The 122,087-nt window shown below is 36.8% G+C and overlaps 4 protein-coding genes and 2 long non-coding RNA genes across 10 annotated transcripts in view; 5 read left to right on the top strand and 1 right to left on the bottom strand.

Moving 5' to 3' along the window:
- The first annotated feature begins 3,605 nt into the window (after positions 1-3,605).
- Positions 3,606-98,475, top strand: LOC126713086 (uncharacterized). Of its 5 annotated transcripts, none has more exons than XM_050412739.1 (5): positions 3,606-3,743; positions 82,093-82,338; positions 84,836-85,062; positions 90,280-90,537; positions 97,893-98,475. In XM_050412739.1, exons 1-5 carry the CDS (start codon positions 3,611-3,613, stop codon positions 98,196-98,198), a joined length of 1,170 nt encoding a protein of 389 aa, XP_050268696.1. In that variant the 5' UTR covers positions 3,606-3,610; the 3' UTR covers positions 98,199-98,475. The 5 variants fall into 5 exon arrangements, with proteins under 5 accessions (XP_050268696.1, XP_050268692.1, XP_050268697.1 ...); XM_050412735.1 differs by having other exon boundaries at positions 3,611-3,961; positions 82,293-82,338; XM_050412740.1 differs by lacking the exon at positions 82,093-82,338 and having other exon boundaries at positions 3,611-3,989.
- On the top strand, positions 23,058-25,166 carry LOC126713088 (uncharacterized). The gene is made up of 2 exons (XR_007651265.1): positions 23,058-24,125; positions 24,212-25,166. It is a non-coding gene; the product is annotated as an uncharacterized LOC126713088 (long non-coding RNA).
- Positions 27,633-44,677, top strand: LOC126713087 (uncharacterized). The gene is made up of 4 exons (XM_050412741.1): positions 27,633-28,049; positions 30,625-30,851; positions 35,326-35,583; positions 44,140-44,677. The coding sequence occupies exons 1-4, from the start codon at positions 27,866-27,868 to the stop codon at positions 44,443-44,445; spliced, it is 975 nt and encodes a 324-aa protein (XP_050268698.1). The 5' UTR covers positions 27,633-27,865; the 3' UTR covers positions 44,446-44,677.
- Positions 95,137-97,908, bottom strand: LOC126713089 (uncharacterized). Its single transcript, XR_007651266.1, has 2 exons — positions 97,785-97,908; positions 95,137-97,112 (listed from the first exon to the last, which is right to left on the bottom strand). It is a non-coding gene; the product is annotated as an uncharacterized LOC126713089 (long non-coding RNA).
- A 5,540-nt stretch (positions 98,476-104,015) lies between the features above and the next one.
- LOC126713085 (putative transcription elongation factor SPT5 homolog 1) lies at positions 104,016-114,708 on the top strand. The gene is made up of 22 exons (XM_050412734.1): positions 104,016-104,500; positions 108,274-108,512; positions 108,657-108,803; positions 108,934-109,092; positions 109,169-109,252; positions 109,452-109,522; positions 109,627-109,984; positions 110,134-110,289; positions 110,381-110,478; positions 110,576-110,624; positions 110,702-110,854; positions 110,935-111,078; positions 111,298-111,391; positions 111,511-111,678; positions 111,760-111,808; positions 111,891-111,985; positions 112,157-112,235; positions 113,026-113,080; positions 113,187-113,304; positions 113,412-113,555; positions 113,991-114,091; positions 114,387-114,708. The coding sequence occupies exons 1-22, from the start codon at positions 104,146-104,148 to the stop codon at positions 114,630-114,632; spliced, it is 3,162 nt and encodes a 1,053-aa protein (XP_050268691.1). The 5' UTR covers positions 104,016-104,145; the 3' UTR covers positions 114,633-114,708.
- A 6,792-nt stretch (positions 114,709-121,500) lies between these two features.
- Positions 121,501-122,087, top strand: part of LOC126713084 (auxin efflux carrier component 6) — an 8,974-nt gene continuing 8,387 nt past the window's right edge. The window contains exon 1 of the mRNA XM_050412733.1: positions 121,501-121,997. Within this exon, the coding sequence (XP_050268690.1) occupies positions 121,570-121,997 (428 nt within the window). The 5' untranslated portion in view covers positions 121,501-121,569. The remainder of the gene's footprint in view (positions 121,998-122,087) is intronic.

The raw sequence follows: 122,087 nt of genomic DNA, 5'->3' as shown, positions 1-122,087 counted from the left end.
GTCAACTTGTGATTGGATTACACTATTTACACATGGGTCCACCATTGGTACTTAATAAAAAATAATCTAAACACCGTTTGTCACATGTTTAAATTGTGTCAAAGTGTGTGGTTCTAGACTTTTGTTAATTCCCTTGCCTTGTACAAATCACTTGTTCTTTGTAGAACTCCTATAGTGATTCATATTGAAGGCAATTCTTCAATCGTTGTAGATAACGATTCTTGCTTGTTATGTAAATCTTTACTCTTTTCAACTTATTTTGATTTTAAAAGAAAACTTTCTATTTAGGTCTCCATTTACTCAATTTTCTCTTCTGTTTTTATTCACAATTCTCAATGTAAGTCTAATCTAGTTTATATGACAATTTTTATTTAATTATTATAAATGATTTTTTATTATTATTATATATTTCAATAGTTAAGAGTCTAGGAGGGTTGAATCTTGAATATATCTTTTTTTGAAATACCTGGAGTCTAGAGATTTTAACTAATTAAACTACAAGATTCTAGAATATTATTATTATTATTTGAGAAAAATTCTAGACTATTATAAGTGATCTAATAGTTAGAAAGTTCATTGTCAACTAATAATTTACTAACTTTTAATGAAGCGCAACCTATTTGATGGGAGCAAAATCTTGGATTGACACCTATGAGAGAGAGAGAGAAGCACCTGTAATGAGAGAAAATCTTTTGATATAAATAATAAAAAAGTAAAATGTTATCTAAAATAAAAGAATTGAAAAAGTGAGTACCAAAAACAACTTTTTTTTCATTTCTTTTTAATGGATATATAAAGAGTATTTAGATTGTCATAGGCTTTTAGCTTATTAAATTTTGCTTTAAAATAACAAAATTAAAAAGTTAGAATTTAGTTTATTACAATATATATATATATATATATTTATATATATTGGATCTAGACTCTTATACAATTCTATTAATTGAACTATAAGTTTAACAAATCCTTTCAATTTTTCAATCTTGCACACTTACTACAATCAAGAATGTTCTCCATTTCAAAACTTGTCCATTTCCTAGTCTAGATTATATTTTATAAATTTAAAAGTGCATAATTTGTTATGTCATTTAAAATATTAAATAATGTGGCAATTTATAAACTACTAAATTCAAAAAATAGAATCTTGACAATAAAATGGATGACAATGTTGAGGGCCATTTGTGAGAATCCAGGTAGAAAGAAGAAAAGCTCAATAACAAGGGCAGCAAAGAATTGGCAAGCAGATAGCAAAACCATTAGGCCTAAGTGGCAGGAATAATGGATCACAGGCCCATAAAATAAACAAATGAGTCTCAAAGAGGCAAGTGGGCTTAAAGAAGCCTGGAAAGAGAGAAATAACATACCCATGGGCAATATATGATGTAAAGTGAGAAAGGGTTGCCGCAGGCCTAAGGTAATGCAAATTAAGAAAGTAAGGGGTTTATGGCAGGCCTATGAATCTCAATGATGAAAATAAGGTAATTGGGTCGGGAAAGCCCAATGAAGTTAGCAAAAACCCATGAGAATGTAGAGTTAGTAAAAGGGCCAAAGAAGCCCAAAGAAAGCAAGTTGGCCAAGGATGCCCAAGAGAATGACAAAAGGAACACAGGAGCCTATAAGTAGAAAAAAATCAGTGGTCATACCAAGCCACTGGGGGAAAGAGTAAACGGCTGGCCTAAAGAGGCCTAGTAAGATTAAGTCATTATAGCAGGAATAACAGAACAATATGGCAGGAAGTGAGGGAAATCAAGAAGTGGGCCAAAGAAATATAAGGTCCATCATCAAATAAGACACAGTTTTTAAGAGGAGCGGGAAATAAAAAAGTAGCCCACATAAAAGGTTAAAGAAAACGGATAGTAGGTTATGCAGGCAAGCCTCCAGACCACGGCAGACGAATGGGTAGCAGACAGATTTTGGACACATATGGAAGGAAGACACGCGCAAGGCCCAAGCACCACCAGCTTGTACCCAACCAATACAGAGCATGGTGAGGTCGGGGGTCGGAGATTCAGAGGGCATGATTTGTGGTGGGAAGAGGAGAAAAATCTATTTTGAGGTTTTGGCTTAAGCTCTTTCGGGGAAGTGTCTTACTGGGATGGCTTACTACCCAAAAGAAGCAAGCTGAGTTGGAACCATTAGGTGCATGCCATGAGGGATAGGGAGAGAAAAAGAAATCAAATCGTAGCAGGAAAGGATGTCACGGCAGACAAGCAAACAAAATACCCTTCTTTGTTTGGTGATGGGGGGTGGCACACAGACGAAACAGTGATGGTCGGCCGGTATACCCAGACCAGACAAAGGAGGTTAAGGGCTAAAATAGTAAAATCCGGTCACGGCAGGCACTATAAAAAGTGGGTTTTGCCGTGAATAGAGAAACAGAGCAATAACGAGAACCTTGACTAAGAAATAGGAATTTGAAAAGAGAAACTAAGAAATAGAAAAAGAAACAAGTGGGAATGAAAGAAAAGAAAACAAAGTGAGAATTAGAACGGCAGGCATGCACTAGTAGATTGATTCTCTCTCTCCCTCACGAAGTCCTGCTCTCTGTGAAAACCACAAGGAGCCTCTATGCATAGACCATTCAAGTCCGTTTCTCTTAGGGCAGTTAATTTCCACGGCAGGACCTTTCCTGAGAGATTAATTGCGTTGAGAAGAAACGTTCTTTCCTCTCTGGCTTTGCTCCTGCGGACCAAATTTTAGTTGATTTCCTAACATTCTGATTAACCCATACATATTAATACTTATTCATTTTTTCGTTCTATTATTTTCCTTCTAGAAAAGTGATTATTATTGCTGTAGTTGTGTTTAAGGGTTGTTTGGTCATTTCTCACTAAGTAGCTAGATATTTTATTTATTTTTATTATGTTTGTCTGCCACAACTTGTCTGAAATAGCTCTGCCTGCCGCAAGCACGTTCCTGGCAAACCTGGTTTAGTTTGCGCACAAGCCAGACCAACTTGAGTTGCAGCTGGATCAGTCTCAACTCCCTTATCCAGAAAACTTGGGCCTAGTGTCGCAGGAAGCAGTCCAACACCGCTAGCACAACCCACCACTTTATAGACAATAGACAATTTTTAAAATGGAGAGGGATATTTTTTGTCCAAATTATAGCTTGGACTCATACTTTCTCGCTGTCTCTGGTCATTTTGACACAAAACTCACAACCGTTCAAGAAATTGACTATCTCTTTATTTATGTACATTTGTTTAACACAATCAATTTCAAAATGTATCAATTTGTCAAATAATTATAATTAGAGCAACATTACTTTCACTATTTCATATTTGAACACTATTTTTATCAGAGAAATATTGTGTCGATAATATATTCACAACAAATTTTTAATGATAAGTTGTTACAAGTAGACAAAACAAAGTAATTGTAGCGACATAACACTTCTTTTTTTATTATGCATGGATCATAACACAACAAAATTATATAATTTTTTTATTTATTTGATTAAAAAAAAAAGAGAGTGATATATAATTTGAAAATATGCAGCATTGAACTTGCCATGATGGTCACATTGCCCTAATTCCGTCCATATTCAGGACAAAAAATATAAAAAAGGACAAAATTACAAGTCATGATCAGCAGAAAAATAAAATAAAATGGGATTACTATTAAGACCAGGAATTCATCAGTCCCAGTGCCACCAGTTCCACCGCCTATTACCGGTACTTATAAAACCAAAAATTTCCCATCTCCATTTCCATCAAAATCCAAACCCACTACCATTTACACCTACACGTACCAGAAGAGTATCGCAAACAGTGCGAGCACTTGCAGAAGCAGCACCCAAAAAAATGGTCAAAGCTATTAGAGTTCACGAACTTGGTGGTCCGGAAGTCCTCAAATGGGAAGATGTGGAATTAGAAGAACCAAAGGAAGGCGAGATTCGTGTCAAAAATAAGGCCGTTGGCCTTAATTTTATCGATGTTTATTTCCGCAAAGGAGTTTATAAGACCCCCACATTGCCCTATACCCCTGGTTTGCTTTCATTTTTTTTTTCTCTCTTTTGCTTTATTATTATTATTATTATTATTATTATTTTAATCTAAGAGTATTATTATAATCTTAGCTTTTAATTCGTGCAATGCTTTAGGATTTGGGATCTTGTTAATGATTAATATTAATGACTCATGTTTGATTGTTATGGCACATGTTTGCTATTTCTTATTCGACGTCGTTAAACTTTACCCTAACTGGAACCTTCTCGATGATGCACGTTAGTGTAACATAAAATATGTGATATACAGAGTGTGAATTGGTTGGCATCTTCTGGTGTTTCTAATGGATACATCCATATCCATAGTTTGAATCTCCTCTCCCTCGTTGTAACTATTGATTGATGACCGATGATAAAGCTACATCTGCAAGATCACTGCCAGTCAAAGCAACCTAAGGCTCAGCTGCCAAGGGGGTTTTGTTGCCAATACAGAATAGATCACCAGAAGGTAGAGATGGGAGTTTGGAATGTTATGCTAACCCCAATGTGTGAAGTTCTAAGCAATCTTGAAAGGATACGCTCAATTACGAAGTTATAGTGGAGGATACGGTGGAGGAAAAATATGTTACAGTCTGAGCAATTGTTGGACCAGAAGGTGCCTTGGCTTTCACCAGATTGGGGAGCATTGATAGTATGTGAAAATAATAGTGGGGGGGGAGCTCCAGTCCTCTACTATGTGAGTCATTGGCCAGAATTGATTGATCAACAAGTGGGCAAGAAATTTTTTATTTGAATCAAATAATGGGAGGTATGAAGGCTACTCAATGGGTGATGAGAATGTAGAAGTATTAAGGGATTTAGCAAATTCCTAGGAGTTTCTATAGAGTCTTTGGAGAACAGTTTATGGCTTTATTTGGCACAATTGAGGAGAGATAGAGGAAGTCAGCAAGTGAGGGGAGTGTGCAGCGGGTAACTAACCCAACTCCTAGAGGAGCTAAGGATCTTTAAAATTTGGTATATACAGTTAATTATGATGCTGGATGACGTGGGAGTACTAGTAAAGGAAGGGTTGTTGATGTATTCCTAATGAAGCTACACCTGTTTTCTTGGAATATAATGTGTAAATGATCCTAAGAAATGAGCGGTTGTAAAAACCATGTTGAATGGATGGAAGTCTGATGTGGTTTTTTGGTTAGGAAACAAAATTGTCAAAATGTATGCAAGTGTTGTTAGAAGTCTTTGTGCTAGCCATTTGAAGATTGGATGGTACTTGAAGCAAAAAATACAGCAGGTACGGTGCTCTTAATATGGGGCAAACAGGTGGTTGAGAAAATAGATCCAGGTGTGGGTGTGTGGGGAGGTTTTCAATGTCATGTTTATTGAGTAATGTGAAGGATAAATTCAATTGGGTCTTTATTGGAGTATATGACCCTAATGATGACAGGGTAAGTAGTTGATAGGAGTTGAGAGATTCACAACAGAGTTCGGAGGTGGCTTGGTGTGTGGCGAGGGAGTTCAATATAGTTAGATTTCTGAGTGAAAGGATAGGATACGATAGATTCACTATTGCTATGACAGAATTCTTAGAATTCATTAATATACTTTGACGTAGGACAAATTGGAGAAATTTGTCGACGTGTAGTTGTGGTGGGTTAAGTTTTAGAAGGATTTGTGGATTTTGGGGTTTAGAATCTTTTTAGAAGAAGGGTGAGGGATCAAGAGAGAAAAGATTGGATTTATGGTTGAAAAGAGGAGGAAAAAAACAAAAGAAAAAAAGAAATTGAATTATTTAAATATGTGAACAGTACTGCAAACAGTGCCCATGAACAGTAACCAGGAAAAAAAAAAAAAAAAAAGAATATAAAGGGAGGAAGAAAAATCCTAAGGCCAACTTGCCTAATACTTCTAATCAACTCTCAATCTCCTTTGAATACATTGAACACAAATATAAAGACTCTTTCTTGTACCAGAAGTATTAGGATTACTAGTTTGACTAGTAAACTAATACCTTATAAAATACTAACTTGGACTAAAGAAAATAATATCTAAGATACTTAGGATCTCATAGAAAATTCTAGACTTAGCTAAATTACCAAAGTACCCTTAATTTGCAGGAATTATAGAGTGACTGAATATAAAATTGACCATAACTACAACTCAACAAAGCCTTAGTCCCAAAATTTGGGTCGGCTATGGATCATCGACATATTAGAATGGGTCGACCATGTAAATTCTTTTCCTTCATTCTATTTTATTTGAAGTCATGCTCTCTATTACTATCTTAATTGACATGTCATTTTTTATTACTTCTACTAATATTATTTTTGGCCTTCCTCTACCCTTTTTTATTTTTCATTCCCTCGACTTGGATCAACTCACTCTTTCTCAAACTATCAAGATGTGGGCCAAAAATTTATGCAGAACTCACAAATATGTCAATACAAATACTTCCAATCATGTCTCAGCCTCCGACAACACTAAACTAATCATGTGCCTTAAATGTGTACAACACATGAAACTAACAGAATTGGGGTTACCAAGACTTGAATTATGGACTTTCATAGGCAATCCAGCTCAATACTGTGCTAGTAACCATCAGTTCTACAGGCTGTAGCTGTCAGGAAGTGGGCCAATAATGTATAAGTGCTCACTAAATTGTTAACTCGACCAAAAGACTTATTTTGTTGTGATGAAATTACTTTCCTTCAATTAAGCTATTATTCAAATAGTGATTTCTTTACAACCATAGTGCATATGTGGTTTTAGAGAGTTTTGTTAGTTTCTTTAACTTGGGATAGTTATGGTACACGTTGGAGATTTTTCCTTGAATGGCACGAGAATGGATTTACCTATTTTGTATGAGGTTAGGTCCTAAGGTGGGACCAATTTATCAATACCAGTTTCTGATGCAGGTATGGAGGCTGTTGGGGTGGTGACAGCTGTGGGTCCTGGACTAACTGGCAGGCAAGTTGGAGACCTTGTAGCTTATGCTGGTGGTCCAATGGGCGCATATGCTGAAGAGCAGATTCTTCCTGCAAACAAAGTTGTGCCTGTTCCTTCCTCTATTGATCCTATCGTTGCAGCATCTGTCATCCTCAAGGGTATGACAGCTCAATTTCTACTCCGCCGTTGCTTCAAGGTTGGTTCTATACTGATGCAGCTGAATATATACTGCAGAAAGTTGAAATTTATATTAAATTGAGCCTTTAAAGTATTTGGACTAGAAACCTTGATATAAATAAAAATTGTGATAAAATGTCATCAGATATTGAGTTGGTATTGTCTATGAACATGTATTCTGCATCACTCGTGATGTACTGAATATAGAAGCTTTGGCAAGTATTTTGAGAAGCAAGGTTTCCCAATTACCCATGAATTATCTGGGTCTTCCTTTAGGTTCCACTTTTAAAGTGAAAACTGTGTGGAATAGTGTGTTGGATAAATTGGAAAGGTGGCTGGATGGAAAAAGGTGTATTTGTCTAAGAGGGGGTGTATTATGTTGTTTAAGAGCACGTCATCTAGCCTACCCATCTACTATTTGTCTTTGTTTACTATCCCTGTGAGTGTGGCTAGACATATTGAAAAGTTACAAAGAGATTTTTAAGTTATAAAGAGGTTTTTAATGGGGAGGGATGGGAGATGAGTTTAAGTAGCATCTAGTGAGTTGGAGGAATGTGTGTGAACCACTTCAAAATGGGGGGTTAGGTATTCGAAATTTAGTGCACTTTAATCAGGAGTTGTTGGGGAAATGGTTGTGGTATTATGCTTTGGAGAGAGATGCTTTATGGAGAAGGGTTATTGACACAAAATATGGCAGCATGTTGGGGGGGGGGGGGGGGTTGGTGTTCCAATCAGGAATTATCTCACCCTTTCCAATAGTGTATAAGGAAAAGGTGAAATACTTTTCATTGCTCTGTTTGCTTTAAGGAAGGTGGTTGGGTGGGTGGGGGGGGGGGGGGGTGAATCTTCTACTAAGCTTTGGCACGATTCTTGGTGTGGGGGACCTCCTTTAAAGGAGAATTTCCTAGAGTTGTATGGGATTGCTCAAGATAGATATGCATTAGTGGCTTATGGAATATTAGAACGGGGTGAGACGGTTCTCACAGTATATACACTTTGAGGTAGGTGAGGGTAGCCGAGTTCAGTTCTAGCATGGTGGTGGTGTGGTGAGCAATGGTTGAGGTTGGTCTTTCCTTACTTTTATGGTTTTCAGATAAAGATTCTTTAGTTGATCCATTCTTGGAAGACAGGATGATGGTCACCACCTTCTTCAACCTTCTTCATTCTAATTGCCCTCTACATGAGTGTAGTGATAGGTTGAGATGGAGATTGAAAAAGAACGGGGTTTTTCCTTTTAGGATGCATTAAGGAATGAACATGCTAGTAGGGTGGTGTTGTGTTTGTCGTTGTTGTCGGTTTGACTACACTGAAGTGTTGCATTTGATTTGTGGAGTGTTGTCTTTTGATCTTTTGGGGTTTTAGTGTTGCCATCGTAAAAAGGCCATTGACCTTTTGTTTGGTTGGCATAATAGGGTAGGCAAGCATTAATTGGATATTTGGAACATTGTCCCGTTATGTTTGATGTAAACTTTGTGACAGGAATGTAATTGTCGTACATTTGAGGATATGGAAATTTCAGGTCACAATTGATAGAATTGTTTGCTAGATCATTGTTTGATTGATCTTGGGCGTGGGGTTTTACCACATCAGCTCCATTGCTGATTTTTAGAATCTTTATCCATACATTAACTGTTGTAATTTTTTAGAATTCTTAGTGTTCAACCATGTACATGAAATAGTCTCTTTTCAATAAAATACTTGTTTACTAATCATAAAAAGAAAGTGCCAAATAATAGCGGTAGATTGGTGTTGTATGCGCAAGAAGAGTGGGGAATTTGTAGATCACTAACTCTGTTGTAATGTTGCTAGAGAATTTTGGGCTGTGGTCTTTTCATTATTTAAGATTTAGTGGATCATGCCAAGATGTGCTATTGAATTGTTGGCTTGCTGGTGGGGGTAGATTTGGTCATCATCATAATGTAAACATACATAATGCGATTCCTACATCTTATGTGGTGTATATGGAGAGAGAAATGTTTAAAGCTTCTAGAGGTGTGAAAAAACAATTTTGGATTTGAAGCTTTTGTCTCTGTGAGCAGTATATGATTGGACGATTGCCTCTTTACATTTTCCTTTTTCAAATTTACTTGAGTTTATTTATCTTTATGTGAAAATCAATTTTGGATTTGAAGTTTGTTTCTGTAGTCATTATATGATCGAACAGCTGCTACTTTACATTTTTCTTTTTTGAATTTACTTGAATTTATTGATCTTTGTGGTTTTGGTTGATAAATTTTGGCATATCTCTCATATACATCCCATGTACATGGGTTGTGTCCCTTTAAAATTTTTTTTGTGAATTGTTGTAGTGTGTAAATAATTTGGATTGGCAGCAATACCATGATGAATCTGAAAAGGTCTGTTTTTATCGGTTTGAAAAACTGTTAATATAAGTATATTTCTATGCATTTGTCCCCTATTCTCCTAATTTGCACAAATAGAACGCTTCAAACCTGGCATTGTGCTAAAATTGGCTCTCTTTCCCTGCCTCTTGAACATTCTTATTTCCATCAACTACTAGATATGAATAATTGTCTTGTGTAGGTTGAACCTGGACACACAATCCTTGTTCATGCAGCAGCTGGTGGAGTTGGTTCTCTATTAAGCCAGTGGGCTAATGCCCTAGGTGCCACTGTCATTGGAACTGTCTCAACGAAGGAGAAGGCGGTTCAAGCCAAGGATGATGGATGCCACCATGTTATAATCTATAAGGAAGAGGATTTTGTTGCTCGTGTCAATGAGATAACATCAGGCAATGGGGTTGATGTTGTCTATGATGCTGTAGGAAAAGATACCTTCCAGGTATTAGCTTCTTTTTTTTCTTCTCACTCTCCCTTCATTTCTGGAGAAATTTTGGATATTTAACTGAGATAACTTCATCTTCTGAATTGGTGCCATCAAATGATGCATTTAAGATATATTTACATATGATTTTCATAGTTAGCTCCTTGTGTCATCTCATATTTGTAGCCAAGGTTGCAACTTGATTTAGGTTGCTTTACCATTGAACTTTGCAAACCCATTGCTTGGTAGAGTATTCATTTTTAGGGTTGTATTGTTGAGAGGATAGAAATCTAGGATGGACAGTTTTTTTGTTTTATTCTATTTTTTTTTTAATAAATAGACGAAATAGGAAGGATGGAAAAGTGTAAAGATATATATATATTATTTGGTTAAAAAGAAAAAGGAGTGGATAGAAAAGATAATTTGTATAAATTTATTGTTATACCCTTATTACATAATAGGTAACTTTTTACTAGTTTAATTTTTTTTTTCCCTATTCTTTTATAGGAAAAGGATAATATCACCAGATAGATAGTAGAGATGAACACACCATATTTATTATATTAATTTTTTTTTCTCTACCTGTTTATTGTGTATAAAAAATGTAATTATCTAAATTAAATACCATGATGGCATGATATCTTGTAAAAATAATAAAACAAAAAGTCTTATTACCTATCCCAAAAAAAAAAAAAAAATTCTCCCATTCCTATTCTTTGTAGAAAAATGGTCTTAAGAGCTTGAAAACAACAAAAGTCACCATTGTCTAGGTAATAAATTCAACCGAATTTTCACACCCACCACACATATTCCTTCCAGTCTTGAGATCTTGAAAGACACAGGAAGAGGGCAAAAGTATTGTAGCATAGTTAGGAGTTTTGGTTATCTTACTAATAGACAGGAGATAAAGGAAATTTAGGGACATATAAGATGAGATAACAAAAGAGTGGGGCTAAGATTAGCAATGCCCAAACCAAAAATGTGTGTGGTTGAGCCATTTGCCCAAGTGACATGACAGGAATGATTAGAGTGGTGAAGTTGGAAAGCAAACCTGAGTTACCACCCATCATGTGATTATTGGCACCTAAGTCAATGACCCCTATCTGAGTGAGAGTGGTAGTGGAAGAAGATGCAGCGGAATGAGGTTGTAGAGATACAAGACAACGTTGCTCTCTCTCAGGAATAGAGACAGTTTGGTTGCTGAAGTGGTGTAAGAGGCTATGAAGTATTTTATTTATCTGAAAACTGACCGATGAGCTTTAGGTTTGCTATAAAGGTCCTAAAAAAAATCTACATTGTGATTCTCATCTCCACAATGAGTACATTTATAAAGGTGCTGCCTTTACTTTGGCCTCCCTATTGATCATGACCTCCACAACCTCTATTACCACAACTTCTGGTTTCATATGCCTTCAGCTGTACTAGCTTGGTAGATTGATCAAAAGATTAAGTTATGATATTTGTGCTGGAATCAAATAATGAGACCTGACGAAGATGATTAAAAACCTCACTTAAAAGTTCTTAGGCCAAGATTAGAGATTTCTTTTTCTTTCTTTCTTTATTTTTTATTTTTTGTAAGTAATGATATTTATTATGTGAATAGACTATTCAGTGCACATAAGAATGAGCACGGAGTAACCTAAAAGAATTACAAATAAATAAATATGTATATATATATATATATATTTTTTTTTTTGATAGGTAAGAAAAAATATATTTAAGACACTACAATATGCTGGAAAAGCACAAAGTAGTCAAAAAGTACATAAAAAAAAAAAAAAACAAACAGAAAACAAATTACAAAAAGGAAGAGAGCCAATGAACAAAGGGATGGAGTCACAAGATGTGAGTATCTAAGCCCAAGAACAATCAAACCAAAAACCATTGAAAGAAGCAAACAACTGATCTCCAAAACTATCCACATCCTTAAACATACGGCGATTACACTCCCTCCATATGCACCACATCAAACACAATGGTACTAATTCCAAATATCTGAGTAGTGTTTCCCCAACCAATTCCTCTAACCAAAAAGAAGATCAAGCAATGTTCTTGGTAAGACCCAGGACACCCCAAAAGATCAAAAGACGAAGCACCATAACTGTTGTACCTTCTCACAATGAATCAACAAATTTCACAATCTCCCCACAACAGTGACACATGCAACACCAATCAAGAAAATCAAACCCCCTACTCCTCATATTATCACTAGTGAGTATCTTATTCCAAGCCATAGTCTAAGCAAAAAAAGAAACTCACCTAGGTGCCTTCACTCCCCAAATACCTTTGCAAGGAAAAGTGATAGAGGAGGAGTCTTGTAAAGCATTTTAGTGCAAGCGAATGTCAAAGTTCCCATTCTTCTTCAAAGTCGATCTCAATCAGTCCCCATTATCAATTAAAGGGGTATTATTCTCCAAAAAATGAAGAAAATCCACCATAGAACCCACCTCCCAATCATTCAAATCTTGGGCAAACCTCACATCCCAAGTCCACCTTCCCCCTTCCCTCTTTCTAGTCAAGGTTAATGCAACAAAAGTCTCTTTATTCATGGCTATCTCATACAAAACTGGAAATGTCACTCGAAGAGGTTGAACCCCACACCAACAATCATGCCAGAATCTCACTCTATTCCCCACCCTAATCTCAAACCAAGTATTTTGACTAAAATCCTCACAACCACATCCCATACAAATCTCTCCACAAACCGCAACCATGAACACCCTTGCCCAACTTAGAAGTCCACCTCCCCATTCTTCCCCAAACTTCGTAGTTATCACCCTCCTCCAAAGACGACTCTCCTTAACCCCAAAATGCCATAGCCGTTTTCCTAATAGAGCTTTATTAAACGTAGTCAGCTTCCTTATCCCTAAACCACCATTGGACATAGGAACACACACTTTATCCCATCCTACCAAATGTCATTTAGATTCGCTCCCCATACCTTCCCAAAGAAAATCCCTTTGTAGTTTTTCAATCTTATTTGCCACACTGGTAGGAATGTTAAAAAGTGATAGGAAGTAAGTAGGAAGACTTGATAATGTACTCTTAATTAAAGTTAGCCTACCATGCTTGGACAAATACAGCTTTTTCCATCCTGCCAATCTTCCCTCAAATTTCTCGAATATAGGATTCCAAATCGAAGAAGACTTATGAGAGGCCCCTACAGGCATGCCAAGATAAGACATGGGCAGATTCCCAACCCTACACCCCAAAAGCCCTGCTAAAACATGCACATTATCTACCACCCCAATTGGGACCATTTTGCTCATGTGAACATTAACCTTCAAGCCAATGACAACTTGAAAGCATAGAAGCAACATCCTTATATGAAGAATTTTCTCCACAATAGCATCACAAAACAAGCTTGTATAATTTGCAAACAAAATATTTGAAACACAAACTCCATCACCCCGCCTACCATTAGCCTTAAAGCCTCTAATTAAACCAGCCCCTCCACTTTCTTCAAAATCCTACTATAGACTTCCATCATGATAAAAAACAACATAGGATATAATGGATCTCCTTGGCTCAATCCCCTCAAACTTCTAAAAAAATCAGCTGGAGACCCATTTACCAAAACAGAAAATTGAATTGTTGAGATACAAGTGCGAATCCACCTACACCATCTCTGTCCATAGCCCATCCTTCTTAACAGATCTAGAAGTGCCTCCCAATTCACATGATTATAAGCTTTTTCAACGTCTAGCTTGCATATAACCCAATCTGTCTACCACCTATAAAGCCATTTTGAGATTTTGAGATCAATTGATCCAAAACCCTTTTTAGGCAATTTGCTAACACCTTAGCCAAAATTTTATACACGCTCCCCACCAAACTAATAGGCTCGAAGTCTCTAATTTATATATATTTAAAAGCCAATGGGTAGCATTTATTGTTGCTAAGCTCTTGTTGTGCCACCTTATTTGCCACGTCATTAGCCATATTATTATTCTTTTTCTTATTCATTTTTTCCTTTAATTTTTTTGACGATATTAAATATATAAATATATTGGCTTTACATTCCTCTTTAGGCGGTTTTAACTTTACATATTCATCTACTTTAATTTTGATGTTTTATCTAAAAATAAATCATTGGAAAATCAAAACAAAAATATTGTCTATATATATATATTCATATTAGGCGCTTTTAACTTTACATATAATTTTGTCTTTACATGTTCATCTAATTTAGACATTTATAACAAAAAATTGAAATCAATGAAGAATAAAATAAAATAAAAAAGTCTATAAAAACGTCTCCATAATTCTTGCTTAATCATTGATGGCAGAAAAGATACAGCTTGACAACTGCTCCATAGGAGGAGTCCGCCTAAAAGATAAAAGAGATTTGCCACTTGAAAGACCGCACACACAAGATCAATCAAAGTTCTAATCATCAAAAGTGCGGCTATTTTGTTCATTCCATAAAATCCACATTAAACACAAGGGGGCAATGTTCCAAATATCTGATGAGTGCTTCCCAAACCAATTCTTCCACCCAAACAGGGTGTCCACTATTCTTTTAGGTAGCACCCATTGATCCTGAAAGCTCTGAAGATGCAGCTCCACAAGACATATGCTACATCACAGTGATTCAATAATTGATCAACTGTCTCCCTGCTACACCAACACATACAACACCAACCCACTAGAGAAAATCACTTTATGAGATTATCACAAGGATTTTTCCCCAAGCTACCATCCATACAGGGAAGGATACCTGCTTAGGAGCCTTAACATACCAGATACTATTTCCAAGGGAAGGATGTGACTTGTGTACCTTGAATGGCCCCATAAAAAGAGCAAACAACTCTATTACTCCCATTTAGTCCCCTTCTCATTTTATCACACCCCCTAGGGGAATTGGTGGATAAAAGATCTAGGATAGAATGCACTTGCTCCAACTCCAAATCATTAAAACCTCTGTGAAATCTCACATTCCAACTCTGCCCCTCCCATCAACCAAAGCTGAATGAACAGCGGCATCTCTAGCTACTATGCAAGCATTTACATCTGGATTCAGAAAAAAAAAATTCCCACATCACTTGTCCTGCCAAAGTCTCACTTGTTCACTGTCCCCCTACTTCGAAACACACATATTGCAGGAATCTGTCCCAACCAGTCTGAATACTTTTCCATAAGCTACAACCCGTGTTCATCTAATTGGTTTTGAAGTCCAACCAAGTAATGGAATATTTTTTTACCAAATAAAAATACTTTTATTGACTTTGCCTGCTGAGCATAATTATTATTACTTAATTTAATTGAGGTCGTTGAAAACAGTTCAGGGGAAAAAGCAAACCAGAGTCCAATTCTTTCTTTGATTCCATCACAACCACTGAACATGTAACCCAACTAAAAGAAATTTAACTAACCAAAAAAAAAAAAAAAAAAAAAAAACCTCACAATTTCATAACCAGAGAAAACAGATTCATTAATTCAAGAGATTAAAGAGACCTAAATAAATTGAGTCGATTAACAGCACAAAGAACTTTCCAATAACACAGCTGAGATAAAAGAAATGAGAAACATATTAAGTAAGTGATATGGGTTGGATTACTCACCGAGACTCAACCCTTGGTTGCAGTGGAGTGAATCATTGATGATGTCTTATTGACGGCATACTGAGTTTGTACCAGCAGATGACGTCTTCTCAGGGTGACAAAATTAACCAGTCATGGTTTAAATGAACCAACTATTTTGGTGTTGAGAATGTCGAAATCAGGTCTAAGGAATTATCACCATCAACAGAAATTGACTGTGGGTGGTTGCAATTGGGAGTTGTGGTGCTGAACTATGATCGCAATGGTAAAATTGGGTTGTTGAGGTTGATTAAGGTCGTGGTTGTGACAAGGATCAATTGTGCTCACAGCAGAGGTCAAATGCGGTGATAGTCACAATGGTACAGTGGTTGCAGTGATGTCTTGGTTGTTGACACTGGTTGATTAACGGTGACAGCGGTTCCACAGTTTGCATGGCTCTAATACCATGTAACCCATTTTTTGGTAAATTATTCTTAGGATTAATAAATATCATTAGCCCTAATAGACATTATTTATAGTTTTGTGAATAAATACACTATGACCAATTTACTCTTACTCTTACACTAATACAACATTACTTTTAAACTTAATTTTATTAAGGGTTTGGAGTATCAACGCATCATACTTGAAAAAAAGTCATACTGTTTACAGTCAGCTCTCCCCTATTGTTACCTTGGCATTTCTCAATTCTAAGCTAGACATGTCAAACTCAGATATTACTATTTCAAGTAAGGTTTGAAAGATTATGAAACATGTATGGTAATCACTGAATCAAGTTCTGCCATTCCACATAATAAAACCAAGCTCGAATACGAATAATCAGTAAATAATCAAGCTTAAATTTAATGTTCCCAAACCTTAACTTGAATCTACTGAAGCTGGTACGTCATAGCTTTGGTTAGCTGTTCTAATTTGTTTGTTATGTGCTGGTAAGAAGTTTCTTATTCGGAAGTTAATATATCCAGGGATCATTGGCATGCTTAAAGCCTCGTGGGTATATGGTGAATTTTGGTCAGTCATCAGGTACACCAGATCCACTTCCATTGTCAGCTCTTGCTGCGAAATCCCTGTTCTTGACCAGGCCTTCCCTCATGCAATACACTGCAACTCGGGATGAGCTACTGGCAACTGCTGGGGAGGTATTTGCTAATGTCGAATCTGGTGTCTTGCGAGTTCGAGTAAATCATACCTACCCTTTGTCTCAGGCGGCTCAGGCACATGTAGACCTTGAAAGTAGGAAGACTACTGGATCCGTTGTGCTGATACCATAAGGTATCATTCAGTAAGTCCTTCCAATTATCTTATTGGTTTATCCATTTGAAATGCCTTGAAGTCTGTGTGGAACGAAATAAATGTCTTCTCGGTATGGCTGGGTAGCCGAATGTAAATTAATGTTTTGAAACTAGTCTGTGTACGTGGAACGAAATAAATGTCTTCTGGATATGGCTGAGTAGCCGAATGTATATTAATGTTTTGAAACTAATCATCAAGAGAACTATTGTGACAGGAATAAATGGATTTGAACTGTATCTTCCGTTTTCTTAGAATTTATAATTTCTTTTACTTTTGTATATGTTTGAATAATGTTTAAGTGATTAAGTTTACTGTTTCTTAATATATTAAGCTTTTAGGACAATCAATAAATTATCATGATATCATAGCACGTCGTCCTAAGTTCGAACCATGTTTCTACTTTACCTTGTATTTAAAAAGTTAAAAATTGCATGTGTTTGGGAGTATTAGAATAATAATTAAGTGATTAAATTCACTATTTTTTTACGGTTTAGTTTTTAAGACAATTGGTAATTTATCAATATGCATCGTAATGAACTCATTGTGAGATTAAGCATTCTTACAAGGTGATTTAGAGTGAGAAAGTCTAATGAAGCAGTAACAATTTAGATGGTATGTTTCTTTCATTTCACATATGTGAGAGTATTTGTTTATGTTTGGAAGACTGAAATCTTCAGATGAGTAGAGTTTCACCTAAGAATAAAATCTCTCCCTAGGCTTGGCTACCTAGAATTAGCCATAAACGAGGCCCGGCTACCTCGGATCAACCATAGATTTTCTTCTTGTTTTGCTGTTGCGTTTTGATGGGGAGTTTTTGCAAATTTTCAATTGAAGCTAAGTTTTTTCAAGTGGTGGTGGAGGAAGGGGGAACCATTTTTGAGTTACGCATTTTTGAGAGGGGTAAGTATTATTCGAGATCAGTTTGTATGGGGAAAAAAATCTTGTCATTGGTTGCTGTCAAAATTGGAGCAAACGGTGTTAGATCGTAATTCTAGACATTTCTTTACGTTCAGAGAGGGTGATATTGCGTATACATTCCAGAAGTGTTCTAATGCTTTTGGAAATTATATAGTCGTGACTAAACTTAAGGTTGGGGGTCATAGGAAATTAATGATCATACCCGAAGGAAAGGTGATGTGTCGGTTTAATAACACCCAAAAAACCAATGAAAATCTTAGATGGGATGCACAAGCAGCTGCAATCTATTGTGAATGTTTCTCGTTCTTTTGCAACAATGATTAAAGGAGAGAAGCAAAAGACTTTTATGGCTTCGGATTCTAGGCCTCTTGCCATTGACAAGGGAAAAAGTATTATTGAAGATCTTTCATTAGTTGTACAAAATCTAGTGAAATCAGTACGTGACGAGAAGGAAAGGAACAAGAAAAAATTTTCGGAGGGGAAACTGATGAGCAGCGGTGAGGGGAAGGTTTAGAGCATTAAAATTCACCCGAAATTAGTGGAAAATTTTCAAACAAGATTGCTGTTATGATTTGATTCAAAATCAAAAGGAAAGCAAGTGCAAAAATCATGGGAATCCCAAGTATTAAGGAGGGGATTAACGATGTGTGCAGTGAAAGACATAAGAGGCAGGTTCGGTGGGGTTTCCATAAAAGAATAGACAAATTAGTCTATTCAACCATGTCACTCACAACACATACCCAAATGACCAAGGAGTTTTAAAAACAACAGAACAGGCAGTGGGTTCAGTTAAGCCCAGTCAGAACAATAACATGGGCCTATTTGAAGCCCAACTAAAGGCTGGATCAACCACGTCACTCACAACACATACCCAGATGGAACAAGGAGTGTTAAAAACAAAAGAATAGATTAAGGGTTCAGTCAAGCCCAGTCATGATAATAACATGGGCCTACCTCAAGATCAAGCTAAAGGTTGGGGAAATCATTTCAGCCCATGATAATTGTGAATTCCAAATGGATTTGGGACATCTAGTTATACTATTTGTTGCCTAGAGTTGTTGGGAATGAGGAGAATCCTCAAAGGCAGTAGCGTCACGGTCACGCACTAGAGTTTTATCTCTTCAGCAATGTTCTTCAAGTCAATCGAAGCAATCGAGTAGAGTGATTGTCTTTGTTGGGTGTTTGGTGTTTGGGTTGAGATCGGATTTGGTGGGAATTACTCGGGAGTTTACTTGCTTGTTGATATTGCTAGATCGGGTGATTCTATGGACTGATTCAATCTTCTATATTGTTAGAGAGTTGATGGGTCGGATGAGAGTGACAGAATCAATGGTGGTAGGTGATAGCATTGAGTCACAGGCTTCGGGGTTGGAGGCACAAACAAAAAGGGGGTAATTTAGAGCTGGTGGTATCACCGCCAATGCTAAATTTGGGCTCGGATCTGCCTGGTGCTGAATGGGCTGGGTTGGGGGAAGTTGAAGAGTATGGAGCAAGAAATCCTATACTGTGTACACCTTTAAACACAATCGATCCATTTTTGCAGGACAATGCTGTTGGAATTTTGGAGATTGATGAAGGCAGATTGGAGGCATCTCGATGGGTTAAATATAGAATTTGTGGGTTTTTAGTAAATTGGCTAGGTTATCTGTGGATAGACATGAGCGACTATGTATTACTTTGTTACTTAAAATTAAGCAGGAATTAGAGGCAGCTAGGGGGGGGGGACTGTTGGTGCTAGTAAAGTGAATACTACAAAAGTGAAAGGTGCCAGGGAACTGCGGAATTTGGTTACTTCGGTTAATTATGAGGGAAAGTAGTTTTAGTCGTTGTGCCTTAATTTGGGAGTTTATAGTTTTTACTTTTAAATGAAGCTGAAAATTATTTCCTAGAATGTTTGGGGTTTGAATAATTTTGAAAAGCGTTTGGTAGTGAAGAATCTTCTTAGGGACTAAAAGTGTGATACAGTTTGTTTGTTAGAGACTAAATTGGGAGTGATGGGCAGATCTTTGGTTGGTGGAATTGTCCTTATTTGAACTTGGTTGCTTTGGATGCTGATCATACGTTTGGTGGGATTCCGGTTATGTGGGATAGGAGGGTTTTGGAAAAAATGGAAGATATGGTGGGGTTGTATTCAATATCTATTAGATGGCAGGGGGTGGTAGATGGTTTTGAATGGGCATGTTCAGGGGTCTATGGGTTGAATGCAAATAGTTTGAGAGGCTTCTTGTGGGATGAGTTGATTGGAGTTAAGAGTTGCTTGGGATGTACCATGGAGTTATTGGGGGATTTTAATGTGATCTGCTTTCCTAGCAAGAAATTGGGTGGTCGTTGCTTTAGTTAGGCAATGTTAAAATTCTTTGAGTTCATAGAGGATATGCACTTGATAGATCTACCTCTTGAAGGAGGGCCTTACACATGGATTGATAGTGCATTGGTGTCTATGGATTGGGAAGAGCAATTCTCTGATGTTATTAAGTGGGTGTTACCACATCGGATTTTTGATTATAGCCCTATTTTGTTAGAGGCAAGAGGAATGGCAAGAGGGAAAAGTCCCTTCAGATTTGAGAATATGTGGTTAAGAACAGAGGGTTTGAGGAAAAGGTGCAATTTTGGTGGAATTGTTATTCTTTCTATGGCACTCCCAGTTTTGTGTTAGCTAGGAAATTAAAGGCCTTGAAGGAGGATATTCGCTTGTGGAATTCAGAGTTTGGAAATGTAGAAGTGAAGAAGAAGAGATTGTTGGAGTTAGTGAAGTTAGATAGGGGGAAGGAAGGGAGTACAAGGATCACAATTGAGGAGAATATGGAAAGGGATAGAGTGATTTTAAAGGTGAAGTGGTTGGCTTCATTGGAGGAAATATCATTGAGACAGAAGTCTAGAGTTTTATGGTTCAAGGAGGGAAATAATAACTCAAAGTTTTTTCATCGGATGGCTAATTACCATAGAAGAAATAATTATTTAGGTAATTTAGAGGTGGATGGTGTGGTATATGAAGATGAGGCTAAGGTTGTTGCTCAAGTAGTGGGCTTTTATCAAAAGTTATATAAGGAGATAGAAACATGGCGACCTGTGGTGGATGATTTGAATTTTGATAATATTGGGGAAGTGGAGAGTGGTTTGCTTGAATGGAGACAAAGCCCCAAGACCTGATGGATTTACGATGGCCTTTTTCCATCATTGTTGAAGGGTTATGGAGAGTGATATTTTAGCATTCTTTGATGAATCTTATGATATTTTTTGATTCAAGAAGGAAGAAATTTTACGGGTTTTGCATGATATGGAGGGGGACAAAGCCCCAGGACCTGATGGATTTACGATGGCCTTTTTCCATCATTGTTGGAGGGTTATGGAGAGTGATATTTTAGCATTCTTTGATGAATCTTATGATTACGGTAAATTTGAGAAGTCCTTGAATGCTTCGTTTACTGCTCTTAATTCTAAGAAACATAAAGCCTCTGACATTAGAGATTTTAGACCGATAAGTCTACTGAGTAGTGTCTATAAGATGTTGGCTAAGGTCGTGGCATACCAATTGAGAGGGGTGCTAAATGGTCTCATTTCTGAATCTCAAAATGCATTTGTGGGGGGTCGTCAGATTTTGGATTCAGTTTTGGTTCCAAATGAGTGTGTTGATAATTGTATTAGTAGTAAGATACCTGGGGTAATTTGTAAATTGGATATAGAAAAAGCTTATGATCATGTAAATTGGGAAGCCTTGCTTTACTTGTGGCAAAGGATGGGTTTTGGAGTTTGATGGCGACAATGGATCCATACTTGTATCTCTACTGTCCAGTTTTCAGTTTTAGTTAATGCTCTCCAGCTAGTTTCTTTCCTAATTCGAGAGGTTTAAGGCAATGGGATCCTTTAAGTCCTATGCTATTCCTTCTTGTGATGGAAGTATTTTCTAGGATGCTTAGGCGTATGGAGGAGGCTGGTATTATTAGGGGTTTTAAGGTGCGTGGTGTGGGAGGTGATGAGTTATGCATATGTCACCTGTTATTTGCAGATGATACCATTTTGTTCTGTAACCCTAGTGTTGAACAATTTCTTCGTATTAGGATGTTACTAACTTGTTTCACAGTAGTTATAGGGCTAAAGATTAATGTTAGTAAAAGTAAGATGGTTTCGGTTGGTGAGGTGAATAATTTGGATGAGTTAGCAGAAGTTTTGGTGACTCTTCCCCCTAGGAAATCTGTGGTTGGTTGTAAGTGAATCTACAAGATCAAGACTTGCTCTGATGGGTCCATTGAGCGATATAAAACTCGTCTTGTTGCAAAAGGTTTTACACAGGAGTATGAGATTGATTATGAAGAGACTTTTGCTCTAGTTGCTTGAATCTCATCTGTTCATGTCCTCTTAGCTATGGTTGTCAAAATCGCAATCTGGATCGTAGGATCGCATGATTTTACAATCCCACCTCACCAAAACGATTAGAATCGCACTAGGATCGTAAATATGGTAGGATCGTACGTAGGATCGTGTAGGATCGTATAGGATCGTAGGATCATATGGGATTCTACCGATCCTACCGATCCTACCAAAAACATAATTTTTTTGTTTTTTTTTTTTTTTTTGGATAAATTTTTTGTTTTGATGAAGCTTAAAGGATTTTTATTTTTTCATGTTGTGATGCTATGACTTTTTATTTTTTATTTTATAAAATTATGTCAACCTAAGCAAATGTTTTCTAGTTTCTAGTTCACTTGTAATCAAAATGAAAGAATGTTTCATCATTTTTAAATGAAGAATTTGACTTGGCTTTGCTGCATTTTAAGCTATAATATTGTTAAATTTGTTTGATCATTACACTAATTTGTGTTCTAATATTACTAAAATATTTTTTTTATATATAATTTTATCAGTTATGCTTGTATTTGTATATAGATTGATTATTTTTTTGAGTATACTCTTTAATTGTTGCTGAGTGGTATAACTTGAATAGTTGAGTGTGAAATTGTATCTTGATATCTTTTACAACTCTAATATACAAATATATAATGTCTACATAGATGATGAAATGAATGATGATGATTAGGAATTTAGGATGATGGTTATAAGAACCTTAGAATGGGAATAATTAAATATTCACTTCATCTTAATATTCATCTTACTTTTGGATTTCATATTGTAGTTAGCTAGTTTCCATTTGCTAACTTATTTTGGATTTCAAATTTGGAACTTAGAACTTAAAAATATTTTCCTTATGTTTTAATAAATATTTTGGTATTTGGTTGCTAATTAAATATTTATTGAACTTTTTAGATACATTAAGTCAAAACTTAAATATATTTGTTTCGTTAGTATATACTTAGCGATGTATGACATGCAAATTACATCATATGATACAAATCTAAGTTTTTTTATGGATGAATTTATAATTTACATAATTATTCAACATACAAAGTCATTATCAATGTGTTTTTTGTTTTAAATATGAAAATATGTAGGATCTTACGATTCACGATCCGATCCTACGATCTACGATCTCACCTACCTTCAACGATCTTACATAGGATCCCGATTTTGACAACCTTGCAGTCTTAGCTGTTGCCGCTGCCAGTAAATGGGACATTTTTCAAATGGATGTTAAAAATGCCTTCCTTAATGAGAATTTAAGTGAAGAAGTTTATATGCAACCTCCTCCTAGTCTCTCTATTGAATCGAACAAGGTTTGTCACCTTCGACGTGCACTTTATGGCTTTAAACAAGCTCCACAAGTTTGGTTTGCCAAGTTCAGCTCTACCATCTCTCGCTTGGGTTACATTGCCAATCATTATGATTCTGTCTTATTTCTTTGTTGCATCGACAAATGCACCATTTTACCTTTTCTATATGTGGGTGATATGATCATAACTGGTGATGATCTCAGTGGCATTCAAGAACTCAAGGATTTTCTCAATCAATAGTTTGAGATGAAAGATCTTGGACATCTCAGCTACTTCTTAGATTTTGAAATCACTCATTCCATAGATGGGTTTTATATTACTCAGGCCAAGTATGCTTTTGAACTTTTGTCTTGAGCTAGACTCACTGATAGCAAGACTGTTGACACTCCAGTTGAACTTAATGCACATTTGACTCCCTTAGGAGTGAAACCATTGTCTAATTCCTCTCTTTACAGATGATTGGTTGGTAGCTTAGTTTATCTCACTGTCACTCATCTAGACATTTCCTATGTTGTTCATCAGGTGAACCAGTATCTGTCTGCTCCACAATCGACTCACTATGCTATTGTTCTGTGCATTCTTCGATACCTAAAGAGCACTCTCTTCCATGGTCTTTTTTACTCTGTTCAATCTCCTCTTATTCTCCGTGTATTCTCTAATGCTGATTGGGTAGGAAATCCCATTGATTGCAGGTCCACCACTGGTTATTGCTTTCTTCTTGGTTCTTCTCTGATTTCTTGGCGAAGCAAGAAACAAACCCTTGTGGCCCGCTCCAGTACTAAAACAGAATATCATGCCTTTACTAATACCACATCTGAGCTCCTTTGGTTATGATGGCTTTTTAAGGACTTAGGTGTGTCCACATCCTTTATTACTCCTCTTTATTATGACAACCAGAGTGCCATTCATATTACTCACAATGATGTCTTTCATGAACAGACTAAACACATCAAGATTGATTGTCATTTTATCCGTTATCATTTTGTTTATGGTGCTCTCAAGCTGTTCTCAGTCTCTTCTAAAGATCAATTTACAGATATCTTCACCAAGTCACATCATAAGGGACGCCTTCGTGCTTTGGTTGACAAATTCAAGTTGGTCTCACACCCACCTTGAGTTTGAGGGGGACTATTAACGTGTAATAGGACTGTGGGCTTTAGACTCACCTTGTTTGCTTGTATAGCACATATACTTGTATTACACACTTTGCTTCCTATATAAAGGCAATCACATATATTTTATTCTTTGAGAAATACAATACTATTCATTTAGTATTTCTAACATCATTGATTACACACAGATATCTATAAAATGGCCATCCACTCAGATTGGTCCCCATCTGTTGGAGTACCTAGAATCTATACCAGGTCAAATTCAAACTCCATTGTATATCATTGCTTGGCCTACAATCTCCTTTAATATGTTACAGTGCAAAGTTTGGGTTTCATTTTCAGACGAAGATATAGAGAGGATGATTACCTGTGGTAGACAACTAAGGTGTCTATGGGGTTATGCTCTCGAATCGGAGCCATGTTCAGCACTGCATGGGATGTGGGAACTTCAAAGGAAAGTTAGGCATTTTCACCAGTCAGTTGAGACATTCTGGCTACACAACGGATCTATTGTAAATAGAAACCTTGTGGAATTCTCCCCCTGGAAACCTCCAATGCTTTTGCCTTGATCATAGTTGGAGATGATCCCTTTGCTTGCCTGTATCATTTCTTTACAAAGCTAGACTTCATATTTTATTCATGTCAATTATAGATTTTCTCAGGTTGAGCATCCACCTCTTTTTTTCTTCCTTTTCCGCTTTAATCTCTTTTAAATGTAATGTTATGTATAGACTATAGACATACTTAAGTAGATTATATGGAAGAAATTGTCGATGATCTAATCCTCGCGTTCAATTCTGTGTTGCCTCTTGGCAAGTTTTTCTCACTATCATAGCTGGCGTTCTCCACGTTCAATTCTGGCGTTCTCCACGTTCAATTCGCTAATTTTTTGTCCTTTTTTTGGGGGGATTCCTAGATGCTTTACTTGCAACTATCATAGTGAATTAGAGAATCATTCTAAAATTTTACACTTCGGCACTCCATTTAAATCCTCCTATTTTAATATAGATATAAAATACTATGTGGCATTTAAAAAATTCAATGGCCTAAAAAATTTCATGTAAATCACATGTCCTACTTTTGAACTAAAATGGAAGGGAATTGGAGGGTTTAAATAATAGGGGATCTTATCCTCTAAACTTTAATGAAACATATTGTTTTCATTTTGCTTCCTTTTATATTTTTGGGTGTTATACAAAATAGAAGGAAATCATTGATCAAATTTAAGCTCTAATTTAGCTAATTCTACATTGAGAAACAATTTCTATTTTTCATTCACAATGCATGAGAGTACTTGCAAAATTACCATTTATACAAGATTGTCTCCAATCAACAATTAATTCTTCAATTCTTCTATGACCACATACTTTGTCACAACTTGTAGAAGTGTCAACTTGTAATTGGATTACACTACTTACACACGGGTCCACCATTTGTACCTAGTGAAAAATAATCTAATCACCGTTTGCCACTTGTTTAAATTGTATCAAAGTGTATGGTCCTAAACTTTTTGTTAATTCCTTTGCCTTGTATTGATCACTTGTTCTTTGTTGAACTACTATAGTGATTCATATTGAGGGAAATTCTTCAATCATTGTTGATAACGGTTATTGCTTGTTATGTAAATCTCTACTCTTTTCATCTTATTCCGGTTTTTAAAGATAGCTTCAATGATACCTAGATCTATTTAGGTCTCCATTTACTCAAATTTCGCTTCTATTTTTATTTTTCATTCTCACTGATATGACAATTTTTATTTTATTATTATAAGTGATTTTTTGATATTTCAATAGTTATAGTCTCATGGGGGGCAAATCTTGAAATTTTTTTTTTTAACAGCTAGAGCCTAAAGGTGTTAACCAATTGAACTATAAGACTCTAGGCTATTATAAGTGATCTAAACGTAAGAAAGTTCATTGTTATCTAATAATTTACTACCATTTAATGAAGCAACCTATTTGATGTGAGCAAAATCTTGGATTGATACCTATTATACCCAAATGACATTGCTTTGTTGTAAGTGGTTGTCTTTTTCTTCACACGAGGGAGAGAGAGAGAAACTTTTGATATAAATAATAAAAGAGTTAAAATGTTATGTATAAATAATAAAAGATCTAAAATGTTATCTAAAATAAAAGAATTGAAAAAGTGAGTACCAAAAATAAGTTTTTTCAATTCTTTTTAATGGATATATAAAGAGTATTTAGATTGTCATAGGCTCATAGCTTATAAAATATTTCTTTAAAATAACAAAATTAAAAAGTTAGAATTTAGTTTATTACCACAAAAAAAAAAAAAAAAGGATTGAGACTTTTATACAATTCTATTAATTTAACTATAAGTTGAACATATCCTTTCAATTTCTCAATTTTGTACACTTACTACAATCAAGAATATTCTCCATTCCAAAACTTGTCTATTTCCTAGTCTAGATTAGATTTTATAAATTCAAATGTGCATAATTTGTTTTGTCATTTAAAATTTATAAACAGCACACTAAATTTAGAAAATAGAATATTGACAATAAAATGAATGAAATAGACCGTTTTAAAAATGGAGAGGGATCTAAAAATAATTTTTTTTTTTTTTTTTTAGTTTGTCCAAATTATAGCTTGGACTCCTACTTCCTCATTGTCTTTGGTTAATTCAACATAAAACTCTTGACCGTTCAAGAAATTGACAATCTCTCTATTTATTTACATTTGTTTAACACACTCAATTTCACAACACATCAATATCTCAAACAATTATGATTAGAGCAACATCATTTCCACCATTTCATATACGAACACTATTTTTATTAGAGAAATATCATATCAATAACATTTTCACAACAAAACCTAAATAATAGATTGTTACGGATGGACAAAAGTAATTTCAACAACATAACAGAACACTTCTCTTTTTATTGGGAACGGCTTGTGTCCAGTGGTCAGTTTCACTGGACACGTTGCGATGCAGACATGTGTTTGCATTGCAACGTGTTCAGTGATACTAGTTACTGGCCATAAGCACCACCCCTCTTTATCATGCACGATCATAACTTTTTATTTTTTTTTTTTTTGAGGGAAATCAAATCAAATCATAACTTGACACAACAAAATCAAATAATTTTTATTTATTTTATTAAAAAAATAAAGAGTGATATATAATTTGAAAATAAGCACCATTGAACTTGCCATGATGGTCACATTGCCCTTTTTAAAAATTCAGAACTAAAAATATTTAAAAAAGAAAAAAGAAAAAAGACAAAATAATAATCAGCAGAAATTAAGAAAATGGGATTACTATTAAGACCAGGAATTCATCAGTGCCACTGCCACCAGTAGCAGTGTACCACCACCTATTGCCGGTACTTATAAAACCAAAAATTTCCCATTTCCATTCCCATCAAACTCCAAACCCACTACCATTTACAGCTACACGTGCCAGAAGAGCATCGCAAACAGTGAGAGCACTTGCAGAAGCAGCACCCAAAAAAATGGTCAAAGCTATTAGAGTTCACGAACTTGGTGGTCCTGAAGTCCTCAAATGGGAAGATGTGGAATTAGGAGAACCAAAGGAAGGCGAGATTCGTGTCAAAAATAAGGCCGTTGGCCTTAATTTTAACGATGTTTATTTCCGCAAAGGAGTTTATAAGATCCCCACGTTGCCCTATACCCCTGGTTTGCTTTCATTTCTTTTCTTTCTCTTTGCTTTATTATTATTATTACTTTTTTAATCTAAGAGTATTATTATAATATTAGCTTATAATGCTTTAGGATTTTAGATCATGTTAATGATTAATATTAATGACTCATGTTTGATTGTTATTACACATTTTTGTTATTATTTCTTATTTGACTTTATTAAGCTTTACCAATTAAACTAACTTGAACTTTCTTGATGACGTGTGTTAGTTTAACATAAAATATGTGGTATACAAAGCGTCAATTGGTTGGCGTCTTCTAGTGTTCCCAATGGAGACTTCAATAGTTGGAATCTCCCCTCCCACATTGTCACTATTGAATTATAAAAGTAAAAAAAAAAAAAAAGGTGATGTCCACACCTGCTCTAATCACTTCATAGTTCATAGATATGCCTTGCCTTTAACCTGGTCTAAAATGTAACAAAAGAATAATAGTGGGGGGAGCTCCAGCGCCATTGGCCAGAATTGATTGATCAACAAGTGAACAAGAAATTTTTGATGTGAACTAAAAAATGGGAGGTATGAAGGCTACTCAATGGGTGATGAGAATTTTGAAGAATTAAGGGATTTAGCAAATTCCTAGAAGTTTCTATAGAGTCTTTGGAGAACAGTTTATGGCTTTATTTGGTACAATTGAGGAGAGATAGAGAAAGTCAGCAAGTGAGGGGAGTGTGCGGCGTTTAACTAACCCAACTCCTAGAGGAGCTAGGGATCTTTAAAATTTGGTATCTACAGTAAATTATGATGCTGGATGAAGTGAGAGTACTAGTAAAGGAAGGGATGTTGATGTATTCCTAATGAAGCTACGCCTGTTTTCTTGGAATATAGTGTGTTTAAATGATCCTAACAAATGAGTGGTTGTAAAAACCATGTTGAAGGGATGGAAGTCTGATGTGGTTTTTGGTTAGGAAACAAAATTGTCAAAATGTATGCAAGCGTTGTTAGAAGTCTTTGTGCTAGCCATTTGAAGATTGGATGGTACTTGAAGCAAAAAATACAGCAGGTAAGGTGCTCTTAATATGGGGCAAATGGGTGGTTGAAAAAATTGATCCAGGTGTGGGTGTGTGGGGAGGTTTTCAATGTCATGTTTATTGAGTAAAGTGAAGGATAAATTCAATTGGGTCTTTATATTGGAGTATATGACCCTAATGATGACAAGGTAAGTAGTCAATAGGAGTTGAGAGATTCACAACAGAGTTGGGAGTTGGCTTGGTGTGTGGCAAGGGAGTTCAATATAGTTAGATTTCCAAGTGAAAGGCTAGGATACGATCAATTCGCTATTGCTATGACAGAATTCATTAATAGACCTGACATAGGACAAATTGGAGAAATTTGTCTACGTGTAATTATGATGGGTTAAGGTTTAGAAGGATTTGTGGATTTTGGGTTTCAGAATCTTTTTAGAAGAAAGGGTGAGGGATCAAGAGAGAAAAAGATTGGATTTATGGTTGAAAAGAGGAGGAAAAAAAAAAAGAAATTGAACTATTTAAATATGTGAACAGTACTGCAAACAGTGCCCATGAACAGTATAAAGACTTACCTAATACTTCTAATCAACTCTCCATCTCCTTTGAATACAGTGAACACAGATATAAAGACTCTTTCTGTACCAGAAGTATTAGGACTACTAGTTTGACTAGTAAACTAATACCTTATAAAATACTAACTTGGACTAAAGAAAATAATATCTAAGATACTTAGGGTCTCATAGAAAATTCTAGACTTGAGTAAATTACCGAAGTAACCTTAATTTGCAGGAATTGTAGAGCGACTGAATATAAAATTGACCATAACTACAACACAACAAAACCTTAGTCCCAAAATTTGGGTTGGCTATGGATCATTTACGTATTAGATTGGGTCAGCCATGTGGATTCTTTTCCTTCATTCTATTCTATCTGAAGTCATGCTCTTTGTTACTTCCCTAATTGACATGTCATTTTTTATTACTTCTACTAATATTATTTTTGGCCTTCCTCTACCCTTTTTTTTTTCATTCCCTCGACTTGGATCAACTCACTATTTCTCAAGCTAGCAAGATGTGGGCAAAAATTTATGCTGAACTCACAAATATGTTAATACAAATACTTCCAATCATATGTCAGCCTCCGACAACAATAAAGTAACCATGTGCCTTGTATGTGTACAACACATGAAACTAACAGAATGGAGGTTACCAACACTTGAACCATGGACTTTCACAGGCAATCTAGCTCAATACTGTGCTAGTAACCATCATTTCTACAGGCTGTAGCTGTCAGGAAGTGGGCCAATAATGTATAAGTGCTCACCAAATTGTTAACTCGACCAAAAGACTTATTTTGTTGTGATGAAATTACTTTCCTTCAATTAAGCTATTATTCGAATAGTGATTTCTTTACAACCACAGAGCATATGTGGTCTCAGAGAGTTTTGTTAGTTTCTGGAACTTGGGATAGTTATAGTACACACGGGAGATTTTTCTTTGAATGGCACAATAATGGATTTACATATTTTATATGAGGTTAGGTCCTAAGGTGGGACCAATTTATTAATACCAATTTCTGATGCAGGTAGGGAGGCTGCTGGGGTGGTGACAGCTGTGGGTCCTGGACTAACTGGCAGGCAAGTTGGAGACCTTGTAGCTTATGCTGGTGATCCAATGGGCTCATATGCTGAAGAGCAGATCCTTCCTGCAAACAAAGTTGTGCCTGTTCCTCCCTCTATTGATCCTATCGTTGCAGCATCTGTCATCCTCAAGGGTATGACAGCTCAATTTCTACTCCGCCGTTGCTTCAAGGTAGGTTCTATACTGATGCAGCTGCATATATACTGCAGAAAGCTGAAATTTATATTAAATTGAGCCTTTAAAGTATTTGGACTAGAAACCTTGATATAAATAAAAATTGTGGTAAAATGTCATTTAATATTGAGTTGGTATCATCTGTGAATATTTATTCTGCATCACATGCATTTATACATATGCAGTCTGTAATGCTTGTAAATTCCAATCTATATTTAGAAGAAGGATCATCATCACCATGTTAAGGCTGTGGCTTACGGGTGTGCATGGGTCGAGTTGGGTCAAGTTGCGGGAATTTTTCGACCCAACCCACCATGGTGGGTTAAAGAAATCCAACCCAACCCAACCCATCACAAGAGTTCAACCTAACCCAACCCAATCCACTTGGATCAGGTTGGGTCGGGTCGAACCCATGGGTTGGACAATTTTTATTTTCATTATTATTTTTTTATTACTATTATTATTAAATTGAGTAGAAAAAAATATATTCCACTTGCTACTTTAGTTGATAAACAAAATATTCATGAATTAGTATTCTAATTTAGTTATAAACAAAATATACATGAACTAGTATCCCAATTAAGTTATAAACAAATTAGAGTGGAGTGGGATAGTGAGAGTGGGAGGCGGTAGAGCGAGAAATAAAATTGTTAGAGTTTGCAAGGTAATTAGGTTTTATATAGGAAGAGCTGAATAGGGGAAAAAAATTAAATAAAAATTTATTTATTATATAATATATTTTTAAATATATATAATTTAAAATTTAAATATATAGGTAGGTTGGGTTGGATTAGGTGGATTTGTGATTGTTATGACACGATCCCAACCCAACCCACTACAAAAAAAAATTTCATAATCCAACTCAATCCACCAACCCCTAAAAACTGACCCAACCCAACGGGTTGGGTTGGGTTGGGTCGGTTTTGGCGGTTTGGCTGCACACCCCTTGCATATGTATGTGATACATGAAAGTATGATAAACACCAAAGATATCATTATAGCTTTTGGCCAGCTGTGTTACAATGTTGACCTTATTTTGATAAGCCACAATGTTGAAGCCCATATCTATTAAGTTATTTGAATGAATTATTTTTGTTACCAAAAAAAGTGTTAGTTATCCTTTTTTTCCCCCCACACACACGTCACTCATATATATATATATATATATATATATAAAATCATTGTTTATTGATAAATAAAACTTACACATACATATGGAATTAAACCACCCGTGACTTCACCCTCCACCTGTTTTAAGGGAAGAGATTCAATGGTAACAGAAGAAGACACTTTGGAAAGGCCTACAAGAGACATGGGAATCCAAATTCTAAAGCATAGTTTTTAATTTGAGTTTTCAATGATGCTAGGATGCCACTCATGATCTATCTTGCTAGTTTGATTGTTGGGAGTTGTTTTAGTTGGGTCTTAAATTTATTTTCTTAGGGTATGTTTGGATACCGCTTATTTTCCTGAAAATTGAAAATAATAAAAAAATAATTTTTGGATTACTGTTCACACCAAAAACACTGTTCATTTGCCTATTTGCACTGTTTATGTTCCATGAATATTGCAATAGGCGTTGGTTTAAAAAATTAAAAGAAAACGGCTAAAACGCGTTTGCGTGAAAACGCAAACGCAATGCAAACACCACCTTAGTTTCTGCTTATTTATTGTTGATTTTTAAAGGTTTTCTTGTGTATAAATTTTGGGGTATTTAAAAACTTTTTGTCAACAAGTTTCTAGCAACTTCAGCAGAAAAGCATATGTGGCTGTCTTATTAGATATTAAAATTTCTGGATTTTTTAAATTTATTTACTGCTGTTTACATGAGTGTCTGAAACATACAAATCCTAGGAGTGATTCCTAAAAAAACCTTAGCTAGTTTGATTGTTAGGAGTTATTTTTAAAATCAGGTGAATTTGGTAACTATCAAAAAAATTCTTGTATATTTTTATACTTCTCATCAAATAGGGTATCTGGTGACTCTATAAAAAAATCATGTTCAAAGTCGACTTTTATTCAAGTCTTGAGCTGCTGAGCACTTGTGTAGGTTTTGAGTCTTGAGAGGTGCCACTTGCATTATGCCATGGTGAGAGAAACTTTTTGGCAGTAGATGGTTAATAAAATTTTTGAGCTGACAGAGGACAAAACCAAAGATAGATAACCTAAGAGTCTGCACCTAGGCTTTTGGAGTCAACACAAAGTAAGAGAGAACGAACCTAGGAGTCAACACCTAGGGTTGGTTGGACTTAGCACTTGACCATTAGAAAAATTCCAAGAGAACGTCTTATTTAGCATTGTGTCATGTAGTGTCTTTGGCAAGAACGGAATGCAAGATGCTTGGAGGGAAGTGAATGGTCTATACTCGAGATTAAATCTCTCCTTCTTCGCTCTTTACTGGATTGGAGTATTGCTTTTAATTCTCTTCTCTGTTCTAATTTATTAGATATGTTTGAGCATTGTAATTTGAAATATTGATGTATAGCTGCTCAAGTACACCTCCAGCGTACCTGGGTATTCTCTCTTTTTTTTTTTTTTTTTTGTTTTTGATTAATAACCTTTCGTTACGTATCAAAAAAAAAAAAAAAACTACTGTCTCCATTGAAGCATAATAGCTTGATTTTATAGACAGTTTTTTTATCACTCCGCTTTTAGAGGAGCATTTTTCTATGATTACTTAGAGGCATATCTACCAACACTTTTGTTGGATCAACACCCTATTTTATTGGAGTGTGGTGCTGTGAAATGGGGTTTAGATTTGAAAATATGTGGAAAGAGGCAAATGGCTTTGTAGAAAAGGTGAAAGTTTGGTGGGGTTCCTATTTATGGATCTCCTAGTTTTGTTTTGGCAAACAAGTTGAAAGCCCTGAAGCTTGATTTGAAAAGGTGGAATACCTTAGAGTTCGGCAATATTATTCAATAAAGACACTTTGTTGAATAGTATTAATTCTATGGATGAGATTGAGGAGCATAGGATATTACTTGATGTAAAATTGCAAAGGGAGTAGGCCTAAGTAGAGCTTGAATGAATCTTGTTGATGAAAGAGATTAATTGGAGGCAAAGCCAAAAATCAATGATGTGCTTGAAGGAAGGGTACAAAAATACAAAGTTCTTTCATAGGCTTACAAATTCACATCGCCATCATAATTATATTGGAGGATAACTTGTAGATGGAGAGGAGCTCACTAATCAAGAGGCAATTAATCATCAATGGGAAGATTGCGGATTTTTATAAATGCCTATTCTCTGAACAGGGAGTTTGGCAACCTTTACTAGATGGCTTAGATCTTCTAGCCCTTGAGGAGGTGGATTCTAAGTGCCTGGAGAGGTGTTTCACGGAGGATGAGGTCTATGAGGTGGGGTCAAACGTGAGTGGGGACAAAGCACTAGGTCTAGATGGCTTTATGATGGCTTTATTCCAAATCTGTTGGGGTGTTGTGAAGGTGGATTTATTTATGGTTTTCCATCACTTCCATGAGCACTACACCTTGGAGAAAAGTTTTAATGCTACTTTTGTCTCTCTTATTCCAAAAATGCCTGGGGCAGCAAAGATTAAGGACTTTCTTCCTATTAGTTTGATTGCAGGGGTTTACAAGATCTTGGCTAAAGTATTGGCAAAGAGATTAAAGTTGGTGCTTCGTAAGGTGGTGTCAGTTCCTCAGAATGCCTTTGTTAGCAAGAGGCAGATTCTGGACTAGATTTTGATTGCCGATGAATGCTTATATAGCCATCTAAAGTCGGATATACCAGAGGTTTTGTGCAAGCTAGATCTGGAGAAAGCATATGACCACGTTAGCTGGTTGCTAGAGAATTGTGGGCTGTGGTTTTTTCTTTATTTAAGATTTAGTGGATCATGCCAAGATGTGTTATTGAATTGTTGGCTTGCTGGAGGGGTAGATTTGATCATCACAATTTAAACATATGGAATGCGATTCCTCTGTCTTCTGTGGTGTATATGGAGAGAGAAATATTTAAAGCTTTGAGGGGTGTGAAAAAACAATTTTGGATTTGAAGCTTTTGTCTCTGTGATTAGTATATGAAGCTTTTGTTTCTGTAGTCATTATATGATTGAACTGCTGCTACTTTACATTTTTCTTTTTCGAATTTACTTGAATTTATTGATCTTTGTGGTTTTGGTTGATAAATTTGGTGTATCTCTCATATACATCCCATGTACATGGGTTGTGTCCCTTTTCTTTTGAATTTTTTTAATAAATTGTTATAGTTTGTGTATGTGTGTTAATAATTTGGATTGGCAGCAATACCATGATAAATCTGAAAAGGTCTGTTTTCATCGGTTTGAAAAACTGTTATTATAAGTATATTGCTATGCATTTGTCCCCTATTCTCCTAATTAGCACAAATAGAACACTTCAAACCTGGCATTGTGCTAAGTTTTGCTCTCTTTCCCAGCCTGTTAAGCATTCTTATTTACATCATCTACTAGATATGAATAATTGTCTTGTGTAGGTTGAACCTGGACACACAATCCTTGTTCATGCAGCAGCTGGTGGAGTTGGTTCTCTATTAAGCCAGTGGGCTAATGCCCTAGGTGCCACCGTCATTGGAACTGTCTCAACGAAAGAGAAGGCAGTTCAAGCCAAGAATGATGGATGCCACCATGTTATAATCTATAAGGAAGAGGATTTTGTTGCTCGTGTCAATGAGATAACATCAGGCAATGGGGTTGATGTTGTCTATGATGCTGTAGGAAAAGATACCTTTCAGGTATTAGCTTCTTTTTTTTCTTCTCACTCTCCCTTCATTTCTGGATAAATTTTGGATATTTAACTGAGATAACTTCATCTTCTGAATTGGTGCCATCAAATGATGCATTTAAGATATATTTACAAATGTGCCACCAAATAAAGCAAGGAGTGTAAGTTCTGAGCGGGCTCTAGTGTCTTGTCAATGAATGTGAAGATTATTTCTTGGAATGTAAGAGGGTTGAATGAGTAGGATAAAAGGCTCAGGGTTAGAAACTTGATTAGAAAGTGGGGGCCAGATGTGGTTTGTCTTTAAGAAACCAAAATGGGGTTGATTAATAGAGCGGTGATTCGTAGCTTGTGGGGTGGACAACATGTTGATTGGTTTTACTTAGGTTCTTGTGGAGCTTCTGGTTGGGTGTTAGTGATGTGGGACACTCGGGTTGTGAATAAAATGGAGGAAGCAGTGGGGAGATTTTCGATTTCTTGTAAGTTTACAAATGTGTCAGATCAGTTTGTTTGGGCGTTTTCTGGTGTTTATGGTCCTAATTTACACAGAGACAGGAAGTTTTTATGGGAGGAATTTTGTGGCTTGAATAGCTGGTGGAGTGTCCCATGATGTGTGGGTGGGGACTTCAATGTGGTTAGGTTCCCTTCCGAACGATTGGGGTCTAATTCTTTCACTACTGCTATGTGGGAGTTCTCCAATTTTATTTCGGAACAGGGTCTCATTGACTTGCCATTGCAAGGGGGTTCTTTTACTTGGTCAAATTCTAGAGAAGTTGTCTCGAAGGCTAGGCTGGATAGATTCTTGTTTTCTGTAGATTGGGAGGATAGGTTTCCAACAGTTTCTCAAAGACGGATGTCTAGGTTGTGCTCGGATCATTTTACAATTGTCCTTGAGGGTGGATCCTTCCAGAGAGGGAGTATGCCGTTTAGATTTGAGAATATGTGGCTCAAGGATGAAGGTTTTGTGGATAGGGTTTGGTCTTGGTGGGATTCCTATCAGGTTCATGGTGCACCGAGTTTCATTCTGGCCAATAAATTGAAGCTCTTAAAAAATTATTTGAAAAGATAGAATGTGGAGGTGTTTGGTCATGTTGAAGTTCAGATTAAAAAATTGTGGAAGGACCTAAGTGTTTTTGAGAATATGGAGGAGAGTCGAGGTTTATCAGCAGAGGAAAGGGTAGAAATGGGTAGAATCCGTGATGAGTTAGAACAAGCTACTCTGTTGGAAGAAATAAGTTGGAGGCAAAAATTTAGAGTTCTTTGTGTTAAGGAAGGTGACAGGAACACTAAATTTTTTCATCGCATAGCTAACTCTCATAGGAGGGTTAATTCTATTGAGAGGCTTATGGTGGATGGGGTATTGTCTTCGGACCCGGCTGCTATAGCAGATTGTATCTCTCAGTTTTATAAGCAGCTTTATTTGGAGAATGTGGCTAATAGACCTGTATTAGATGATGTGGAGTTTGCTAGTATCTCGGTGGAAGATGCAAGTTGGCTAGATAGGCCTTTTGAGGAAGAAAAGGTGGTTGAGGTGATTAATGGTTTCAATGGTGACAAGGCACCTGGTCCAAATGGCTTTTCAATGGCATTCTTCCAGTCTTGTTGGGGTGTTTTGAAAATAGAAATCATGGCTGTGTTCCACAACTTCCATACTCAGGCGGTGTTTGAGAAGAGTCTTAATGCCTCATTCCTTGCCCTTATTCCTAAGAAAGTGGATGCTGTGGAGGTCAAGGACTTTCGGCCCATTAGCTTAGTTGGCGGGATTTATAAGATTATCTCTAAGGTGTTGGCTAATCGCCTTCGTAGGGTGGCGCATGGGCTTATTTCGGATTCACAAAATGCTTTTGTGAAGGGTAGACAGATTTTGGATTCCGTCCTGATTGCTTCTGAATGTATTGATAGTAGATTGAAGTCAGGAGTTCCAGGTGTGTTATGTAAATTGGATGTAGAAAAGGCATATGATCATGTGTGCTGGGATTTTTTAATGTATATGTTGCAGCGTTGTGGTTTCTCTGAGAAATGGAGAAAATGGATATGGTATTGCATTTCAACTGTAAAGTTTTCTATTCTGATCAATGGTAGCCCATCTGATTTCTTTGGTAGCTCTAGGGGGCTTCGGCAAGGGGATCCTTTATCTCCGTTGTTGTTTGATATTGTGATGGAGGCACTAAGCCGTATGTTGGATGTGGTTGCCTCCGCTGGGCAATTCTCAGGTTTTTCTGTGGGTAGTACGGTTGGTTCATCAGTGATGGTGTCTCACCTTTTATTTGCAGATGACACTCTGATTTTTTGTGATGCTGAACCTTCTCAAATTGCTAATTTGAGGGTGATACTTGCTAGATTTGAGGAGGTCTCAGGGCTTCATATTAATTTGGGGAAGTCTGAGCTGGTTCCTATTGGTGGGGTACACAATTTGGAGGATTTGGTGGGTCTGTTGGGGTGTGGGCAGTCTTCTTTGCCCTTGAAATATTTGGGTCTTCCTTTAGGTGCCAAATTTAAGGATTTATCTGTTTGGAATCCTATCCTTGAGAGAATGGAGAGGAGATTAGCAGGTTGGAAGAGAATGTATTTATCTAAAGGGGGTAAGGTGACTCTCATTAAAAGCTCACTCTCGTCTTTACCTACATACTTTCTTTCCCTTTTTCCTTTACCAGGGAAGGTGGCAAAGCGTATGAAGAAATTACAGAGAGACTTTCTGTGGAATGGGATTGGTGGTGAACCTAAAATACATTTAGTTAATTGGGCCAAGGTTTGTAGGCCTTTGCAGGTGGGGGGGTTGGGTATACGACGGTTGGGGAACTTTAATTCTGCCTTGCTAGGTAAATGGTTGTGGAGGTATGGCATGGAGACTGATGCTTTATGGAGGAGGGTTGTAGAGGCAAAATATGGGAATATTTGGGGTGGTTGGTGTACGAAAAAGGTGACAAGTCCTTATGGAGTCAGTCTGTGGAGATACATTAGAAGTGGCTGGTTGAACTTCTCTAAATTCCTTGTTTATGATGTGGGGGATGGTACTAGAGTGAAATTTTGGAAGCATGTGTGGTGTGGGGATGGTACTCTCCAAGAGGCATTTCTAGAGCTTTATCGTCTTAGTAGGTCAAAAGATTTCTCGGTGGTTGAAGTTATGGATTGGTCTGCTGGGAGGTTTCACTGGAATGTGCAATTTCGTCGTCCACCACAAGATTGGGAAGAAGAAGCCTTTGACCGGTTTATGGAATTGGTCTATTCTTCGACGGTGCGGGGTTTTGGTCCTAATAAGGTTTGTTGGAAACCTGCAAGGAATAGAGGTTTTGAGGTTAGAGGTTATTATAACTCATTCTACCCTCCTACTTTTGTTTCTTTTCTATGGAGAATGATATGGCAATCAAAGGGTCCCCCAAGGGTGGCGTTCTTTTCTTGGTCTGCTTCCTTGGGTAAGATCTTAACAACAGATAACCTTCGTAAAAGACGAGTGATGGTGCTTGACTGGTGCTATATGTGTAAGAGGAGTGGGGAGTCGGTGGATCATCTTCTACTTCATTGCTCCATAGCTTGGGAGTTGTGGTCCATGGTTTTCTGCTTGTTTGGTATTCAATGGGTTATGCCTCATACTGTTCTTGAGTTGTTTGAGGCTTGGCAAGGAAAGTTTGTGTGACATCGCCATATTGATGTTTGGAGAATGGTGCCTCATTGCTTGATTTGGTGCATTTGGCATGAAAGGAATGATAGAAGTTTTGAGGGTTGTGAACGCTCTTTACTGGAGCTTAAGTCTTTTTTCCTACACACTCTCTTTGAATGGAGTGTGGTTTTTTCTCATTTTTCTTGTTCTTCCTTTTCTTTGTTTCTTGACCGTTGTTCTTTTGTTTCCTGACTTGTGCCCCCATAGTATATCCCCAATGTACTCGGTTTGGAAATCTTTTTATTATTAATAATATTCTTACGTTATTTATAAAAAAAAAAGTATTTTACTTTATCTGAAAACTGACCGATGAACTATAGGTTTGCCATAAAGGTCCTAACAAAAATCTACATTGTGATCCTCACCTCCACAATGAGTACATTTATAAAGGTGCTTCCTTACTTTGGCCTCCCCATTGATCACAACCTCCTCAGCCTCTATTACCACAACGTCTGGTTTCAAAGGCCTTCAGCTGTAGTAGCTAGGTAGATTGATCAAAAGATTAAGTTATGATATTTGTGCTGGAATCAAATAATGAGACCTGACGAAGATGATTAAAAACCTCACTTAAAAGTTCTTAGGCCAAGATTTGAGATTTCTTTTTCTTTCTTTATTTATTTTTTTATAAGTAATGATATTTATTATGTGAATAGACTATTCAGTACGCATAAGAATGAGCACTGGGTAACCTAAAAGAATCACAAATATATATCTATATATTTGTTTTTTGATAGGTAAGAAAAAATATCTTAAAGATAGAGGAGTTGTCTTGTAGAGCCACCGAGTATTTTTGGCTAAAATCCTCCCAACCCATCCCATACAAATATCTCTCCACAAACTGCAACCATGAACACCCCTGCCCAACTTAGAAGTCCATCTCCCCATTCTTCCTTCCCCAAACTTCATAGTTATCACCCTCCTATCTCTCCATTCTTCCCCAAACTTCATAGTTATCACCCTCCTCCAAAGATGATTCTCCTCAACCCCAAAACGCCATAGCTATTTTCTTAATAGAGCTTTATTAAACATAGTTAGTTTCCTTATCCCTAAACCACCATTGGCCATAGGAATGCACACTTTATCCCATCCTACCAAATGTTGTTTAGATTCACTCCCCATACCTTCCCAAAGAAAATCCCTTTGCACTTTTTCAATCTTATTTGCCACACTAGTAGGAATGTTAAAAAGTGATAGGAAATAAGTAGGAAGACTTGACAATGTACTCTTTATTAAAGTCAGCCTACCACCTTTGGACAAATATAGCTTCTTCCATCTTGCCAATCTTCTCTCAAATTTCTCCAATATAGGATTCCAAATAGAAGAAGACTTATGAGAGGCTCCCAGAGGCATGCCAAGATAAGACATGGTAAGATTCCCAATCCTACACCCCAAAAGCCCTGCCAAAACATGCACATTATCTACCACCCCAATTGGGACCATTTTGCTCTTACGAACATTAACCTTCAAGCCAGTGACAACTGAAAGCATAGAAGCAACATTCATATATGAAGAATTTGCTCCACATCTGCATCACAAAACAAGCTCGTATCATCAGCAAACAAAATCCCCATCACCCTGCCGACCATTAGCCTTAAAGCCTCTAATTAAACCCCCCTCCAGTCTCTTCAACATTTTACTAAAGACTTCCATCATGATTATTAAAAAAAAAAAAAAAAAAAACATAGTAGATAATAAATCTCCTTGTCTCAATCCCCTCAAACTTCCAAAAAAATCAGCTGGAGACCCATTTACCAAAATAGAAAACTGAATTATCAAGATACAAGTGCGAATCTGCCTACACCATCTCTCTCCAAAGCCTATCCTTCTTAACAGATCTAGAAGTGCCTACCAATTCACATGATCATAAGCTTTTTCAATTTCTAGCTTGCATATAACCGCCAGAACTTGGAACTTGACCCTTCACTTGACTATCCACGCATTCATTGGCAATAAGAACCAAGTCAAGTATCTGTCTACCACCCGCAAAGCCATTCTGAGATTTTGAGAGCAACTGATCCAAAACCCTTTTTAGGCGATTTGCTAACATCTTAGCCAAAATTTTATACACGCTCCCCTCCAAACTAATAGGCCTAAAGTCTCTAATCTATATAAATATATATATATATATATATATATCTCTCTCTCTCTCTCTCTCAAAGCTTAAGTGTAACATTTATTGTTGCTACGCTCTTGTTGAGCCACCTCATCTGTCACATCATTAGCCATATCATTATTTTTTTTTCTTATTTGTATTTACCTTTAATTTTTTTGACAATATTAAATATATTAATATATTGGCTTTACATATTCCTCTTAAGTGGTTTTAACTTTCATATTCACCTACTTTAATTTTGATGTTATAACTAAATAATAAATCAATGGAAAATCAAAACAAAAATATTGTCTATATATATTCATATTAGGCGGTCTTAACTTTACACGTAATTTTATCTTTACATGTTCATCTACTTTAATTTAGGTATTTATAACTGAAAATTGAAATCAATGAAGAATAAATTTTATTAAAAAAAGAAAAAAGAAAAAAAGACTATAAAAAGGTCTCCATAAGTCTTGCTTAATCTTTGATGGTAGAAAAGATATAGCTTGACAACTACTCCATAGGAGGAGTCCGCCTAAAAGATAAAAGAGAATTGCCACTTGAAAGACCATACACACAAGACCAATCAAAGTTCTAATCATCAAAAGTGCGGCTATTTTGTTCGTTCCATATAATCCACATTAAACATAAGAGGGCAATGTTCCAAATATCCAATGAGTGCTTCCCAAACCAATTCTTCCACCAAACATGATGTCCGCTATCCTTTTAGTTTTAGGTAGCATCCATTGATCCCAAGAGCTCCAATGATGCAGCTCCACAAGACATATGCTATATCACAGTGAATCAATAATTGATCAACTGTCTCCCTGCTACACCAACACATACAACACCAACCCACTAGAGAAAATCACTTTATGAGATTATCACAAGGATTTTTCCCCAAGCTACTATCCATACAGAGAAGGATTCCTGCTTAGGAGCCTTAACATACCAGATACTATTCCAAGGGAAGGATGTGACTTGTGTACCTTGAATGGCCTCATAAAAAGAGCAAACAGCAACCCTATTACTCTCATTTAGTCCCCTTCTCATTTTATCACACCCCCTAGGGGAATTGGTGGATAAAAGATATAGGATAGAATGCACTTGCTCCAACTCCAAATCATTAAAACCTCTGTGAAATCTCACATTCCAACTCCGCCCCTCCCCATCAACCAATGCTGAATGAACAGCAGCTTCTCTAGCTACTACGCAAGCATTTACATCTGGATACACCTGCAGAAAAAAATTCCCGCACCACTTGTCCTGCCAAAGTCTTACTCATTCACCGTCCCCCACTTTGAAACACACATATTGCAGGAATCTGTCCCAACCAGTCCGAATACTTTTCCATAAGCTAAAACCATGTGTTCATGTAACTGGTTTCGAAGTCCAACCAAGTAATGGAATATTATTTTACCAAATAAAAATACTTCCATTGACTTTGCCCGCTGAGCATAATTATTATTACTTAATTTAATTGAGGTCATTGAAAACAGTTCAGGGGAAAAAGCAGACCAGAGTCCAATTCTTTCTTTGATTCCATCACAACCACTAAACATGTAACCCAACTACAAGAAATTTAATTAACCAAAGAGAAAAAAAAAAACTCACAATTTCATAACCAGAGAAAACAGATTCATTAATTCAAGAGATTAAAGAGACCCAAATAAATTGAGTCGATTAACAGCACAAAGAATTTTCCAATAACACAGCTGAGATAAAAGAAATGAGAAACATATTAAGAAAGTGATATGGGTTGGATTAATCACCGAGACTCAACCCTTGATTGCAGTGGAGTGAATCATTGATTTAAGTCTTATTGACGGCATACTGAGTTTGTACCCGCAGATGACATCTTCTCAGGGTGACAATTTTAACTGGTCATTGTTTAAACAAACCAACTATCTTGGTATTGAGAATGTCGAAATCAGGTCTAAGGAATTATCAATGTCAGGTTTGAAGTTCCATCAACAGAAATTGACTGTGGGTGGTTGCAATCAGCAGTTGTGGTGTTGAACTCTGATCGCAAAGGTAAAATTGCCCTGTTGAGGTTGATTACAGTCATGGTTGTGACAAGGATCAATTGTGTTCACAGCAGAGGTCAAATGCAGTGATAGTCACAATGGTATTGGTTGCAGTGATGTCTTGGTTGTTGACACTAGTTGATTAAGGATGACAACGGTTCCACAGTTTACATGGCTCTAATACCATGTAACCCATTTTTTGGTAAATAATTCTTAGAGTTAATAAATATGACTCTAATACCATGTAACCCATTTTTTGATAAATTATTCTTAGGGTTAATAAATATCATTACCCCTAATAGACATTATTTATAGTCTTGTGAATAAATACACTGACCAATTTACTCTTACTCTTACACTAATAAAACATTACTGTTAAACTTAATTTTATTAAGGGTTTGGAGTATCAAGGCATCATACTTAATAAAAAAAAAAATTAAAAAAAAAAAAAAAAACGTCATACTGTTTACAGCCAGCTCTCCCCTAATGTTACCTTGGCATTTCTCAATTCTAAGCTAGACATGTCAAACTTAGATATTTCTATTTCAAGTAAGGTTTGAAAGATTATGAAACATGTAGGGTAATCACTGAATCAAGTTCTGCCATCCCACATAATAAAACCAAGCTCAAATACTAATAATCAGTAAATAATCAAGCTCAAATTTAATGTCCCCAAACCTTAACTTGAATCTACTGAAGTTGGTATGTCATAGCTTTGGTTAGCTGTTCTGATTTGTTTGTAATGTGCTGGGAAGAAGTTTCTTATTCGAAAGTTAATATATCCAGGGATCATTGGCTTGCTTAAAGCCTCGTGGGTATATGGTGAATTTTGGTCAGTCATCAGGTACACCAGATCCACTTCCATTGTCAGCTCTTTCTGTGAAATCCCTGTTCTTGACCAGGCCTTCCCTCATGCAATACACTGCAACTCGGGATGAGCTACTGGCAACTGCTGGGGAGGTATTTGCTAATGTTGAATCTGGTATCTTGCGAGTTCGAGTAAATCATACCTACCCGTTATCTCAGGCGGCTCAGGCACATGCAGACCTTGAAGGTAGGAAGACTACTGGATCCGTTGTGCTGATACCATAAGACATCATTCAGTAAGTCCTTCCAATTATCTTATTGGTTTGAAATGCCTTGTAGTCTGTGTGGAACGAAATATGTCTTCTAGATATGGCTGGGTAGCCGAATGTAAATTAATGTTTTGAAACTAGTCATCAGGAGAACTATTGTGACAGGAATAAGTGGATTTGAACTGTATCTTCCGTTTTCTCAGAATTTATACTTTCTTTTACTTTTGTATGTGTTTGAATTTTGTATATATTTAAATATCGTTTAAGTGATTAAATTTACCGTTTCTTAATATATTAAGCTTTTAGGACAATCAATAAATTATCATGATATCATAGCACGTCGTCCTAAGTTCAAACCATGTCTCTACTTTACCTCGTATTTAAAAAGTTAAAAATTGCATGCGTTTTTTTTTGGAGGGGAGGGGGGGGGGGTGATTTGGGATAGGATGTATTAGAATAATAATTAAGTGATTAAATTCTCTATTTTTTTACGGTTTAGTTTTTGAAACAATTGGTAATTTATCAATATGTATCGTAATGAACTCATTGTGAAAATATAGATTAAGCGTTCTTACAAGGTGATTTAGAGTGAGAAAGGGTAATGAAGCAGGAATAATTTAGATTGTATGTTTCTTTCATTTCACATATAGGCAATTACTTCATCCCATTGTGCTTTGTTTGTTTGTTTTTTATTTTTTATTTTTTTAAGAAACAGTACCATTGTTGGTTCTTTATGTAAATTAGATTAAGAAACAATGGTTGCCAATTTAGATTAAGCGTTAAATGTCCCTTCCACTTCCTAAAAATAGTGTTATACTACTGCTACTTCATAGCATTTCTTTATTACACTTTTTTTATTATTGGAAATATAAAGTAGTAATACTTTATACTCTATATAGATTACTTTCAGACTACTTTCCAGTTCTGTTAGAAGGGGGAAATTTTCACAGAGACAGCCGTCCTTTTCGCTTTGAGAATATGTGGTTAAAGGCAGAGGGTTTTGTGGAGAAAGCGAGAACTTGGTGGGAGTCCTATCATTTTCAAGGTTCCCCTAGCTTTTGGTTTGGAAGCAAATTGAAAGCTTTGAAGCTAGATTTAAAGAAATGGAATGTAGAAGAATTTGGCATTGTGGAGGATAAGATGAATGAGTTATGGAAGAACCTTGAAGCATTTGACTTGCTGGAAGATAGTCGTCCTCTATCATATGATGGGACTTTAGAAATAGAACGACTTCGCATTGATCTTGAAAAGGTAACTCTTATGGTTGAAATATGTTGGAGGCAAAAATCTAGGGCCCTTTGGATCCGAAAGGGGGATAGAAACCCTAAGTTCTTTCATAGAATAGCAAACTCCCACAGAAGATTTAATACTATAGACAATCTGTTGGTGGAAGGTGAATTGACATCGGATCCTAATTCAATAGCAGCTTGCGTCTCTCATTTCTACAAACAATTGTACTCTGAAAATGAGGGCCAAAGACCTGTGCTTGATGAAGTGGAATTCTCTATGATTTCTGAGGAGGAAGCTGCTTGGTTAGAAAGACCATTTGAGGAAGAGGAGGTATTTGGTGTCATCCAAGGTTGTAATTGCGATAAATCTCCAGGACTAGATGATTTCTCAATGGCTTTCTTTAAGGCTTGTTGGGACTTTTTAAAACTTGAAATTATGGAGTTTCTTGCCAACTTCCATTCACAAGCTGTCTTTGAGAAAAGTCTTAATGCAACTTTCATTGCTCTCATTCCAAAGAAAGTAGATGTTGTCAGTGTGAGAGACTTTAGACCTATTAGTCTTGTGGGTAGTATTTATAAAGTCATTTCCAAGTTGCTGGCTAATAGGCTGAGAAGGGTAACTACTGCATTCATCTCTGAGTCTCAAAATGCTTTTGTTCTGGATAGACAAATCCTAGATTCTGTCTTAATTGTTAGTAAGTGTTTGGATAGTAGGCTCAAGGCAAGGATACCTAAGGTTTTATGTAAGTTGGATGTGGACAAAGCTTTTGATCATGTCAATTGGGATTTTCTTATGTATATGTTGCAGTGTTGCGGATTCTTTGAGAAATGGAGAAAGTGGATTCTATTTTGCATCTCCACAGTGAGATTTTCAATTTTGATAAATGGCTCCCCTAAGGATTTCTTTGGGAGCTCTAGGGGGCTGCACCAAGGAGATCCTCTCTCCCCGCTCTTATTTGCTATTGTTATGGAGGCATTAAGCCATTTGTTGGATGGTGCGGTTCTGGTTGGACACATTTCGGGTTTCACTATTGGTACCAGGTCTAATACCCCCCTCATGGTGACACATCTATTCTTTGTGAATGACACTTTAATTTTCTGTGATGCTACAGCAAGTCAGATTGAATATTTGCGGGAGATTTTAGCCTCTTTTGAGGTGGTGTCAGGGTTGCACATTAACCTGGCTAAGTTAGAATTAGTTCCAGTTGGAGAGGTGACTAATATGGGGGAGCTGGTGGCATTGTTGGGTTGTAGACAGTCATCTTTGCCAATGACTTACTTGGGATTGCCGTTAGGTGCTAAATTCAAGGACATGGCAATTTGGAACTCTATCCTAGAAAGAATGGAGCGAAGATTAACGAGTTGGAAGCGATTATACTTATCAAAAGGTGGTAAGATTACCTTAACCAAAAGCACTCTCTCAAGTTTGCCAACTTATGTCCTATCTCTCTTCCCTATTCCTGCAGATATTGCTATTCGTATTGAGAGGTTTCAAAGAAATTTTCTATGGGGTGGGATAGATGAGTTTCCTAAATTCCGACTAGTAAATTGGGCCCAGGTTTGTTCTCCATTGCAGTATGGCGTTTTGGGTATTAAAAATTTGAGAACCTTCAAACAAGCTTTGTTGGGGAAATGGTTGTGGAGATATGGAAGAGAGACAACCCATCTCTGGAGGCGGGTTATTGAGGCTAAATATGGGAATAATTGGGGAGGTTGGTGTACAAAAGAAGTCTCTAATCCTTATGGTGTTAGTCTTTGGAGAACCATAAGACAAGGTTGGCCAGCCTTTTCAAAATCCATTCAGTTCGAGGTTGGTGTTGGTGACAGAATTAAATTTTGGCATCATGTGTGGTGTGGGAGTTGTACTCTCCGAGAGGCTTTTCTGGAACTCTATAATATTAGTTGTAATAAGGAGTCTTCTATTGCAGATGTTATGCACTTTCCTAACCAGAGGCTTCACTGAGATCTTCTTTTTTTCTAGAGCTCCCCAAAATTGGGAAACATAACATTTTACACTTTTCTAGATCTTATCAATTCAATACCCCTTAATGGTGAAGTTCAGGACAAACTATGCTGGAAACCAATTGGAAATAAGAATTTTAAAGTGAGTGAGTACTATCTCTCCCTTTCCTCTACTCTCAACATTTCTTTCCCTTGGAAGCCTGTGTGGCGTTCAAAGGTCCCTACTAAGGTTGCTTTCTTCTCTTGGACTGTCTCATTAGGTAAGATTTTGACTACTGAAAATTTATGGTATAAGGGTGTCGTAGTTGTAGATTGGTGCTATATGTGTAAAAAGAGTGGAGAATCGGTGAATCACTTCTTCTTCATTGTCCTATTGCTTATGAATTATGGTCTATGGTGTGGGCTTTATTTGGTCTTCAATGGGTTATGCTGCATGATGTCTCTGATTTATTTTCGAGTTGGCAAGGTTCCTTCGGTGGGCATTGGAGCATTGATTTATGGAGGGCTATCCCACATTGTGTCCTATGGTGTATTTGGCGAGAATGGAACTCAAGATGTTTCGAAGGGAAGGAACGGTCTATTTTAGAATTTAAATCTCTTCTTCTTCACACCTTGCTAGAGTGGAGTTCTTCCTTTAATCTTTTCCCTTGTTCTAATTTTTTAGAAATGCTTGATCTTTGTAATTTTTGTGTTTGATGTACTGTTTTCCACGTACACCCCTGGTGTACCTGGACTTTTGATTAATACAATTCTGTTATTTATCAAAAAAAAAATATTACATTCGAAAGCCTTAAATATGTTGTCCCCTTAAAAGTCAAAACGTTGGACTTAGAAGAAGGATTAACGAATCACACAAGCGACGTTGGTGTCTACCATTTTTTTTTTAAGAAAAAACATTATTTTGACTTTGTTTATTTTAGTGTAATAGCTCTCCTTGTGGATTCTTTGGTAGCACCAGAGGTTTGAGGCAAGGTGATCCGTTGTCTCTATTTTTGTTTGTTTTGGTGATGGAAGCTCTTGGAAGAATGTTGGATAAAGCAGTTCATGAAGGTCACATGTCGGGATTTAGTGTGGGTAACTTGGAGGGAAGATCCATGGCGGTGTCTCATCTCCTTTTTGTGGATGACATGCTAATCTTTTGTAAGGCTGATTTAGATCAAATTTTGATTCTTCGTATGATTCTTATCTGGTTTGAGGTGGTGTCAGGTCTAAAGATTAACTTGGGCAAGTCAGAATTAGTTCCGGTTGGGGTAGTCAATCATATTGACCTTTTCTTGGTTGTTCTTGGCTGCAAGCAGGGCTCTTTCCCAATGAAATATCTAGGTCTTCCTTTGGGTGCTAAATTCAAGGATAAGACTATATAGAATCCAATTTTGGAGAAAATGGAGAGGAGATTGGCGGGTTGGAAACGCTTATACTTATCCAAGGGAGGTAGAGTCACCCTAATCAAAAGTATCCTATCTAATTTACCCACTTATTTTCTATCCTTATTTCCTATTCCTGCTAGTGTGGCTAACCGAATTGAGAGGCTCCAGCGGAATTTCTTATAGGGCAATTTTGGAGATGATCCTAAAATTCATTTGATTAAATGGGCTACTGTTTGTTCTCCTATTTCTTCGAGTGGCTTAGGGATAATGAAGATAAGATTTTTCAATGAAGCTTTACTTGGGAAGTGGCTTTGGAGATTTGGGATTGAGGAAGATGCCCTTTGGAGGCAAGTGATAGAGATAAAATATGGATGTGTGTTGGGGGCCCCGCGGGGGGGGGGGGGGGTGCTGGTGTACCAGAGCTGTGATTGGCCCTTATGGTGTTGGTTTATGGAAAAATATCAGTCAGGGATGGCCTTCCTTCTCTCGCCATATTCTGTATGTGATGGGTTTAGAGTGAAGTTTTGGCAAGACCGGTGGTGTGGAGAGACATCTCTTGCTGTTAGATATTCGGACTTGATGCCAGTGTGACTGAGCTTATGATGTCCACCAATGGTGTCCTCTTTTGGGATGTGAGATTCGTTAGGGGTGTGCATGCTCGAGATCTAGAGGCTATGTCTGACTTCATGGAAACCATTTATGGTTCTCCTATAAGGGGGCTAGGTGAGGATAAAATGTGTTATCCTAGCAAAGTTAAGGGTTTCTTGGTTAGTGATTATTATAGAATTTTAGCTGGCATCGCTTTCTATGAGTTTCCTTGGAAAAGTATTTCGAAGCAGAAGATTCCCTCTAGAGTAGCTTTCTTTGTTTGGACTACTGCCTTAGGGAAATGCTTGACGATTGATAATTTACGTAAAAGGAAGGTGTGGATTTTGGATTGGTGCTACATGTGTAAGAGAAATGGTGAATCGGTTGACCATCTATTCCTTCATTGTCCTTTTGCTACGGATCTATGGTCTATGTTTTTGGGTCTTTTTGGAGTAACTTGGGTTATGCCGCACACTGTTTTTGGGTTGTTACGGTGTTGGCAAGGTAGCTTTGGTTGTCATCAAAATGGTTATATTTGGTCTATCATTCCTCATTGCTTATTGTGGTGTCTTTGGAGGGAGAGAAATAATAGATGTTTTGAAGATACTGAGGGATCTATTCCGGACCTCAAGCTTCTCTTTTTTAGAACTTTAAGGGATTGGTTGTTTGCTTTGCAAAATAAATATTTCTCTTCTTTTATTGATTTCCTAGACTCTTGCAATTTTTGTATTTGATTTCTTTTCCCTTGTTCACTCCCTGTGCACTATGGTGTTCCTTTTTTATTAATATATCTTATTACTTATCAAAAAAAGAAAAAAGAAAAAGAAAAAGAAAAAAAAGAAACAGAAAGGAAATTACTATTACTTTTAGAGCTTGTGCGATGCATGGCTTAATTAAAAGTTATATATGTTGAATCTATATTAATAATTTGAAGGTTATATATGTTAAATCTATATTAATAATTTGTAAGTCACACAATAAAAACAAATAAATTTTACAAATTGAGGGGATGTAAACAACATATCACCACTAGAATGTTATAAACATGTAATTCGGATATGATATACAAAATAATAAGGGAGTGTTTGGTAGTGTATTTTGAATAACAGTTTTCAGTGTTTAAACAACAACACTCGTATTTTCATACACTTTTTTACTTACACGTATTTTCAAAAAATACAAACAATGTTACTAGAATAATATTACCAAACAGACCCTAAATCTTCTAAAAGGAGAATAAGAGATTTGTAGAAATTAATATATCAATTCTTGTGGAAGATACCCCACTATGAAAGCATGTCTAACTATATTTAATCATTGATTATCAAACCATAAGCATATAAAATATATTAAATTTAAGGGAATTAGCTAAAAAAAGAAGTAACAACTACTAAAGAGACATGTTATGTTTACAACATTTTCACAATAAATCCAAAAAAAGCAACTAACCACTTATGATTTGTTGTGAAAATATTGTGGACATAGTAGTTCTCATAAAGAAAAATGCTATGTTCACAACATTTTTACAACAAATCATAAACGATAGATTGTTATTAGTTGTTATGGGTGGACAAAAAAGTAATTTAAATTGTAGATTCAAATTAAAACCAATAGTAATTAACCATTTATTATTTGTTGTAAAAATGTTGTGAAAAAAAAACTAAATTAAATAAAAAAACTGTACAATTGGTAGGAGAATTAAAAAAATACACCAAATAACCGTGTGTGTGTATGTGTGTGTGAAAATGAGAGTCCATGAGGTGTATGTAAAATCAAAAAGGATATAGACGTTCTCAAGAATTAGAAAAGATATAAATAAACAACGATTACACGTTAATTTAGTTTTTGTTATTCAAACTAATCAGGCCTCTTTTAGGTATAGTAGTTGTATGCCAAATTGCCACCAACTAACTAAATTTAATTTTTAAAAAAAGAAATTTAATAAATTTTCAGCAATTTGGTGTAGCCACTTGGTGCAATCATGACTTCTAAGCTCAACTTTTATTATATATTATGTGATGATATTTTAATTATCAAGTTTTACAATTTTTTAATGAAAATTTGAAAATATAATAATGTGGGGGTGGGGGTGGGGGGGGGGGGGACGGGAATCCAAGGATACAAACAGATAGGCCGAGGATAGCATCATATGTACGGACCTCGAAATACACTAATAACATACCCTTGGGAAAATTCGAACAACCCCCTATTGGAGCAGGAAAACCACAATGCCTGAGGACTCAGAGGACACCTGTGCACTCTCGGGAGGTCGAGATCCCATGCTATAGGCCGTCGAGCACAAACCAAGGGTGAAAAAGAAGATTTGTCATCAAGTTAGGAAGAAAATAAGATAGATAGAGTATCAATCACCTTTCGCATTTAATGCTCTGCATTCACTTAGCTGGCCGCATTAATGAGGACATGACACCTGAATAGTGTCACCACAACTCATAGTCTAATGTGGGAGCCTTCTAGTAAGGCTCTGATGGGACAAGTATCAATGGAGGTGAACCATGACCCTTCATATGTAGGGCTCAGATGCACCTTAGCTAACTATATAAAGCATAGGAATCCCTAGAGAAGGGGGATTTAGAATTTCTAAGGAAGAAACACTTGTAATCTCTATCTCAGACTAAACTCGAGGAGTTCAATACAATCCCTTTAAGGCTATCTTTCTAAAATACTTGCATAATAATACTTAATGTTAATCTTTCCAATTCCAAACAGTTTAATCTATTCAAAAGAGGGTATATAAGGTTGATTAAACATCCCACCTCTACAAATTAATTGTTTGAGCAAATGTAGCAAGTATATCATCCTTTCAACTTGTCTTATCTTCTTGACTACACAATTGGCACCGTCTGTGGGAAGGTCTCCTAATTACCCTTAAAAGTCTTCTTACTGTGGCCAATCCTAGAAGAAGTGGCTCATTGGAATCCGTTGGATCCTAGCATAGGGACCACTTTGTTAATCTTGAGTGAAGGAGGGATCGGCATATGGCCCATACTCATAGCGAAAGAGTGCCATCTATACACTTTGAGTGAATAGGTTAGCATCAAGCCAGTCATAATTCACCTGATGAGGAGGTGTATAACCTCAAGAAGAAAGTGGACCAACTATGCCGGTGTCTTCATCACAAGGCTCGAGTAAGGGAAGAAAGGACTCCCACCCCAAGCCAAAGTTCTAGCTCTGAGGATGACAAAAATTATCGACGAAGAAGTAAAACTCCCTATAGCGAGTCTTTCAAGTCGTCATCACGATACTCTTTCGGTGAAAGGCACCACCACAAGAGATCCAGGACCTTACCGAGGAAAAGTCAGGGAAATGATGCCATGGGAAAAGCGCTCTAGCAGATATCTCGTTCACCCTTTTCTAGGCATATTAAGCAGGCCAAACTCCCTCGTTGCTTCAATCAACCAACTTTTACAATATACAATGGCAAGACATACCTTGTTGAGCACGTGAGCCACTTTAATCAAAGAATGGCCGTCCATTCCAAGAACAAAGTGTTGATGTGTAAAGTTTTCCCCTTAAGCCTCAACCCAATGGCCATAAGGAGGTTTGATGACCTTGTGGAGGGATCTATAGGATCTTTTGAGGAACTAACAAGGGCATTTGGAGCAAGATTTGTCACATGTAGTTGAGTCTCGAGACCTCTAGATTCTTTGCTTTCAATGTGCATGAGGGAAGGAGAGACCTTAAAAATCTATTCCGACAGGTATTGGGAGATTTATAATAAAATAGATGGGGAATTCAAGGATGTGGCTGTCAGAACCTTCAAGGTGGGTCTCCCTACACATTTCGATCAACAAAAATCTCTTACCATGAAGCTTCCTCGAAGCATGCATCAATTAATGGACCGGATTGAGGAGCATAAGAGGGTCGAAGACAATCAAAATCATAGTAAAGGGAAGGGAAATGCTTTCACTCCTGACCACAGAGATAATTCAGCCAGTTGGTTTACACCGTCTCAACCGAGGAGATTTTTTTTCAACTAAGCATCTTGCAACCTTGCTAGACCCTAGACAGTAAACTTGGTATTTAAAGAACCGATCTACCAAATGTTAGAAAAGATCAAGAACGAGCCTTTAAATGGTCCAACAGAATGGGAGGAGATCCCACCAAAAGAAATCAAAATCTGCATTGTTAGTATCATTAGGACCGAGAACATACCACAGAGGACTATAGGACTTTGCAAATCATCCTGGATCAATTAGTTAGAGCGAGAAATTGAAGCAGCTCTTACACCAGCCTGCAGTTTAAGGGGAACAACCTATAGTAGGATCTCAGAGAAATAGCATTCCTCAATCTTCCCTAGGAACAATCAATATCATCTTTGCGGCCTCGAGGAAAGGTTTTAGCTCAGTTAATGGGGTGATGACAATATCTCCACAATTAATTGGGGACGAAGAAGGTGGGCCGTCCAAGAAATTTAGGATGCGGGACCAGCCAATCCTGGGGTTTTCCAAGGCCGATAAGGAGGGAACAATTCATCCCCATGACGATGCCCTCGTGGTAACCCTGCGAATAGCGAGATTTGATGTCAAGAGGGTAATGATCAATTAAAGGAGTGGGGCTGAGATCATGTACCCGGATATATTAAGGGCTTGGGGCTTAGGCCAGAAGATCTAAGCAAATACGATGTTCCTTTGGTCGGATTTGATGGAAACGCTATTATCCCTAAGGGGATGATTAGGCTACCTGTGCAGACAAGAGAACAGGTGGTGAATGTGGATTTCATTGTCGTGGAGGCTTATTCACCCTATATAGCCATTCTAGCAAGGCTGTGGCTCCATGCTATGGGGACTGTATCTTTAACTCTGCATGTAAAGTTAAAATATCCCATTGAGGAAGGTGTTGGGGATTATTTGGATGCCAAGTAATGGCCAGGCAATGCATGGTAGTGGCGATTAGGCACCAAGTGACTGAAGTTGGTTCCTTGGAGTCAATTCTTGCCTTATAGCAATTACAGCCTATATTATCAGCCCCCTTGGATTCCTCGACATCGTGTGAAAGGCTTGATAAAATCATCATCGGAGAAGACGAAGAGTAGTACTTCCAGATTGGGACTGAGCTTCCACTAGATTAGAAAGAATAGTTAGTGAGATTCCTGAAGAGAAATTTAGATGTCTTTGCTTGTAGTGCATATGAAGCACTTGGAGTTGATCCAGAATTCATTTGGCATAGTTTGAATGTAAACTCGAAGGCAGTCCCGAGGAAGCAGCAACCTCAACGGTCTTCCAAAGAACATGCCGAGGCTGTAAAGGAAGTTTGGAAACTTAAACAGGCGGGGCTATCAAAGAGGTTTTCTACCCCGAATGGTTAGTCAACATGGTAGTGGTAAAGAAGAAGTCTGAGAAATGGAGAGTATGCGTGGATTTTATGGATCTCAACAAGGCTTGCTCCAAAGATCCATTCCCTATTCTGAGGATCGATTAACTTGTTGATGCAACATATGGCCATCCTAGGATGAGCTTCCTAGACATTTTCCAAGGATATCACCAAATTCCACTAACATTATCAGATCAAGAGAAAACAGCTTTCCTTACCCCAACAAGAAACTATCATTACTAAGCAATGCCCTTCGAGCTAAAGAATGTTGAATCCACGTACTAGAGGATGGTAACGAGGATGTTTGAGGGTTAATTGGGCAAAAATGTGAAGCCCTACATCGATGATATGGTGGTGAAAAGTAAGAAAGTATCTGAGCACTTGGGGGATCTTGATGAAGTCTTTATGGTATTGAGGAAGCATAGGCTTCGTTTAAACACCTCCAAATGTTCCTTGGGGGTAGGATCGGAAAAATTTCTAGGATATATGATTACACATCGAGGAATTGAGGTTAATCTTGACCAAATTAAAGCCATTCATAATCTACATCCACCTTGCAACCCTAAAGAAGTCCAGCGTTTGACTTGGATGACCGCGGCTTTGAACAGATCTATATCTCAGTCAGCAGACTGATGTAGACCTTTTTTCCAATTGTTGCATAAATGGAAAGACTTTATTTGGTCTAAAGAGTGTGACAAAGCTTTTGAAGATTTGAAGGCATATTTAGCTCACCCTTCAATCATGTCTAGGCTAGAAAAAGAGTAGGTCTTATATGCGTATATAGTTGTTACATTGCATGCAATAAGTCTGGTTCTGGTACGAGTTGAAGAAGGAATCCAAAAGCCAGTGTATTATGTTAGCAAATCCCTCCAAGAGGTTGATGTCTGGTACCTCCCTCTGGAAAAAGCTATCTTGGCCATAATTCATGCCATGAAAAAGCTTCCGCATTATTTTCAAGCCCATACAGTTGTCATCCTTAATCAATTACCGTTGTAGGCATTACTTTGGAGGTCCGACTATACTGGGAGAGTGACTAAGTGGAGAACTATGCTGGGTGTATTTGATATTAGATACCTACCTTGTACGGCAGTGAAAGGATAGGTTCTCGTAGATCTGGTGGTAGAGTTCACTGAAGAGCAAGAGCAAGCTAGTTCTGAGGAAGTGGGAACACCTGAAATAGGATTAAGGGTAAATGCAGTCTCATCCCAATAGGCTTGGCAGTTGTTTGTAAACGAGGAAGAAACCAAAAGGGCTCAAGGGTTAGGATCGTGATAATTTCCCCAAAAGGAATTACTTTAGAAAAATCTTTGAGACTAAGCTTTTCAACCACGAACAATGAGGCTGAGTATGAGGCCTTCCAAGTAGGATTGATTATCGTCCAAAAGCTCGGGGGGAAACTCGCGAAAATTTATTGTGACTCAAGACTCATAGTTGGGCAGGTTCGAGGTGAATTTAAAGCAAAGGATCCAAGGATGTCATGGTACTTAAATTAGGTAAAATGATTGCTGGATAGTTTTGACTCCTCTACCCTAGAGCAAATTCCTCGGAGTAAGAATTCTCATGTTGATTCCTTGATAACTCTGGCCACTTCGGCTGGAGAAAGACTTCCAAGGATCATATTGGTGGAAAACCTTGTAACCCTTACTTATGACAAACTAACACTAGTAGGGGTGAACTTTACATGAGTAGGCCCTAGCTGGATGGATTTGATAATCTCGTTCCTTAAGGATGGAACTTCCCTCGAGGACAGAACTGAGGCAGAGAAAACTCATAGAAAAGCGTCGAGGTATTGGCTTTCGAAAGAGCAGAAGTTGTACAAGCGCTCATATTTAGGACCATACTTGTTATGTGTTCACCCTGAGGCAGTGGAAACATTGCTGGAAAAGCTTCATGAAGGGATTTATGGTAGTCATATGGGAGGAAGGTCCTTGTCACACAGAGCTTTAACATAAGGCTACTGGTGCCCGAGCATGCAAAAGTCCTCGCAAGAGTTTGTTAAAAAGTGTGATCAATGCCAAAGGAATGCCCCAAACATTCATCAGCTAGGAAGAGTTCTCGATCCCTTAACTAGCCCATGGCCCTTAGTATAATGGGAGCTAGACATCGTTGGCCCATTCCCTAAGGCTACCAAAAACCGAAAGTTCCTCCTCGTCGCAACAGATTACTTCATTGAGTGGGTGGAGGCCGAGCCTCTTACTAACATTCGAGATCAAGATGTGAAGAGATTTGTATGACGGAATATCATAATGAGATTTGGGATCCCAAACACTTTCGTCTTGGATAATGGGCTCTAGTTTGATAGCAAGACTTTCTAGGGGTATTGTTGTGATTTAGGCATAAAAAGTAGATACTCCACCCCAGCATACCCTCAAGGTAATGGCCAAGCAGAGGCCACGAATAAGGTCATTGTGGATGGATTGAAGAAAAGGCTGGAGGAAGCTAAGGGTAAATGGGTAGATAAGCTGCCATATATGTTATGGGTGTATCGCATGACACCTAAGAGATCCACTGGAGAAACTCCTTTCTCCATGACGTATGGATCTAAAGTAGTTATCCCTTTGGAAACAGGCTTTCCAACTATGAGATCTGACCAATTTGATAGTAGTAGCAACAAGCGTCTTCTCTCCACCAATCTAGATTTGGCCGAAGAACGAAAGGAGGTCGCCACTGTTAAGCTGGCCTAATACCAGCAAAAGTTAAGGCGAGGATATGAGAAAGGTATAAAAGTTAAGGCATTCGTACTAAGGGACCTCGTCTTGAGAAGGGTGGTCGGGAATATGAAAAATTCTCTTAGGGAAAACTCGGTCCCAACTGGGAAGGACCTTATTGGGTGACCTCAGTAGCTAGAGTAGGGGCTTATCGTTTAGAAGACCCAAATGAAATTTCGGTCCCTCAACCATGGAATGTAAATAACTTACGAAAGTATTACTATTAGTGTGAGAGCTTATATATGATCAAGTTTATATGTATAATTTCAATGTATTTACGATAGGGGTGTCCACGGGTCGGGTTTGTGCCCAACCCGCAACCGACCTGTAAAAGATCGGGTAGGCAGATTCTCAACCCGCAACCGACTCGTTAAGAGGGTCGGGTTTCGCGGGTCGATTTGTCGGCGGGTGGCATCAATTTCGGGTGAGGCCGAAACCCAACAAAAAACACAGAAAAACGGCCAAAATTGGCGAGATCTCGCCTGATCCGGCCAAGATCCGATGAGGATTTCGTCAAATCCAATGATTTTTCCCTAAATTGTGTCAAGAATCGTTGGATCTGGTGTATCTATGCTGAATCTGATTGTTTTGGTTGCCGAAATATGCCAAATCAAGCTGAAAACTCGTTAGAATCGCTGGAGAATTAGCCAGAATTTGATGTCTTCAGGCAGATTGGGTTTCACGAGTTTTGAATGAGGGGACTCAAAACCGACCCGCTGGCATTGGGTTTTGGAGCTTGGGACATGCGGCCGACCGCTAAAGCAGTCGGATTGGGTGAATGCTGGTCGGGTACGGGCAGGTGGCTGGGTGGGTTGGATAGCCCTAATTTACGGAATCTTTCTTTTGTTCCTCCTATTGATTAAAGTGCTGATTTTAGATCCAAAGTGAATACTCCTAAGGGTTAAACAGAACCTCGACTAAGTTCGATTCCTCGGATCACCTGCCTTGGGTAGATTAACGCCTTAATTTCTCTAATGATTAAATAGAACCTCGGTAAGGTCCGATCCCTTGGATCACCTACCTTGAATTCATTAACTCCTAATTTTGCTATCTAAAGGTAAGACTTTCTCTATATCAAACTCATTGGATCAGTACACAAGGTTAAAGAGTGATATTAAAAGAAAAAAATTAAGATGACCTTAGAAGTAAGGTAAGGTAAGGTAAATAAAATTAATTGAAAGATGCTAAAATTGTAAAAAGCACACATACACTAAATGGGAAAATAAAAGTTTTCATTGACTGATAAACATGCAGAAGAGACTACCAACAAAAGGCCCCACACAAGTAAATCCCAGGGGAGTACAATCAGCCATGTTTAGAAGAAAAAAAACTTAAACCTAACTCCTACTTTGGCAAGTGTTTTCTTTGCTCCTCTGGTCCTTTGTCCTTCTCGGCCTCTTTAGAAAGTTGCCCCTCGGTGGAAGGTTGTGGTGTCAAGGAAGGAGCTTTGTCCAAGGCTGGTACCTCTATTGCAGTAGAAGTTGAAAGAGATGTTGGGGCCTTGTCACCCGAAGTTGGGTCAGAAGCCTCAGTATAGGCAGGTTGGGCTGAAGAAGCAACACTACCTTGGGCCGTAGTAGCTACTTTAACCCTAATAGCTGGAGGGTAGAACACTTTCTCTCTACATTCCTTAGTTCCGAGGATTGATCCACCCCGACAACGTTTAAAGCCTTGGTCCAAGTCCTAAGGCAGAAACCACGACACACTGTTGTAATCAGAGACATTAAATGGGCCTTAGTCCCTTTCTTCCCCAAGTCATAGGCTGTGAGCTCAACTTTGGCAATCTCCGCAACTTTTTGCTCTGATTCTTTGGTCAAATCCCCAATTTTGGCTCGGGCCAGAGAGAGCTGCTCTTCGGCCTCCTTCAAATGACGAAGTTACTCTTGAGCTTGCCTCTCGAAACTCTCTATTGAAGCCTCAACACTTTTCCAAGCCTTATCACACTCGATTAATTTGAGGAGAGTCTCCTTTAGTTTCTTGTCAGACTAAGCTTATGCTTTCTAGGCCGCATAGCGCTTGGACTCTTCCTCTTTCTTTTCATATAGGGTTTGATCCACCCACTCCTCGGCGACATGAGTCGCTTGAGTTGCCTATTGTTTTGGAGAAGAAGAAAGGAATTAATATCAAAGTTTACAAGCACAAAAAAATTTGGGGGGGAGGGGGGGAAGGATACGAACATACCAAGGCCAAATTCCTCTTCAAGGATAGAAACATCTCTTGCTTCTTTAGATTTCAGAGCTTGGCCATATCTCGAGGCAATAAGAGCACTTGCTCCACGGAGTTGGCAACATATCTTGCCCACCCATTGTCGAAGTCTCGGATAAAGGAATCCGAGGTAAGGGGAGCTCCATCCAATACCAAGGGTGGATTCCAATTCGGAACTCTGGGCCGATGTTCATGGGCAACCTCGGACACCTCTCCACCCCTCCTTTGCTAAGATTAGGTGGCCTTTGAAACCCTAGTTTGCTCTGGGGAGGTTTCCTCCTGAATCTCGCCCTCTTCAGTAGCCCCCTTTCCAATCTTCTTATCCCTCTTCATTTTCTTTTCAATTGGATCATTTTGAGGAGGAGGAGGGGCAGGAGTAGGCGGCCTCGGCACCACTAGAACCTCCAGAGTGGCATCACCAGCATGAGATTCCAGAAGAGATAGTAGGTTGGGTAGTTTCTTCTCAATCATCATTCCTTCAAGTACTTCAGTGGCCCCTTGGTTACTACTAATGGCAATAGTAGCTGGAGTAGAGGTTGTCACCACACTTTCAGTCACGTCAGAATGATAAAACACCTCAAAATCTTCCTCACGAACTGGGCTTCCAAAGTCCTCCTCCTCGGTCTCTTTAAGAGGAACCTCGGCCTCATCCTCTGATGGGACAATTTCTTCACCCTCTGCAATGAATTGTGCTACCTGGTGTGCGAGGAGCTCCACGTACTGAGTTCCTGCCAAAGGGGCTTTTTGGATGAACCCTTCAATGGCTACGTTGACCCTTGCAAGATGAGAGCCTTTAGCCTTAATTATGTGCTTTGAGGTCTGAAACCGGGAAGAGATGGGAGTGAAGCCAAGGATGACGTGCATAGCTCAAAGTTGGCCATCGTGGTGGAGAAATATTTCGGACCTTAGGATTTGGTTCAGCTCGTAAAAATTCACCAAACTTTGTCTTTTAGTTGTGGCCTTCTTGTCTAAAAAAGAAAAGTAACAAAAGTCAAAATAAGAAATAGAATAAAAAAGGAGATGGAAAATTTTTTTAAAAAAAAAAGAAGAAAAAAAAAGGTAAGTAATATTCACTCCTAGTGAGAAAAATGGGAGTCGTTGGATCGTAAATTCTGAAGCGTCAGGAGTGTGTCTCAATTAGTTGAAAAGACTCTCCTACATGGGAACGCGTGAGAAGCATGCCAAGTCTCTTCCTACCAAAGCCTCCCTTCCCTAGAAGGAACAGGAAGTAAGGTTTTGGGGGGCTATTGTGGGGGGGAAGAGAATCCAAGGATACGGACATATAGGCTGAAGATAGCATCATATGTACAGACCTCGAAATACACTAATAACATACCCTCAGGAAAATACGGACAATTCCCTTCCGGAGCAGGAAAACCACAACGCTTGAGGACTCCAAGGACACCTGTGCACTCTCGAGAGGTCGAGATCCTATGTTGTAGGTTGTCGAGCACAAACTGAGGATAAGAAGGAAGATTTGTCATCAAGCTAGGAAGAAAAGAAGATAGATAAAGTATTAATCACCTTTGCATTCAATGATCTGCATCCATTTAGCTGGCTGCATTAATAAGGACATGACACCTGAATAGTGTCACCACAGCTCATAGTCTAACGTGGGAGCCTTCTAGTAAGGCCCTAATGGGACAAGTATCAATGGAGGCGAACCATGACCCTCCATATGTAGGGCTCAGATGCACCTTAGCTAACTATATAAAGCACAGGAATCCCAAGATAAGGGGGATTCAAAATTTCTAAGGAAGAAAAACTTGTAATCTCTATCTCGGACTAAACCCGAGGAGTTCAATACAATCCCTTTAAGGCTATCTTTCTAAAATACTTGCATAATAATACTTAATGTTAATCTTTTCAATTCCAAACAATTTAATCTATTCAAAAGAGGGTATATAAGGTTAATTAAACATCCCACCTCTACAAATTAATTGTGTGAGCAAACGTAGCAAGTATATCATCCTTTCAACTTGTCTTATCTTCTTGCCGCCACAAGTAATATTATGTTTCGTTAAGGAATTTTTCTAGGAATTATTATGAAATTTCAAGATATTCAAATTGTGATACTCATTTATAGGCTAATTAATAACAAAATCTATTCAATTAAAAAATGGATGATTACACTCTTTTCCCTTTAGATTTGGGGGATGACACTCTACTTTAAACTTGAAACTTGAAGGGAAAAAACACTTATCCCTATTTACACCTGTTTGACCAAAATACACTTTAATTAAAAATGCAAAGCTTAGAAATGTTGTATACTAACTTGCTCTTTGTTCAAGGGCAGGTTTCCAAAATTACCCTTCATTTTAGTATTAAAATTTATTATTTAAAATTTTTAATTAAAGTGTATTTAATTTTTTTTTTGAGTTAAACGATAGAAATGTATTTTAAATTATTAAGTATGACTTTTGCCTTTTTTTTTTTTTTTTTTTGAACTGATTGTGGAAAGATTAGTTGTTGCAAGTCTTTTGGTACTTGATAAACTTTGCATTTTTATTATAAATTCAATTATGTTTTTACTAACCATAAATAAACTTTTGTAAAGATCTTCTTATAGAAATTTATAATATTTCATTGCTAATATAAATAGAAGAGAGAGTGTTAATTTCTTCAAAACTCAAGGGTGGAGAGTGTAATTACCAAAAAATAATAATAATAAAATAAAATTTTCATAGTCATCAAATCTTTGTTTGGTAGAAAGAAAAGTATAAAAAATTGAAAGGTAAACTACATATTTGGTCCCTATCATTTACACCATATCTTAATTTAGTCCCTAACCTTTCAATTATGTCAATTTGGTTATTAATTTTTCAGTGTCGTATCAATTTAGTCTCTACCGTTATATCTTAGATGAAAATTGTTGACATAGCAATCAGCCAAAATAAAATTTTAGTTTATTCTCATATTAATGGAAACTAATTTTTTATTTTGGCCATTAGACAGGTCATCAATTTTCATCCAAAAGATAGCGATAGAAATTAAATTGACATAGTACTAAAGGATAGGGACCAAATTGACACAATTGAAAGGTTATGGATCAAATTGAAATATGGTGTATAGAATAAGGACCAAAAACGTAGTTTACTCGAAATTAAAAATAGAGGACCTTCTTGATATGGTGAAAAGGAGAGGATAAATGGAGGAAGATGTGATTTTCTTTTCCTTTCCTCTCTGATCAAAGAGGAATGAGAGAAGGTATATGTTTTTCCCATGTTGGTAACATGTTTTAGTATTACAATAACATAATTACGATTCTAAAAAAAAAAATGGCATAATTAAAGGACTTCAGGCATGTTTGGTGTGTGTGTATATATGTATTTTTTTCCCCTTTTTGAGAATTGGTGTATTGTAATGGTGATTACATTAAATCAATATTACAAAAAATACATTAAGTTGAAAAAGAATAACTATTAGTTTATGGTTAATCTATATTTTATGGTTTGGTGACCAAATGGAAATAAACTCCAAGTCTTTATGCTTGTCATCTTTGTCTCTCTTAAAGTCTTATAGTCTTATTTGTTGAGAAATATTCTGCATATAATTTTCACATTTTCCACTTTCAGAGGAGTTCATATTTCTGGGACTAACAAATGACTACCAGTTCAAATATTCTTCTCCTCCTTTTGGGTCAAAGTCAACGGTCGTTCAAAAAGAAATAAAAGAATAAAATGTACTGGGCCTTTTATTTTATGTACAGTGCATGAGCTTCCCTTGTTTTTTTTTTTTTTTTTTTTTTTTTTTTTTTTGATGGCAAACAAATACAATTCATTGAAGTGAAACTGTAATACATCAGAACTGAAAGAAGCAACAAAAACCTGAAGCAACATAAACCTAAAAAAACAGCAGAACCGAAATTGGATTACAACAGAACCTGAAAACAATTACAACATATCCTTAATTAGATCTGATGAATGAAAGAAGGTGAGACTCGCTTCCATGTGTGAGAGTGACCCGTGAGCTTTGCATCTCTAGCTAACTCATGGGCAGCCCTATTGCCATCCCTTTTCAGATGCTGAAAAGTGCTCCAATTGAAGACGAGCTTGAGATCTTATATCCTGCAGTGTATGACCTAGATCTCCCCCATTTTCATTAGAATTAATTGCTTGAATAAGGGCTAAATCATCAGATTCGAAAATAACCCTTGTCGAGCCCATTTCCACTGCAAAAAGGACTCCTTGAAGCAAAGCAGAAGCCTCAGTTGTAGGAGCAGGGAACATTGATTGGAGCAACTTGTTGAAAGCAACGATAGTGGCCCCGATGTGGTCTCGGATAATGACTCCGATACTAGAGCGATTCCTGTTATCATTTGTGGCCTCATCAATTAATTTTGTGGAAAGCCGGCGGGGGAGGAGACCAATGAACACTAACCAATGGGTGGGAAGGAAGATCAGATAAGTTGGAAGTGGTGAAGTCAAATAAAGATCTTTTATCAATCTCCCAAACTTGAGAAGGAGGGCAGCCAACATCATTATGAATGGCATTGTTCCTATTTCCTCAAATAGACCACGCAGCCATGAAAAAGAGACCAAGATCAGTAGAGGACCCTTTCTCCATAATTTGGGAGGTAATGCCAATGAAATCACGGGTTGGAGAATAAAGATTCACTGGGCAATCACTCCAACAAGACCAGGTTTGCTTTGCATGATTACAGTGGAACAAAGCATGGGATATTGATTCCAACTCCTTGTCACATATTTGACAAAAACCAACAGTGTTTAAACCCCTCAGCCTAAGGTTGAGCATAGTTGGCAAGCCATACAAACACACATGCCAAGAAAAAATTTTAACTTTCGGGGGAACATTTACCTGCCAAATCTTCTTCCAAAAAGGAGAAGCAAGGTGATTTGAAGAGCTTGCACCTGCTACCTCAGACTCCACCAACTCCTTAGCAACATAATAGTCACTTTTCACTGAGAATGAGCCCTTTCTATTCCCCAACTAGATTAGAGAGTCCTTAGGGAGGCTATGACTAAGAGGGATTTTGAAGATTTCATTAGCTTCAAATTGTAGAAAGAGAGCTTTCACCAAGTCCAGCTTCCACCATTTGGAATTCTCATCATTGAGGAATGAAACCATAGGGAAATCACCAAAGTCTCTCGAAGTGGAGATAACTTTGTGAGTGGTTGGAGTTGGAAGCCACTTATCTTCCTAAATGTGGATTCTCTTGCCATTGCCCACCCGCCATCTAGTTCCCTTTCAAATAACCTCAAGGGTATTGAAAATGCTCCTCCAAGCATAGCTTGGGTTGCTACCCAACTTTGCATTCAAAATATCATCATAGGGGAAGTATTTGGCTTTATAGACTTTGGCCAAAAGTGAGTTAGGATTTGAAAGGATCTACCATCCTTGTTCGGAAAGGAGAGCTAAGTTGAAAGCTTGGAGATTTCGAAATCCCATGCCCCTATAAAGCTTTGATTTGCATAATTTCTTCCAACTCACCCACACCAATTTAGACTCCTGATTTCTTTGACCCCACCAAAAATTCCTCATCATTCTTTCTAAGTCATCACATAAAGTCTTTGGCAATTGGAAGCAACTCATAGTGTAAGTGGGTACCGCTTGAGCAACTGATTTTATGAGAACCTCTCTACCCCCAATGGAAAGAAGCTTTTCCTTCCAGCCAGCCAATTTCTTGCTCACCCTCTCTTTAATTTCAGTAAAGACTTGATTTTTGGATTTACCAATAAGAGAAGGAAGGCCAAGATATTTCTTGGGTTGAGAACATTGCATAGGGCCAAGAATGCTTAAGATTTCTTCCTTAACATCATTGGGAGTGTTAGGACTAAAGAAAACCGAAGACTTATCCGCATTGACTTTTTATCCTGAAGCCGCTTCATAAGAATTAAGAATTTGAATCAGCTCAAGACATTGTTGGGCAATAGCCTTGCAAAATTAAAGGCTGTCATCTGCAAAGAATAGGTGGGTGATGTTTAGCAGCCCTTACAAATGGATATACCATGAAGAGCTTAAGTATGGGCAGCCTAATGGATGAGAGCTGATAGGCCTTCAGCACATAAGAGGAAGAGGCTTGGAGAGAGGGGTTCGCCCTGTCTAAGACCCCTAGTTGGAGTGATGTTACCATATGTTTCACCATTAATGATGACCGAGTAGGAAACAAAAGAGATGCATTGCATAATAAGGGAGATCCACTTCCCATCAAAACCAAGCCTCTCCATAACTCCCCTCACAAAACCCCCTTCAACCCTGTCGAATGCTTTACTCATATCAAGTTTGACTGACATGAAACTATCATTCCCTTTCGTTTTGTGGTTCAGGTAGTGCATTAGTTCAAATGCGACTAAGACATTATCTGTAATTAGCCTGGTAAAAGCACTCTAGTTCTCAGTGATAACCGTAGGGATAATAGCTTTTAGACGGTTAGCAAGGGTCTTGGAGATGAGCTTATAAGCCACATTACAAAGGCTGATTGGTCAGAACTCAGTCATATTGGAGGGGTGTGCAATTTTAGGGATGAGAACAACGTTTGTTTTATTGAGTGCTATCATGGGAAGGTTTTGGTTGAGAACATTAAGCACCACATTGGTAATATCAGTTCCTACAATACTCCAATATTTATGAAAAAAGACAGCTGACATACCATCGGGGCCTGGAGCCTTGGTAAGGTGAATTTGGTGCAGGGCCTTTGTGACTTCCTCACCGATAAAGGGTCTGATCAGCTCTTCATTCATTTCTTTGGTGATCCTCATTGGAATGGCCTTAGTGATTTCCTCAATACAACTTGGAGAGGAAGTGGTATAAATATTCTGAAAATAGGCTACTGCTGTTGCTGAGATACTTTCTTTATCATCACACCACCTTCCATTCTCACTCCACAAACCCAAAATTGTGTTCTTCCTCCTTCTGTCCGTAGCTCTAGCATGAAAATTTTTTATATTTTTGTCCCCCTCCTTGTACCAGTGAATTTTGCTCCTTTGGTGCCACAACATCTTTTCGTTATCCAGCGGGTCATTCAATTCTTTTCTAATCTGATTTATCTTAGCATTGTGGGAACCATCTTGGTCTTGAGCCGTGAGAATGTTAAGCCAATCCTTCTTTCTTGGATTTTTTTTGGGATGTTGCCAATTACCTCCTTGTTCCACACTGATAAATCAGCTGCACACCTACTGAGACTAGCAGCAATTCCTTCAGGAGTGTTTGCGGAGACATCACTATTCCAAGCTGCTTCAATTATCTCATGGCAATCCTCCCTTTTGGCCCATAAAGCTTTAAAGTGGAAGCGACACTTGCGAGAAGGAGGAGAGAAGCTAGGATCAAAGATTTTTAAAATGCAATGATCAGAAGTGGACTCAATCTGATGGTGGACTCTTACATCTCCAAACAAGTTCAACCATTTGGAATTGGCAAAAGCCCTATCAAGCCTGAGATACACCCTGTTACTCCCTTCTTGCAAATTACACCAGGTAAATTTAGGGCCAAAGAAACCGGGGTCCTTGAAGCCACACAAATTCACAGCCTCATGAAACCCCTCCATTTGGTGCTGAGACCTCAGAGCTCCCCCTGATTTTTCTATCAAAGACAAAATTTCATTAAAGTCACCACAGCAAAACCAAGGCAAAGAGAATTGATTGTTTAAATAAGAGAGTATGTTCCAGGATTCCTTTCTTAAATGAGTTTCAGGGTGGCCGCAGAACCCTGTGAATCTCCAGGTATTGTTGTTTTGCTGCTCCGAAATTGTTGCATCAATGTGGTGGGGTGAGTATGATTGAATCTCCAACCTAACCTCTTTTGACCAAAGGAGTGCAAGGCCACCACTACGGCCTCTGCTGGGAACAAAAAGACCATTAGAAAAACCCAGTTTATATTTAACTCTCTCCATATGTTTTACATTTGCTTTTGTCTCCATTAAGAAGACTATATAGGGATTCCAATATCACACGTAATTGCATAACACATGAACTGTCCAGGGGCTCCTAATTCCCTGGCAGTTCCAGCATAGGCAATTCATTACGCCTGGTGGTGCTGCCTTGCAGACATCGCCGATCCATCAGGTATGTGGGTTGGGGAATTAAGTTTTGTCACATAGAGTTTTTTTTTTTTTAGAGGGAGGAGTACCTTCTGTTTCCTCAAAAAAATCCAGCCAACTTGGACATTTAGAGCCAGAGAGTTTTACCTGGGTTTCAGTTGGAGTAATCTGGGCTTGTTTACCTTTTTCACGAGCATTCCTTTTCAAATTTACCTTTACTTTGGGTTGTGTTTCTTTTTTTGGGGTAACTGAAGTAATAGGCTTCATTGAGGGGTTTGGGATGTCCCCATTAGCTTTTAAAGGGCTTGTGATCTCATGGGCTTCGTTTGTTGAGGAATTAAGAAAGCCCACTAAAGAGTAAGCTTCACTAGGGCCCTTACCTGAATCCATCTCAACGTGCAGCTCGTGTGGAAGATTTGATAATTGAGCCCCTAAGTCAGAAGATTCAGCCTCGTATCTATTCTCCAGATTTTTCTCTACTTTGGTGCTTGAACCCTTGGACTTACCCCACTTTTCCGGCGCTACGTCTTGTCCATTCTGCCTTAAATTTTGAAAGTTCAAATTTACCCTCTGAACAGATTCCACGTCAGCTCTTCTAACAGTCACCGGGACGGATTTTTCGCCTGAACCGTCACTTGGATTTCTCCTTCTATCATCATCTTGGTTCCAGCTGCTTGATGCTCTGGACCACTCAGAGGATTCTTTCAAGTTTCCACCTGCTTTGAGCCAAACCCCATACTTTTTAGGTGAATTGGGGTTGTAGGGGAAACTAGGACAATGCCATTCGTCATGACCTAGCAAGCCACATTGGAAGCAAAAACAGGGGAGCCTCTCGAATTTGAAGGTGACCCATGTTTTGCTCCCATCCAAGTTGACGACATTCCCTCCTCTGCGAAGAGGTTTGTCAAGCGGCAAGTCCACCCGGATTCTCATAAACTTGGCTTGCTCAGAAAGCCAAGAACATTTGTCTGTTTCAATGTATCTGACCAAACTGTTACCTAAATCTCTTCCAACTTCCTCAAATAAGTTTTCAAAGGGGAGGCCCCAAACTTGGACCTAGAAAGGGGAATGGATAAAGGAAATATTTGAGACTGATAAGCTTTTTTTCCATCGGCACAAAAGGAGGAGATTGTTGTCAAAATTCCATGTACCATTCCTTTCAACCCACTCCGTTTGATATTCTGAAGTAAACTTGAATTGCAAAATATCCTTACCCACATCAACGATTCTCAGCTCTGAACCCATTTTCCATGCTGTTCTGAGAGTGCTATTTAGAGCTTTTTGGTTTTGTTGCCTGTCTGAGAGCAATTTACCGAATAGACTGAGAGCACATTCCTCCATGAGATCCGATCTGCTCATTGTTGAGAGAGCTATATCCTCTTCTTCTTCCTTAGTGAGCCTAAGATGTTGTAAGCTTTCCAAAACAATCTAATCCATCTGATGGGAAGGTGGTAAAGGGAACTGATTACTGCTCAAAGACGGAGAGAGAGCCCTTGAAAAGGGAGAGAAATGACTCAGAGAGTCAAGAGAAAGAAACTCCTACGGTGGGAAAGGGTTTGAGCTTCCTTTGTTTATTATTATTATTTTTTGGTAAATAAGGATTTTTTTTTTTTTTTTTTTTTTTTTTTGGGAAGGATAGAAACTTGGGGAATCAGCCCATTAAAAGTCCAAAGAAGGATGGAGAAAAAAGGTTGGAGTCCCCAAATCATATAAAAGGAGACTCAATGAGCTACATTGTGAGCAAGCCCACTATGAGATTTGGGGTAGAATAAACATCACAACATCATATATATAGTAACCATATGTAACAAGGAAGATATGTACCCTCTCGAACCTTTATTTATTTATTTTTAATTCAATAGTTACAATGGCGAGGGGGTTGAATCCTTAATTTCAAATGTTTTATGCATTAAATGATATATATCATTAGAGGTACATTTCCAAAATTTGAAATTTTAGGAGATAAGATCAAAATTAATTTGTAAATTGCAATTTAGTAATTTATTTTTAACCAAGTACATTTTATATTTTTCATATAAAAAAATAATTTTAAGAAAAAAAATTCTTGAATTATAATTTGAAATGAGTTTTGATAAATTTTACTTGAAAAAAGCGAATTTTTATAATAAAATAGTTTACTAAATCAGAATGTGCCTCAATACTCAAACACTATATTTTTATTACTCTACTTGCTTGTTTGAGTACAATAACACATTTATATAGACTAAATTTTAAATCAAATCCTAATTGAATTGAACCCAAGACCACTTATAAAGACCCATAAATTAAATAAGATTTGCTTATTTATAAAATATAATCCAAGGGGCACAACTATGGCCCACAATGGGCAATGAAAAGATTATGAAAGTTCACTTGACTCTATAAAACCTAATGAAACATAAAATAAAATATGAAAAAATTAATTAACTACCATGGGCACTTTTTCTTGGGTTTTGCCTTAATCTTAGTCTTGTAAAAAGGCTATATATTCTCTAGCCACACTATGATTGTACCACATCAATGAGCTTTAGCTCAAATGGCACCTTTAAGGCAGAGGGCGAGGTTGTCGGTTCAAGACACATTGGGTGTGTATGTAATCACCAATTAAAAAAAAATGGAGGTAATGTGCAAAATAGCTGTGCAAAAGAATTGTATATAGTTAGTTGGACAACGTTTGAAACAATAAAGGAAACTAGTATTTCGAGTTTTAGAAACTTGAGATCCATATTAGAACTCGAGTCCAAAAGACTCGCTTCGCGAGTGTGAAAATGCCACATAGATCTCGAGTCTTTAAAACTCGAGTTTTATGCAAAAAAAAATTTCACCTATAGTGGCGTTTTTAAGCATTACAGTGATGTTTTAAAGCGCTATAGCGGCGTTTTCCTGCAAAAAAATTTTGTACATAAAGGTTTAGGAAGTCCTATAGTGGCGTTTTTAAGCCCTATAGTGACGTTTTATATCCCTATAGCGGCGTTTTTATTCAATTTATGGAAATCGAGTCCTTAAAACTCGATTTTCAGCTTGATTTTTTCCCACTTTAAACTAATCCATTTACAAATCGAGACTTAAAAACTCGAGTTTTATCTTGGAACTCAAGTTTTAGACACTCAAGATGCTAGTGTTCAACATTGTTTTGAAACGTGACAACTAACTAAATTTTTTAATATTTATTGTTATTTAGAAAAAAAATTCAAAAAAAAATGCCTTCACTAAAAACAACATGGCTTCAAATATGAGCCAATGGGCTTTAGCTCAAAGGCACATCCCGCCCTATAATAGCAAGGTGAAAGGTAAGGTTCTAGGTTCAAGACTCACTCTAAGAGTGAATTTTAAATTTGGAGAGATTAGAGCCAATAGAATTAAGGAAGAAGTCTTGAAAGAATCTTCTTGTCTCTCCCCAGCGTGTGTAATTACCAATACAAAAATGTTTTCAATTCTAAGCCAATGAGCTCTAGTTCAAATGGCACATCCTTCTCTTAGAAGAGCAAGGTGGAGAATGACGTCATGGTTTCAAGACCAATAGGGTGCATGTGTAATTATTAATAAAAAAAAAGGACTTTCAAATATGAAAATTTTGAACACAATATATGGTTGGAAAGCATTTCGTACACTTGTAAACATCAACATGAAGTGTATATTTTACGATCCTTAATTAAATCACAAACTCACAAAATAGGAATATAATAGATGAAGAATAATATTTAAAAAATTTCTGCCCCCTTTTCTACAATCTAGACTTTTTCCAGTGTAGTTTATGGTTGGAAAAAAAATTATGTTTCTCTTTCAGCATTATATTGAATTTTAAAGTTTTGTAATTTTTTTTCTTTTTCCAAATGTGTTTGGGGTAATTTCTCTGTAGTGTACAAAGTTGAGTTAGCTATGGGATTTCTGTTGGTGCCAGACTGAATTATAATTATCCAAATTATATTACCAGCAAATGTCTTGGGATAATGTCTGTATTTAAAATTAAAAACAAAAAAACAAAAAAAACTGAGTTAGCTCTGGATTTGGAGTGGGTGATTTGTCCTAGAACCCTGATACTGCTAAAGTGATCAGCCGACTGGAAGATCCTTTGAACAGTTTCGTAGTTCCAGATTTGTTTTAAACTATCCTCATTTTTGTATCAATACTATTGGTATGTGTAAAGAGCGATGGAGGTATTGAGGAACCTGTTGAGTAGTTTATTTAACTAATGTCAGGTCGTATGAATTTGGTAGGTAGCCTTTGTAATGTAATGTCTAAGTTCTGCTCTTTATGCTGTTTAAAAACCCAGATCAAAGTAGGACAGTGACAGTCCAAAGGTAATTATGGTTGAAGACAACTTCCAAAAGCATCCAAGAGACAGATTGATTATTTCTCGACACAGGCCAATCAATGTCATAGGGACCGCCTACTGGTTAGTTAATGTGAAAACCACCTTAAAATTAGGTTGAAAATTGACAGGTTTTCAGAGAAAACCTGATCAACTATAAAAATCATGGAAGCTTACCACACTAAGAAAAATCTAAAAATAATCATTTCATGGCAGGACTTTGATCTTGAACTGTAAAGATTTTTCTCTTCTGCAGAGGGAACAGCCCTTGGAAATTTTTTTAGTAATGACATTAATCGTTAGAAACATAGTCCTTTTGTTTTCCTTTTGATGGATTTGGACATGTGTCATTGTGCTGTTACTTTTGTTACTTTTAGGTGTTCTAAAAGTTTTTATTTTTATTTTTTATGCATTGGTCTATTTCTTCAACCAGTTTTACATGTTTGTCATCCTTTACATGTTTGTCATCCTGTTTTCAAACAGCCCATTTTCAAAGGCTGAAAAAATAAATTGTACCAAATGGACACTCACTGATTTTCAAACAAATTTGGAGGAAAGTTGCTCTAACCCATTTTGTGGCAATTTAAATGACCATTCACTGACTTTCAATTAAGGATGGCAAAAATTGCCTAACCCGCAAGTACCCGACCTGACTTGACCCGATCCTAATGGATTAGGTAAAACCTGGCCTGTGAAGTAATGGGGCGAGTTTGGGTTTTAAAAAACCCAACCCATAGCGAGTTCAGGTCGGGTGCAAGTATTATGCATACCTGCTCCAAACTCGACCCATATACATATATTATATTAAAATTTTTTTAAAACCCTAACTATAAATACTAACTATCTTTAACCCTAATCCTTATCCCTCATTCTCATCACTCACTCTCAACTCTCAAAGTCTTAGCCGCCTCCCTCTCCCTCACTCTCACTTCCTATTGCGCCCTTCTCCACCTCGTCGTCGTCGATCCCTCCTCCACCTAAGCGGTCTATCCTTACTACCTCCCTCACTGCGCCGCTCACTCCTCCACTTCACCACAGATGCTACTCCCTCCTCCCTGCCTCTCTCACCGCGCCGCTTACTCCTCCACCTCGCCACAGACACTGCTCCCTCCTCCCTGCTCCCTCACCTTGCCTTGATTGGAAAAACGAGGGATTTTTGTTGGGTTTTCTAGGTTGTGGTTTTGTTTTTGGATTTTTGGAGGGGCTGAAACAGTGGTAGCTTTTCGGTTGTAAAGGGCAAATCAATTGCTGTTTTGTGTTGGTGTGAAAGGAAAAAGGAAGGATTTTTATGTATTTGGGATTTCTGTATTTAGGTTTGTGATTTTTATGTATTATTTCATTGTCAAATGTATTTTGAAGGTTATGTATTTAAGATTTCTATATTTGGGTTTGTGATTTTATGTATTATTTCATTGTCAAATGTATTTTGAAGGTTATGTATTTAGGATTTCTATATTTGTGTTTGTGATTTTGAAAGGGAAAATTAGAAATTAGAAATTAAATTATTGTAGATTTGTGTGAAATTAAGGGCCTAATTGGTAGGAGGATTTTTGTTTTTGTTTTCAAAATAGTATAAAAACAATTTTCAAAAAATTGAACTTGAAACTAGTTTTCAGATAATAATTTTTATATTTTAAGTGTTTGGCTCTCACTTTTAAGAACAATTTTCAAAATACTAAAAACAAAAATAATTGTTTGGGAGACCATTTTTCTATTTTTGAGATTTAAAAAAATATATATATTTACAAAAAGTAACATGTAGATTACATTTTTTTTTTTTTTTTTGGTGTGGATAATGATAAGGGAATAGAGCTCATCATTTTTTTTTTAACGATAACTTTCAAACAGAGACTCAAGACCATAAACATGTGAAAAAAAATCTAAAACAAGAGCACATTATACGAGATAAAGAACAAAACAAAAGAACTAGGGTTTTTGGGCAAGATCATGCATACGCATGAACAAGCCTGCGTACGCATAATCAAAAGGATTATGCGTACAAGGAAACCAACCCAGAAACTTTAACAATACAACAAAACAGAGCAAAGCACAAAACGATAAATCTAACATCCTAACATACTCAAAAACATAAAGAAAGCCTGAAACTAACCTAAACAAACATATAAATATAAACTAAACAAGGAAACAGATTGAAGAAAAAGATTAAAGGCATAAATGGTAAAAGAAAAGTTTAAAAGAATACCTCAAAAAAAGAAGCTTTCAAGTTTGATTTTGACCATTCCTCTTAGTCAATCTATTCACAAATCAATAAAAATGTGATTAGTAATCTTAAACTCAATGGATCAAGGCCAGAAAAGGCCCCAATAAAAGAAAATTGACTTAAGGATGTTTTGTGAAAAACTCCCTCTTTGATTCACTATTTTTAGTGAATCTTAGATTTTCCCTTAGGATTTTCAATGTCTTGAAAAGGTACCATGTAAGGCTTTATATAGTTTAAAAATAGGGGTTTGGAACAGCTCCCAAACGATGTGAGATTCATTCAAAATCTCAGTCTTTAATGTCGAAAAATTGCATTTGTTATGTCTTTGAAACCCTAGCTACGTACACAGAATTGTGCCTGTGTACACAGCATGTGGCCTGCGTACACAAACCGTGGGTTTTTTTTTTGCCTTTATTTTCCAAAAATAGATTTTTGCTCATTAAAAGTTATATTTTCCATTTTAACACCTCTCAAGTCAATTTAACATCTGATTGGGCTCTAAATCAACCTTAGGCCTTGGAATTTGGGCATCATTAGGGAACGAGTGCTCGAGTCGTAAGGGGTACAAAATGCGGTGTCTACACTTATTGCTCTAGAAAAACTCTACAACCAGAGAAATTTTTTTTAGGAAATGGAAAGGGTTCATAATAAGCTCAAGGACAGTTGCAAAAGGAAAGATTTCCAGATAAAGTACTATGAGAAAAGTTGTAGTTGTCTGACGAATAGAAGAAGTCATTTCAAGAAATATACTTTGGAAAAGAAGTACCATGCGGAACCAAAAAAGAGATTTTTTAGAAAGAAAAAATGGAAGTTTCTCAGAAGGAAGCAATTCAAAGGAAAAACTTTAAAAGTTTGTTTCGTATGCAGAAAACCAAGCCATTTTGCAAAGAACTGCCCAAGAAAGGAGAAAGCAGCGGAACTTCTTGAACAAGTACAGATCCATGTAGAAGGCACTCCCTTCTCAGATGTAGAATCACTCTTTTCACTTGATAATGACTACTCTCCTCAAGCCCTAGTAGTTATGGCATATTCCACATCAGAAGAAGATTCAGATTCACTCAGTTCGGATGCCTTAGACCCAAAAATCCAAACCATCTATACATCCCAACCTATTATAGCCCCCCTAACCAATCCTACTCCCATAGCCCAAGTGCATATCACCCTGGAAACCTACTGCAGACCCATTCCAGTTATAGCCCTTTTTGACACTAGAGCTACAACAACAATTCTCCATTCTAAGATTTTACCTACAGAATTTTGGTTGTCCCATAACTAGATGTTCTGTGCAGCAAATGGAGAAACATTTTAATCACCCAAAAAAGTAAGTTTATCCTCATCAGAATTTTTCCAACCCTCACCATAAGACATCAAGTCCTTGGATCCCCTTTCACTGGCAGAGACCTCCTTATAGGATTTGATCTACTTCATCAAATACCTAGCCTTAGATGGTCTTTAAAAGGACTTTTGCAGAAACAACATCTCCTCACCTGGACTCAAGTTCCTCACCTATTCACTGTTGACCCCTATGACTCTTTAAGAACCCAGATCATCAATGATTGTTGTGCAAATAGTTATTCTGAATTTCTCAAAAATCCAAATCCCTTATGGAAGAATCTAGATTTTTTTCATACATCTCCCTTTCAAAAAGAATGAAGATGTAAATCCCACAAAAGACAGCCATAGAGAAATGAATCCAGAACATTTAGTTTTAGCCAAACAAGAGTTATCCACCCTCCTCATAGAAGGCCTTATTGAACCCACGACCTTCTCATTGGAATGTGAAGCCTTTTATCTCAACAAACATGCTAAGCAAATCCAAGGAAAACTCAAACTAGTAATTGATTACCAAGATCTCAACCATTTTCTTGCAGATGACAAATTCTCATTACCAAACAAAAGTGCTCTCTTCCAGCATCTTTCAAATGCAAAAGTGTTTTCAAAATTTGATCTCAAAGCAAGATTTTGGCAATTAGATATCCACTCAAAAGAAAGGAACAAAACAACATTTTGCATCCCTAATCACCATTACCAATGGACAGTCATGCCCTTTAGTCTAAAAAATGCCCCATCTCAGTTCCAAAATGTAATGGTAACGTTGTTTCAGCCACTCTTGACTAATTCATTAATCTATGTGGATGATTTTCTTCTATTCTCAAAAGATGCAGATTCTCATAAAAAATTGCACACTGAATTTTATAATTTAGTGAAATCTCAAGGAATTATGCTCTCAGAAAAGAAAATGGTTATGGGCGCAGTAGCTTCCTCCTTAAAGGAAAGGGGAGTACGCCTCGGCCGAGTGGACCGGGGCGGAGAAAAGATGGGAGTTGCCACCTAGATTAGGTCTAGGAACCATAAATATTACGCCTTTACGTGGAAGGACTAGTCTTACTACTAGAGTATGGGTTCAAAATTTAGGTATGGGGATGGGAAGGTATTAGGCACCCAACCCCACCCAACTCATAGGTTGGCTTTTAGTCACTGTATCTTAGGCTGTGTTTGGTTCGTGTAAAAGCATTTCCGGAAAATATTCCATTTTCCAGAAATGCTATTTTTCGGAAAGGAAAATGTTTTCATGTGTTTGGTTGCATTTCAAAATATTTTTCGAAAAATATTTTCTGGTGTTTGGAAAAGAAGAAGGAAGAGGCAAAACCCAGAAAAACCCGGACAAAACTCAGAAGAACACAGCGCGATCTCGTGATTGACGAAGCGATCTTGCGATCTCGGATCGCGATTGACGACGCGATCTCGCGAAGCGTCGATCGCGATCGGTGCGAACGGTGCTTCGCGAGATCACGATCTCGGATCGCGATCGACGGCGTGATCTCATGAAGCGTCGATCGCGATTGGCGCAAACAGTGCTTCGCGAGATCGCAATCTTGGATCGCGATCTACGGCACGATCTCACGAAGCGTCGATCGCGATCTCGCGAACGGTGCTTCGTGCGAGCTCCCTTTGCGCGATCTCGCGTTCTTTCTCTCTCTCGTTCTCCCTTTGCGCGAGCTCCCTTTGAGCGATCTCGTGTTCTTTCTCTTTCTCGTTCTCCCTTTACGCGAGCTCTCTTTGCGCGTCCCCAGTTCCGGAAATCATTTGAAGTGAAAATAGGAACGGAAATGAATTTCCGTGGTCAACGCTACTATTTTACGGTCAACTGAAAATGATTTCCTGAAAATTCAATTTTCCAAACCAACCAAACAGCCTATTTTATGGAAAATGATTTCCTGAAACCATTTTCACCCAAAACAAACACACCCTTAGGTCTTAATCTCATTAAAGGCCTATTCAATATTGTTATCTATACTCTCTCTCTCTCTTTCTCTCTCTCACACACACATACACACACTAGCATACATCTAGCAATTAACATGGCATCAATCATCCCAAAATCCTAACATACATCTACATGGCAACTCATATCAAACCTAGCATACATTTATCATGCATATCATCATATCATCTCACCCAAGGCAGTAAACAACAAGACATCACAAGGGCAGAAACATATACATGGCAACATCAAAGAAACATGTGATTGCATTCTAGACATCAAGAACACATCATCCAACCAAGCATGTTCAACTCATCATTAAATATATATCAAATGCATAATCATGTGGATGCATGATTTACCTTACTGCATCTCAGCACATATGCATCAATGAATGGACATGTGAATGCATGTTCATGGTATTAAAGCAAGAAAAGAAAAGAAAACCCTAATCTAGCATGTTAAAGGCAAACAAACAATTAAATAGAGGAACAGAGACTCAAAAACATAAAATGAGTCAAAGCAGAGGCATATGACACAAGGAAATAAAGAAAAAGAAGCAGAAAAACTCGGATTAGGGTTTCTGGGCTAAAGTATGCATATGCATACATAAGCCTACATACGCGGGATAGTTGTATGCGTATGCATACTTCAAGCCTATGTGTGCAAACATGCCCCCAAAAACCCTAACCTAAAAACTCAGAAACACAAAAAAAAAAAAAAAAAAAAAAAAAAAAAAAAAAAAACTGAGGAACTAACAATCTAAACATGCTTCTAATATAAAAATAAACATCCTAAAATAATAATAAAACACATCAAACATAATTAAAAAACATCAAACAAATAAATATAACGAATGGAGAAATATATCAAGAAAATCATGTGAATCATATTAAACAAAGTGGGAAACCATGGAAAAGAAGCTCACCTTGCTTTAGAATCACAGATTTGAAGTTTTTTAACCGACCCCTCAATGCCTACAACACAAAAATTAGATTGAGGACAAGAATAATCAAAAGAACACAATAGTTTAGGTAATCACAACTCAATAACAAACTTTAATTGAAAAAGATTTTGAAAACAAATTGGAGAATAAACTTTCTGCCTTAGAACTAACTAAAGAGAGGCTTTTAATTTGTAAAAAACATGCTAAGGGGCTGTGTATGAGTTTTGGAAAAGAGAATTAGGGTTTTAGAGAAGACAAAGGCTAAAAAATAAGTCTTTCTAGCTAGCATCCTAATTTGAGACATAAGATGAGTATTTATAAGTTAAAATCAGGGTTTTGGCGGCTTTTTAATGATCTTTGGACGTTCCCAAGGTCTATGGGCCGGCCCACATCAAAGCATGATATTTTAGGCCCTTAAAATGAGGTTTTAAAACCTAGAAAATCGGACTGTCTAGTTGGCCCAAATTCAAATGGTCATAACTTACTCAATATAAGTCCAAATTAGGCAAAATGTGTGTCAAATTGAAGCCTAGAATGTTTACTTTCCAATGAAATACACCTCACTCAAAAATTCTTTGTGGATAAAAAGTTATGGTCAAAACAATGAGCACATGTCATTTTTCGGAATTGATTTTAAAACAGTTTGAACACTTTTGAATTGTGATTACTTCCAAATTATTGTGAACTCTTTAATTACCCTTGGTTGACATATGTCAAGCTCATCATTGGGGCCAGGGACCAAAATTTATTAACGGGTATAAAATACAGTGTCTACAATGGTCATTGGATAGTTTTCTATAAAATTCTTTGGAGTAAGTATCTCAGATGGGAAATACACTTTGTAACCACACATTGCTGCCTTTCTTGGTGAATTTCCAGCTCACAAGTGCCAAACAGATACAACAATTTCTTGGAATTGTTAATTACATGTTCGACTTCATCCAAAAGATCTCCAGATGCAAGACCTATTTAGCTCAACTCCTGAAGAAAGCCCCTCTAGAATGGAACTCTTTTCACATAAAAGCAGTCCAGCAATTGAAGAAATTAGCAGAAAAGCTTCCCTTGCTACAGATTCCAAGACCAGGCAAACGAATTCTGTAAACAAATGCAAGTGATGAGTACTAGGCATTAGCCCTTTTTGAAGAAAATGATGGAAAAAGAAACATATGTGGATATAAAAGTGATGCATTCAAGCCTTTAGAACTTCATTATCATTCCACTTTCAAGGAAATACTCACAGTAAAACATGGAATTGAAAAATTCCAGTTTCATCTCCTCGGACATAACTTCCTAGTAAAAATGGACATGTCCTCCTTCCCAAAAATGCTTCAGTTCAAACGAAAAATGCTCCCTCATCCTCAATTGCTCAAATGATCAAATTGGTTTTCACAATGGTCCTTCCAAGTCAAGCACAACAAAGGAAAAGACAACCTGATCACTGACTATCTTTATAGGAAGCCCCCATCCATTAACACCACAATTATTCCTCCACCTTTGTGTGTATATCCTATTACAGACCCGTCCTCATCCTCAGACCCGTCCTCTTTAGCCCTTGATGATATCCTTAATATGATAGAAAACCTTCCTTCAGACATAAAAGACTAAATAAAAACCCTGACCCTTGAAGCTAGATCCAAAAGAATCATCAAAGTTCTCCATAATTACCTTAAGCAAAACCACAATCATTTTCCTACTCTTTATCCTAACCCGGACCAACCATGGAAAAACCCTTTTGCTTTTGGATAACCAACTGGACTGTCATATATTATCTTTACATGTGGTACTTACTCAATGAGTATTACTTATGTCTTCATTTTGAACCAGGATTCTACAAACTTGTTTTCCCCCATGAAAATAAATATTTTCAAAAATTCTAATTTGAAATTTTGAAGAATGATGCTCATAATGGAGATTGGAAAAATTATCCTATCACAGAACATTCAAGATTTGGTCACAAAATTACTACAGGATCTATGATTGCTAAGCTCAATTCAAAAAAGGAAATCTGAGCAGAAGGTATTTTTCACCCACCAGAAATTCATTGGCTCACTAACCCAAATGACTCCATTCACTTACACATGGACACCATTTGGGCATGTTGCCTAAATACTCTTACAAAGACAAAATCCCTTAATATGGGAACCTTATCTGAAATAGGACCAAGCACTCTAGAAGCTTACAAACAACAGTGGCCAGATGAAGACGACCATTGGGAAATGCCCAATCCAATCCAAATAGGCCCCCCTAACCCATATGAGGATAATCATGACCCATATGCTGACTTTGATGAAGGCTAGTTCCAAGGAAGAGACGGATGAGATTAAGATTGTCCAACACTTAAAAAAAAAAAAAGAAGTCCCAAAAACGTCCTAAAGTAGCTTCACTCAGCCTTATCCATGCATGCCAAACGCACTTATTGCTCTTTGTGGTATCCAGCAGAAGCTTTCACTCAGCCAGGCCCCTACCTCTTCATCCACTTGTCACCCACAAGCCAGACCCCTATGACCTCATGCATGATCGGACGTCGCTGATTGTAAATTGTAGATAAGTTGTTTTGAATTTCGTGGCCTATAAATAGCCACTTTGTAACTATGGAAGGGTAGAACTTAGCCTCCTTCAGAAATCCTTCCCTTGTGTCTAATGTAAAGACCCTATTCAATCTAATAATATCAGTGAGCTTGTTTTATATAATCATTTGTTCTAGTTTATGTTTCCAAGTAATGTTCTATGTTTCATTAGTAGTTTACTTTTTGAACCAGTTCCTATAAGTATCTTCTTACACCCCCTTTGAATCTCTCTATTTGTGTGTCCTGTCTGTGAGTCGCTCCTCATCTCACTCTTTATGCAAAGTCATTAAAAAAATTGACTCTCTCTCTCTATTTAGTTTCATTTGTTTAACATACTCAATTTCATAGCGTATCAATATGTCAAGTAATTATGATTAAAGTAACATTACTCTCACTATTTCACATACGAATACTATTTTTATTAGAGAAATGCTATGTTGATAACATTTTCACAACAAATTCAAAGTAATAGGTTATTACGGGTGGACAAAAAAAATAATATCAACGACATAACATAACACTTATCTTTTTATTATGCACCAATCATAATTCATAACCTTTTTTTTATTTGTTCTCCAGAATATGCCCCCGATCAAATCATAACTTTTTTTTTTTGTTGGTGAGGGAAATCAAATCAAATCATAACTTGACACAACAAAATCAAATAATTTTTATTTATTTTATTAAAAAATAAAGAGTATTATATAATTCGAAAATAACCATCATTGAACTGGCCATGATGGTCACATTGCCTTTATTCTGTTGTCCACATTCACAACTAAAAATATTTAAAAAAAAGGAAAAAGAAGAAAAGGACAAAATTACAAGTCATAATCAGCAGAAATTAAGAAAAAGGGGTTAGTATTATAATTTGAAATTTCCCACCGCCACTGCCACCAGTACCACCACCACCTATTATAAAACCAAAAATTTCCTATCAAACTCCAAACCCACTACCATTTACACCTACACGTGCCAGAAGAGCATCGCAAACAGTGCGAACACTTGCAGAAGCAGCACCCAAAAAAATGGTCAAAGCTATTAGAGTTCACGAACTTGGTGGTCCGGAAGTCCTCAAATGGGAAGATGTGGAATTAGGAGAACCAAAGGAAGGCGAGATTCGTGTCAAAAATAAGGCCGTTGGCCTTAATTTTATCGATGTTTATTTCCGCAAAGGAGTTTATAAGACCCCCACATTGCCCTATACCCCTGGTTTGCTATCATTTCTTTTCTTTCTCTTTGCTTTATTATTATTATTACTTTTTAATCTAAGAGTATTATTATAATATTAGCTTATAATGCTTTAGAATTTTAGATCGTGTTAATGATTAATATTAATGACTCATGTTTGATTGTTATGACACATGTTTGTTATTATTTCTTATTTATGTTATTAAATTTTACTAATTGAGCTAACTGGAAACTTCTCGACGAAGCATGTTAGTTTAACATAAAATATGTGATACATGGAGCGTCAATTGGTTGGCATCTTCTAGTGTTTCCAATGGAGACTTCAATAGTTCGAATCTCCCCTCCCACATTGTCACTATTGAATTTAAAAAAAAAAAAAAAAAAAAATCTAACAAAAGAATAATAGTGGGGGGAGCTCCAGCCCTCTATTATGTAACAAGAAATTTTTTATGTGAATTTAAAATGGGAGGTATGAAGGCTACTCAATGGGTGATGAGAATTTTGAAGTATTAAGGGATTTAGCAAATTCCTAGGAGTTTCTATAGAGTCTTTGGAGAACAGTTTTTGGCTTTATTTGGTACAATTGGGGAGAGATAGAGAAAGTCAGCAAGTGAGGGGAGTGTGCGGCGTTTAACTAACCCAACTCCTACAGGAGCTAGGGATCTTTAAAATTTGGTATCTACAGTTAATTATGATGCTGGATGAAGTGGGAGTACTAGTAAGGAAGGGTTGTTAACGTATTCCTAATGAAGCTACACCTGTTTTCTTGGAATATAGTGTGTTTAAATGATCCTAACAAATGAGCGGTTGTAAAAACCATGTTGAAGGGATGGAAGTCTGATGTGGTTTTTGGTTAGGAAACAAAATTGTCAAAATGTATGCAAGTGTTGTTAGAAGTCTTTGTGCTAGCCATTAGAAGATTGGATGGTACTGGGAGCAAAAAATACAGCAGGTAAGGTGCTCTTAATATGGGGCAAATGGGTGGTTGAAAAAATTGATCCAGGTGTGGGTGTGGGTGTGGGTGTGTGGGGAGGTTTTCAATGTCATGTTTATTGAGTAAAGTGAAGGATAAATTCAATTGGGTCTTTATTGGAGTACATGACCCTAATGATGACACAGTAAGTAGTCGATAGGAGTTGAGAGATTCACAACAGAGTTGGGAGGTGGCTTGGTGTGGGGCAAGGGAGTTAAATATAGTTAGATTTCCAAGTGAAAGGCTAGGATACGATCAATTCACTATTTCTATGACAGAATTCTTAGAATTCATTAACAGACTCTGACATAGGACAAATTGGAGAAATTTGTCTACGCGTAGTTATGGTGGGTTAAGGTTTAGAAGGATTTGTGGATTTTGAGGTTTAGAATCTTTTTAGAAGAAGGGTGAGGGATCAAGAGAGAAAAATATTGGATTTATGGTTGAAAAGAGGAGGAAAATTTTTTTTTTTTGAATTATTTAAATATGTGAACAGTACTGCAAACAGTGCCCATGAACAGTATAAAGACTTGCCTAATACTTCTAATCAACTCTCCATCTCTTTTGAATACATTGAACACAGATATAAGGACTCTTTCTTGTACTAGAAGTATTAGGACTACTAGTTTGACTAGTAAACTAATACCTTATAAAATACTAACTTGGACTAAAGAAAATAATATCTAAGATACTTAGGATCTCATAGAAAATTCTAGACTCAACTAAATTACCAAAGTAAACTTAATTTGTAGGAATTGTAGAGCGATTGAATATAAAATTGACTAGAACTACAACACAACAAAGCCTTAGTCCCAAAATTTGGGCCGGGTATGGATCATCGACATATTAGATTGGGTCGGCCATGTGGATTCTTTTCCTTCATTCTATTCTATCTAAAGTCATGCTCTCCGTTACTTCCCTAATTGACATGTCATTTTTTATTACTTCTACTAATGTTATTTTTGGCCTTCCTCTACCCTTTTTTTCCATTCCCTTGACTTGGATCAACTCACTATTTCTCAAGCTATCAAGATGTGGGCAAAAATTTATGCAGAACTCACAAACATGTTAATACAAATACTTCCAATCATGTGTCAGCCTCCGACAACAATAAACTAACCATGTGCCTTATATGTGTACAACACATGAAACTAACAGAATGGGGGTTACCAAGACTTGAACCATGGACTTTCACAGGCAATCTAGCTCAATACTGTGCTAGTAACCATCAGTTCTACAGGCTGTAGCTGTCAGGAAGTGGGCCAATAATGTATAAGTGCTCACCAAATTGTTAACTCGACCAAAAGACTTATTTTGTTGTGATGAAATTACTTTCCTTCAATGAAGCTATTATTTGAATAGTGATTTCTTTACAACCATAGTGCATATGTGGTCTCAGAGAGTTTTGTTAGTTTCTGGAACTTGGGATAGTTATAGTACACACTGGAGATTTTTCTTTGAATGGCACAATAAAGGATTTACCTATTTTATATGATGTTAGGTCCTAAGGTGGGACCAATTTATTAATACCAGTTTCTGATGCAGGTATGGAGGCTGCTGGGGTGGTGACAGCTGTGGGTCCTGGACTAACTGACAGGCAAGTTGGAGACCTTGTAGCTTATGCTGGTGATCCAATGGGCTCATATGCTGAAGAGCAGATTCTTCCTGCAAACAAAGTTGTGCCTGTTCCTCCCTCTATTGATCCTATCATTGCAGCATCCGTCATCCTCAAGGGTATGACAGCTCAATTTTTACTCCGCCGTTGCTTCAAGGTAGGTTCTATACTAATGCAGCTGCATATATACTCCAAAAGTTGAAATTTATATTAAATTGAGCCTTTAAAGTATTTGGACTAGAAACCTTGATATAAATAAAAATTGTGGTAAAATGTCTTCTAATATTGAGTTGGTATCGTCCGTGAATTTGTGTTCTGTATCACATGCATTTATACATATTCAGTCTGTTAATGCTTGTAAATTCTAATCTATATTTAGAAGAAGGATCATCATCGCCATGTTAAGGGTGTGGCTTAGGGGTATGCATGGTTCAAGTTGGGTCAGGTTGAGGGAATTTTTCGACCCAACCTACCATGGTGGGTTAAAAAAATCCAACCCATCACAGGAGTTCGACCCAACTCACTTGGATCAGGTTGGGTCAGGTTGAACCTATGGGTTGGACAACTTTTTATTATTTATTTTTTATTACTATTATTATTAAATTGAGCGGAAAAAAAATATATCTCATTTGCTACCTGAGTTGATCAACGAAATATTCATGAATTAGTATTCCAACTCAGTTATAAAAAAAATATACATGAACTAGTATCCCAATTCAGTTATAAACAAATTGGAGTGGAGTGGGAGAGTGAGAGTGGGAGGCGGTAGAGAGAGAAATAAAATTGTTAGGGTTTGCGAGGTAATTAGGTTTTATATAGGAAGAACTGAATAGGGGAAAAAATTAAATAAAAGATTCATTAATTATATAATATATTTTTAAATATATATAATTTAAAATTTAAATATATAGGTGGGTCGGGTTAGGTGGGTTTGTTTTTGTTATGACCCAAACCTACCCGATCCACTATTATAAAAATTTCATAATCCAACTCAACCCACCAACCCCTAAAAACCGACCCAACCTTGTGAGTTGGGTTGGGTTTGGTCGGGTCGGTTTTGGCAGGTTGGTGGGTTGGCTCTACACCCCTTGCATATATGTATGTGACATTGAAAGTATGATAAACACCAAAGTTATCATTATAGCTTTTGGCCAGCTGTGTTACAATGTTGACCTTATTTTGATAAGCCACAATGCTGAAGCCCATATCTATTAAGTTATCTGAATGAATTATTTTTGTTACCAAAGCCCATATCTATTAAGTTATTTGAATGAATTATTTTTGTTACCAAAAAAAGTGTTAGTTATCCCTTTTTATATAATAATTGTTTATTGGTAAATAAATCTTACACATCCATAAGGAGTTAAACCACCCGTGACTTCACCCTCCACCTATTTTAAGGGAAGAGATTCAATGGTAACAGAAGAAGACACTTTGGAAAGGCCTACAAGAGACATGGGAATCCAAATTCTAAAGCATAGTTTTTAATTTGAGTTTTCAATGATGCTATGATGCCACTCATGATCTATCTAGCTAGTTTGATTGTTGGGAGTTGTTTTAGTTGGGTCTTAAATTTATTTTCTTAGTTGCTGCTTAGTTAATGTTGATTTTTAACGGTTTTCTTTTGTATAAATTTAGGGGTATTTCAAAACATTTTGTCAACAAGTTTCTAGCAACTTCACTAGAAAAGCATATGTGGCTGTCTTATGAGATATTAAAATTTCTGGATTTTTTAAATTTATTTACAGCTGTTTACATGAGCGTGTGAAACATACAAATCCTAGGAGTGATTCCTAAAAAAACCTTAGCTAGTTTGATTGTTAGGAGTTATTTTTAAAATCAGGTGAATTTGGTAACTATCAAAAAAATTCTGGTGCATTTTTATACTTCTCATCAAATGGGGTATCTAGTGACACTATAAAAAATTCATGTTCAAAGTTGACTTTTATTCAAGTCTTGAGCTGCTGAGCACGCGTGTAGGTTTTGAGTCTTGAGAGCTGCCGCTTGCATTATGCCATGGTGAGAGAAACTTTTTGGCAGTAGATGGTTAATAAAATTTTTGAGCTGATGTAGGACAAAACCAAAGATAGATAACCTAAGAGTTTGCACCTAGGCTTTTGGAGTCAACACAAAGTAAGAGAGAACATACCTAAGAGTCGGCCCCTAGGGTTGATTGGACTTAGCACTTGACCATTAGAAAAATTCCAAGAGAACTTTTTATTTAGCATTGTGTCATATAGTGTCTTTGGCGAGAACGGAATGTGAGATGCTTTGAGGGAAGTGAATGGTCTATACTCGAGATTAAATCTCTCCTTCTTCACTTTTTACTGGATTGGAGTATTGCTTTTAACTCTCTTCCCTGTTCTAATTTATTAGATATGTTTGAGCATTGTAATTTGAAAGATTGATGTACTACTGCTCAAGTACACCTCCAGCATACTTGGATATTCTTTTTTTTTTTATTAATAACCTTTTGTTACTTATCAAAAAAAAAAAACTACTGTCTCCATTGAAGCAAATAGCTTGATTTTATAGACAGTTTTTTGATCACTCCGCTTTTAGAGGAGCATTTTTCTATGATTACTTAGAGGCATATCTACCAAGGCTTTTGTTGGATCAACACCCTATTTTATTGGAGTGTGGTGCTGTGAAATGGGGTTTAGATTTGAAAATATGTGGAAAGAGGCAAATGGCTTTGTAGAAAAGGTGAAAGGTTGGTGGGATTCCTATTTATGGATCTCCTAGTTTTGTTTTGGCAAACAAGTTGAAAGCCCTGAAGCTTTGATTTGAAAAAGTGGAATACCTTAGAGTTTGGCAATATTATTTGATAAAGACACTTTGTTGAATGGTATTAATTCTATGGATGAGATTGAGGAGCATAGGATATTACTTGATGAAAAATTGCAAAGGGAGTAGGCCTAAGTAGAGCTTGAATGAATCTTGTTGATGAAAGAGATTAATTGGAGGCAAAGCCAAAAATCAAGGATATTGTGCTTGAAGGAAGGGTACAAAAATACAAAGTTCTTTCATAGGCTTACAAATTCACACCGCCATCATAATTATATTGGGGGATAACTTGTAGATGGAGAGGAGCTCACTAATCAAGAGGCAATTAATCATTAATGGGAAGATTGCGGATTTTTATAATGGCTTTTTCTCTGAACAGGGAGTCTAGCAACCTTTACTAGATGGCTTAGATCTTCTAGCCCTTGAGGAGGTGGATTCTAAGTGCCTGGAGAGGTGTTTCACGGAGGATGAGGTCTATGAGGCGGTGTCAAACATGAGTGTGGACAAAGCACTAGGTCCAGATGGCTTTTTTCCAAAGCTGTTGGGATGTTGTGAAGGTGGATTTAATTATGGTTTTCCATCACTTCCATGAGCACTACACCTTTGAGAAAAGTTTTAATGCTACTTTTGTCTCTCTTATTCCAAAAAACCTTGGGGCAGCAAAGATTAAGGACTTTCTTCCTATTAGTTTGATTACAGGGGTTTACAAGATCATGGCTAAAGTATTGGCAAACAAATTAAAGTTGGCGCTTCATAAGGTGGTGTCGGTTCCTTAGAATGCCTTTGTTAGCAGGAGGCAGATTCTAGACTAGGTTTTGATTGCCAATGAATGCTTATATAGCCATCTAAAGTCAAGTATACCAGAGGTTTTGTGCAAGCTAGATCTGGAGAAAGCATATGACCACGCTAGCTGGTTGCTAGAGAATTGTGGGCTATGGTCTTTTCTTTATTTAAGATTTAGTGGATCATGCCAAGACGTTTTATTGAATTGTTGGCTTGCTCGAGGGATAGATTTGATCATCACAATATAAACATACGGAATGCAATTCCTCTGTCTTATGTGGTGTATATGGAGAGAATGAAATGTTTAAAGCTTCGAGGGGTGTGAAAAAACAATTTTGGATTTGAAGCTTTTGTCTCTGTGATACGGACCTAGGATATAGAGTGAGAGGGGGGGGGGGGGGGGCAATGTATGAAAAAAGAAATCATGAAAATCAACTTTTTAATACATTACAATACACTAATCTATTAAAAGTGAACTCAGCGTTCTTTTAATATTCATAATTCATCTATGATTACATACTATATATCACAGTGTATAAAATAAAAAAATCTGTCAAGCGATCATCTTCCAATTTCATTTTATAAAACTGAAGCCAATTTTATATCACTAGATGTTGATTGGGCTATTTCAAGAGAGGATTAACTCTTTCTATTTTTGTTGAAAAAAGGAAAAAAATTTATTGCGTTGTTAACTATAATGTATTGGTACAAAGTGTAAATAATGAAGGCTTCTGCAAGTTTGTCCAAGTTCTTATATTATGTAAAACTTTAGATTGTTAGGTCTCTATATTTAACCAGTTAAAGTAGCCACATCTCATCTTGTGATTGGTTGTTTCAATAGTTTGCTAGGTTGTTAATTTCAGTTGGTGCAAGTTGACTAGTTAGTTTTTCCTTCTCCTTTCTACTCTGTTTTGTATATATTTAAACAGAGTTGTAATGTTTATCAATTCAATGAAAACAATTTCAGTTTTCTCTCATTCTGATCCAAAGTTTAACACAAAGAAAGTGGATTACAATCAATACAAACACAACAACTAAAATTTTAAACATCTTTAAATCACAACAGCAAAGCAAATATTAAATCTTCTTTGTAGCCACGTACACCACTGTATCATGGAGAATCTAAGCTGGACATTAACTTAATCATTAGTATTTTTTCTATCCTTCAAATCTTAGGGGGGCCGATAAGTATATTTACATATGAATCTATAAAATTTATGATTTTATTAATATTAAAATAGAAATTTTAAAAAATCCAGGGGGGCCAAGTTCCGTCCCTGAGTGATCAGTATATGATTGGACAATTGCCACTTTACATTTTCCTTTTTCAAAATTACTTGAGTTTATTTATCTTTATGTGAAAATAGGATCTGAAGTTTTTGTTTCTGTAGTCATTATATGATTGAGCAGCTGCTACTTTACATTTTTCTTTTTCGAATTTACTTGAATTTATTGATCTTTGTGGCTTTGGTTGATAAATTTTGGCGTATCTCTCATATACATCCCATGTACATGGGTTGCGTCCCTTTTTTTTTTAATTTAAAAAAAAATTGTAATAGCGTGTGTATGTGTGTAAATAATTTGGATTGGCAGCAATACCATGATAAATCTGAAAAGGTCTGTTTTCATCTGTTTGAAAAACTGTTATTATAAGTATATTGCTATGCATTTGTCCCGTATTCTCCTAATTAGCTCAAATAGAACACTTCAAACCTGGCATTGTGCTAAATTTGGCTCTCTTTCCCAGCTTGTTAAACATTCTTATTTACATCAAGTACTAGATATGAATAATTGTCTTGTGTAGGTGGAACCTGGACACACAATCCTTGTTCATGCAGCAGCTGGTGGAGTTGGTTCTCTATTAAGCCAGTGGGCTAATGCCCTAGGTGCCATCGTCATTGGAACTGTCTCAACGAAAGAGAAGGCAGTTCAAGCCAAGGATGATGGATGCCACCATGTTATAATCTATAAGGAAGAGGATTTTGTTGCTCGTGTCAATGAGATAACATCAGGCAATGGGGTTGATGTTGTCTATGATGCTGTAGGAAAAGATACCTTCCAGGTATTAGCATTTTTTTTCTTCTCACTCTCCCTTCATTTCTGGAGAAATTTTGGATATTTAACTGAGATAACTTCATCTTCTGTATTGGTGCCATCAAATGATTCATTTAAGATATATTTGTATAATTATATATGATTTTCATAGTTAGCTCCTTGTGGCCAGGGGTGCAACTTGATTTAGGTTGCTTTACCTTTGAACTTTGCAAACCCATTGATTGATATTCATTTTTAGGGTTGTATGGTTGAGAGAGGATAGAAATCTAGGATGGACAGGTTTTTTTTTTTTTTTTTTTTTTTTTTTTTTTATATATATTTTTTTTAATAAATAGACAAGATAGGAAGGATGGAAAAGTGTAAGGATATATATATATATATATATTTATATTATTTTGTTGAAAAAAGAAAAGGGGTGGATAGAAAAGATATTTTGTATAAATTTATTGTTATAATCTTATTACATAATAGGTAACTTTTTATTAGTTTACAATTTTTTTCCCTATTCTTTTATAGGAAAAGGATAATATCACCACATCATATTTATTATATATTTTTTTTTCTCTACCTGTTTATTTTGTATAAAAAATGTAATTATCTAAATTAAATACCATGATATCTTATAAAAATAATAAAACAAAAGTCTTATTGCCTATCCAAAAAAAAATATTCTCCCAATCATATTCTTTGTAGAAAAATGGTCTCAAGATCTTGAAAACAACAAAAGTCACCATTGTCTAGGTAATAAATTCAACCGAATTTTCACACCTGCCACACATATTCCTTCCAGTCTTGAGATCTTGAAAGACACAGGAAGAGGGCAAAAGTATTGTAGCATTAGTTAGGAGTTTTGGTTATCTTACTAATAGACAGGAGATAAAGGAAATTTAGGGACATATAAGATGAGATAACAAAAGAATGGGGCTAAGATTAGCAATGCCCAAACCAAAAATGTGTGAGGTTGAGCCATTTGCCCAAGTGACATGACAGGAATGATTAGAGTGGTGAAGTCGGAAAGCAAACCTGAGTTACCACCCATCATGTGATTATTGGTACCTAAGTCAGTGACCCCTATCTGAGTGAGAGTGGTAGTGGAAGAAGATGCAGCGGAATGAGGTTGTAGAGACACAAGACAACGATGCTCTCTCTCAGGAATAGAGATAGTTTGGTTGCTGAAGTGGGTGTAAGAGGCTATGAAGTATTTTCCTTTATCTGAAAACTGACTGATGAGCTATAGGTTTGCCATAAAGGTCCCAACAAAAATCTACATTGCGATTCTCACCTCCGCAAGGAGTACATTTATAAAAGTGCTGCCTTTACTTTGGCCTCCCCATTGAACACAACCTCCACAGCCTCTATTACCACAACGTCTGGTTTCATAGGCCTCCAGCTGTAGTAGCTAGGTAGATTGATCAAAAGATTAAGTTATGATATTTGTGCTGGAACCAAATAATGAGACCTGACGAAGATGATTAAAAACCTCACTTAAAAGTTCTTAGGCCAAGATTTGAGATTTCTTTTTCTTTCTTTCTTTATTTTTTATTTTTTATAAGTAATGATGTTTATTATGTGAATAGACTACTCAGTACGCATAAGAATGACCACAGAGTAACCTAAAAGAATTACAAATATATATATAGGTAAGAAAAAATATCCTAAAGACACTACAATATGCTGGAAAAGCACAAAGTAGTCAAAAAGTACATAAAGAAGAAGGAAAAAAACAGAAACCAAATTACAAAAAAGAAGGAGCTAATGAACAAGGGGATGGAGTTACAAGATGTGAGTCTCCAAGCCCGAGAACAATCAAACCAAAAACCACTGAAAGAAGCAAGCAATTGATCTCTAGAACTATTTTCATCCAATTCCTCCAACCAAAAAGAAGATCAAGCACCATTCTTGGTAAGACCTAGGGCACCCCAAAAAATCGAAAGACGAAGCACCATAATTGTTGTGCCTTTTCACAATGAATCAACAAATGATCCACAATCTCCCCACAACAGTGACACATGCAACACCAATCAACAAAATCAAACCCCCCCTACTCCTCATATTATCACTAGTGAGTATCTTACTCCTAGCTGCAGTCTAAACAAAAAAAAGAAACTCGCCTAGGTGTCTTCACTCCCCAAATACCTTCCCAAGGAAAAGTGACAGAGGAGGAGTCTCGTAGAGCATTTCTAGTGCGAGTGAATGTCAAAATTCTCATTCTTCCTCAAAATCCATCTCAATCAGTCCCCATTATCAATTAAAGGGGCATTATTCTCCAAAAAATGAAGAAAATCCACCATAGAACCCACCTCCTAATCATTCAAATCTCGAGCAAACCTCACATCCCCAGTCCACCTTCCCCCTTCCCTCTGTCTGGTCAAGGATAATGCAACAGATGTCTCTTTCTTCATGGCTATCTCATACAAAATTGGAAATGTCACTCGAAGAGGTTGAACCCCACACTAACAATCATGCCAGAATCTCACTTTATTCCCACCCTAATCTCAAACCGAGTATTTTTGGCTATAATCCTCCCAACCCATCCCATACAAATATCTCTCCACAAACCGCAACCATGAACACCCCTGCCCAACTTAGAACTCTATCTCCCCATTCTTCCCCAAACTTCATAGTTATCACCCTCCTCCAAAGACGATTCTCCTTAACCCCAAAACGACATAACCATTTTTTAATAGAGCTTTATTAAACGAAGTTAGTTTCCTTATCCCTAAACCACCATGGCCATAGGAATGCACACTTTATCCCATCCTACCAAATGTCGTTTAGATTTGCTTCCCATACCTTCCCAAAGAAAATCCCTTTGCATTTTTTCAATCTTATTTGCCACACTAGTAGGAATGTTAAAAGTGATAGGAAATAAGTAGGAAGACTTGATAATGTACCCTTAAATTAAAGTTAGCCTACCACCTTTGGACAAATATTGCTTCTTCCATCTTGCCAATTTTCTCTCAAATTTCTCCAATATAGGATTCCAAATAGAAGAAGACTTATGAGAGGCCCCCAGAGGCATGCCAAGATAAGACATGGGTAGATTCCCAACCCTACACCCCAAAAGCCTTGCCAAAACATGCACATTATCTACCTCCTCAATTGGGACCATTTTGCTCTTACGAACATTCACCTTCAAGCCAGTGACAGCTTGAAAGCATAGAAGCAACATCCTCATATGAAGAATTTGCTCCACATTTGCATCACAAAACAAGCTCGTATCATCTGCAAACAATAGATGTGAAACACAAACTCCATCACCCCGCCTACCATTAGCCTTAAAGCCACTAATTAAACCCCCCCCCCCCCCCCCCCCCTCCATTCTCTTCAACATCTTACTAAAGATTTCCATCATGAGCAAAAACAACGTAAGAGATAATGGATCTCTTTGTCTCAATCCCCTCAAACTTCCAAAAAAGTCAGTTGGAGATCCATTTACCAAAACAGAATACTGAATCGTCGAGATACAAGTGTGAATCCACCTACACCATCTCTATCCAAAGCCCATCCTCCTTAACAAATCTAGAAGTGCCTCCCAATTCACATGATCATAAGCTTTTTCAATGTCTATCTTGCATATAACCCCCGGAACTTGACTCTTCACTTGACTATTCGTGCATTCATTGGCAATAAGAACTGAGTCAAGTATCTGTCCACCACACACAAAGCCATTTTGAGATCAATTGATCCAAAACTCTTTTTAGGTGATTTGCTAACACCTTAGCCAAAATTTTATACACGCTCCCCACCAAACTAATAGGCCCAAAGTCTCTAATATATATATATAAGCTAAAGTGTAGTATTTATTGTTGTTATGCTCTTGTTAAGTCACCTCATTAGCCATATCATTATTCTTTTTCTTATTCGTTTTTATCTTTAATTTTTTTGACAATATTAAATATATTAATATATTGGTTATACATATCCCTCTTAGGTGGTTTTAACTTTCATACTCATCTACTTTAATTTTGATGTTATAACTAAATAATAAATGAATGGAAAATCAAAACAAAAATACTGTCTATATATATTCATATTAGGCGGTTTAAACTTTACATATAATTTTGTCTTTACATGTTCATCTACTTTAATTTAGATATTTATAACTGAAAATTGAAATCAATGAAGAATAATTTTTTATTTTTTTTTATAAAAACGGACAAACTATTAAAAGGTCTCCATAAGTCTTTCTTAATCTTTGATGGTAGAAAAGATACAGCTTGACAACTGCTCCATAGGAGTCGTCTGCCTAAAAGATAAAAGAGAATTGCCACTTGAAAGACCACACACACAAGACCAGTCAAAGTTCGAAATATCAAAAGTGCGGCTATTTTGTTCATTCCATAAAATCCACATTAAACATAAGGGGGCAATGTTCCAAATATCCGATGAGTGCTTCCCAAACCAATTCTTCCACCCAAACATGATGCCCACCATCCTTTTAGGTAGCACCCATTGATCCCAAGAGCTCCAATGATGCATCTCCACAAGATATCACAATGAATCAATAATTGATTAACTGTCTCCCTGCTACACCAACACTTACAAAACCAACCCACTAGAGAAAATCACTTTATGAGATTATCACAAGGATTTTTCCCCGATCTACTATCCATACAGAGAAGGATAGCTGCTTAGGAGCCTTAACATACCGGATACTATTCCAAGGGAAGGATGTGACTTGTGTACCTTGAATGGCCTTATTAAAAGAGCAAACAGCAACCCTATTACTCCCATTTAGTCCCCTTCTCATTTTATCACACCCCCTAGGGGACTTGGTGGATAAAAGATATAGGATAGAATGCACTTGCTCCAACTCCAAATCATTAAAACCTATGTGAAATCTCACATTCCACTCCACCCCTCCCCATCAACCAATGCTGAATGAACAGCAGCATCTCTAGCTACTACGCAAGCATTTACATCTGGATACAACACCTGCAGAAAAAACTCCCGCACCACTTGTCCTGCCAAAGTTCCACTCGTTCACCATCCCCCCGCTTCAAAACACACATATTGCAGGAATCTGTCCCAACCAGTCCGAATACTTTTCCATAAGCTACAACCATGTGTTCATGTAATTGGTTTCGAAGTCCAACCAAGTAATGGAATATTTTTTTACCAAATAGAAAAACTTCTATTGACTTTGCCCGCTGAGCATAATTATTATTACTTAATTTAATTGAGGTCATTGAAAACAGTTCAGGGGAAAAAGCAAACCAGAGTCCAATTCTTTCTTTGATTCCATCACAACCACTGAACATGTAACCCAACAACAAGAAATTTAATTAACAAAAAAAATAAAAAACTCACAATTTCATAACCAGAGAAAACAGATTCATTAATTCAAGAGATGAAAGAGACCTAAATAAATTGAGTCGATTAACAGCACAAAGAACTTTCCAATAACACAGCTGAGATAAAAGATTTGAGAAACATATTAAGAAAGTGATATGGATTGGATTACTCACCGAGACTCAACCCTTAATTGCAGTGGAGTGAATCATTGATGAAGTCTTATTGACGGCATACTGAGTTTGTACCAGCAGATGACATCTTCTCAGGGTGACAATTTCAACCAGTCATTGTTTAAACGAACCAAATATCTCGGTGTTGAGAATGTTGAAATCAGGTCTGAGGAATTATCAATGTCAGGTTTGAAGTTCCATCAACAGAAATTGACTGTGGGTGGTTGCAATTGGGAGTTGTGGTGTTGAACTCTGATCGCAGTGGTAAAATTGGGCTGTTGAGGTTGATTACGGTCATGGTTGTGACAAGGACCAATTGTGTTCACAGCAGAGGTCAAATGTAGTGATAGTCACAATGGTACAGTGGTTGCAGTGATGTCTTGGTTGTCGACACTTGTTGATTAAGGATGACAACGGTTCCACTGTTTACATGGCTCTAATACCATGTAACCCATTTTTTGGTAAATTATTCTTAGAGTTAATAAGTATGGCTCTTATACCATGTAAGAGCAACCACATCAGTGGATGCAAACTTTCCATCTATTTTGCACAAAACAAAACAAAAAAAACTACTTTTTTTCTATTTTACACGTCCATTTTTACAAAATACCCACATCAGTCTATCTATTCTACACATTTATTCAATAAAATATTCATTCTTTTACCAATTTTTATTATTTCCTTACTCACTGCCTCTCTCTCTTAGACCCAACCACCATCATCATCACTACCCCGATCGGCGAACAGACCCAACCAACATCATCATCATCACTCAATCACTCCACACCCAGCCATCATCATCACCCACCCAACTAGCATCATCAAGGAAAACCAACCCATTCAAGCCGAAACCCACTCAATCCGAAACCCATTCAATCGGAAACCTGTTTCCTTCTAGCGATTACACTTGAGGGTGAGTTTGCAGTAGAGGTTGAAGTTGTCAAGACCCAAAACCCCGTTGCCTCGTCACTTCAGGGCCATGGAGACATGGGTTCCGACAAAGCCAACGGCACCGATGACGAGGACGGTGAGGCCAGAGTCGGAGTGGCGGTGAGCCAAGCAACTGATGTGGCACTCCCAGTCAGAGCCGCCGAGAGATCGGCGAGGGTTGGAGCTAGAAGGAGAAGAGAGAAGAAAAAAGAAGCAGAGGATGGCTAAGAAGAAAGCAGAATAGAATATTAAATGAGAAAAATGGAGAGCAACTAGAGACAACAAGAGAAAAAAAATTATTAAAATATTAAATGCAAGTACAACCATGCATATATGCACGGTTACTGTAGCAATTGTGCATTTATGCATATTTTTACACCTATTGATGTGGGTGTTTTTTTTGTCAAAATGTGTAAAATGAAGAGTTTCCAATTTTTTGGTAAATTATTCTTAGGGTTAATAAATATCATTAGCCCTAATATAGTCTTGTGAATAAATACACTCTGACCAATTTACTCTTACTCTTACACTAATAAAACATTACTTTTAAACTTAATTTTATTAAGGAATTGGAGTATCAAGGCATCATACTTATATAAAATAAAAAAATAAAATAAAAAACAAAAAAAAACACGTCATACTGTTTACAGCCAGCTCTCCCCTAATTTTACCTTGGCATTTCTTAATTCTAAGCTAGACATGTCAAACTCAGATATTTCTATTTCAAGTAAGGTTTAAAAGATTATGAAACATGTAAGGTAATTACTGAATCAAGTTCTGCCATTTCACATAATAAAACCAAGCTTGAATGCTAATAATCAGTAAATAATCAAGCTCAAATTTAATGTTCCCAAACCTTAACTTGAATCTACTGCAGTTGGTACGTCATAGCTTTGGTTGGCTGTCCTGATTTGTTTGTTATGTGCTGAGAAGAAGTTTCTTATTCGGAAGTTAATATATCCAGGGATCATTGGCATGCTTAAAGCCTCGTGGGTATATGGTGAATTTTGGTCAGTCATCAGGTACACCAGATCCACTTCCATTGTCAGCTCTTTCTGCGAAATCCCTGTTCTTGACCAGGCCTTCCCTCATGCAATACACTGCAACTCAGGATGAGCTACTGGCAACTGCTGGGGAGGTATTTGCTAATGTCGAATCTGGTATCTTGCGAGTTCGAGTAAATCATACCTACCCGTTGTCTCAGGCGGCCCAGGCACATGCAGACCTTGAAAGTAGGAAGATTACTGGATCCGTTGTGCTGATACCATAAGGTATCATTCGGTAAGTCCTTCCCATTATCCATTTGAAATTCCTTGTAATCTGTGTGGAACGAAATAAATGTCTTCTAGATCTAGATATGGCTGGGTAGCCGAATGTAAATTAATGTTTTGAAACTAGTCATCAAGAGTACCATTGTGACAGGAATAAATGGATTTGAACTGTATCTTCCGTTTTCTCAGAATTTATAATTTCTTTTACTTTTGTATATGTCTGAATTTTGTATATATTTAAATATTGTTTAAGCGATTAAATTTACCATTTCTTAATATATTAAGCTTTTAGGACAATCAATAAATTATCATAATATCATAGCATGTCGTCCTAAGTTCGAACTATGTCTGTACTTTAACTCGTATTTAAAAAGTTAAAAATTGCATGCTTTTTTTTTTTGTGGGGGGGTATTAGAATAATAATTAAGTGATTAAATTCACTATTTTTTTTACAGTTTAGTTATCAATATGTATCGTGATGAACTCATTGTGAGAATATAGATACAGCTAGCATTCTTACAAGGTGATTTAGAGTATGGCTAATGAAGCAGTAACAATTTAGATGGTATGTTTCTTTCATTTCACATAATGGCAATTACTTCATCCCATTGTGCATTGTTTGTGGGCTTTGCTTGTTTGTTTGTTTGTTTGTTTTTTATTTTTTATTTTTTTAAGAAACATACCATTGTTGGTTCTTTGTGTAAGTTAGATTAAGAAACAATCCCATTGTTACCAATTTAGATTAAGCGTTAAATGTCCCTTCCACTTTCTAAAAATAGTGTTCTACTACTACTTCGTAGCATTTCTTTATTGAGCAAGACTTAGGTACAGTATTTAGGTACCGTTCTTTAGGTTCTCATTTTAAAATTCTGCCATATGGATTTTTTCTCATGAGAATGAAGTGTATTTTTTTAGTTAAGTAGCCACATGGCTGAATCTTAAGAGAGAAATTTAAAGAACAGCACCTAAAGTATTGTACTTAAGTTTTGTCCTTCTTTATTACACACTTTTTTTTTTTTTTTTTTTTTTTTAAGAAATCTAAAGTAGTAATGCTCTATATAAAAATTACAAGAGTGTAATATACAGAAAATGACGCTTCTATTTTACATTTGAAAAAGCCTTAAATATGTTGTCCCCTTAAAAGTTAATTAAAACGTTGTACTTAGAAGAAGGATTAACGGATCACACAAGCAAAGTTGGTGTCTGCCCTTTTTTTAAGAAAAAAATTATTTTTGACTTTGTTTATTGTAGTGTAAAAGATGCTCAACAAGAAAAATAAGAAACGGAAAGGAAATTAGTCCAAGAAATTTAAGAGAGAGAAAGAGAGACGTTAATTTCTTGTGCTTTCCCTTCTTTTCAATTTAATATTTTAATTATCAAGTTTTATAATTTTTTTTAATGATATTTCCAAAATATAATAATATTATGTTTTGTTAAGTAATAACCATAGTTTACAACTACAAAGATTAAGCCATTTTGTAGTTATATTCTGGTTATGTAGTGTATTATAAATCTAATTTAAAATACTAGTATTACTATTTTCGTGTGTGTTTTAATAAATATTATTGTTTACTAAAAAAAAAAGGAATTTTGATATTCAAATTGTGATACTCATTTATAGACTAATTAATAACAAAATTTATTCCATTAAAAAATGGATGATTACACTATTTTCCTTTGAGATTTGGGGGGATTACACTCTACCTCAAAATTGAAGGGAAAAAACATTTCTTTCCATTGATGCGTGTTTGACCAAAATACACTTTAATTAAAAATGCAAAGTTTAGAAATGTCGTGTACAAGCCTACTCTTTGTTCAAGGGCAAGTTTCCAAAATTACCCTTCATTTTAGAATTAAAATTTATTGTTTAAATTTTTTTAATTAAAGTGTATTTTAAATTATTATGACTTTTTTGCTTCTTTTTTTCTTTTTTCTTTTTTCAACTAATTGTGAAAAGATTTGTCATTACAAGTCTTTTGGTATTTGATAAACTTTGCATTTTTATTATAAATTTATCAATTATGTTTTTACTAATCATGGATAAACTTTTGTAAAGATATTCTCATAAAAATCTAGAATATTCAATTGCTAATATAAACATAAGAGAGAAAGTGTTAATTTCTTCAAATATCAAGGGAGAAGAGTGTTGTAGTGAGTGGAAAAGTCTTCACCCAAACTTGAGGCCCAAATACTTGCTGGACCCCGTGGAATGGAATGGGCCAAACCCATATGCTTAAGGTAAGGCATAATAACTTAGAGGACCTTATGAAGTGGAATAAGGTCGGCTTGAGTATCTAGGAGGTGAAGGGAATCCTCACAGATCGTTCTCGCGAAGTTGGCAATAAAATACATGGGGCAAAGTCTTATCCGAGGGAATGTACACAAATAATACACGGCGTACCTACAACTGGCACTTGGAACCACGAGAAATCTTTCAGACACATAAGAATGGCAGAGATCTTTACCTCCACATTAATGAGAGGACCTCCACCTAACCTCTACCGCATTGAATGCATATGAGACAACCTGAACAATGGGAACACCCCCAAAAGTCATGTTCTAGGATAAGAAAGGGGAAGGAACCAATAAAGAAGATGACAAAAATTCCTAAGAATCTGGCTGGAGACAAGATAGCTGGAAGAATAAGGGTAGAAAATGTGCTAAGGGAGGGAACTGGCAAATAGAGAGGGGATTGGAAAAAAGGAAAGAGAAAGAAATAGAGAGAGAACTTCTAATTTGTTATAGTGCAACACCATGGGGAAGAGAGTTTTTCCTATTGTATTGTGCTAGTTTTAATTGAAATGCAAGCCGTGTTCGTTAAATCAATTGTTTGAGCTTCCCACTGTGGAGTTTTATCCCTACCTGTTCAGATAAATAAATTGTGACTCTCATTCAAACACCATCTTTGAGTTAGTTTCAATATTCTTAGTTGAAGGGCAGTTTTTGACCCCCACAAGTGTAATTACCAAAATATAATAATAATAATTTGCATAGTCATCAAATCTTTGTTTGGTAGAAAGAAAAGTATAAAAAAAAAATAGAGGACCTCTTTGACATGGTGAAAAGGAGAGGATAATGTATATGTTTTTCCCATGTTGGTAACATGTTTTAGTATTACAATAACATGTTACGATTCTTAAAAAAAAAGGCATAATTAAAGGACTTCAGGCATGTTTGGTGTGTGTGAGATTCCCCTATTTATTATTATTATTTGGTAAATAAGGATTTTTTTTTTTTTTTTGGGAAGGATAGAGACATAGGGAATCAGCCCATTAGCATCCTCAGCAAAAGTCCAAAGAAGGATGGAGAAAAAAAAGGCTGAAGTCCCCAAGACATATATTAGGAGACTCGATGGGCTACGTGAGCAAGCCCACTATGAGATTTGGGGCATAATACACCTCAAAACATCATTTATACTGTATACTATTTATAACAGGATTTCTATTTGAATTCATCATTTTGCGTACTAAAATATTTTTACACAAATTTTTAAACTCTTTAAAATATCCCTATCTTTTAGTTGGATAATTTTAAAATTTGAAAACACAAACTAGTTAAAATAGTAATTTACTATTTTTAAAAGAGTTCCTAAGTTTTAGGCGTTCAAACTTTTATCAAAATTCTAAAAATTAGGACACTATCTCAATCTCACTTTTAAACATTATTTCACTAAACCTAAAATAAAAAAATGAAAAAGAGCCTTATTTTGCGCATATGATGAGTCTAGTTTATACAATAACCATATCTAACAAGGAAAATATGTACCCTCTTGAACCTTTTGTGTGTGTGTTTGTGCTTCTTTTTTTTTTTTTTTTTTTTTTTTTTTTTTTTTTTTTATAATTCGATAATTACAATGGGGAGGGGGTTGAATCCTTGACTTCAAATGTTTTATGCATTAAATGATATATATCGTTAGAGGTACATATCCAAATCAAAATTACCTCAAAGTTTAAAGTTGTAAATTGCGATTTAGTAATTTCTTTTCTAACCAAGTACATTTTATATTTTTCATTTAAAAAACAAATTTAAGAAAGTAATTTTCTTGAATTATAATTCAAGATGAGTTTTAATAAATTTTACTTGAAAAAATGAATTTTTATAATAAAATAGTCTAGTAAATCAAAATGGTTAATTTGGTTAATTGCAATTGTGCAAGATAAACTATCATGAATCAAAATGAGCATGGGGATTATGGACCAACAGAGCCAACCCTTTAGGCCTGAATGGGATCCTAATCACATTTTCATCTCCCTTGGGATTTAGGGGACTATTGTACATTGTGCCTTAGACTTAGAGTCCCTTGGATGGGTTTTGGAAGAAGGACCTGAAATGGTAGGGGATAAAAAATGAGGCTAAGCAGAGTAAAGAGGAGAAGGAGAATGTCGATAAGGCAAAAGTATACGTCACCTCTGCATTAAATGAACCCACCCATTAAGATTGACGAGGATGATGGGTGATTTGACGGAAACATTCACCCATGTTCATTTGTTCTTAAGTGTCCACCCCTATTTCTCTTATCAATACCAAGGTCAAGAAGAGAGTCGAGGAGGTTTTCTAGAGCGTAGAGAAGAGAGGTATGAAAGTTAAAAAACAAGAGGGACTTTTTTTCGAGATTGTAATTTTTAACCTTTAGGCATTTTTGTAATTGTGACTTTTTCATTGAATTTAAGATTTTCATTGTGTTGGATTCTTTTGATCCTCGTTTCCACCTATAACAACAATATCTAAGATATTTAAAGATTTAAAATAATAATATAGAGATATTTTTTATTTTAAAATAAAGAATGGAGATGTTTTGAAAATGTCATAAATATCCATGAAAAATTACACTTTACCCCCTAGACTATGAGTAGGGCTATCCACAGTTCAGGTTAAATCAAATTTGGACTTAACCCGCATCTGACCCAACCTGATTGGGCAGAGCAACCTTTAACTCATTGCCGATTGAGAGGATCATGTGGATCAGACCTCCAAAGGGTGGCGAGTGGGTTATTTGGAGTCAGAGATCTGAGAAACGATGAGAAAATGGTGGAAATCAGTTTGAAATCAGTGAGATTCACCAGATTCAACATAAATCTCATCAGATTCGATGAGATATTGTTAGATTTGATTGAAATCTCACTGGATCTAGTGAGATCTTGCCAGAAATGGTTGAGATCTTGTTGGATCTATAAATTTTCATTGGAAAATGTTTAGTAAGTCAGACGGTTCAAGATTTTCGGGTTTTGGGGGAGAAGAACCGAAACGGACCTACCAGAGTAGGTTTCTAGAGGAAGAGTGTCACCACCGACTATAAAGTAGTCAGGTTAGGTGGCGGTCGGCTCAGATTCCTAGGGTGGATCTCCAGGTGGTTTGGACAACCCTAACTATGACCCTTTTATACTTATTAAATTATAAAAATGCACACTTTACTCCCTAAATTATGACTCATTTTATTCTTACCCCTTAAATTGTGCAAAGTGTTACATGAAAAATAATTTAAGGGGTAAGTGTGCACTCTTATAAGGGCAAGTATTATGCGAGTTATAATTGAGGGGGGTAAAGTGTGCATTTTCATAATTTATGAAGTTAGTGTAACATGGATATAGTTAATTTCGCCTTAATATCATATATATATATATATATATTTTTTTTTTTTTTTTTGATGGACATGTATATTTTTTTAAAATAAATGAAATTACCATCAAGTCCTACTAGGTTGTAAGCCTGCCCAACCCAATTTATGTAGGATCAAACTGAAAGTCGGTCGGGAAAAGCAGTGAAATACCAAGAATACCCCATGATCTCTATATATACCCGAATGCTCCTTATCCCATCGTTGCATTTCTTCATTTTGTTTACAGACCAAAAAACTCACTCTTTGACAAACCCATTCACCCGTTTTAACCTCATTGCCTAGGGTTCCACTCGAAAGCGAGAGCAAGAGGGTCAATCAGCGAGAGAGATATGCCCCGTCGCGGTGGAGACGAGGACGACGATGACCTGGAGCCCGAGGAGGAAGGGTATTTTGAGGAGGATGAGCCGGGGCAGCTCTACGATGAAGATGAGGAGGAAGAGGAGGAGGAGGAAGATAGACGCGGATCGAGTAGGAAGCGCCAGAGATCGGCGTACATAGACGATGTAGCCGAGGAGGACGACGAGGAGTATGAAGATAGCGATGAGGATTATGGTGGCGGCGGCGGCGGGGGCGGTGGTGGCAGGGACAAGAGGAAAAAGACCAAGAAGAGTGGCCAGGAGTTCTTCGACCTCGAGGCGCAGGTCGATTCCGATGATGAAGAGGAAGAGGAGGAAGGCGAGGATGGTACGTTTAGTTTCATTTCTCCTTTTTTAGGGTTTCTAAGTTGATTTGATTTGGCTGTGGTTGAATTCATGTTGGTTGCTTTGAGTTCGCTTTTAGGGTTTTGTGCAATTGGGGATTGGGAGTTTATGGATTTATTTTGACAAATACAATGGCATTGCAAAATTTATTAGTTAATTGATTTTGGGGTCTGGGAATCTGGATTGAGAATTTCTAGGGTTTCTAATTGCTTTGATTTGGTTTTGTTGGAATTGAAGTTCGCATTGGATTCTCTGTTGAGTTAGGAATGGAAATTTTTGTTTTTCCATTTTCCCTCATTTTCTCAGCAACCAAACTGTGATAAAAGCAACGAATAAGTAATATTCTAATAAGAACCTGGGCATGTTGCAGTCTCTGGACTGATACCTCTTTGGTACTCACTGTACCCTTTAATCTGCACCCTTGTGAACCTCTCTTGGTCTGGAAATAGAAACCCTTTAGCCACATCTTTATAATTCATGTAAAAGAAGCAGAAAATCACACAATTACAAAAAAAAGAATACCAAAACACCCACTGAAGGTGCAAAAAGTCTCAACGGCTTAAATCTCTTGAAAAGTTCAAAGACTGTCATGAGTTCATTGTCTATCTCAGATGGATTCTTAGACATTTGAGCAAAAGAGCAATTTTTTTTACCTGTAAGATGAGGGGTGTGTGTTTGTGGACATGGGCTGGCATGATGCTCTCAAATCTCTTTTTTCATGGGTTTATTTGAATTATTTGTTAGATTGTACTTCAAGAAATATGGTAGTTGTGTTCTTAAGGGATGTTGGTCACAAGAAATGGTCACCTTAATGTTGGTTGTTATGAGATACAGAAACCATCAACACAGTTTGAAGTGAAAGTTTAGAATGACACTTTTTTGAATTCCTATCCAGTAACGATTGATTATGGGTGGTGTCTCCAAATTTCTCTAATGGCCTCAAAACTGGTGACAAGTAAAATGCTCAGAGAACATTAATGGGGCCAGCCTATAACAGTTGGTCCTATAGGTGATCAAAATTTATCTAAATGTGTAACTTTCCAATAATATGTGTGTATATATATGTGTATATAAAATGTATACTATTATTGCTTTTAAATGTGTGGTATGCCAATCAATTACTATGGGTTGCTTAAATTTAAGTAAAATTGTGGTGATTTACTTTCTGGAGGTTGTAATTGAGTTGTGAGATTGACCACTATTTTAATTTTGAACCTTCCCTTCATTGTTTTGGTATTAGTTTTGATACCTAAAATGTTCTTTGCATTATGCTGCATTTGGATCATCCCAATGTAAAGAACACAAAATATATGCATGCATATGCGCAATGACAGATTTATGCATGGCTTTGTATTTGCACGAAGATGCCTATTGTTTTTTTGGTGGTGGCGGTCCTTTACAGTGATGTTCTGGAGTCTTTGGAACTTTTTATAAGAATAGTTGTACTGTAATTGCATGAGAGAATTGGAAACAAAAAGTGACATACTTATTTGTAATGTAATTGCATTTACATTGCATGATTATTGAAGTTAGACAGATGTTTTAGGTCCCAAGTATTGAACCTTTGAGAGCAAGTTGGAGATTATTGATCAAGGTGCTTCCACCATTATAGGAAGTGACGATTGTATTTTTGGTATTCACAGGTTAATAATTTACAGTTATTTTTCCTGTTTGAATGTACAATGCAGGCTTGGAAAAGAGGGTGCAGTTGTTGTTTTTTGTGTAATTTTTGGTCCTAGAAATTTGCAGTTTTAACGTGTGGGTTCACATGAATCAGTCAGGTTGGTTTTGAGGTTTGTGTTGTTAAGAGTGAAGCATTTTTCTTTTAGTCCTTTTTCCTTTGGTTGAGGTATAAGTTATATGATTTATAAGGTAGTTTTCATTTTGGTAAGAATAAACCCATCAAATGCACTTAAAAAACATGAATTTCTTCTGTTAGAATATGCAGCACCTTATTTCATATTCTTGAAATCTCAGACCTTTAAAACCCTTTGAAAAGCTGTTCAATCATAACTGATCTTTTTCTTATGGAAGAAAGCTGTGAAACTCAAGGTGTTAGGGCTGTCCTACGCTGATATCACAGCTAAGATCCTTCATGATTCTTGCTTGTTGAATTCTGTTTCCCATGAAGCTGTTTTTTGGAAGTATGGCTCTGAAAGTAAGGAACTCATCCAAATAGGAGGCCTATTAGAAGATGACTCATGGAAGTTTGATTAACAAAACCATGATGGAGATGGAGGTGATGTTGCATGCGATCTCTCTTCTTGGTCCTGTTGAAAAAGATGGGTTGTTTTCTATTTCAAAGGATCTTGGCTGTAGTACCCACCTAAACCAAGTTTAGAAACCTTTTGCTTGTTGCCAGAATTTCCAGTGATTACTTTTCCTAATTCTTTCAACTAACACCTACAAAACCCTTTTACAAGCCCTCAGAGTCATTGCCTACTTCTTTCTTGCTGTTTTAAATTCAACTTGCTAAGGCTGTCTTTTTTGTCAATATAAGGTTATACGAGCAGCCTATGATCAAAAAAGGTTTTTCAAAAAGCCTAATTTGATGACTGAATCTGTAATACTCAATTTATGATATTTTGGCTGTCTATTGGTTCAATAACCTAGAAATTTTTTTATCAGTTCAAGATCAGCATGTTTGAATTTTTGATGGATAAAAGTAAAGTTGATTTTCAGTTAATTCTCCCAAAATTTTTCTGACGACGGTTGATACCCATTCCGTAAGGCTTGTTATTGCCTAATCATTAGTTTACCTGACTGACTTGGTTAGTTGATTTGTTCTCAATGCTGTTGGCTGTAGCCATATTTTGTTCCAAACAAAGATGTTACTTCTAATGTTAAATACTGTTTGTGGGTTTTAGTTAGCTCAATTAGTAAAATTTCTTATTGTTGCATACGCGACTTGGGTATGAATACTGCTTTATACAAAAAATCAATTGGTGTCTTAGCCGAATAATAAAGAGCAATCATCGTGGAATGGATGCCATATGTTCAAATCCTATTGTATCTTTGAAAAAAAAAATATTAATGTTAAACTTGGCTTGTGGGCCTCATTTTTTGGAAGAAAACATTTTTTGTGTAAGAAAGGTCTATAGGTCCTTTATTTGCTTTATTTTGATTATTATGTTTGATAGGTTATTTTTAGTTATGATTTACATTCTTGAAATAGTGGTCTTGTTGAATTCCTGTTTCTGTGACGAGCTAAAATTAAAAAGAGAAAATAACAATGTATGGGGTCTGCACTAGTATAGCAGTGAACTACTCCTCCCCCGCCCCCCTATTCTGCCTTCTTTTTATCCTTTGGGTTTCTTCATCCTCTTTATCATTTTAAATCTTTGCGATTAACGTTTGTCTACTTGAACTACACTTAAACTTAGTCCATTGAATTAAAATTTGTATCCCCTCAACTACTACAAAATTTGCAGTCATGCTTGAATGAATTGTCAGTAAGCCCTCATTCTACTCACTGATTGCTGTATTGTGAATGATCCTGCATTAATTTGCATGATCTGAAATGACTTGTAGTGACTGGAGTTTTTACATTATGTGCTTGAGTTTAGATGTCTTGGTTGCCCAGTTCTGTTTGTTCCTTCACTGCCCTGTCACCTTCTTTGTGCTTGAAAATGATATGCTTAAGATCATTCCTTGCTCTGTATGACTTTTATATTGGCTAAAACTACTGCATCTTATGGAACTGATCCACCTGCATTTTATTTGTACTGCTGGTAAATGAACAACTTGAACATGCAGACTTCATTGATAATGGTGGTGCGGATCTGCCTGATGATGATGATGGTAGAAGAATTCATCGGCGCCCATTGCTGCCGCGGGAAGATGAGCAAGAAGATGTTGAAGCTCTTGAGAGGAGGATCCAGGCTAGATATGCAAGGTCTAGCCACGCAGATTATGATGAGGAGACCACAGATGTAGATCAACAAGCTCTTTTGCCATCTGTTAGGGATCCAAAGCTGTGGATGGTGAAATGTGCGGTATGATTATTATTCCTGTTGTGTTTCCATGAGTAAATGATTTTCCTTTAATTTATACTCTTTTTTTTTTTTTTTTTTTTTTTTTTTTTTTTTTTTTTCGATAAGTTAAAATGCTTATTAAATTACTGTACTCTTATATATCAGATTGGTCGTGAACGAGAAGCAGTTGTTTGCCTGATGCAAAAGTCCATTGATAAAGGATCTGAATTGCAAATCAGGTCTGCTGTTGCCCTTGACCATCTCAAAAACTATATATATATTGAAGCAGACAAAGAAGCCCATGTTAAGGAGGTAATTTCTGCTTGATGTAAGCATAATATGTGTTGAATTGTGTGAGAATACGAATGGAATTATGCTGTAATTGATTATACATATTTAGTTTAATCATTGAGATCTGATTTGTTATTTCTTTACACTTCAGGCTTGCAAAGGTTTGCGCAATATATTTTCTCAGAAAGTAATGCTGGTCCCTATTAGAGAAATGACTGATGTTCTTTCAGTTGAAAGCAAAGCAATTGATCTCTCTAGGGATACTTGGGTCAGAATGAAGATTGGGACATATAAAGGGGATCTTGCAAAGGTACGTATATGACCTTTTATTTGATAATGCTTTTCTCAAAATTTCTTATCTGACCTTCAATCTCTCATTTCCATAGGTGGTGGATGTAGATAATGTGAGGCAAAGAGTTACAGTAAAATTAATTCCAAGGATAGACTTACAGGCTCTTGCAAGCAAATTGGTAATTCATTTCCTGCCTTTTAATTTGATTTTCCATTTGATAAGTTGTCTGTGTGTGTGTGTGCAAGTAACCTGTAAAAAAAGTGTGTGCAAGTATCAACCTTCTATTAATTAATTATTCAATCATTTTAAAGGAATTGAATTGTATTGAGTTTTTGGTATATCCTGGTAATCACTAATTTAATTAATTCATGATGCAGGAGGGCAGAGAAGTTGTGAAGAAGAAGGCATTTGTTCCTCCCCCACGTTTTATGAACATTGATGAGGCTAGGTACTGATTATATGTTTCTGTTGCAATGTAGTTTCTACATTATGTATGCATGGTATGATGTCTCAGTTTTCAGCCTCATAATATCTTGTGCTCTATATTCTCAGAGAACTCCATATTCGTGTAGAGCGCAGACGAGATCCAATGACCGGAGATTATTTTGAGAACATTGGTGGCATGATGTTTAAAGATGGTTTTTTGTATAAAACAGTATCCATGAAATCAATTAGCTCTCAAAATATAAAACCTACTTTTGATGAACTTGAAAAATTTCGGAAACCTGGTGAGAATGGAGAGAACGATATGGCTAGTTTGTCAACTTTATTTGCAAATAGAAAGAAAGGGCATTTTGTGAAGGGCGACGCAGTTATTGTTATCAAGGGAGATCTCAAAAACTTGAAGGGATGGGTTGAGAAAGTTGAGGAAGAGAATGTTCACATCAGACCAGAAATGAAGGGCCTTCCGGTAAGAAATGATTGTACTGCAACGAATTCTTCTTAGGTTGGCTGCTCAAAGTGGCTTTACACTTTTACGGTTTTACCTAATGTACCTACCAACTTTTTATTCTGTTTATTAGTAATTACTTGACCATGTAATGGATGGTATTTTTGCAGAAAACTCTTGCTGTAAATGAAAAAGAGCTTTGCAAGTACTTTGAACCTGGGAATCATGTGAAGGTTGTCTCTGGTACACAGGAAGGTGCAACTGGTATGGTTGTTAAGGTTGAGCAGCATGTCCTCATAATATTATCTGATACAACAAAGGAACACGTAAGTGATAATTCTAATCTTGATGTGGCATGGGAGCAACGTTGTAGACTTCATGATTAGCTGAAATAATAGAAGTATCTGTTATCTTCAGATACGTGTGTTTGCTGATGATGTTGTAGAAAGCTCTGAGGTAACTTCTGGTGTCACAAGAATTGGGGACTACGAGCTTCATGATCTAGTGCTTCTGGAGTAAGATGTTCCTATCTGTTCAGAAATTACTTAATTTTTTATTTATTTAATGGTAATATACGGGGGCTCAAATTTTTTTAAACTTGTTTTGGTGCAGTAATATGAGTTTTGGTGTAATTATTCGTGTAGAAAGTGAAGCATTTCAGGTTGGTGATCTTGCTAGAGTGTTCAATGTTCAGCACCCTGTTCTGTAGATACTCATGTGTTTGACTTTCTTATTTAGGTTCTCAAGGGAGTTCCTGACAGACCTGAGGTTGCTCTTGTTAAGTTAAGAGAGATTAAATGCAAGCTTGATAAGAAAAACAGTGTGCAAGATCGGTATAAGAATACTGTAGCTGCAAAAGATGTTGTGAGGATTATTGAGGGTCCCTGCAAAGTGAGACCCTATTTCTAGCTTCTTTGGTCTTTTTAGAAGGGTTTGTAATCTTTGTCTCATCACTGTTTTTTTCATGTTAGGGGAAACAAGGCCCTGTGGAACATATACACCGAGGAATCTTGTTCATCTATGATCGCCATCACCTTGAGCATGCAGGCTTTATATGTGCTAAAGCCCATTGTTGTGTTATTGTGGGAGGATCACGTGGCAATGGTGATAGAAATGTGAGTAATTTGCTCTCTTATTTTGAAATTCAATGTTATATATGTTCTTATTGATAGATGTGCACCTTGTTTTTAGTACTTATTGTTGAGTTTTCTTATATATTAGTTCTGTGTCTATTTTTAGGCTGTTTGCTATATCCATCTTTCTTTTCAGCATGCGTGTTTTGTTATTTGTACTCATTAATGATGCTTCTTTGCTGCTTTTGTGTCAATTATTAGGGTGATTCATACTCAAGATTTGCTAATCTCAGAACTCCACCTCGTATTCCTCAATCCCCGAAGAGATTTTCTCGAGGAGGTCATCCAATGGACTGTATGTTTCTGTTCTTCAAGGCCTCCTCTTTTGTACATATGATGCCACTAGGCTTTCTTAAAGTTAATTCTTGTATCAGAAAGAATTTTGTTGTTAACTTCTAGTTCTATATGGTTTAGCTGGGGGAAGGCATAGCCATAGAGGTGGAAGAGGAGGGCATGATGGTTTGGTTGGTACAACAGTAAAAGTCCGCCAGGGTCCTTTCAAAGGCTACCGTGGGCGTGTAGTAGAAGTTAAAGGCTCATTAGTTCGGGTAGAATTGGAGTCACAGATGAAGGTTGTCACAGGCAAGTTTACTTTATCTGGGGGAAGTGCTTCCTTGGTTACCATTATTTCAATGTGGCTTATAACTTTTGTTGTATGTGCAGTTGACCGCAATTTTATTTCTGATAATGTGGTTGTTTCTACCCCATATCGGTAAATATCTAATGTTCTTCTGACTCTTCTAATTTGTTTAAAAAATATATAAAATTTGACTATTTGTATTTTTTTTTACCAGTGATGCTCCTCGCTATGGCAGTGGGAGTGAGACTCCCATGCATCCTTCTCGAACTCCATTACATCCGTATATGACTCCTATGAGAGATCCTGGAGGTTTGTTCTTTCAATCTTTTGGTTTCTGTTCCAGAAATAAGGGCAACTTAAACAACTCAACTTTTAAAATACAATTAAATTTAGTGTTTGCTATTTGAAACTTTCCCCCTTTTTGGTCATGAAAATATATCTTCTTATTTATTTATTTCATTTTCGTGTCTATTTCTGCAGCAACACCCATTCATGATGGCATGAGGACACCTATGCGTGATCGAGCATGGAATCCTTATACGCCAATGAGTCCGCCAAGGTTGTCATAAAGTTTGGCTATATTCCTTTCTTTCCCCATCTCCCCATCCCCTGTTTTTTCTTGTTATGGGTAAAGAAAGATTTGCATATGAAATTGACTTGGTTGTTTTGTGGTTGGATAAGCATGCTGGCATTAATAAATTGGGACTCCTTTTTTTAGTAGAGGAATTTTAAGTTTCCTTGCTTTCAAAGCTTACACAAACACACACATTATTGATAAATAGCTTCTAAAATTTTAATTGGTACATGTGTACTCTGCGATGTTTATAAACTGTGTGTAATGCTTTCCTGTGTTCAGAACTGGATTATAGATGTGAATAGTTTTGTTGCTTATTTGTTTTGGAGAGTTGAGGGATAATGCCAACATCCAAGAACAGTCTTGATAATCGAAAATGAAATTTTGGTAGTCTTGGGTTTGAAAGAGAAATTTGAATCTATGATTTCATTTTGAGAGTGAAAGTTTCAGATTGGCATGAGCATGGAGAATTCTTATTTTTTTTATAAAAACATAAGCATGGAGAATTAACATGAGTGTGTTTTAAGTTTTTATGGTTAGATATTCGAAACTACCTAGCAAAGCATATTAACTTGTACTTCCCGAGTTATAAGTGACTCGTTTAATATATGCTGCTGTTATGTCTCTCTCTTCCTAGTCTGTCTCCTTTTTCCACTCTTTTTTCCTTTTGTTGGAAAGCTTCCTTTTATCTATTTATATTAGGATGCTCTAGAGAATACTGTGTGCATTGTGACTGATGACTGATATTCTTGAAATTTTATTGCTGAAAATTTAGGGATAATTGGGAAGATGGAAACCCTGGCTCTTGGGGAACCAGTCCACAATATCAGGTCAGGAATCTTGCATATTCAGTCTGACAGGTTGGGAATATTTTTGTTTTTTGTTCTTTCGCATTCGTAGTAACTGTATTGTATTTTTTTTTTCCCCTTTCTCCAGCCAGGAAGTCCTCCTTCACGTACATATGAAGCGCCAACTCCTGGTTCTGGTTGGGCCAGTACTCCTGGCGGCAATTATAGTGAAGCTGGAACACCAAGGGATAGCAGTTCTGCCTATGGTACTGATTTACATTATTTAAACACCCAGACACATGAACACATTTTTTTAACATTTGATGTGCTCTAATCTTGCGTGAGAGTAACTCAGTTTATGTCCCTGTTGCAGCCAATGCTCCTAGCCCTTACTTGCCATCAACTCCTGGTGGACAGCCAATGACACCAAATTCAGCTTCCTATCTTCCTGGCACTCCTGGAGGGCAGCCAATGACACCGGGAACTGGTGGTCTGGATGCCATGTCTCCTGTCATAGGTTCGATTTGAATTCGGCTTTTTACCTTTGCTACCTTAGAGTCATACTGATGGTTCAATAGACACAAGATTTTTTCATATTGCTTAAGTATTCTTTTTTTAAAATTATCGTATGACTGGACAACAGCTTTTAGCAATATCCTGTTTTTCTCTTCTCTTGATTTTTTGGATGTTTAAATTTCCAATTGTAACTCTTTTGGGACTTTCCTGTCCACATGCTGTGTACTTGAATATCTCTGTTTTCTGATAAATATTTATTTTCTTCTCAAGAAAATAAATTGATGAAAGTGTTTTTAGAAACAGCCCAAGTCTAACTACTTGGAGTTGGCTGCAAGCTCCCCAACCCTCTGCTATTTTTGGCCATTGATCTTCAAAATATTTGAAGATAGAGTTTTGTTTTTGTGAATATCAATCTAACTATTCATCTAATTTGCAGGCGGGGACAATGAAGGGCCATATTTCATGCCAGACATATTGGTAAATGTACGCAGGTCGGGAGAGGATTCTGTTGTAGGAATTGTCCGGGAGGTGCTTCCGGTATGTCTGGTTAAATTCTTATATTAAGTCTTTCTCAGCCTTTTTTTGTATTTAATTATGATATGAAATCCCTGCAAGAGAAGTTGGGCGTACTTGGGGCTGAGGGTTGCAACAAAAACTGTGGAGATATGGAAAGCATCTAAATCTTTTTAACATGTTAAATGGATGGTCACCCAAAAAACGTTTACCATTTTTTCATTTATTTTGCTGATCTACACTGCCAAAAAGTCGAAATTTGTTAGTGTGAATGGGGTAATAATATATGTTAACAATGCTTTTGTTCCATATCTTCCAGGATGGCTCTTGTAGGATTGTTCTTGGGTCAAGTGGCAATGGTGAAACCATAACAGTTCTTCCTAATGAAATGGACGTGGTAGTACCAAGGAAAAATGACAAGATTAAAATCATGGCTGGTGTGCTACGTGGTGCCACTGGTAAGTTGATTGGTGTGGATGGCAGTGATGGAATTGTAAAGGTGGACGACACTCTTGACGTTAAGATTTTAGACTTGGTTCTTTTGGCAAAGCTAGCACAGCCATGATTGACATGGCAATAAGAAGAAAAATGTGTATTATATATATATCATTGTTAGTTATGGAAAAAGGTTTTGAGGGATTCATCTTTTTTTTGTTGAAAATCTCTCTCTGTTGTTTGAAATGTGTTTATAATGTAGGTCATGGTGGTAGACAAGTATGTTAAACGGGGTTGAATTTAAATTTAGTATTGGATGACAGCCTAATGAGGAAATATTTTAATATAAATGCTGTTAAAAGATGGGTCACTTGCAAGGTTGTCAAAATCGGGATCCTATGTAAGATCGTTGAAGGTATGTGGGATCGTGAATCGTAGGATCGAATCGTGGATCGTAAGATCCTACATTATTTAAGGAAAAAACAAAAAATACATATTGGTATGTTAAATAATCACATAAATTATACATTCATTGATATAATTACAATACATCATTACATCCATTTGCAAGCATCATTTAAAGAGGCCAAAAACCTCAAAATGTGACACTCTATTGGGATATTTTTTATTTGAGTCCAACTGACACTCTCTCTATATTAGAGTAGAAAAACTTGGTCTATTGGGATTTTATTTTTCATTTTGGTCCAACTGAGTCTTCTGTCAAGTTAAAGAAGATTATAAGAAACCAAAGTTGTTTAGGATCGTCAAAATCATGCGATCCTACCAATCCTGAACGATCGCTAAGATCCTTGAAAGATCTATATCGTTTTGAGTAGGTGGAATCGTAAAATCGTAGGATCGTAAGATCCAGATCGGGATTTTGACAACCATGGTCACTTGTGTGGACCTGGATCTGAAAAGATGGAGATGGCAGCCAGAAATGATGAAGCTGTTGGGAAACGGCGAAGAGCTTGGAGCAGTGGAAGGGCTGGTGGCAGAGAGCCAGCGGAGGTGGTTGGATATTATGAAGCTGGTGCCAAAATGGGAAATCACAAAGATGTTGGGAGACTTGGGAGTAGAGGATGGGGGGTGGATGCTTGATAATTAGAGTTGGAGAAGGGTGGTGCTACTAGAATGAAATGGTGGAGTTTGGGGAGTTATTTTGTGTGTAATGGTGGTGGGTAGAGGTCAGTTGGACTTGCCTTGGTAGAGGTAGAATGCTTTCAAAGGAGGCGGAGCAGATGGGTGGGATTTGTAGAGCTATTTGCATAGATATGGGTAGTGTTAACCTCTCTCTCATCCAGAAAGTCCTCACCTCCCTCTCTCAGCTCAGCTCAACTCACCTCCTCCTCCTTAATGGCTCCACTCTCCTCTTTTAAGTTACCGTATGTATATGTGGGTTCTATTTACTGAGGTAGCAAAAACTATATACCTCGTGTGGGACGGAAGGATTCTACATTTCTACTATACATACATATAATCATATAGATAAGTGAATATACATAATTAATTAAAAAAAGAGTAAATTGTCTGCTAAATCCCCATTTAAGTGAAATTCAAATCTTTCAAAATGGCTGTACTTTTAACTACAAATATGGCTGTTATAAAGGAGCCTTATATTATCAGAAGTCCCTTTAAGGGGCACGTAAGCGGTTCGTAACTTTGGTAATGAGCGTTCGAGCTCGGCTGGTAAGAATAATAGGATGTTCAAGTAGTTTGAGGCTTTGAGCTCACATGCCATGTTTGAACTTACGCTTCTTTGAGCTCACATGCCATGTTTGAACTTACGCTTCTTCAGACTTCTAGTAGCCTGAACAGGGCGGTTCACTAGTGAGTTGTCAAGTCAGTCTAGCTTTATGCTAAGTGTAAAAAAGTTTATTTTTATTAGGTAATGCTACGGAGACATCAACTTTCATATTCATTATAATTTAATTCATATTCGCAATAATTGATTGTTATTGACAAGTTTTTATTAGTTTCAATTAAGGCTCACTATTGATATCGTATTTTTTTTACCTACAAATAACAATTTGCCAAATTGATAGTTGTGAATTTTTGTGTGCATTCAGAATTTTTGTTTAATTATACCTTAAGTTACACCAGGATTAAATGATGTTTGATGAAGTATAAACTAGGTAATATGGAATTGACTAGTGCACACAATTCTATGTGTAGCAGGCACTAGTGTGTAATAAGCAATTTTTTTTTTTGGGGTCAGAATGGGGTACTTAGACACAACAAGTCTATTACAAAATGTGTTAGCTTTGTCACTAGCTAACAGAAATTTCGCCACAGGCGGTGGTTCCACAAAAACTACAAAAGAAAAACTACGTCTAGTCCCTACTCTAGCTAGAGCATTCGCGCAATGATTTGCTTCACAGTAGAACCCATTTGTTGGGGATGGCTCTCAGAAGGGTCCTGCTTGTAGTTAGTCAAAAGAGGCTCCATTAGCATATTGGTAGAATCACTATTCATTAGTTGAACAACACTCTTAGCATCCAATTCAACAATAAGGCTATTAAGATTGAGATCCTTGGCCAAAATAAAACCATCTCTTAAGGCCCACAACTCTGCCATAAAGCTATTAGTGCAGCCAAGACTTCTAGAAAATCCAACAACCCAGTCTTCATTGTGATCCTTGATCAGTCCACCTCCTCCAGCATTACCAGGAGACCCCAATGCCGAACCATCAGTGTTGAGTTTAGCCCAACCCACTGGTGGTTTCCTACAAGTCATAGGGATAATGGACTTGGAGAGATTTTAGCTCTCATTCCTATAGCAAAAAATTCAGCAACACTTTGTTTGCATTTCTCAACAGCTTTAACATCAAGAATACCAGTCCTAAACACACAAGCATTACGTTGCAACCAAAGGTGCCAAATTCCCATAAGAAATACCATACCCCACAGGATTCCTATACATTTGGAGACAATTTTTGTATTACAGTTAACTTCCAACCATTCCTTAATGGGTTTGTTGAGTGATTCCCTCAGCATATGGGGGAAATTTAGCTTCAGCCAAAAATCTTGAGCAAACTCACATGAACGTAGCAAGTGATCAAGTGATTCAGTCTCTTTAAGGCACAACGGGCATGTAGTATTGAGGTTTAAACCTTTTGAACCTAGTACTTCACCAGTGGGAAGGCTATTATGCATGCACAACCATAGGCAGAACTGAACTCGAGATGGTGCAGTAATCTTCCAAACCCATGACATAGCTATAGTATCCAGGTTCAAGGGGTTTAAGCCTCTTGCCAATAAATAAGATGAAGAAAGAGAGAAAGAACCATTTTTGGAGTAGGCCCACATGAGTGAGTCTTCAGCATTAGTGTCACTGTCACATGAGAAAGGGGTTGCTTTCATGCTTTCTAGAATTTGATCAGGCAGTACAAAGGAGCTGTTTTGCAAATTCCAACCAATGCCAATGTCAAAGCATTGGTGCAACATCACTTTGTCTTCATCTCTTGAAAGTGGTCCTTTAATAAGACTTCGAAGGGTGCTATTAGGGAGCCAAAAGTCAAGCCAAAGGTTTACATGGAGGCCATTTTTCACTGACCATCTTAGACCTTTGACATAAATAGGCCCTCATTTCTTGCAAGTTGTCCAGATTCTTGAGCATGGGAGATTTCTGCCCTCCTCAAACAGCCTCTTAGGAGTGAGATATTCCTTAGCCAACATCTTTGCCCAAGGGGCTCCATTTTCATTAGCTAATTTCTAGCATAATTTAGCCAAAATGGCTTGATTCCTGTACTACATTTGGTATAGGCCAAGACCACCTCTGTCCTTAGGGAGAGTAACAGTGTTCCAGTTTACCATGTGCATTCTTCTATTCTCAACAGTTGAACCCCACAAGAAGTCTCTTAATAATTTGTCAATTGCTTCACACACTTTAATCAGCAAGGATTGGCATTGCATCTAATACTCTGCTACAGGGATAGTTGTTGATTTGGCTAACACCATTTTCCCAGCTTTAGACAGGAACTTGGTTTTCCAACCACTTAGTTTCTTTTGAACTTTGTCAATAACAAAGTTAAAAGCATCTCCACTCCTACCTTTATAAATTAGAGGAAAGCCCAAGTAACGACCCAAATTCTGAGTTGCATTTATCCCTAGTTTTCTGCAAATCGATCTTTTACATCTTCTAGAAACATTTGAAGAAAACAAAGCACGAGATTTAGCCAAATTCATCTTTTGTCTAGCAAGCTTGCAAAAAGTATCCAACACTTCTACAATTACTTCACAATTCTTGGCATTGGCTTTAGCAAAAAGCATGAGATTATTTGCAAAAGACACATGAGAAAAACTTGGACTGTTCTTGGAAGCCTTGATTTTGTCCCATCTATTGTTTTCACACATGGAACTGATCTGAGCTCCCAGAAATTCTATGCAAAGGAGGAAAATGTAAGGGGAGATGGGGTCTCCCTGTCTAATTCCTCTTGAAGGCTGGAATGAGTCCAATTTATTGCTGTTAAAAAGAATAGCAGTTGAAGTACTGGAGATGCAACTCATAATAAGATTGATGATGTTGGAAGGGAAGCCAAAATGATTCAACACCATCCTAACAAAACTCCATTCCAAAAGATCATAGGCCTTTTCCAAGTCAATTTTAACCACCATGTACCCATCATTTCCTTTCCTCTTCTTAAGTGAGTAGATCAGCTCTTAGGCAATTATCACATTATCCGTACCCATCCTGCCAGCCAGAAAAGCAAGTTGCATTGGAGATATCAAGGAAGGCAACAAAGGTCTTAGTCTTTGAACCAAGATTTTTTGTCACAATCTTATACACAGCGTTACATAGACTAATAGGTTTATAGTGACTAACCAATTCTAGCCCACTAAGTTTTGGAATTAAAGCAATCAGAGTTTGATTTAGGTAGTTCGAAACTTGTTGGCAAGAGAAAATATTCTTGACCTCCCTTCTGACTAAATCTCCAACTAGCAACCAGAACCTCTTGAAAAATCCAGCATTCAGTCCATCTGTCCTAGAGCTTTGAAAGGCTTCATGGTCTTTAGGGCACCCCAAATTTCCTCATTAGAAGGGCAATGTGCCATGGAGTTGGCTTCTTCCATTTTGATGAGGAAATTTGGGGTGCCCTGAAGACCATGAAGCCTTTCAAAGCTCTTGGGACAGATGGATTGCATGCTGGATTTTTCTAGAGGTTCTGGTTTACTCATACTAAAAATGGTATAGACAAAAAAAAAGGATTTAAAGGCAATTGACTATGAGAATTCCAAAGAGCCATTTGAACCCATAAAATCACAAAAATAAGAATATTTTGCAAAAAAATGAGAATTATGTTTAGACTCATGCCACAACTTAACTACCAATTTTAATGGATTAATTTACTTAGTTGTCGAGTAGTTATTAATCAATATTTAAGCAAAATAGTATAGAAGACTTGCACAAAGACAATATTAAATCGCAATAGTAAATGTTGATAAACACATTCAAGTCAACACAGTAAAGAAGACTCACACAGAAATTCATGGAGTGAACCAAAAGTTGTAAAAATACTCAAGGTCAAAACAGCACCTAACAAGTCCACTATTGAAGGTTGTTGTGGTCTAGACAATGCATGATTTCCTGTATATGTGGTCAACCTAATTGCTTGAGCCCTTCTATGCTCTAGCTATCAATTGTAGTCAACCTAATTACCTTGTGCATTCAAAGTTACTTATTGCCAAAAGTCGATTTGTTGACCACAAAAAAACCAATCTCCTGATCACTCCAAAACTTCTTGAAAATTTGATCTAGCTTATGTGGTTTCAAAACTACTCCGACACAACTATGCCGATTATCTATTCTAGAATCTATTTCTCTTTTATACAAATCCACTATTATTTAGATACTCTCATAATAAATAGGTGTAAAAGCGTTTTGCTATATACTACTTTTAAGGATACAAAGAAGTTGCCCAATTGGAAATTCAGCAGTCGCTCCTTGACATTCGAAGTAACTTCTTGTCCACTCGATCTTCATTTTGAGCTGGATCCAAAGAGAAAGGAAAAGAGCTGCCCATTCTCTAGCCAATCCTTGGGTGGTTGCTGTCAGTTTGGTCTCAAAGGCGCCTGTTCCAATTTTGAGTGTCTTTGAGAATAATTTAAAGGGTGCTATGTAGACATGCGACTTCGTTCTTTTGCGTTTATTCCTTCTTTCTACTTGTATTTTGTTTGCAGGTTTGCTATTGTTTTTTTTGATATTAGGGAAAAAAAATGTTTGTCCTTTTTTTTTTTACCCTAGAGAGGAGGGGTCTTAAGATGAAATTGAATTTGTAATGGAAAATTGGTCCTTTGATTCAGCGTAATCCGTCACTCATTATTAGTACCATTATAATTTATAAAGCAAAGATGACAGGAATAAAATTCATCATCATGGCTAACCCCTGAATTTCTTGATTAATGACCTAATCAATGAGGCTCCAAGCACAACGTTCAAGTAAGATCGTATTATCATGAAAGTGTAATCTATATATGATTCTATACTTCAAGTGCATTATATTCTTCTCAAAAAAAATAAAATAAAAGAAAAGTGCATTATTGGTGCTCTCGCAGTAAAAGCAAAGCATTTTTTTTTAGTTCACATCACTCTCCAACTACCGAGAGGAACATACACACAATACTGGATCTCCTTATTATGCAACTTTAACGTCACACATAATGACAAAATTATCATTAAGCTTCCTAACATTAACTTCTACGACGTCGGTACCTATGTTATGTAATCTTTCACACTTGCAAATTCAATTGCTATGTGTTTAAGTGATGACAGGTCTCATTAATGCTTAGATGGGCCCATGTTATAACGTTGTGCAGAGTTTAAGTGGTGCGGGATCGGTGTGGCAGTGACCATACATAGGACTCCTTTTTGTAGATTTCAAAAAAAAAAAACAAAGACCCGAAACTTCCGCTAACCAGAGTACCTCCAAAGTGAATAAACAACTCATTGAAGGGCATTTTGGTCTATAAATATCCTATATAAGGACTTACCTCCTTTCCTTGCTCAATGCTCATACAACTCTCATCTCATGTACTTATTATTCACATAACTAAACTGAGAGAGAAAAGATGATAAGTGGGAATGATTTCTACAAGGTGATGTGTGCAATGGTTCCTCTGTATTTTGCAATGCTGGTAGCATATAGCTCAGTGAAATGGTGGAAGATATTCACACCTGAGCAGTGCTCTGGTATTAACCGGTTTGTTGCTGTGTTTGCGGTTCCAGTACTTTCCTTTCACTTCATATCTCAGAACAATCCTTACCAAATGGACACAAAATTCATACTTGCTGACACTTTCTCTAAGCTTCTAGTCCTTGTTTTGCTCTCAGTTTGGGCTGTCTTCTTTAATGGAGGCTTGGATTGGCTTATCACTCTCTTTTCAGTAGCTACGTTGCCTAACACACTTGTCATGGGCATTCCTTTGCTCAAAGCCATGTATGGAGATTTCACTCAGAGCCTCATGGTGCAATTAGTTGTGCTTCAGTGCATCATATGGTATTGTGATCACCACTAATTCTCTTTTCCCTTCCTTTTAATTTTTATTTTTTCATTATCAAATTTTAAATGTAAATAGCCTAGTCTTTA

This window comes from Quercus robur, chromosome 2 (genome assembly GCF_932294415.1).
Source record: "Quercus robur chromosome 2, dhQueRobu3.1, whole genome shotgun sequence".
NCBI lineage: Eukaryota > Viridiplantae > Streptophyta > Magnoliopsida > Fagales > Fagaceae > Quercus > Quercus robur.
This window is presented reverse-complemented; position numbering and strand designations above follow the sequence as displayed.

What these genes read in the sequence shown, in the direction of transcription:
- LOC126713087 (XM_050412741.1), top strand. Translation starts at nt 27,866, where the DNA reads ATGGTCAAAGCTATTAGAGTTCACGAACTTGGTGGTCCTGAAGTCCTC. An exon ending in CACGTTGCCCTATACCCCTG is followed by an intron (nt 28,050 to 30,624) that starts GTTTGCTTTCAT and finishes TTTCTGATGCAG; the next exon opens with GTAGGGAGGCTGCTGGGGTG. An exon ending in TAGGAAAAGATACCTTTCAG is followed by an intron (nt 35,584 to 44,139) that starts GTATTAGCTTCT and finishes TAATATATCCAG; the next exon opens with GGATCATTGGCTTGCTTAAA.
- LOC126713086 (XM_050412735.1), top strand. Translation starts at nt 3,611, where the DNA reads ATGGGATTACTATTAAGACCAGGAATTCATCAGTCCCAGTGCCACCAG. An exon ending in ATTTCCGCAAAGGAGTTTAT is followed by an intron (nt 3,962 to 82,292) that starts AAGACCCCCACA and finishes ATCGATGTTTAT; the next exon opens with TTCCGCAAAGGAGTTTATAA. An exon ending in TACTCCGCCGTTGCTTCAAG is followed by an intron (nt 85,063 to 90,279) that starts GTAGGTTCTATA and finishes TGTCTTGTGTAG; the next exon opens with GTGGAACCTGGACACACAAT.
- LOC126713085 (XM_050412734.1), top strand. Translation starts at nt 104,146, where the DNA reads ATGCCCCGTCGCGGTGGAGACGAGGACGACGATGACCTGGAGCCCGAG. An exon ending in TTATTGAGGGTCCCTGCAAA is followed by an intron (nt 110,855 to 110,934) that starts GTGAGACCCTAT and finishes TTTTCATGTTAG; the next exon opens with GGGAAACAAGGCCCTGTGGA. An exon ending in AGGAGGTCATCCAATGGACT is followed by an intron (nt 111,392 to 111,510) that starts GTATGTTTCTGT and finishes TATATGGTTTAG; the next exon opens with CTGGGGGAAGGCATAGCCAT.